The sequence below is a fragment of the Anabrus simplex genome, chromosome 1 (assembly GCF_040414725.1).
Source record: "Anabrus simplex isolate iqAnaSimp1 chromosome 1, ASM4041472v1, whole genome shotgun sequence".
Taxonomy (NCBI): Eukaryota; Metazoa; Arthropoda; class Insecta; order Orthoptera; family Tettigoniidae; genus Anabrus; species Anabrus simplex.
This window is the reverse complement of record NC_090265.1, coordinates 1,629,619,046-1,629,763,224: the sequence shown is the minus strand read 5'-3', so window position 1 is coordinate 1,629,763,224 and position 144,179 is coordinate 1,629,619,046. Positions and strand designations below refer to the sequence as shown.

Sequence of the window (144,179 nt, the reverse complement as noted above, 5' to 3'; positions counted from 1 at the left end):
TTGTAGTTTACTGTTACACGCTGTTGACGGTTACTCAAATAAGAACTAAAAACCTTAAGCACAGCCAGGTCGAAATTTAGCAGTTCCATTTTCTTTAGGATAGTCGGAATTACTATAGTGTCAAAGGCGCTACTGAAGTCAAGAAGGATACGTATAGTGAGCAGTCGTTTGTCCATAGCGTTTCTAATGTCTTCAGTAACCTTCAAAAGTGCTGTCGCGGTACTGTGACCCTTCTCAAATCCAGATTGTAAAGGGTACAAAAGAGCATTTTTATTTAGGTATTCTAGAACTTCCTCGTATACTAAACGTTCAAAGTCTTTAGAAAGCGCAAGGAGTACGGACATAGGATGATTGTCAGAGGGTAATTGTGGGTCTAAACTCTTAGGTACCTATATAATATTGGCTGTTTTCCAGACAGTAGGGAAAGTTCCGTTTAGTAAATAGTAGTTCAGTATGTGCATCAGTATAGGCGAGATAGCACCCATAATGTTACGTAAAAAGTAATAGGAATATCATCTACACCTGTAGTCTTTGATTTAATCGAGTACAAAGCCTTTTAACCTGATTTTCTGTGACACTGTAAGATGGCGGTAACTGGGAACGGGCGTGTTTTTGTACGTCCGACATATTACTTTCTTTTCTTAGTCTTTCTTGTATATAGAAGTGTGTCGTACTGTGCTTTCATATCTATAACCATCCCCGAAGCAAGTGAAGTGTCGTGTGATTCAGTACTGCAATGGTGCTTCGCTGAACGGCATTATATTTTCTCTGCTTTGTCCGTCTCTGACCTCCCTGTGCTTCGCCATGCCCCTGTCTCTTCCAGCGAAAGGACGAAAGGTTGCCATGCTTCCTCACGTGCTGTGTTCGTTATCTTACTACTTCTTTCCGGTGACGTTCATTTAAATCCAGGACCGCTTAATGTTTATTATCAGAATACCCAGAGTCTGAAAAACAAATTAACTGACTGTATACTCAGGGAACCTGAATTTAGCGAGTTTGATATCTTATGTTTCACTGAAACTTGGTTACCTGATTTTGTCTCGGACAGTGAACTTCCATTCTCGTCTAACTTTTCAGTGTTCTGTAAAACAAAGGTACCGGTAAACGTGGGGGTGGTGTAATGATTGCAGTAAGTAATAAACTTTAAGCCCGTCACAGGCCCGACCTAGAAACTGAATGTAAGTCAACCTGGGTTGAAATTATGATCCCCAGAAGTAAAAACTTGTTAGTTGGCTGCTTCTACCGCCCACCCTCCGGTGATATCACAGCGTTAGAAAATTGCTTTAATTCAACGGTTTTGGCTCTAAATAAATCCAACGATATTGTGCTAATCGGTGATTTCAATTCGCACATATCCTGGCAATCTACAACCACTGGAACAGTAACCGACCCTGTGGACTCATTTATTTTGTCTAATTTCATAAACGGTCTTCATCTACATCAGTTTTGCTTAAAACCCACCAGAAATCTGGCATCATTGGACCTCCTCTTCTCTACAGTAACTAGTGTTAGTGTATCTGTTGGCAGAAACATTCTTAGCGCTGACCATGACTCAATCGAGGCTACCCTCAGCCTACCTGCTTGTCAACATAAAGACTTCCCACCCGCTGCGAGGCAAACATTTCCGCTCTGGAGTAAAGTGGACTGGCTAGTCGTCAACCAGGACTTGTCATCCCTCCCTTGGTGCTGGTTATCAGCTGAGCGTGACGTCAATAGTGCGGTTTCCCTGTTTGAGGATTTAATATTTACCACCATTAAACAGCATGTACCTTTCTCCAAACCCAGAACACACAAATATCCCCCCTGGCTGACTGCCGAAACTAAATTGCTACTAAAGAACAAAACCCGTGCGTGGTCACTCTGGAAGTCTATCCCCAATTCACACACGTATAATACTTTTAAACACCTCAGGAAAATCTCAAAATCGCATCTTAAAAATGACTACAACCGGCACATCACTTCTATAACTGGAAACCTTAAAAACAACCCTAAAAAGTTCTGGACCCTAATTTCGTCATGCAGAAAGTCACCCTGGATACCACTGAATCTTAAACTACATAGTGATGATGTCCCAACTGAATTAAGGTCTCAAAAATTCAATGAGTACTTTCACTCTACCTTTAGCCCTCCTGCACCTATCACAGAACTACCACAGATCAATAGTGTTTGCAGTTACTCACTGTCACAAATATCAACGACCCCTAACGAAGTACAAAATATTCTCAATAGTCTCCCAACAAACCGCTCCACCGGGCCCAATGATATTAGCCCTATATTCCTCAAAAATACTTCTGCATCTCTCTGTGCACCGTTATCTACAATTTTAAACCTGTGTATGGCTACTGGTACATTCCCCGACAGCTGTGACTCATACCAATTTCTCACAGACACCTGTCCTGAATTCTGATCCTGAATAAAGCCCTTAGCCTGCAATCTCCTTCCCCTTAGAACATTCAACCATCTGTCTTCTACAATTACCCCTTTCCTTCCCATTCCTCTTTTACACCTACTGTATCGTGTACATTGTTTGAGGGAGGCCTACCTTCCTTCCTTCCTTCCTGTCTTCTGAAAGAATCATAATTATCTCCCTCAAACTCTTGAAACTCCACCCTCCATCATCATCATCATCATCATCATCATCATCATCATCATCATCATCATCATTTCCCGTTTTGAGCTTCCCGGCCAGGGTTGTGAATCAAGAACCTCCATCGCTGCCTGTCTCTCCACCACTCTTCTCGTTTTGTTAGGTACATCTTCTGGTTTTCCTCGCCTCTTCTCTATGCACTCCCCCACTGAATCTGTCCACCTCTTTCGGGGTCTTCCTCGTGGTCTCTGTCCTGTTAACTCTCTGAAAAAGCTTTTTTTTTTTTTTTTTGCACTCTCTCTTCTCCCATTCTCAACATATGCCCACACCACTTTAGCTTTGTTGTTTCTATCCTGTCTTTAATTTTCAAGATTCCTGTCCTTTTCCTTATCTCTTCATTTCTAATTCTATCCTTTCTGGTCTTGGCCTTGATACCTCTTAGGAATTTTATCTCTGCTGCCTGTATTCTACTCTCCTCTTGTTTTCTTGTGGTCCACGATCCAGCTGCATAGGTTAGTATGGGGTCATAATAGGTTGAATATAATACTTTCTTACATTTCTTTGGGACATCTTGGTTCCATGAAATACCTCTTACACTCTAGTAGAAGCTGTTTGCTTGTTGTATTATTTTCCCAATTTCCTCGGTTATCTTTCCGTCTTCGGTGGTCACACTTCCCAAGTACTTGAAACTTTTAACCACTTCCAGAATTTTACCATTCAGTTTTATCTTTCCTCTGCCTTTCTTCCTTCCTTTCCCTTGTCATCACAACTGTTTTACTTTTCTCTGTGCTTACTCTCATCCCAAATTTTTCTATCTCTTGATTCCATACATCTACTTGTTTTTGCACTTCCGTTTCATCTTCACCTCGTATCATCTGCAAACAACATGGCTTTTCGAAACCGACTTTCAACCTATTAGGTCGTGTTACGTACATTTAGTACGTGTTGAAGAGATGTTAAGTACAGAACAAAAATGGCCAACCAGACACCAGTGGGATCTGAACCCACAACCTCCCGATTTCGCGTCGGTTGCTCTACCAATTGAGCTATGGTGGCCTTGGCCATCTTTGTTCTGTTGCAAAGGATCTGAGCTACAGGTCTGGTACTACTACCATCACACTGTAGAGTGCGTTTAAGTTGCCCGTTGAGGGCCAAGTCAATAAATATTCAATTTTCACGACCGCATTGTAATCGAAACCGACTTTCAACCTATTAGGTCCTGTTACGTACATTTAGTACGTGTTGAAGAGATGTTAAGTACAGAACAAAAATGGCCCGTTATTGGACATTATAAATTTTCCAGTTAACTCATTCCTGGTTGCCAGCGTTTCGCTCCAGTGTGCTAAGTTGGGCTCATCAGTTGGAAAAATAACACACCCACCAAGATGCATGGCAATATCATCTGATAGCCCAGCAGGCATCAATTTTTGGTAATGAGACAAAGTCTCACATAGTGCATGGGCACTACTGGTGGCTCCAAATAGCGTACGCCGTGGCCTCCACGGTATGCACTAACCATGTTTTTAAAAGTAGGAAAGATCACAATATGAAGATAAAGTTGGAATTCAAGAAGATAAATTGGGGCAAATATTTATTTATAGGACGGGGAGTTAGGGACTGGAATAACTTACCAAGGGAGATGTTCAATAAATTTCAAATTCTTTGAAATCGTTCAAGTAAAGGCTAGGAAAACATCAGATAGGGAATCTGCCCCCTGGGCAACTGCACTAAATGCAGATCAGTAGTGATTGTTTTCAACAAATAACTTAGAATGCCTCCCCTGCAAACCATGTCACCTTGCCGCGGTGGGGAGGCTTGTGGGTCCCAATGAAGCATATAGCCGAGCCGTAGGTACAACCATATCAGATGGGTATCATCAAGAGACCAGACTAATGAATGGTTCATCAAAAGGGGGAGCAGCTTTTCGGAAGTTACAAGGGCAGAAGTCTAGATGATCGACTGATATGTGCTTGTAATAATACTCAAAATGGCTTAGCTCTCTTGATACTGTTGCATGGCTGAATGCAGTGGGAAACTACAAAAATGTAACTAACTCCCGAGGACATTCAGCTCTCTCTGTATGAATGATGTAATGATGATGGCTTCCTCCCGGGTAAAATATTCCGGAGGTAAACTAGTGCCTCATTCGGATCTCCGGGTGGGGACTACACGAGAGGGGGCAATCATCAGGAAGATGGATACTAACATTTTGCGAGTCAGAGGGTGGAATGTTAGAAGTTTGAATCATTGTGGTAGGTTAGAGAATCTGAAAAGGGAGATGGATAGACTAAAGTGACATGTAGTTGGTATAAGTGAAGTATGTTGGCAGGAAGAGCAGGATTTTTGATCAGGCGACTACAGAATTATCAGCACAAAATCAAACAGGGGAAATGCAGGAGTTGGTTTAATAATGAATATGAAAATAGGGCAGCGGGTAAGCTACCATGACCAGCATAGTGAAAGTATTATTGTTGTCAAGACAAACACCAAACCAGTGCCACTACAATAGTGCAAGTGTACATGCCTACTAGTTCAGCAGATGATGAGGAAATGGAAAGAATATATGAAGAGATAGATTTAATACCGTATGTAAAAGATGGCGAGAATCTAATTGTGATGGGAGACTGGAATGCAATGGTAGGCCAAGAAGAGAATGTAATGCACAAGGAGAATACGGATTGGGACAATGGAGCGAAATAGGAAGTTGGCTGATTGAATTCTGCACCAATCATAATTTAGTCCTTGCTAATACTTGGTTCAAACACCACAAACGATGGCTGTACACACGTACGAGACCTGGAGACCTGCTATCAAATAGACTTCATTATGATTAGGCAGAGATTCAGAAACCAGCTGTTGGATTGCAAAACTTTCCCAGGAGCAGACGTGGACTCTGATCACAACTTGTTGGTCATGAAATGCAATTTGAAGATGAAGAAATTGAAAAGGGAAGGAATCCAGTGAGATGGGATTTAGACAAGTTGAAAGAATAGAGTGTGAAGGATTGATTCAAGGAACATGTTGCACAAGGACTAAATGGAAAGGCTGAAGGAAACACAGTAGAAGAAGAATGGACAGTCATGAAGAATAAGATCAGTAGGGGTGCTGAAGAGAAGTTAGGAAGAAAGGATAGATCAACTAAGAAGCAATGGGTAACTCAAAAGATACTAGACCTGACCGATGAACGACAAAAATACAAGAATGCAAAAACTGAAGAGGACAGAAATGAATACAGGTGATTAAAGAATGAAGTGGATAGGAAGTGCAGGGCAGCTAAGAATGGGTGAAGGAGAGAAGTGCAAGCATGTTGAAAGTTGTATGGTCCTAGGAAAGGTAGATGCTGCATACAAGAAAATCAAGGAAACCTTTGGAGAAAGGAAAACAAGGTGTATGAATATTAAGAGCTCAGATGAAAAACCACTTCTAGGGAAAGAAGACAAGGTAGAAAGATGGCAGGAACATATCCAACAGTTGTATCAAGGTAGGACATACAGTAGATGATATGGTTCTTGAACAAGAAGAGGCTGTTGATCCTGACAAAATGGGTGACCTAATTTTGAGGTTAGAATTCAACAGAGTTTTTAATGACCTATATAGGAGCAAAGTACCTGGAATTGATGGCATTCCCTCTGAATTACTGACTGTTTTATGAAAAACCAGCATGGCGAAGTTATTCCATTTAGTGTGCAAGATGTATGGGACAGGAGAAGTACCATCTTGATTTTCGGCAGAATGTTGTTATACCTATTCCCAGGAAAGCCGTTGTTGACAAGTGTGCACCATTAGTTTAGTATCTCACGCCTGCAAAATTTTAACACACATTATTTGCAGAAAAATGGAAAGACAAGTTGAAGCAGAGTTGGGAGAAGATCAGTTTGGCTTCAGAAGAAATGTAGGAACATGTGAAGCAATCCTGACTTTACGTCTGATCTTAAAGGATCGAATTAAGAAGGGCAAGCCCATATACATGGTGTTCGTAGATATAGAAAAGGCACTTGACAATGTTGATTGGACCAAGCTATTTGAGATTCTGAAGGTGATCAGGATCAGGTATCGTGAAAGAAGAATTATCTACAATCTATATGAAAATCAGTCTGCAGTGATAAGAACCGAGGGCTGTGAAAAAGAAGCAGCAATCCAGAAAGGGGTGAGGCAAGGCTGCAGTTTGTCCCCCCTCCTTTCTAATGTTTATATAGAACAGACAGTAAAGGAAATCAAAGAAGAATTTGGAAAGGGAATCACAATCCAAGGAGAGGAAATCAAAACCGTGAGATATGCCGATGATATTGTTATTTTATCTGAGACTGCAGAAGATCTGGAGAAGTAGCTAAATGGTATGGACAGTGTGTTGGTTGAGGAGTACAAGATGAAAATAAATAAGTCCAAAACAAAAGTAATGCAGTGCAGTCGTACAAAGTCAGGTGATGCAGGAAATATTAGGTTAGGAAACAAAGTCTTAAAGGAAGTGGATGAATATTTTTACTTGGGTAGTAAAATAACTAATGATGGCAGAAGTAAGGAGGACATAAAATGAAGGCTAGCAGATGGAAGGAAGGCCTGTCTTAAAAAAAGAAATTTACTTACTTTAAATATTGATATTGGTATTAGAAAAATGTTTTTGAAGTCTTTAGTTTGGAGCATGGCATTGTATCGAAGCAAAGCGTGGGTTATAACACGCTTGGAAAGATAGAGAATAGAAGCTTTTTAAGTGTAGTGTTACAGAAGGATGCTGAAGGTAATGAAATGGCATATGGCTTTTAGTGCCGGGAGTGTCTGAGGACATGTTCGGCTCGCCAGGTGCAGGTCTTTTGATTTGACTCCCGTAGGCGACCTGCGCGTCATGATGAGGATGAAATGATGATGAAGACAACACATACACCCAGCCCCCGTGCCACCAAAATTAACCAATGATGGTTAAAATTTCCGATCCTGCCGGGAATCGAACCCAGGACCCCTGTGACCAAAGGCCAGCACGCTAACCATTTAGCCATGGAGCTGGATAATGCTGAAGGTGAGATGGATAGATTGAATCACGAATGAAGAAATACTGGGTCGAATTGGTGAGACGAGATCGTTGTGGGTAAATTTAACGAGAAGAAGAGATATAATAATAGTACCTATCTTAAAACACCCAGGACTTGTGCAGTTGGTTTTTGAGGGAAGTGTAGATGGTAAGAACTGTAGGAGTAGACCAAGGTATGAATATGACAAGCAGATGTAGGATGCAGCAGTTATGTAGAAATGAAAAGGTTAGAACATGATAGGGTGGCATGCAGGGCTGCATCAAACTAGTCTATGGACTAATGACTCAAACAACACAACTTAAAATGGTGCCCTGAGATGTAATATGGATGCCATTTTAGCCCCATGCTAGGGTCAACGAATGACAGCAGTAAAGCATCACTTTCTGATGGTTCTGATAATAGGCAGCCATGATTCACTGAGGTTTTAGCCTCTATCGCGGTTGAAATTATCTGGGTGTTTACGAATTTTAACGACCTCCCTTATGATTCTGGGGCAATATTGTTTTATACGGCAAGAATTTCCACTCCTTGAAACATGACATCATGACCTGGTTTTAAAGCATGATCAGCAACAGTTGATTTGTCAGGTTAGTTGAGTCTGATGCACCTATTTACTATGTTCCTTAATGCGAGTATATATCGTTCTTGAAGTCTGCCCAATATAAACCTCACCACAAGTACAGGGAAATCTGTAGATACCCGGTTGTTGCAATTTAGGTAAACTGTTCTTTGTTCGTCACAGGAGTTGCCTATTCTTAGTTCAAGTTGCAAATACAGTTCATATATTGTACCTATGTAAGATTTTAGCAATATGACCCATTGTGTTACGTATGTAGGGTAGGTAAACAGTTCCTCTTAACATCTTTTTTGTAAACAGACGTCCGATGATGCGCCAGTTTTAGAACCGTAGAGAACAAAGCTTTGCTATAACCGTTGCTCTCTAAGGTGGTTCTCAAGGTGTTCGTTTCCTCTTGTAGAGTTGACACTTCACAAATCCTCCTGGCCGTGGTAGTTACCATTGTCTTTTACTGTTGTCATTCGTTGTCCCTAGCATGGGGCTAAAATGGCAGCATACCTATTAAATCTTCGGGCACCATTTTAAGTTATTTGTTGCTTTCTCTTAGCAACCATTGATGCGTCGTGTTTCTGTTTTCTGTATTCTCCTGATGAAGAACGGAAAGATACCTTTTGAAACGTGCATTGAGTGGGTTTATATAGTTTATTACACGGCATAATTCACAAAAAAATTTATATCCTGAATAATTTATAATAATTTTGTGACAAGAGAAATGCAGAATTGTGCTAGGGAAAAGTAATTTAGGGCAAAAACATACAGGGAAGAATGTTCTGGGCTAGAAATGCACTAGGGAAAAATGCCTGGGAATGAAAGGGACCTATTCAGTATGTGTTTACTGCCTGTTATTACATTTGGTGCTCAGACTTGTTCTCTAACAAACAGTACAATAAACTGAGTGTTCACTAGGAATTCCCCAAAAAAGACCTACGAAGCATTGAAAACTGCAGTAAAGGACATTGGAAGAGAATCTAGGCCCAAAAGTAGAATTCGGCAGCTCATATAACAACAACAGACCCAACGAAGTGAACAAGGGCAACAACTGAATGTTACCCCAGAGATAGACAGTGAGGGGGAAGGGGGGAGGGGATGTCCTTCAAATAACAAATAAGCTCACCGGACAAAAATTTAGCCACCCCTGGAGAAATCATTAGAAGCGTCATTCGATATGGTGTAACTCCGGCTCTGAACTTAATAACCGTCTGGATTCGGTTAGGAAGTGAGACCACAAGATTTGGCACATATGTTGCATCCAGGTTAAGCAGCTCTTTGAGGATCTAAACGCGCATTTCCACCAAATTGTGGGGATGATGATGTCTGCGTTTTACCTGCTGTTCCAACATGTCCCACAGATTTTCAGTGGCGCTCAAGTCGGGTGATTTTCCAGGCCAGTCGATACGTAAATGGGTGGGGGACGTGTTCATAAGACCAGTCACATATGCGTCCAGCCCGATGAACTTTGCTGTTGTCATCTTGAAAAATCGGGGTATCAATAGCATGCTCATCACGCAGATATCGACTGAAAGGCAACACCTGATCGTCCAGAATGTTTAAATAAACATGGTGGTTCATGTTAGCAGTCACCTCAGTGAGTGGGCCCAATCCATGATACAAAACACACCCCCAAAACATCACATACCCTCCTCTGGCTTGAACCTGACCTTGCACACATCCAGGATGAAATGCTTCATTTGGCCTTCGGTGAATTCGACAATGTGCATCATTGAGGCAAAAATGTGATTCGTCAGGCCACATTACATTCCGCCAGTCAGCTACCGTCCACTTTCAATTATTTCTAGCCCATTGAAGACGCACAGCTTTATGTGCCTGTGTGAACAACAGCCTTTTGCGAGGTGTCCGACTCCTAATGTTCATTGCATGCAGTTCCTGTCGTAACGTTCTCTCACTAACAAGGTTGAGATGGACCTTCTTTCACTGACTGCAGCATTTCCTGTCAGGTTTGGAGGCGAGCCATGAAACGTGTCTCTGGTCCCTCCCAGTCAGGATATTTTTCCGACCACAATTCTGACGTCGTGTTTCGTGGCCACGGGTAGTACACCACTGCTTGGAGGCACGTTGAACAATCTGCTGCAAAACCCCACCAAATCCAACAACATCACACACCGTACGGCCAAACATGATTGCCCTTTTTTGCCACTGTGTGTCATCCTTACGTCTACCCATGTTGATGTACACTGCTTGAAACATCAATGTCTCGCTGATCGCTACTGCCTTATGCACATGTAGAGGCAGTTCATGTGCGGTTGAGCACAGGAATCATTCGCTGCAATATTGGCTTAAAGATCCGCGCGCTAGGGTGACTAATTTTTTGTCCGGTGAGCTTATTAACAGGTGTCATTCATGTTCCAGAAGCTAAGGACCATATTCGTAGCTGTCACTTAAACCTCCCTTTGTAAGGGGAGACGTTGGGAGCTTTAAGTAACCATGCAGCATTTATAGACATCCCCTAATGCTAATGTGCCCTTAGAGCTCCCCTAACATTAAATTGCCAACATATTGAGAAGTTGCTTGTTGCCAACAAGTAAATATGCCCACGTAGAATGTTTGGAGAAAAATAGACAAAAAAGATTATTTTCACTCAATACATTATTTTATCAACCTCTTTTATTTAGCCATGGATTTATCTGCAGTTGAAAACTGATCAAAGTGAGAGAAAAACATCTTCATCAATTTTTACACAAAGAATTACACATTATGGGAAAACTTAAATTTTACTTGGAATTGAATCTTACTGTATCACTGGCTGTAAAAAACAGTAGTAGGCAATTATGTTGAGAATATTTATATATATTCATATGACTGTGGCTGAGCCACTATCAAGTAGCGCCACGTACACACTATGGTTTCTTTTTCCATTCTGACATGTCACGATTGCAATCTCCATATCTATGTTTTCACTGTATCCATCTGTGATTTACATATGTAATAAAAAAAACGTGCTGACCTTATTACTTTCCAAAACATTGTGCCTTTTCAGCAGTTTATGGGCCCAGGATGCACCTTTGGAAAGTGATTAAATACACTGAAAAATAGATGCATGAAAATATCATGGAAAATTCTAAATTCCCATGGAGGTAATTAGATATTTTTCACCAACAGAGCATGTCAAAAATGTCAAAAAACATATCAGATATAAGGCTTTTCAGGCGTTTGCTCTATTAACCAGCGTTTTGTCTTAGGTCTGACACTATAGACTCATCAGAGTGGGATGTGTCAGACCCTACCCACTGACGCTGGGGTGTATACAGGTGAACTTATCAGAAGCCATTATAAGAGGCACAATCTGATAACTGCATACGGGAGGGGGAGATAAATCTCCACTGGCTGTTGTCAGTGTGGTAATTCCACGTGGTCCTCCCCATATTCCAGAGAAATGCTTTGGTAATACCACATTACGAGTACAAAATAATCTATCCTAGCCGTCTTGCTAATAAACAGTTTATAACTTTTATACAAGTTTTATACACCGTTTATGTGAAATTCGTTACTAATAAACCGAGTATAAGCCTCCTGCGTATACATCTGTTATAGTTATTCATTGAATTGCTTATACAGACAAGGACCCTTGTATAAGCGTCGTATAGCAGCAAGTAGCGGAAAAGGAAACGAGTGAGCAGTTTATTTTTGTGGTATTTACTGTCTGCAGTAATATAATATATAATCGTGGTGAAATATTTGACTTATCCATTTAACATTGAGCACACATTGAAAGAATGGACGATAACGTTGATGATCTTCACGATATTTTAAACATAGAAGACACACCATTTAGAGGTTATGGGGGCTAGACATCTTTGTAAAGTAAAACACTTTAAAGAGACGGAATGACATTGAATAACTATAAAAGAAATGATGGTTGGGCATATTTTTGTGTAATAATGTGTTACTGCTTAATAGACTTTTGAAATTGTGGGTTTATTATGCATTATCTGCCTTTACAAAGATCTTTCTTAAATTTGAGTATAAAAAGGGATATATTCCTTGACATGAAAAATGGTATAACTTAAAAACCGTACATAATATGATTTCCATACTTTGTAGTTGAATACGCAGATATATATGATGTATAAATGCCTACTAGAAACTTTTTTCATCAAACCTTTCTTTTAGCCACAAAACAGTTTTTCCTTTTGTCCTGAAAATATCCCTTTGACAGTCGCATGACAGCCTTGCGCGCCACGTGTATTATAGCATTGACTATATGAAGTTCATATCAACCTGACTGCATAAACACCTATTAACTCAGGGTATCGGCTTGACAACTTCGTTTTACATCATTTTATATTATTCTTAATTTCATCCTACTTGAATTTCACAAGGGAGTATTGGATCACCGAGGACACAGTGCCGTCACATCGCAACAGTGCTCAGTGCTCAACATTTTATCCTACTGTGTTTATATTGAAATGACAAGATGTAATTTAATTCCATGCCACTATACATCAAATTTTAATACGTTATATTGTACTCGTTATAGTTTTAGGTTTTTTAAAGCGGGTCCCCATTTTCAATAGGTCTTATTGTAACACGGTACATGAATTTTAAACTACTTAGCTGAAGAAGAGAATGTGCATATTCTCGAAACATGTAGGTACTAGATATACCGGTAATGTAAATGTGAAATGTAAATATTAAAAAAAAATTAACACATACAGTAGTATTGACTAGTAGTATCTACTGTGATTTAGTCAATACGGACCCAATACTGGCCATTATGGTCAAGATTATTAATAGTCACTTTGTGTTGCCACTGCCTTTTTGATATGGTGTGCTACTACAAGACTTTCTGGAAAGTTTTGCTCGAAGTTAACCAGCAGAAGCAATCATAAGGGTGGTGAATGTAAAAACTACGTCAGTGAAATGCAGGAAAGAGATTCCTATGACTTGGAACAATATATGTGCTGTATAGTAATACAGTGCGTATATCATGTTTCTTCTTTCTTGCTTCCGAATTTGGCCAACTGTGGACCGCGTGAAACTTAATGCTTTCTGGCCAGCCTTCTTCTTTTCTGTTCCCAGAACTTCTTCATTCATTCACTCCTTATTTTTCTCTGCTCCTCAGATATTACAAATTTGGGCCTGTTCTTCCGCTGCTCTTCATGGAATTTGTGATCATCTACTCGAGTTCTGAACTTCTTTGTGTTGAGGATCAATTCTGATGTTATTTTAATTTCTTCTGCATCCTTCTTAACCTCCTCCACCCATTTCGTTGTCCTCCTCAATCCAATTATATATTTAAATATCCTTTTAGTCAGGTGGTTGTCATTCATTCTGATGAGATGTCCGTAAAATTTCAGTCTTCGTTTTCGCATTGTGTCCGTGATCTTTTCGGAATACTTGTAGAGATCCTCATTTCTCCTTTTCCTCCACGTACCATCCGTCATTTTCTGAGGTCCAAAAATTTTCCTGAGAATTTTTCTTTCCTTCTCAATTTCTTTAAGTTCCCCTTTTTTATTTAATATAAGCCATTCTGAACTGTGCAGCCCCTCTGGTTTTACAACAGCATTGTAGTGTTTAATTTTGGCTTTGTAGAATATTGCCCGTTTATTGTACCTGTTCTGTGTCAGTCTGTAGGCCGGTTCTAATTTTCTAGCTCTTTCCTTGTTTGCCTTCTTGTCTAGTCCATTGGGTTGGATCAGTTCTCCTAAATACTTAAACTTTTCTACTCTTCTAACCTTTCCGCACTTTACTTCCATGCTTTTCTCTCCCTGATGTCGGTACTCCATGTACTTCGTCTTTTCGTAGGAGACTTTGAGACGTGTTTTCTTAGCAATGTCATGAAGAAGCTCCAGCATCCTTTGGGCATTCTCTCTGTTTTGAGCTAAGAGAGCAAGATCATCAGCAAAAGCCAGACATTTAATTTCCAAGTTTTGTCCCTTGCGTCCAAGATGAATTCCCTGTATGCCTTCTACTTTCAGAGAGTTTTCCCAGGTTCTTATGACTTCCTCCAATGCAATGTTAAACAGGATGGGTGATAATCCATCTCCTTGTCTGACTCCTGTCTTTATTTGGAATGGATCAGAGATTTCTCCAGTGAATTTAATTTTTGAGATGGTTTCTGTCAGGGTTTGTTTTATTATTTCTCTCGTTTTCCTATCGATTCCAAACTCTTCTAGGATATTAAATAATGTCTGTCTATCAATTGAGTCATATGCTTTTTGGAAATCGACGAAGATTACCACTGTGTTCTGGCCCCTCAATGCTCTAGTCCTTAGAATACCCTTGAGGTTGAATATCTGTTCTGTACATGACCTCCCTTTCCTGAAACCAGCTTGGTATTCTCCAATGAGGGAGTCTATTTGTTCTTCAACCCTGTTCAGTAGCACTTTGGAGAATATTTTGTACACGACTGAAAGTAAAGAGATACCTCTGTAGTTATTAATATCCATTCGGCTACCTTTCTTGTGGAGTGGGTGGATAAGTGCACATTTCCAATCATTCGGAATCCTTTCAGTTTTCCAAATCTCTTTTATGAGGTGATGTATTCTTTCTGCAGCCACTTCTTCTCCAATCTTCCACATTTCTGCCACAGTGCCATCTTCCCCTGGTGCTTTGTTGTTTTTAAGCTCTCTGATTATACATTTTATCTCATCTAGACTTGGTGGTTTGGAATTTGGATTCTCATTGGATAGTTTCAGAACAGGCAATCTTTCATGCGGTTCTTCACAGTTGAGCAGCGTTTGGAAGTAGTTAGCCAAGAGCTGGCAGTTTTCTTTATCATTTGTTGTTATGCTACCGTCTGTTCCTCTGAAGCACAGATTTGGTGGTGTGTATCCCTTTAGGTCTTCTTTGAAGGTTTTGTAGAACTCCCTGGTGTTGTTCCTTTTAAATTCCTCTTCTCTATTTGGTGGTGTGTATCCCTTTAGGTCTTCTTTGAAGGTTTTGTAGAACTCCCTGGTGTTGTTCCTTTTAAATTCCTCTTCTCTATCCTATTCCTGTCATATTTTCTCTTCTCTGTTCTTATGGTCCTAGCTGTTCTCTTCCTTGCTTCCTTGAAGTCTTCCAAGTTCTCGCTGTTGCTGTTCGAATGCCATCTCTTCCAGGCCCTTAGTCTACTTTCTAATGCATCGTCACATTTTTCGTTCCACCATCTATGTTTCCGCTTCCTTGGAAGATTCCCCAAACCTTCAGCAGCTTTGTTCATGGAGTCTCTGATTTCATCCCAGTTGGTCATCCTTAGTTTGGAGAGGTTCTGTTGGTATTCCAATTTATTCTGCTCCAGAGTCTCTATATTGATCCTGGGCTTCCTTTACTGCCTCGGTTTAGATCTATTCGGCTGGAATCTTACTTTTATCTCAGAGAGATAGTGAACTGAATCAATGTTAAGGCTTTTCCTTACTTTGACATTTAGAATTTCTTTCTGGTTTCGTGCTGTTATTGCAACATGGTCAATCTGAAATTCACCCAACATTGTATTAGGAGAGACCCAGGTTTTCTTCTTTTTTGGGAGAGCTTTGAAATATGTGGACGTGAGTTTCAGGTTGAATTGTCTACAGTAATCAATCAGTCTTTCACCATTTCTGTTCGTTCTTATGTTTATTAGTAAGAAAAATTTGCAGTGCTTATATAGGGTTTATTTACTGTATAACCCTGTATAACAAGAGTTAAACAACTGTATAAGAACTTTTTATTAGTAGAACGGTAGCCGTATAACCAAGTAGTAAGAGCAGCATACGTTTCCACATGTACTATATTTTCTTTTTTACAATTTGCTTTACGTAGCACTGACACAGATAGGTCTTATGGCAACAACACACATACTACAAAAACATAGGTTACCATCCAGTTTCAACATCCATGCCTCACCAGAATGAGCCAATTAGAAAGAGATGCATAACTCAGTGAGCAAAGCCAGTGCCGGTCAGCTTGCCAAGCCACAGAGAGTGAAGAGCAGGGGAATGCCAGACTGACAGATTAAAGCCGATGGCAGGCTGCATACTGGGCCGCTCAGCTTGATGATGGAAGACAGACTATCAGCTGACAGAAACAGGAAGACTCTGATCCGAATCTCTGAGAGCCAAAATGAGAGATATACACGACTGTCAACTCAATGGCAGTGGCAGTCTGGATACCAGGCCACTGAGAGCAAAAAAGAAAAAGAAAAAAAAAGGGGGTATTGCTTTTAGTGTCAGGAGTGTCCGAGGACAAGTTTGGCTCGCCAAATGCAGGTCTTTTGATTTGACTCCCGTAGGCGATCTGCTCTTCACGATAAGGATGAAATGATGATGAATACGACACATACACCCAGCCCCCTTGCCAGCGAAATTAACCAATTATTGTTAAAATTCCCAACCCTGCCGGGAATCGAACCCGGGTCTCCTGTGACCAAAGGCCAGCACGCTAACCATTTAGCCATGGAGCCAGACACTGAGAGCAAAGAAGAAGGGATAAAAGAATGACAGCTCATAGCCAGCAGCAGTCTGTCTACCAAGCAAATGAGAATGATGGGCAAGGCAGTCTGTCAACAGAGAGAGGCAGTCCATGTCAAGGGAATCACAACCACATGAAAAGCATGCAGCACTCCTATCAGTGGGAAGAGAGGTATGTAATGAGGAACAAGAGGCTTGAAGGCTATGGACTGCTGCTATACGTTTGAATGAGTCCACTGAAGAATACCTAGAGCGTCTAAATATCAACTGAGAGAGAGATTGATTCATTTATTTATTTATTTATTTATTTATTTATTTATTTATTTATTTATTTATTTATTTATTTATTTATTTATTTATTTATTTATAATGATGAACATAACAGGCTTTCGCCCAATTACAATGTTCACAATACACAGTACAATTAATAGTTACACTACTAAACATTAACTGAAAAAAAGACAATACAAAGGATACAATGAACTACCCAAACAATACAAAGTTGGTAATACAATAAAAAATATACAGTTACTACATTAATAATTATTTTACAGTGGTGCCTAACACAAAGTAACACATTCAGTTATACCGTACAGCCAGCGACTCAACGCCAAGTGTTGGGCAGCGGGAAATAACCTGACACCCTTAAGAAGCCAACGGCTTATGGCGGAGAAGCTTCCTTAGGAGGGTGATGGTCCCTTAGTGGAGGTAATGTCACTAAAATCCATCAGATAGCGTTTGTACTTCATGTCAGGAGCGGCTACCAACAGCGTCTGTTCTCCATGTTAGGGGCGGCTGAGTCTACACCAGTGAAGGCAAGGGGGAACCACGCTGGTATAAATTCCCACAAAATCACTATGGCGAGAAATCAGAAAGAAATGGCCCCTAGTCCCGGGCAGCCCTTAAATAGGCGAGGGGTGCTAAGAATCTCCCGGCTCAAATTAGAGAATTCCGCAATAAGAATGGGGACTTGGAACGTCAGAAATCTCTATGCAGTTGGCAAGCTTGACAATCTTATCAAGGAAATGGTTAGATTAAGAACACCATTAATGGGAATTAGTGAAGTTCGGTGGCCTGGTGCAGGTAAATGTCATCGTGATGATGGTATATTCTATTACTCTAGTAGCGAAGATAATGATAAAGATCGTAGAAATGGAGTCGGAATCTTATAAATTCTGAACTTACGAAGTACGTCAGCAACTTTGTACCAATTTCTGATTGAATCATGTTATTACAACTTTCATGCTCACCTTTTCACGTAAACATCTTGCAGATATATGCACCAGCAGCGGACAAAATGTATGATGATGAAGTAGAAACATTCTATGAACAACTTGGAACTGTTCTTAAAGATGTAAGAGTTCGTTTGAAAATCATGAAGAATAAGCCTAGAAGAAAGGTATTAAATACGGCTAATCTACAAAATTGTGAAACTCGGCAGAAAATTGCTCAGGATTTGAATAGGCATTTAAAAGAAATCAATACCAATAACTTGTGAAACAACAAATGATTTGTGGAATCAGTTTAAAAGTCAGGTAGAGGTACTTCTTCAAAACAAAGATCAAAAGATACATCCAGTGAAGAAAAAGAAATAGATGACAGATGATATTCTTGAACTAATGGAACAACAAAGCTTAGTAAAAAATGATGCAGATTAATACAAAAAATTATGCCACATAAGGAAAGAAATACGTGCTACGAAAGAGAACTGGATGAAAGAACAATGTGTGGAAATGGAAAATCAAGTCTAAACATGAGCTGTTCAATATACATCAAAAATTAAAGGAAATAGCTGGCATGTACAGAAAACGTAACCTTTCTGTACTGGTTGATGCCACAGAGAGGCCTATTATTAATGAACAAGAAGTTTTAAATACTTGGGAAAATTATCTGATGGAACTTTTCTGTGATCAGAGATGTGAGGAAACTAACCAACGGGCTAAATGTGAAGGCGCTGACATTCTTGAATCAGAAGTGCTATATGCTGTGAGTTTCAAAAAGCAAGAAATCACCAGGTCCTGATAACATCCCTGTATAACTTCTTAAAACGACTGACAAAGACAATATCGAATTCTTGGTAAAAGTTGTTCAAAACTATGTATAATACTGGAGACATCCCATCTGACTGGCTGTTATCTATATTCATCACGTTGCCAAAGAAGGGAAAGTCATGCAAGTGTAATAATTATAGGCTAATAAGCCTCATGAGCCACACACTTACAGTATTCCTTCGTGTAATACATAACAGAATCAAGAATAGATGTGAACAAGACCTCAACGAAACACAGTTTAGGTTCAGAAATTATTTTGGTACAAGGGTAGCATTGTTTGCACTAAACATCTTAATTCAGAACAGTCTAGATCAACAGCAAGAAATGTTTGCTTGTTTCACTGATTTTGAGAAGGCATTTAACAGAGTACAACGTCCAAAACTTGTAGAAGTCCTAAAGGATATAGGAGTTGACAGCAAAGATATCTGCATTATTGAAAATCTTTACTGGAGACAAAAGGCCGTTGTTCGAATCAGAAATCGAACTACAAACTAGATAGCCATACAAAGAGGAGTTAGACAAGGTTGTGTTTTATCTCCATTGTTATTCAACCTTTACTTGGATAAAGTTTTCAAAACAACTTTAGAAAATCACTAATATGGAATAAAAGTAAATGGTGGCATAATTAACGACATAAGATATGCGGATGATACAGTCATCTTGTGTGACAATTTTGAAGGTCTCCAACTCCTACTCAATAATATTAGTGCAGTAAGTGAGTACATGGGACTAAAAATAAATGTAAACAAGACCAAGCAGACGTGCCAATGCTGAGGCAATCTTACAACTAAACGACCGACAGATTGAGAGAGTAACCACTTTTAAATATCTGGGTGCCATTGTCACTGAACAACTTGATCCTGAGAAAGAAGTGAAACATTGGATAGCAATAGCACGAAGAATATTTACAAAAATGAAATCTTTCTTTTGCAGTGACTACTTAAATTTAAAACTTAGACAGAGGATTGTCAAGTGCTATATATGGTCAGTCTTGCTATATGGTGTGGAAACATGGACTCTCAAGAACATATCAGTGAAACGCTTGGAAGCCTTTGAAATGTGGATCCACTGTAGGATGCTCAGGATTTCGTGGGTTGCACGACTAACGAACCAAGAAGTACTCAGAAGGGCAAGAGCAAGTTGGGAACTCGTTCAAACATTAAAACACCAGAAGATCTCTTACCTTGGCCACATCCTTAGAAATGACCGTTACATCATCTTACAGTGGATTGTACAAGGCAAAATACAGGGTCGAAGAGGTGTCGGGATGAGGCAAACATCATGGCTTGGAAACATCAAAGAACGGACTGGAATTCACAGTGTTGAAAGACTTTTCCATCTAGCAAGAGATCGTACTGCATTTGCCACAGTGATCGCCAACGTCAGGGGGACCTGGTATGGTACTGTGAAGAAGAAGAAGCCGCCTTAAAACATGACACATTATGCAAAATAATATTCTAAAAAGAGAAATAAAGTGTTTAATTTATAGGTCATTTGGAAACTGTGTATTCAAATAGAAGAAGAGAACTAAAAGAACAACTAGAAGAATGAAATAAGACATGTACAGAAAACGGAAATAATATTCAACATTTGTGTATTATAGGAAAGTATCACACGCCAATTTTAAGTTGATTTGATTCATGAAAAAAATAACATCATGGACTTTTTACGTCTTTTTCCAAAGTTTTAACACCAAAGTGTGATAACATTGTGGAGTAAGACAGAAATATCGGGTACTCGTGTGACTGTTTCCAGTACATATACTTTAAGAATTGCTTTTGTACTGTATCAGTTAATTTGATGTACTTAGTGTCTATAGGACTCCAGATAATAGAACTATGTTCTAGTTTTGGTACTAATGAGTTGTATAAAATAAATAACATTCTACGTTGAAAATTTAAAGAATTTCGAACTATGAAACCCAAATTCCTATAGGCTTTATTAACTATATATTCAGTATGACTTCCAAATATCAAATCTATATTGAACTGAATACCTAAATCCATCTTTTGTTTGACTTCTTTCAAGACGGAACCATTGATGTTATAAGTATACCCGATGTGCTGGCAACTTCTTGTAAAAGACATTTTAACACATTTATTTACATTGAATGGTAATTTATTTTCTTTACTCCACAATGATAAAGCATTTAGATCATTTTGTAATTTCTTACAGTCATCAGTGGATTTAATTGAAGAAAACACCTTCAGATCATCGGCAAAGAGTAATACTTCAGACTTAGACACGACATCTACCACATCATTAACATAAATTAGAAACAGTAAAGGTCGTAGATTTGAGCCCTGAGGTATACCTGAATTGACTATAAAATTGTGAGATGAATATCCTTTATAACACACACATTGTTTTCTGTTAACTAGATAAGATCTTATCTAAAAGTAAAAGCCATAAGAGAAATTCAAGGAGTCGATTTTCTTCAAAAGTATACCATGATCTACTTTGTCAAAAGGTTTTTGAAAGTCGATAAATACAACATCAACTTGGCCTCTCTCATCCAAATGCTCTGAAATATACTCTGAAAATTGGATTAAATTTGTGGTGGTAGAACGCATTGGCATGAAACCATGCTGATGAATAGAAATAATAGGTTTTACATGATTCCCTATACGTTCAAAAACAATACTTTCAAATAGCTTTGCAGGAGTTGACAATATAGTTACTGATCTATAATTACTGATTAAGCTGAGGTCACCAGTTTTGGGAATAGGAGTAATTTTCAAATATTTCCAAACATCAGGAAAAATCGAAGAGCTAACAATCATACTGAACAGTATTGCCAATGGATACAGTAATTGATCTTTATATCCCTTGAAAATAAACAGAGGAATACCATCTGGCCCTAATGATTTCATTGGCGTGAGTTTCGTTATTGCTTTCTCTATCTCATAGATAGTTATTCTATCCAAGAGAAGCAAATCCAACTGTGCATTTGAGTTACCATTTGAACAGAACAGCTTGTATGGTACAGTATTTTCTGAGTACAATTTAGAAAAATATTTTGCATAACAATTCCCAATACTTTCATTACTATTAAATACTTTACCATCTAATTTTATCACTATGAATGTATGTTCATTGGTATTTCGAACTCAATACTTTCAATGTATTGTTTGAACGCAATATTTATTTCCTTCTTAATATTTGCTCTTAATTCTTTGTACATAACCATATTAAAATTATTTTTTTCCTTTTATTTTCCCAATTTTTTCTTTAAGCTTCTGTTTACGTATCAAATCCTTAGTGAACCAGACTGGATACCGCCGTTTATAGTGCTTAGTTTTTTGAACATACCATATTTATTAAAAATTGAATACAACTTATCATAAACTACATCTACAGCTAGATTTACATGATCACAATTCAGAATATCATTCCAGTTTTCTTCCCTAAGCAGAACATAAAGGTGTAAAAAATCTGTTTGTTTAAAATTAAATCTATTTTACATCCGTGAATTTTACTTGTTTTATCTTCTGTATATTTGATAGAGGCTAACAAAGGAGGATGGTGTTGATCAATGGGAATAAGTATCTCTAATTCTTCGCTCAGATCAATTGTATCTATATTTGAAAGCACAAGGTCAAGGGTTCTTCCATTTTTATTCTGTACATAATTAATTGATTTTAAATTAAACAAATGTAAATACTTTAGGACTTCTTAAACCTTGTTGCTACCTTGATTCATATCATAATTGCTGCCTGTTATTTCAGGTAAATTAAATTCACCCATTATAATAATATTCAATGTAAATATACCTTTGATTTGAATTAGACTTTCAAAGAAGAAACTTTAGTGTCTGGTGGAAAATAAGCTATGCAAGTAATGAACCTTACATTGTTACTAAGGAATGAAATGCATAGTGAATCAGCATTTCCTTCAACTACATTTATTCTTTCAGTGATGATACTATTCTTTACACCAATCAACACCCCTCCACCTCTGCTCTTACTAGTGAGTTGTATATTTCTGTCCTGGCGATATACATGATACCTATCGTCAAACACTTCAGAATCATAAATAGAATTATGGATACATGTTTCAGTTAATATAATAAGATCGTAAGAATTACATAGCACATTGTTATAAAATAAGTTTGTCTTTGATCTGAGACCTCTGACATTCTGATAATAAATATAATAGAGTGAAGTTAACATTTAAACTTATTTAAATCACTTTCGCCTTGAATTCGAATTATTTGTGAGCCATTTTCTTTCTTCATAAAAGTTTTTCCCTTTCTGATCCAGAGCTATTTCACATTTTTGGAAATTTTGACTTCCCTAGCTTTTGAAAACAGTTTCCTAGGAGTAGGACAAAGACTCAAGTTTATATAGATAGGATTACTGAATGTGTCAGTGTAGAACAGTTTCTTTTTATTCTCCTTTGACGGAGAAGTTCTTCCTTGAAGTACCTATGGCAAAATCAAACAATTATGGTGGGGAAGTTCGGCCTGTTGCTGTTAGGGAGCCTATGGCAAGCATCAATGTCAGTTTGTTCAGTACTGACATTAAGTGCTCTACCAACAGCCACCACTTTTTCACTCACATTTTCGTTCTGTTGATGAGGAACTCCATGGATTTCTAAGGTGTTCACCCTGGAATATTGTTCACAGTCAAATCCTCTCGCTTAAGTTTTCAATCCTTTTTTTCGACTCATTATTTTCATTTTTCAGGGATCATAAGTTATGAATTTCATTGTGGTCTGTATTGACAATTGATCACTATCAAAGGATAGGACGGGTCCATCTATTCAATACTAATAGATGGACCCTTCCTACCCTTTGATAATGATTTTTCAGGGACTCGATCATGAATAGAAATGAGTCAAATTTTCTCCCATGCTCAGCAATCATAGCAGAGTTACTGTCTAGCTATTCATGACATAGTTTTAAAGATCTGCCCATTTCCCTTTCCTGAATTTTCTGCGTGTTCTTAATTTGTTGAATGTCTTTCCTTAAATACACCATTTACTTTCTAACATCCTTCAGAATTGTTATTAATACCTCCTTCAAAGTCACTGTGTCTTCATTTTTGGCTTTCTCATCTCTAGTAGAAAAACATGCTGGACAATTCCACCGGCCACCGACTGTTCTAAGGTGCTCAATTTCCCCTTTCTTCAAGCTTACACATTTAGCATGCGATGTTCTTTTGCATTAAGAACACTGCAATTTACCAGATTTATCTTTTGGGCTTATGCCAAGTCAAGAAAAGGTGAAATTCTTTACGTTTTGCAGAGAACTGTGCTCTGCATCCTCAGAAGAAATCTCGGCTGTCCACAAGAAAGGCTACTTAAACAATGACACTTTAAAATTTTGACATTATAATAGAAGTGGAAATGGTACATTCATTCGCCACCAGATGGCTCCCAGGATGTGGCACAATGCTAGCGTTCGAAGTGGAAGCTGACTGAACCATCAGAATCAGTCTAAGCGGTTCACATAACGTGTGTACGTAACATATGACATTGACAGGTGTATGATATAGACACAAGCTTGGAATGAAACGTCCGGCGACGAGGAACGTATGAATTTGGAAAACACCGAGAGGAAATAACAATAGTGAAAGGACAGGGAAGGGAACTACCTAAGTAAATTCTTAATGGCTGGCAACCAGGTATTACTTAATTCATAGCCGGTGTCCCTGTTGAAATTGTTAGGATTTCTACATATTTCCACAGCTTTCCATATAATCCTGGACCTGTAGTGTCTAGTGTGGGTAAGAGCTTGAGCATCTTGGAACATGACATCATGATCCGACGATAGAGCGTGCTCAGCTATTGCCAATTTGTCTGGTTGGTTGAGATGAATATTACGTTTGTGTTCTTTGATACGGGTGTCAATGGACCGGCATGTTTGGCCAATGTATACCTTATCGCAAGTACAGGGAATTTCGTATACCCCAGGATGTAAAAGTGGGGACAATTTGTCCTTTGTTTTACTCAGACTGTGAGCAATTTTAGTGGTGGTGCCAAACACTGTTTTTATATTGTGTTTGCAGAGGACCTTGGCAATTCGAACTGTGGTGTTTTGAATGTAAGGCAAGTAGGCAGTTCCCTTCACTTCTTCCTTCTGTGAGCTTTGCTTGGTAATTTCTCTTGGATGCAGGGCTCTATGAATCTGCAAATCTCTGTAACCGCTACCCTTGAATGCGACTTTGAGCGTGTCCATCTCCACCTGGATATGTGATGGCTCACAAATTCGTCTCGCCCTCTTGGCGAGTGTTGTGAGAATGCCTCGTTTTTGTGCTGGCTTGTGTCTATGTCATACACCTGTTAATGTCATATGTTACGTACACACATTATGTGAATCGCTTAGACTGATTCTGATGGTTCGGTCAACTTCCGCTTCAAACGCTAGCATTGTACCTCACCCTGGGAGCCATCTGGTGGTGAATGAACATACCATTTCCACTTCTATTGTAACGTCCAAATTTTAAAGAGTCTTTGTTTAAGAAGCCTTTCTTGTGGGCAGTCGAGATTTCTTCTGAGGACGCAGAGCGCAGTTATCTGCGAAATGTAAAGAATTTCACCTTATTTTCGTGACACGGCATAAGCCCAAAAGCCTATACAGTATCGTCTATAAATACGGGCCGTGAAAGCATCAATGGCAACTTTATCTGATTTGTTTGGGAGTTTCATGTTACATATACAGCAATCGCTCATTGTTATTTAGGTTTATGGGATACTCCTAAGTAATTCCTAACGTGCATTCTTATTATTTAACTGAAATGTTTATTGAAAAACAAAGCTGTAACGGCAAGAAATACGTCGCATGCAATGTAGATAGATAGATAGATAGATAGATAAGAAATGGGTGAGCCCTGTTTTCGCAGAGCTCCACACGTAGGTCTATGAAGACCCTTTGTGCCCCTTGAACGGGTTTGCCTAGTCCAGCCCTAGTGCTCCTATAAAGTGTCCGGATTTTGGCATTCCTGATGTCCTCCAGGCTCACAAAATGTGAGCCCAGGAATCGATGTCTAGTGCTTGCAAAAGCCTCGCACTGACATAACACATGCGCGGAGGTCTCCTCCTCCTTACCGCATCTTCTACACATCGGATCCTGGGTGATTTTCATGATGTGTAGGTGTCTCTGTAGGGTATTGTGGCCTGTTAACAGTCCAACTACCATTCTCATTCTGGTCTTATTCAAATTCATTAGGACCTTTTTATAGCTTTGACTAGGCCCTTTGATAAGTTCACGTGCCTGTCTTGCTATGGTTAACCTCTTCCAAATATCTAGGTGAGACTGGTTTATCCATTGGGATATTGCCAGTCTCACACTTCGGAGTGACACTCCCAGGAAGGGCTCTGGTCCTATGAAGGAACCCATTGAGCCCTGTTTCGTTAGTTTGTCAGCTGCATGCAATGTAAGTAAATTTAGTAACACGGAGTATACACCGACATCTAGCGGACCCAAATATAACCTCCAAAAATGAGTTAATCACATGAGCCAATGATATTAATTTGGTATGTACTACTTACAGCAGCAGAAGACACCATTTACAGCCAACGAACAGCATGTGTTACATCTAAATTATACATTTTAATAGGAGCACTACCCACATACGTCTGCACACCGCCATGTTGCCACATAATCAGATAGGTAAAACCTGACCAGCAAGTTCCAATCAATTGTAGCCGTTAGACAACCTGCCAGAGGTATCATGGTTCCATGGAGTGATAAATGTCGAAGTGTATTAAGATACAAACCTCTTACAAACTACTCGTCAGCTGCTCACATTGGCTTCGTGGATCAGGTTTTCAATTATTGCATAGCCATCAATTTGAAACCAGAACCACTAGGGATATGCCTTTCCTCGGGGAGAGTCATATTAGAAAATATCAAACCTTGTCCAGAACCTCTCATGTCCTTGATGAATAGAACCCATAGGTATTCCAAGCTCTTCATCAATAACACCAGATCGAATGACAATTTTTGGAGCATGTGAAATAAAAGAAGTAGGTTATATGCCTACATTTAAAGTACAAGGTCAGATTGATCACTTAATAGGATCTTTACCCCGAGTCAAAAATGACAAATCACAGTTCCTCCAAATTTACTATGTAGCAAATGAGAAATCTCTGGCAGAATTAAGAACAGTAGATCTCCCTACACTGAACTTCAGTGTTGTTGATCATCTGCAAAGAATGCTGCATAATTGTAATCCTTACATCAAGGAGTTAAAAGCTGCTGTGGAAACTATGTCACATGGAAACACACACAAAATAATCATGAACACTGATCGAGTTCCTTCAGAAAAACACAAAGGCCATTACAATAAGCCAACTACAGATGGTGACAGTTCTCTTAGTTGATCGCAAATGTGGTAAGACGTACACTCTGCTCCAGACACGAGACCAAAGCCTTTGTAGGTTTTCTGAACCATATTGTTCCAGTCACAGGCCACCCAAGGCTTTAGAAGATGATCTCTGCCCTTCAGTTTTACTCATATCGAATGATTATTATTTATTCAGAGTATGGCATAAAATCTACATGTATACAATTGAACATATGAGGGCAAGTCAATAAATAACTGCAATCAATTTTTATAATGTATTACAAAAACGAGTACACACTTTTTATTGATATTTTTCAATATAGTCACTCTGCTTTACAATGCACATGGTCCACCATTTCACAAGCTTTCTGATACCCTCTGCAAAAAAAGTTTTTGGTTGCACAGCAAGCCACGTATGCACCACTTCCTACACTGTTAATCAGAGCTGAATGTTCTTAGAACATTTTTAAATGGAAAAACAGATGGTGATCCAATGGGGTGAGATCAGGATTGTATGCAGTATGCTCCAACACCATGAAACGCAGCATCTGAAGAGTCTGAGCTGTGTGGGTGGTGGTATGTGGACGCGCATTGTCATGCAACAAAAGAACTCCTTCTGACAATCGACCTCTGTGTTTGTTGTGAATTGCAGGTTTCAGCTTGTTTTCCAGCATATCACTGTAATGTTTACTGTTTCCCCCTTTTCCTGGTAATGTTCCAGGATTGGCCTTTGAGAGTCCCAAAACACTGTGAGCATCACTTTTCCTGCCGAAGGTTGACTCTTGAATTTCTTTTTTACTGGGGATCCGGGATACTTCCATTCCAAGCTCTGACATTTGCTCTCTGGTTTGAAGTGGTGAACCCATGTTTCATCTCCAGTGATGATCAGTTTCAGAAACGTTTTACCTTCTTTAGCATTATGGTCCAGTAGATGCCGACAGATTCTCACACGATTGTGCTTCTGCTCTTCATTGAGTTATTTTGGAACCTATCTCAAACAGACCTTGTGAAAGTTAAGCCTGTTATGCATGATTTCATATGCAGAACCATGGCTAATGTGCATATGGTTTGCCACGTCACCAACAGTCACTCATCTGTTATTTAGGATCATATCACACACTTGTCCAATATTGATATCAGTTACGGCTGCAGATGGATGCCCAAATATTTCCTTATCCTTCACGCTCACACGACCCCTTCTGAACTGTTCAGTCCACTGGTAAACACTTTGCTGTAGCAAACATTGTCCCCGTATTGTGCTGAAAGTCTTCTATGAACTGCTATATCATATAGCTAATTCTCAGCATTTTGAAAGTAAAAAGACACATGATTCATGGACCATGTCGTCTCCTCAACCAGCAATCAGCTTGCATGAGAGAGAGATGATGTACTGTACCAAGAGGTACCCCTAGAAGTTGCTGACTGAGACTATCACAGTTGACGATGGCTATTTGTCCTACCACCATAGAAGTCCTTCATCAGATGACTTCACCACTCACATTACCATAACAGGACAGGCCACTGAAATAGATAATAAGTGGGTTCTGCCATATCCACCCATTTTATCCAGAGCCTTTCAAACCCATATCAATGCTAAGTATTGCAGTAATGTGAAATCTATCAACTATATCTGCAAATACATAAATAAGGACAATGGCAAAGCTTCTTTTGTTTTGAAAAATGACCATGATGTTCTGAAACACCAGACTAGCAGGTATTTCAGCACGTCTGAAGCTGTTTGGCAGATTCTCATGTTCCAAATTCATGAAAGATATCTTGCGGTAATTCATTTGGATGTTCATCTGGAGAACTTGCAGCACATTATTTGCACTGCCCAAAACACAAGGGATGTTGTTCTAAACTCATGAAAAACCACTTTAATGGCATTTTTACATACATACACCTTTCAGCGTTCAGTCTGCAAGCCTCTGTGAATTTACTAACCACTGCCACAATTCTCTATTTGTAGCTAGTTGTGTGGCTTTGTTTAGTTCTAAACTTCTTATCTTTAAATTGTAAGAAACTGAGTCTAACTATTGTCGTCTTGGTCTTCCTCTACTTCTCTTACCCTCCATAAGAGAGTCCACTATTCTCCTAGGTAACCTATCCTCCTCCATTTGCCTCACATGACACCATCACCGAAACCAGTTTAGGCGCCTAACTTTGTCCATTAAGTTAATTCCTAATTTAGCCTTTATCCCCTCATTCTGAGTACCCTCCTATCATTGTTCCTGTCTGTTTGTACCAGCAATTATTCTTGCTACTTTCATGTATGTTACTTTCAACTTATGAATAAGATATCCTGAGTCCACCCAGCTTTCACTCCCATAAAACAAAGTTGGTCTGAACGCAGACTGATGTAGAAATAGTTTCGTCGGGCTGAGTGGCTCAGACGGTTAAGGCGCTGGCCTTCTAACCCCAACTTGGCAGGTTTGATCCTGGCTCAGTCCGGTGGTATTTGAAGGTGCTCAAATACGACAGCCTCGTGTCGGTAGATTTACCGGCATGTAAAAGAACTCCTGCGGGACTAAATTCCGGCACCTTGGCATCTCCGAAGACTGTAAAAGTAGTTAGTGGGACGTAAAGCTAATAACATTATTTATTATTAGAAATAGTTTCGTCAGGGAGCCGACTTCCTTCTTACAGAATACTGTTGATCGCACCTGCAGGCTCACTGCATTAGCTTTACTGCATCTTGATTCAATCTTGCTTACTATACTACCATCTTGGGAGAACACACATCCTAAATACTTGAAATTATCGACCTGTTCCAGCTTTGTATCCCCAAACTGACATTCAGTTCTCTTGGATTTCTTACCTACTGAAATCAATTTAGGTTTAGAAAGGCTAATTTTCATACCATACTCACTGCATCAAATTCCAAGATATTAGACTGCAGGCTTTTGGCACAGTATGCCATTAAGACTAAGTCATCAGCATAGGCCAAACTGCTTATTACATTTTCACCCAACAATCCTTCCCTGCCACTTAATGCCTTTCAGTGGATGATCCATATAAACTATGAACAACAAAGTTGAAAGATTACAGGCTTGTCTAACCCCTATAAATACCTTAAACCAAGAACTCATTCTACCATCAATTCTCACTGAAGCCAAATTATCTACATGAATGCCTTTGATTGATTTTAATCTACCCTTATATATCTTTTCTCTCGATGCTCTGTCATATGCCTTCGCTATCTATGAAATATAAACATAACTATCTATTTCTCTTGCAGGATTTTTCAGTTACCTGGCACATACTGAAAATCTGATCCTGACAGCCCCTCTGGTCTGAATCCACACTGGTTTTCTTCCAACTTGCTCTCAACCACTGATCGCACCCTCCCTTCCAAAATTCCAGTGACCACCTTGCCTGGTATAATGATCAATGAGATACCTCAATATTTGTTACAATCCTTCCTGTTTCCTTGCTTATAGATAGGTGCAATTCTATGAAGCCATTTCATCCCTGCCTTCCCACTATACTTCACCATTTCAGGTCTAATTTCAACCAATCCTGCAGCTTTATGACAGTGGAGTTTATTTACCATCCTTCCCACTCCCTTAAACGTAATATCACCAATATCTTTGTCCTCCTCCTCCTGAGCTTGATTGTTCATGATGTCGCCAGGAAGATTTGATTCTACGTTGAAAAGATTTTCACAATATTCCCTCCACCTGTCCAGTGATTCCCTGGGTTGTATTATGAGTTCACCTGATTTACCAAAAACACTATTCATTTCCTTTTCCCCTCCCTTCCTAAGATTTCTTATTACTGTCCAGAAGGGTTTTTCTGCTGCTAGCTTGGCCTTTCCGGGTTATTACAAAAATCTTCCCATGACTTCTTCTTGCATTCAGTAATGATTTGATTCACTCTGTTTCTTTCATCTGTGTACAATTCCCCATCAGTTCTTGTTGGGAGCCATTTCTGATAAGCCTTCTTTTTAAGTTTACAAGCTGCTCTCATTTCATATTTCCACCAAGATGTTCACTTTTCTCCATTTTTACACACAGTTGTTCATAGGCATTCCCTTGCTGTTTCTGTCAAGTTACAGAATCCCTGTATGCCACCCATTCTCTTTCTATATCCTGAACCTGCTTACTGTCCATTGTTTGGAACTTTTCACTAATCATATCCTTGTACTTCTATCTAATTTCCTCGTCCTGTAGATTTTCTATCCTTATTTGTCTGCAGACCGATTTCACATTTTCTATCCTAGGCATAGAGATACTTAGTTCACTACGGATCAAATACTGCACATTCCTAACAAATTTCCTGAATTCAAAGTCAGTTAAGATATAGTTTATTCTAGATCTTGTGCCCCTACCCTCCCATGTGTAGCAGTGAATAGTCTTTTGCTTGAAGAATGTATTCGTAACTGCTAATCCCATACTAGCACGGAAGTCCAGCAAACGCTTCCCATTCCTATTAGCTTCCATATCTTTCCCACATTTACAAATCACCCCTTCATATACGTCAGTTCTATTTCCAACTCTCGTATTGAAATCGCCCATTAGTACAATCCTATCCTTGATGTTGACCCTGACTACGATATCACTTAATGCTTCCTAATACTTGTCAACTTCATCCTTATCTGCACCCTCACATGGTGAATATACTGAGATAATTCTTCTCCTAATTCTTCCAACTGACAAATCTACCCACATCATTCACTCATTTACATGCCTAACAGAAACTATGTTGCGTGCAATAGCACTTCGCTAAATCTGGACAGCCGTTTATGTTAATAATACATATTTATTTAGCGTATGGCTTATATAGACATAATCAGTAACATACATATATACATATTTACAGCTGAGAAACAACGCAACTTGTGCTTCACAATTGAATGTCTAATTCTTCGATCCAGCGTGTAGCATCCGGAGTTAGCAGCAGGAAGTCATCCTCATCACCGTGATAGGCTCGAATCCTACATTCCCTGACGATATGACGAACAGTCTGGTGAGGAGCTCCGCAGTCACAGTCAGGATTAGGTAGCTTTTTCCACTTATGGAGAGCGGCTCTGCACCGACCATGTCCTGTTCTGATTCTATTCAGGGCAGTCCAGGTCTTGCGTGGTAGGTGGGATCCACTTGGAAGTCTGGGACCTGAGAAGAAGGTATGAAGGCGCACATCCGTTGCTGCTTCCCATCTACTTTTCCACTCATCAAGAGATTTAAAATCCTTAGCATCCATGTTAGAGGCATCACGCAGAGTTGGATGGCGTGATTTTAGTCTGTTAAGATTCAGAAGTGGCAGGTCACTATTCATGGGTAGACTAGGATTTCTTGAGATCTTATGAAATTCCTTCACAAGGGCATTAGATCGGCGTAGATCAGGTGGCATTATACCAGTTAACAGTGGAAGCCAATGAACTGGAGTAGATGTGATTGTGCCAGATATGATGCGCATTGTGGTATTAAGCTGGGCGTCAACAAACCTTGTATGATGACTGTTCATCCAAACAGGTGCACAATACTCGGCACTTGAATACACCAAACCCAGGGCTGAAGATCGCAAAGTGGTTGCTGAAGATCCCCAGGTAGTTCCACACAGTTTATGAAGGATGTTATTTCGAGACTTCAACTTTTGTGCTAAGTTCAGGAGGTGTTGTTTGAAGGATAGTGTGCGGTCTAAGATGACACCAAGGTATTTTGGGTTCCAGTTATGACGAAGAATTCTCCCTCTGAAACTAACATTCAGTTTCACGTTCGCCAAGCGATTATTTGAATGAAAGCAAGACACTTCTGTTTTGCTCGCACTGGGTTGGAGTCTCCAGATTTTGAAGTAGTCTTCCAGTAAAGACAGGTCTTTGGTCAGAATCTCTTCAGTCGTCTTCATTACCTGATCTTGTACAGCTAGAGCCAAGTCGTCGGCATAGCAGAATTTTCTGGATGAAGTGTCAGGAAGGTCAGAGAGATATAAGTTGAACAATAATGGTGAGAGAACTGATCCTTGGGGCAATCCGTTGTTTAGCTTCCTCTCCTTGCTTATCTTGCATCCAGTGATTACTTGGAACTTCCGATCACTTAACATGTTGTTAATCAGTTGAGCCATCTTTCTGCATGGTATGATACGAAGAAATTTGTAGATAAGGCCTTCCCTCCATACAGTGTCAAAGGCAGCAGTAAGATCAATAAATGCTACAGATGTTTTCAGTTTTGTTTGATATCCTGCCTCAATGAAGGATGTAAGAGACAATACTTGGTCACAGCAGCTACGTCCTGGTCTGAAGCCTGCCTGTTCAACTGGATTATGCTCTAGGATTGCGCTACTTATTCTGTTATATATCAACTTTTCAAAAAGTTTGTAGCAGCAGCTAAGAAGGGCGATAGGTCGATAGCTTTCTACCTTGTTGCTGGGTTTGCCAGGTTTCAGAATAGAAATTATCTTTGCCTTCTTGAACTCCAATGGAAGTTGACCAGTCAGCAGGATGTCAGTAAAGAACTCTGCCAACCATTTCTTAGCATATCCTCCCAAATGAATAAGAAATTCTGGATGGATGCCATCGAAACCAGGTGACTTAAAAGGTTTGAGGTCCTTCAGTCCCATGTCAATGTCTAAAACTGTGAAGGGACGTGCATATTCAGATGAGGGAGATGTTGTCTTTTTCAAGTCGCGAAGCTGCCGTCTGATATGTTTGGTATGTTTCTTGTCGGGAGGCACTCTTGATGTGGTAATGATGTGGGAAGCAATTTGGTCAGGTGTTACTCCTGAAGGTTTCCTGCATACTGATCCACTTCCTCCCAATCTCCTCAGAAGACTCCATGCTTCCCTGCTTGAGTGGGTAAAGTCCATACTTTCAACTGTGTCTGTCCATTTCTGCCTTCGAGGTAAGTCTAAGCTGGTCAAAAGTTCTGCAGCTATCTCTTGGTCACTACTTTGCTGGAATAATACACAAGTGCAATATATAAAAATAATGGTATTTCTGTATTGGTCATGACCACAGTAACAAGGAAATGCACTTCTTAATTTTCCGTCATTTCTGTCTGTCTTTCTGTATGTATGTATGTACGGGCATCACGAGAAAATGGCTGAAGAGAATTTGATGAAAATCAGTATGTAAAGCCGGGGAATGATTCACTAAAATATCTAGAATATAAATAATTGTATTCTCACTGAGTGAAATGGTAGTTTAAGGGAAGGCCAAACTTTAATTCTCAAAAATCTATGTTATTAATGGTCCTATTGATAAATACTACATGATGAACATTATATGTAATTAAATTTTCGATCATTTATGTCTTACATATTTTTACCTTACTATCTATGATAACATAGATATTCGTGAATGTTGAATTTTGTTGGTAAGTCCATAACAACGCCGAACCACGAGAAAATGGGTGAATAGAATTTAATGAAAATCGGTATGTAAAGGCTTGGAATAAAGTGCTACAGTGTAAGCTATAAATAATTTATATTCATGCGGATGAAGGGGTAGTTTAGGGGAAAGATGACAAAAATTTAATTTTTAAAATATCTATGTTACTCGTCCTATCGTAAAGTATTACATACCATAAAAAAGTTATAGAGAATACAAGTTCCAATCACTTATGTCTTATACAGTTTTACCATGGTGACTATGACAATAGAATAATGAATTTAGACTTTTGTTGATTATGCCATATCAATGCCAAGCATTGTTAACATGGTAATATTGTTAAATGGCGATGGTTTTTGTCATAATTGTCTTAAGGTGTAAAACCATGTAGTCATCGGTCCGTATCGACAAGGAAAACTGTGAAGATGGTTATGAAAAGAAGAGAAAAAACGTAAAGGAACGACCACTTGAAGAATAAGACAAGAGGGAGTCATAAAAGAAGGAAGGACTGCCTTGACATTAGATGCTCTAATATCCCAGAGTCGGAAGAAAACGAAATGTGAAGGCCTATAATATCGAAAGCTCATAAAACTGATCAACAGTAACATTACATTGACCACTGTTGCGGGATGTGATTTCTCTCTTCTGCTGCCACTAATCTCTGATAGATGGGATTACTGCTGTGTCCTGAGTAAAACAATATGCCTGAATAAGTCAGATCAAATCAAATCAAAATCTCTTTATTTGCAAATGAGGTGTCTACCTCGGTGGCAAATGGTACACTAAAATACATTATTGTCAAGCACTAAATATTAAATTAACAAGAGAAGAAAATTTTTCTATAATACAATATTATACAATTTACACTAACAATGTTTTCTATTAAACACACAGCTCATCCTTAATAAATTCATATTGTTTACAAAATTCTACTTATAATATCTCCTGTACTACTTACAAATATAGTCAACTGATATACAGTATGTGGAATTACTTCAAATGATACTATACAACTGGTATAACATTAATATTTACATTGCATTTATTTATTTAATTACTTTTTTTTTTTTACCCGTTCTTGAACCTAAGTAGCATAACGACCTGCTGCGTCTTAACCAGAGCCCCTTTTGCCACCACGTTTCAGAGTTCCTGAATGGCCTTCACAGCTACCGTAGCGGTCCCAGGGCCCTCGAAGTCCCCATTGTACTTCACCCCTACAGGCAGTCTCGTACTTTGGCTGTCCAAACTCCTTAGACCAGGGGATGGAATTAATTTATTCACACACACTTTTTTATTTACAATAACCTGCACTGGTCGAATGCCCTCTAACACTTCATTTATTTTCTTTGTTGCTGTTTATTCTCTTCTTGAATATCTGTACAGATTTTGGAAAAGGATCAAACACTACCCCTGGTAAACTGTTCCACTCCTTCACACCCTTCCCAATGAATGAAAATTTACCCCAATCGCTTCTGCTAAAATTCCTTCTAATTTTATATTTGTGGTCAGTCCTGCCGATATAATTATTTTCCAACTGAAGCCTCTCACGGATATCTCTCCATGCTTCTTCTCTTGTATAGGCTCTGTATAATCCTATAAGTCTAGTTTTCTCCCTTCTCTTACTTAAAGTTTCCCACCCAAGTTCCTTTAACATTTCTGATACACTACTCTTTCTTCTGAAATCCCCTGTACAAATCTTGCTGCTTTCCTCTGCACACTATCTATTTCTTTTATTAGGTATTCTTGGTGAGGATCCCAAACACTGTTTGCATATTCCAATAATGGACAAACCATATTCAAGTAACTTTTTTCTTTTAATTCTTTGTTGCACCCTTTAAGTAGCCTCGTTATGACATGTAACGATCTGTATGCTTTCCCAGCAATGTCGGAAAGTAGCTAAGGAGTTAGATAACTTGGAACATTCTATATGATTGTCCTGTCAATGATGGGTACTGCAGTTAGGTACAGTATAAAGCTGAGTTACAAGCGCAATGTTCTAAACAATCAATCACTACTGATCTGCATTTAGGGCAGTCGCCCAGGTAGCAGATTCCATATCTGTTGTTTTCCTAGCCTAATCTTAAATGATTTCAATGACATTGGAAATTTATTGAACATCTCCCTTGGTAAGTTATTCCAATCCCTAACTCCCCTTCCTATACATGAATATTTGCCCCAATTTGTCCTCTTGTATTCCAACTTTATCTTCATATTGTGATCTTTCCTACTTTTAAAGATGCCACTCAAACCTATTCGTCTACTAATGTCATTCCACGCCATTTCTCCGCTGACAGCTCGGAACATACCACTCAGTAGGATGCTAAAGGGTTTATTGTGTCACCTATTCAATACATTTAAACTTTTAAAAATTTAGGAATTTATTACCATTTCCATTTGAGACATGTTTCGCCCTTCTTTGAGGGCATCATCAATCATAGTACCACCTCAAGGCATAAATCAGGTACCTGATTAGTAATTAACAATAATCAACCAACGGCTGAAACAACGAGACACACTTGGTGCTAGATATTTTGTATCTTTTTTCCCCAAGCTGCTCTTTTGTAAATATGTATTATAAGCTTGTAATTTCCCATCTGTTCAATGGAATATTGTAAAAATACTGTATAATTACCCTGTCAAACTGTGATCGTTCAACCAACAGCAGTAATTAGTGTTAAGAACATGATGCCAGACACTTTATACCCTATCTCCCCAAACTGCTTTCACATAAATATATGTATAAACTTTATAATTTCCTATGATTTTCTATAGATTAGCATCAATTATTCTTTGGACCACCACTGCTGGACAGTGCTAAAATACCCTGTGATTTTAGCTTTGGTGCCGACTACTGTGTCTATAAACATATATTGTTTATCTGTATCATCACTGAACATTGCTTTGTTTTGTTTTGTTTTTTTCTTTTTTGCCATTGTAATATGTTTAGTTTGTATCTTAGCATTTACATTTTAATTACATTACATTGTAACATTTTTGTAATGCTACTCTTTTGTCGGAAATCACCCAGAACAAATCGAGCTGCTCTTCTTTGGATTTTTTCCAGTTCTTGAATCAAGTAACCCTGGTGAGGGTTCCATACACTGGAACCATACTCTAGTTGGGGATCTTACTCTCCTTTACATCCTTACTACAACCCCTAAACACCCTCATAACCATATGCAGAGATCTGTATCCTTTATTTACAATCCCATTTATGTGATTACCCCAATAAAGATCTTTTCTTATATTAATACCCAAATACTTACAATGATCCCCAAAAGGAACTTTCACCCCATCAATGCAGTAATTAAAACTCGGAGGACTTTTCCTATTTGTAAATGTCACAACCTGACTTTTAACCCTGTTTATCAACATACCATTGTTTGCTGGCCATCTCACAATATTATTGAGGTCATTTTACAGTTGCTCACAATCTTGTAACTTAGAAAGAGATCATTTAAAGTGTGATCGCTGCAGAAGCTCTGAAACAGATGAATATGAACAGGATGAAACATGTGATATTATTAACCCTAAGCCAAAACTCGGTGAAATTAAGGACCACCTGAACACTGTCATTAAATATGTTGAAGATAACAATGAAAACATATCTGCATGTTAAGAACATTTGAGGCATCTGCATGAGTTAATTATTAAATAATTTAATGTCAAAGGAAACAACAAGATAACAAAAGATTAGCAATTTCTTCAAACCAGTAAGTGTGTTAAGTGTTGTCAGTGAAGGTGTGCCTTGAATGCCATGTTCTAATTCTATACTGCACTAGTTATTCTGTATTTTGTAGGGCCTAATACTGTATTACAAAATATCTTGTATACTAAAAACATTTTTAATTCTTACATTTAAAATACTCTAGTGTCTGCCTCCGTAGCGTAACAGTTAGTGTTATTAGCTGCCATCCTCGGGGGCCCAGGTACTGCCAGAAATTTAACAATGGCAGGAGGGCTGGTATGTGGTTGGAATGGTACACGCAACTCACCTCCAATGGGGGTGTGCCTGAAGAGAGGTGCACCACCGCAGGATGAGGACACGAGTTTACGAGGACGGTTTGAAAGGTTCTCGGAATCACCGCTAGATGTCAGTGCTAGAGCAACGAGGTTCCTGCGCAATAATCACACATCCTTTGTGAGTGAACACGTGGCGCGTCAGTGCTCTAGCTGCAGGAGTGTGGTAGTGACGACTATTTGTTGTTGTTCCCGCGTAGTGATTTGTGACAATGGAAAAAACTGAGATTCGAGCAGTGATTAAATACTTTGTAAAAAAAAAGGTATGAAAGCAAAGGAAATTCATGCCGACTTTCAGAACACACTGGGGGACTCTGCTCCTTCATTTTCAACTGTTGCCAAGTGAACCAGCGAGTTTAAATTTGGTCGGGAGAGCTTGGATGATGATCCGCGTAGTGGACGGCGAAAAAGTGTTACGACCCTAGAATTTATCGCAAAAGTGCATAAAATGGTCATGGAGGATCGTCGACTGAAAGTGCGGGAGATTGCTGAAGCTGTAGGGATGTCTTCTGAATGGGTATATTATATTTTAACCGAAGAATTGGGTATGAAAAAATTATCCGCAAGATGGGTGCCGCGGCTCTTGACATTGGACGATAAACGCACCAGATTTGAAATGTCCGAACAAAGTCTGGCCCGTTTTCAGTGCAACCAACAAGATTTTTTGCGCCAGTTTGTGACTACAGATGAAACTTGTGTCCACTACTATACCCCAGAGACAAAACAGCAGTTAAAGCAGTGGAAACATGCTGTGCACCACCACCAAAGAAAGCAAAGGCAGTGCGTTCGGCCGGAAAGGTCATGGCCTCAGTTTTCTGGGATGCAAAAGGCATTCTGCTGATAGATTATCTTCCTACTGGCCAAACAATTATGGGGTAATACTATGCAAACCTCCTAGACCAATTACAGGAAAAGATACGCGAAACAAGGCCTGGTTTGGCAAGGAAAAAGGTCATCTTTCATCAGGACAACGCTCCGCCGCACACAAGTGTTGTTGCCATGGCAAAACTTCATGAACTGAGGTACGAATTGTTGCCACATCCACCTTATTCACCTGATTTGGCACCATCAGACTTTCATCTATTCCCCAAGCTGAAAATTTTCCTCGGTGGACGGAGATTTTCTACAAGGGAAGAACTGACAGCCGAATTGGAGAGGTATGTTGCAAGCCTGGAGGAATCTCATTTTCGAGATGGGATCAAGGCATTGGAACATCGCTGGACCCAAATGCATTAGTCTACAGGGAGACTATGTTGAAAAATAAAATCAGTTCCACCGAGGTAAGATACTTAATTCTAGTACATTCCGAGAACTTTTCAAACCACCTACATACTTTACTAATACTCTAGTGTACTCATTCTTTTTACGTGTTTAAACACATGCTGTAGCAGTATCTGCTCGATGTACCCTGCAGCAGTAAGATACCATGGACGACGACAAGATCCGTATAGCCATCAATGCTGATGCCACCCCACACATCACAGAACCTTGTCCGAATCAGTCGCCTTCCTGGACAACATTTGGCATGTACTGCTCACCACGGCGTCTCCATACACGTTGACGTCCATTATGCTATGTCAGGGGAAATCTGGACTCTTCTGTGAACAACACAGGTCTCCATTGGTGAAGTTGACGTGGGTACGGGCAAATGGAAGGCGTGCTGCGCAATGTTGCTGCATTAAATGGGACACTCATGACAGGACGTCTGGGTCGTAAGGACACTTCTCTTAACCTGTTCCTTACTGTCTGGTCGCACACCGTGACTCCAGTGACTTCCGAGGTCTTGTTGCAGTTCTTTGGCAGTTGCTGAACGATGCCGCAATGCACAGATGGTCAGATATTGATCATCCTGTGGAGTTGTCATGCGTCCACAACCTTGTCCAATACTCCTTGTGAACTGGCCTGTCTCATTGTAGCAATTCGACAAGGGGTGAATAACTGAGAGACATAGAGATCCACAGCAACACGACGAAAAGTCCATCCTTCCTGGATCAAAGTGACGGCCCTTGAAACTTGAACCTCGTTAAGATGTCTCCTGGGATGTGCTGGTTGATGTACAACATGCTCAAAAGACCGCAGTAGTCTGTGTACCCCACCACACATGGACACACCGCTATTCACTTTGTTTTGAGAGGTCACCCGAAGGTTTAATGCATGGCTACACCTACAAATGGAGTGTGTTCGATTTGACATACCCTGAGTAGCTAAGATCTCAAGGTATGCTGTACGACCATTTGAACCCCATCTACCAAATTAACGTTCACATACCAGACGTTACAAAACATGTTCCCCCAAATTTGTTGAACTGTGTATGTTGGCAAAAATAGTTCTGGGATGATCTAGTACTTAAAAACACATAATATCACTGAAGGGGAATCACAGAGAACACCTCCGGCCCAGACTGCATCACTAGAAGCTACCCTGTCGACAGCCACTGTGAGGTATCCAGGTGCTGATAGGTGTACATCCTATCAACTCTTGTTAATAATTATACAGGATTATTCTGCTAATATCCTCCGTGACTCAGGTGGCAACATCCCAGCCTCTCATTGCTGGGTTACGTGGTTCAAATCCTGGTCACTCCATTTGAGATTTGTGTTAAACAAAGCGAATGCAGGAGAGCTTTTTCTCTGAGTACTCCGGTGTTCTCTTTCATATTTCATTCCAGGAACACTTTCCAGTATAATTTCTTTTCATCTGTTAGTCATTAATCATTGCCCCAGAGGAGTGCAAAAGGCTTCAGCAGGCAGCACAATTCCTATCCTCGCCGCTAGATATTGGGCTTCATCATTCCATTCCTGACCCGGTCGATTGACTGGAATCAGGCTGTGGATTTTCAGTTTCTTTTATTCAGCTAAAATGCCTACTTCAAATAATTCGTGAACCATTTAAGATACTGACATTCTGTTTTCACTTTCCCTAATGGTATTAAAGGGCTCATACTTGAACATGCAGAACTTGTCCAGGCTTTCGACAAAATTTATCAGCACACACGTTTGCACATGAGAAAGTTATTTCATGCAATAACTGCTGTTAATATACTATCTAGCTTAAGCCTGTTGTGCACACTCAATTTTATATCAAATTCAAGACTTCTTAAGTTTACTTGTCAAGTCACTTGTTATGCTTGGGAAGTCTTGAGAAGTCTTCAAAAGTATTGAAAGTGAATTGGAACCTGTTCTAATCGATCAAAGAATTGCAAATCTTTGACGGAATTAACCAATAGAATTCGAGTATTAACAGTCTGCTCTAGGCTGCTCATGGGCTAATAGGCATGCTGAGATTGCCGCGAATACGAATTAAAACAACAAAAATGTCTTCGTCTTCTTGACCGAGGGATGCTGTGTGCGTATTAATTGCAAAGTTGAGCCACATATCTGCTTATATTCACCGACATCCGTACAGTACGTCAATAAAATGAATAAAACTGCAGTGTACGAGGAGATTGCAAGAGAAATATCTCAAGGAAGAGTGCAGCTTTTATGTTTATTATCACACGGTAACCTATGAATAAACACTATCAGCAATGTTCGATTTATGATGATCTTCATACATTATTATGGTTATTATTATTTTCTTATTATAAGATATGAATTTCTGTTGCATTTATCAGTTTTATTCAATTAATGTGAGGAAATGCAATATAACAACCTCTGCAAATAATTTTTATGTTAGTAAATTTATTGCAATAAGTATGTTAAAGATAATCAATCGCATTATCCATGTTAAAACAAAATGCTATCAAACCTTGCCAAACCTTCAGCAATGTTGAACAAGATTTGACAATTTTTCTTGTAAAGCATTGAATTGAAAGAGAAATTTGATGGTGTATAATAGGCAATATGCTTGTAGTTACTGGGACGTCACACAAATCGCAGCACAGGAGAACCGGTCGTGAGATCGCTGACATCGGTCTCGAGCGAGAGTATTGCCCATCACTGATGTCCAGCATGCCCAAGCCCATTCCATAGTAACTGGTGTCCCAACTCTTTGGCCAAAAACATGTTTGAGTTGTTCATCTCACCATGTGGCTATGAGGGAACAAACCAACAGTAGCAAATGAGTGGAAACATGTTGGAGCCGCACACCTCGCCGTTCACCAGGAATCAAAATGGTATGATGTTTCAAGATGCAGCTGCCTGGAATTTCCGTTGTGATTGGTTACCACAACGCCACGTCATCTTCCCCTCTATGCGATGACGCACTGCTGTCACATTTAGGGTCATGCTGTGTTGTAACACTGTACACATCGATAAGAGACATTAATAAACGATACTTTTTGCACAATTCACACCATAACAGATGCAATTAAATTGAAAGAAGTTATATAATGGATCAGCCTTTTCAATTTTTTAACTTCTTTCAATTTAATTGTGAACTCAGTTCAATACAGAACATAATGAAATTCTTATCTTTGAACATAACAGATGCTCAAGATAAATACTATTGAAAAAGTATTTTAGCCAACTGCAGTCCCACAGGTAACAATGATGAATAGTTCTCTCTATTGGTTTGCATTTATTTCATTATGTTTACTCGTGCATGAAATGAAGGGAAAATGAAACTAGAAACTGAGTGAAAATTTTAAATTAAATGTAATGTAATTTAATTATCAGCTGTAATAATATAACCTATTTCACTCCATAATTTCTACAATAGATGTTCAAGCTTTTTCAAAATAACAGAATAATGATTACGTATTTGGTCTCGGTGATAATGCTGAACAAAGAAATTTTAAATGCCTGCGAAAGTACTGTATATTTGGAATTTCATAAAAATTTCATCTGATTATGGTAACTTTTACTTAACAGAAAAGAATAAATGAATGAACTGTCTGATTCCTTGACTGAATGGTCACCGTTGAAGCCTTCGGTTCAGACGGCCCCGGGTTCGATTTCCGGCCGGATCGGGGATTTTAACCTCGTCTTATTAATTCTTCTGACTCGGGGACTGGGTGCTTGTGTTTGCCCAAACACTCTCCTCTTCATATTCAAACAGTACACCACACTACCAACCACTAGTGATGGGCAGTCTGAGACGAGATTTCCCGAGACTAGCGCAGACACTATTTTTCGCGAGAAATTTCGAGAGATCTCGAGAGCGTTGTCCCCGCATTGTGTGGCGAGCAGTGTGTCGTAGGCTTGGGTAGTCGGAGCTGAATGTTGTTTTCGCCGAGTATGCGAATAGCAAACCACGCACCTTCTCCATTCCGTAAATACGGTACGTGTCAACAAGCGATTAGGGCGTTCGTTTCTCTCATTTCTAGCGAGGTCTATTTTGACGCAGCATATCATAATTATAAAGGATACGCATTCTGGCATTGTGTGCAGTAGTAAGTACACGAATAAATAGGCTAAGTACAGAAACTGACGGCTACTGTAGGTACGCCTACCTGGATATTAGAGGCGTGCATTATTCGAACTCGAGACGAGTCAAGATGCACCCTGATGCATATGCAACCACCATTACGCATGAGTGGAATGTGCAATCTGAAATGCTTGAGTTTGCTCCAATTCTTTCGACAGGTAGGTGTACATCGTTATCAGACCCCACATTCAATATCATATTATGACCACTGCTTGTGTTACCGATATTTTGGTGACGAAGGAAATTATTATTCTATGTTACCATATAGAGTATATGTAAAGTTAGCATAATTACCCAACAACAACAAGAGTACAACAAGCAATTCCATGGAAAAGAAATATTACAAGAAGTACTACTAATTTAACATTCTAAATCCAGCATCATCATAAATTTAAAAAAATATATAATGTCCAATAACGGACTATTTATATTGGTATTATAAATTTGGTATTATAAATTTACTCATTCGGGACAAATATTTCAGATTCCCTATGGGAATCAACATCTATATCATCTGATGGCCAAGCAGGCATCAATTTTTGGTAGAGAGACAAAGTCGCTCATAGTGCATTGGCACTGCCGGTGACTTCAAGTAGCCTACGCAGTGGCCTCCACGGTATGCACTAGCCATGCGTCTTGGTAGGTGTGCTAGGTACCAACTGACGAGCCCAACCTAGCACACGAGGACAAAACGCTGGCAACCAGGAATGAGTTAGCTGGACAATTTATAATGTCCAATAAGGTATCATTGATATTGGTATTATAAATTTACTCATTCTGGACAAATATTTCAGATTCCCTATGGGAATCAACATCTATATCATAGGTGGTATGTTCCGAGCTGTCAGTGAAGAGATGGCATGGGAGGACATCAGTAGACGAATAAGTTTGAGTTGTGTCTTTAAAAGTAGGAAAGGTCACAATGTGAAGATAAAGTTGGAATTCAAGCAGACAAATTGAGGCAAATATTCGTTTATAGGAAGGGGAGTGAGGGATTGGAATAACTTACCAAGGGAGATGTTCAATAAATTTCCAATTTCTTTGAAATCATTTAAGAAAAGGCTGGGAAAGCAACAGATAGGGAATTTGCCACCTGAGTGACTGCCCTAAATACAGATCAGTAGTGATTGATTGATATTGAAGTATGGCTGGGAGCATGAGTGGAAGATGATTGTTGACAGATTTCACTTGTAGTAAGTTATGTATGTGAGAGTCGCCATCAACCTTTCATCATAAATGACTGGTTACTTATGTATGTTAGTGTGCGCTTTTTGGATTGTAGGTTCTACTAGCTTCGATGTATAATTAAACGTCGACTGAGTAATGCTTAAATATCCATAAAATCTATCCGGGTACATTTTAAGCTCCTGATATAATTTATAGAACTCCCCCTGTTCAGTTCGTTCCTCGGAGATGTAAGCTGTTATGCTTAAATATCCATAAAATCTATCCGGGTACATTTTAAGCTCCTGATACAATTTATAGAACTCTCCCTGTTCGGTTCGTTCCCCAGGAATGTGGTGTCTTTAAAAGTAGGAAAGGTCACAATGTGAAGATAAAGTTGGAATTCAAGAGGACAAATTGGGGCAAATATTCGTTTATAGGAAGGGGGGTGAGGGATTGGAATAACTTACCAAGGGAGATGTTCAATAAATTTCCAATTTCTTTGCAATCATTTAAGAAAAGGCTGGGGAAGCAACAGATAGGGAATCTGCCACCTGAGTGACTGCCCTAAATGCAGATCAGTAGTGATTGATTGATATTGAAGTATGGCTGGGAGCATGAGTGGAAGATGATTGTTGACAGATTTCACTTATAGTAAGTTATGTATGTGAGAGTCGCCATCAACTTTTCGCAGATCTCGAGACCGATCGTCCTGTAGTGCAAGCTGTGCGACGTACCAGTAACTACAATACGACTGTAAACTTGGTAGTATATCATAGGCAGTTATTGCGTGAAGTAACGTTCTCCTATGAAAACGTGTGAGCCAATACATTCTGTCAAAAGCCTGGAAGAGTACTGCATGTTCAACTATGAACCCCTTAATACCATTAACGAAAGTGAAAATCGAATGGCAGTACCTTAAACTGTTCACGGCTCATTTGAGGTGGACATCTTAGCTGAATAATCCTGCATAGTTTGTGAATAACTGTAGATAGGATGTACACCTACTTGGATATTAGAGGCGTGCATTATTTGAACTTGAGACGGGGAAGATGTGCTTTGCTACGTATGCAACCCCCATTGTACATGAGTGGAACGTGTAATCTAAAATGCCCGACTTTGCTCCAGTTCTTTCAGCAGGGGTAATGGGCAACGCTCTCGAGACCGATTCTCGTGTGCTGCGAGCTGTGCGACGCGACGTCCCAGTGACTACGACTGTAAGCTTGATAGTGTTATCTAATGATGGGCAGTCTGAGACTAGGTCTCGAGATTTCTCGGGATTTCTCGAGACGAGCGCAGACACTATTTCTCGCGATTAATTTCGAGAGATCTCGAGAGCGTTGTTCCCGCACTGTGCGGCGAGCAGCGTGTCGCAGGCCTACAGGTACTCGGAGCTGAATGTTGTGTGTGCCGAGTATACGTATAGCCAAACACGGGCCTTCTCCATTTCGTAAATACGTGTCAACAAGCGACTAGGGTGTTCATTTCTACCAAGGTGTATTTTGACGCAGTATAACATAATTATAAAGGATACGCATTCTGGCATTGTATGCACTGGTAGGTACACGAATGAGTGGTTTAAGTGCAGAACCTGACGGCTTCTGTAGGTACACGTACCTGGATACCAGAGGCGTGCATTATTCGAACTCGGGACGAGGTAAGATGTGCCTTGCTGTATATGCAACCACCATTACGAAGGAGTGGAATGTGTAATCTAAAATGCTTCAGTTTGCTCCAATTCTTTCGACAGATAGGTGTACATCGTTATCAGACCCCACATTCAGTATCACATTATGACCACTGCTTGTGTTTACCGATATTTTGGTGACGAAGGAAATAATTCCTTACAATGTTATAGAGTATTCGCGTCATATGTAAAGTTAGGATAATTATCCAACAACAAGAGTACAACAAGCAATTCCATGGAAAGGAAATATTACAAGAAGTACCGTACTACTAATTTAACATTCTAAATCCAGCATCATCATAAACAAATTCAGTATTTAGCAATTCCATGGGAAGAAAATATTACATGAAGTACTACTAATTTAACGTTCTAAATCCAGCACCATCATAAACAAATTCAGTATTTCCAGTGCTTAACACTACCGCTTACAATACTATAGGTTGAACTTTCTACTAGCTTAACACTACAAGTGATGTTAAAGTTGAAACATAACTACCCAACAACTAGGCTACAACAAGAGTACAACAAGCAGTTCCATGGAGAGAAGATATTAGAAGAAATACTACTAGTTTAACATACTAAATCCAGCAGAAAATCACAAATTCAGTGACCATCGTTTACAGCTTTCACTTTTCATTTTACACTAGCACTAATCATCATCTTAGGGGCTGCCTGGCCGAGGTGATAAAGGCGTGCTCGGTTCACCCGGAAGGACGTGGGTTCGAATCCCCGTCAGGAAGTTGTAAAATTTAAGAACCGAGATTTCCACTTCCGGAGGTGCACATGGCCCTGAGGTTCACTCAGTCTACACCAAAACTGAGTACCAGGTTAATTCCTGGAGGCAAAGGCATCCGGGCGTAGAGCTAACCACTCAACCCCATCAAGTGCCGAGGTTGCGGATAGTGGAAGCATTTACCTTCCACCCCTCCAAGGGCCTTCGTGGCCTGTACGGAGATGACTTTGCTTTTACTTTTACTAATCATCATCTTAAACGATTTGATACTGGAAGAGAATCTATCAAAGACTGCTGCAGGTAATTTATTCCAATCCCTTAGGGTCCTGTTTACGAAGGAAAACTTGCCTACATCACTACGCTGGTTATTATTACACTACTGTAAGTGACCATTGCCACCGGGATATTTCCCATTTGCGATGTATTTGTTAATAATAATAATAATTAGGTACTTCGGTATATGACAGTGCAGTCCGGCCCCATGGTGTAGGGGGTAACGCGTCCGCCTGTCACCCGACGGCCCCAGATTCGATTCCCGGCTGGGTAAGTTTTTTTAATTGTAAATGATTAATATCCCTGGCTTGGGGACTGGGTGTTTGTGTCGTCCTTAGCGCTCCTTTCCTCACATTCAGCACTCTACATTTCCTCCATTCCAATTACACGCAGGTTCATATCACATGGTGCAAGTAGAGGCAAAAGATCTCTTTAGGTCGACGCCCAGAAATAATGTCATTTAAAAAAAAAATTACAGTGCAATGTGTAATTGTGTCTAGTTGTACGCGACAACTTGTAGACGATGTCCGAAATGCAACGTAAGTTGTGGATGTCGGTTATTTTGAAGAGATGCCACATACCACAGCCCGCCGTGTTGCTTATTCCAAAGAAGTAAAATACATTGGCAGAAATACTTCTGGGATGATCCAACACTTAACAACACATAATATAAGTGAAGAGGAATAGTCACAGAACACCTCCGGCCCGGTCTGAATCACAAGAAGCTACCCTGCTGACAACGATTGTCAGGCATCCAGGTAGGTTTACATCCTAATAACAGTTATTAAAAAATTATACCGGTTATTCACCTAAGAAGTCCACCTGAAATAACTCGTGAACAGTTTAACATACTGACATTGTCTTCAATTTCGTTAATGGTATTAAGAAGCTCATAGTTCAACATGCATTGATTTCCTATGCTTTTGACAAAATTTATCGTCACACACGTTTCCATATGAAAACTGTTGATGATAACTATCAAGCTTACACTCGTAGTTACTGGGACGTCGCGTCGCACAGCTCGCAGCACACGAGAATCGGTCTCGAGAGCGTTGCCCATTACCCCTGCTGAAAGAATTGGAGCAAAGTCGGGCATTTTAGATTACACGTTCCACTCATGTACAATGGGGGTTGCATACGTAGCAAAGCACATCTTCCCCGTCTCAAGTTCAAATAATGCACGCCTCTAATATCCAAGTAGGTGTACATCCTATCTACAGTTATTCACAAACTATGCAGGATTATTCAGCTAAGATGTCCACCTCAAATGAGCCGTGAACAGTTTAAGGTACTGCCATTCGATTTTCACTTTCGTTAATGGTATTAAGGGGTTCATAGTTGAACATGCAGTACTCTTCCAGGCTTTTGACAGAATGTATTGGCTCACACGTTTTCATAGGAGAACGTTACTTCACGCAATAACTGCCTATGATATACTACCAAGTTTACAGTCGTATTGTAGTTACTGGTACGTCGCACAGCTTGCACTACAGGAGAATCGGTCTCGAGCGAGAGCGTTGCCCATCACTAGTGTTATCATCAGCAGTCCTCATATAGAAACGTGTGTGATGATAAATTTTGTCAAACGCATAGGAAAGCACTGCATGTTGAACTATGAACTCTTTAATACCATTAACGAAAGTGAAGACAGAATGCCAGTATCTTAAATTGTTCACGAGTTATTTCAGGTGGACTTCTTAGCTGAATAACCCGTATAATTTGTTGATAACTATTATTAGGATATAAACCTACCTGGCTGCCTCACAATTGTTGTCGGCAGGGTAGCTTCTTGTGAATCAGGCCGGACCGGAGGTGTTCTGTGACTATTCCTCTTCATTTATATTATGTGTTGTTAAGTGTCGGATCATCCTAGAAGTATTTCTGCCGACGTATTTTACTTCTTTTGAATAAACAACACAGCGGGCTGTGCTATGTGGCATCTCTTCAAAATAACCGACATCCACGACTTACGTTGCATTTCGGACATCGTCTTTAAGTTGTCGCGTACAACTAGACACAATTACACATTGCACTGTCATATACCGAAGTAGGTAATTATCATTATTAACAAATACATAGCAAATGGGAAATATCCCGGTGGCAATGCTCGCTTACCGTAGTGTAATAATAACCAGCATACTGATGTGGGCAAGTTTTCCTTCGTAAACAGGACCATAAGGAATTGGAATAAATTACCTGCAGCAGTCTTTGGTAGATTTTCTTCCGGTATCAAATTGTTTAAGATGATTATTAGTGCTAGTGTAAAGTGAAAAGTAAAAGCTGTAAACAACGGACACTGAATTTGTGATTTTCTTCTGTATTTAGAATGTTAAACTAGTAGTATTTCTTCTAATATTTTCTCTCCATGGAATTGCTTGTTGTAGTAGTTGTTGGGTAGTTATGTTTTAACTTTAGTTTCACTTGTAGTGTTAAGCTAGTAGCAAGTTCAACCTATAGTATTGTAAGCCATAGTGTTAAGTAATAAAAATACTTAAGTTGGGTGAATTTGTGTATAATGATGCAGGATTTAGAAAGTTAAACTAGTAGTACTTCTTGTCATTTTTTCTTTCGTTGTTGTCGTTGGTTTAACTTCACTTTATTATCACTTGTAATGTTAAGCTAGTAGAAAGCTCAGCCTATAGTATTGTAAGCGGCAGTATTAAGCGCTGGAAATACTGAATTTATTTATGATGATGCTGGATTTAGAATGTTAAATTAGTAGTACTTCTTGTAATATTTCCTTTCCATGGAATTGCTTGTTGTACTCTTGTTGTTGTTGTGCAATTATGCTAACTTTACATATGATGTGAATACTCTATAACATTGTAAGGAATTATTTCCTTCCTCACCAAAATATAGGTCAACACAAGCAGTGGTCATAATGTGATATTGAATGTGGGATCTGATAACGATGTACCTGTCTGTCGAATGAATTGGAGCAAACTGAAGCATTTTAGATTACACATTCCACTCATGCGTAATGGTGGTTGCATATACAGCAAGGCGCATCTTGCCTCGTCTCAAGTTTGAATAATGCACGCCTCTAGTATCCAGGTACGTGTACCTACAGAAGCCGTCAGGTTCTGTACTTAAACCACTCATTCGTGTACCTACCAGTACATACAATACCAGAATGCGTATCCTTTATAATCATGTTATACTGCGTCAAAATAGACTTCTGTAGAAATGAACGCCCTAGTCGCTTGTTGACGCGTACTTACGAAATGGAGAAGGCCCGTGGTTGGCTATTCGTACACTCGGTACAAACATTCAGCTCCCACTACCTGTAGGCCTACGACACGCTACTCTCCGCACAATGCGGGGGACAACGCTCTCGAGATCTCTCGAAATTGCTCGCGAGAAATAGTGCCTGCGCTAGTCTTGAGAAATCCCGATAAATCTCGAGACATAGTCTCAGACTGCCCATCACTACTCTACTGCATCACTTACAGATAAATTACTATCACTGTCAGAGTCTGTAACCATCTCAATATTACAGTAGTACAGTCCCCTTTAGTGTTCTTTAAAAGCAACTTGCCTGAAAGTGTGGCAAGAAGAAGGGCTTCAGTATGTTGTGCTGAGGCGAGGTGCACGGCGAGATGAACAACTCCAACATGTTTTGGGCCTTGGACCACTTACTAGGCCACTCAGCCGTTGCCCATGGTTCACGAACCAGGACGTGGCTACAGTAACCTACACCTCTTTAAACTTTGCAAAACTAATTATTTTGCCAGTGGACTATTATATGAACAAGTTCCATCTTTTACTCTTTCGACCGGGCGAGTTGGCCGTGCGCGTAGAGGCGCGCGGCTGTGAGCTTGCATCCGGGAGATAGTAGGTTCGAATCCCACTATCGGCAGCCCTGAAGATGGTTTTCCGTGGTTTCCCATTTTCACACCAGGCAAATGCTGGGGCTGTACCTTAATTAAGGCCACGGCCGCTTCCTTCCAACTCCTAGGCCTTTCCTATCCCATCGTCGCCATAAGACCTATCTGTGTCGGTGCGACGTAAAGCCCCTAGCAAAAAAAAAAAATACTCTTTCGACAGACAGGCGACCACCTTTCACAGAAGGAAAAGGGGAAAGGTAAAAAGAAAGCTTCCCAGGGATTAAGAAGGAATATTGTAATGGACACGATTATGCAGTGCACCCAAGGAAAGTAGAATGCTTCTATTTGCAGTTACTATAGCACACTGGAAAAGGTCCTACTTATTTCACTGACCTTAGGACTGTAAATGGGATCCTCCATCCCACTTACCGATGTGCCAGTAAAGCTCTGTCTCTCCTGGAAGATGACCCTCACTGGGACTCCACAATGAGCACAGTCCACCTAAGGTGCATCAGCTTTTTGCAGTTATTTTAGCATTTTGTTGTTTAGTTGATCCACTACATCGGTGGGACTAGTGCAGGAAAAGCATGGCCGAAGACTTTAAAAGACAGCTATCACCTACCATAGACACTATGGGAATGCAGAAAATGAAGGTTATTGGAAAACAATTTATCAATAGGAGGTCAGTACCGGTAATTGATTAATTACATTTTTCTTTTTTCTTAACAATCTGCTTTACATCGCACCGACATAGGTAGGTCTTATGGCAATGATAATTACAGTCTTTCTGCTCCTGATAATGTGGAAGGCTTGAATTTGGATTGTCTTGGAGAAACGAGTTACTGCAAGAATAACATGGCGGACAAGGTAGTGATCAATTTACCGAGCAAAACATTCATAATCAGTTAGTTACTTAGTTAACACTGAGGAGATGGCAAGATTGCCGTCATGGTTGTATCCTCCAAAATAGCTGCAGCTCTTCTACTGGGAAGTAAGACAGCACATTCCATGTTTAAGTGCCCACTAATGTGGACAGCACTGAGGCACTAATGTGCAATATTCAAAAACCAGCAACACAGCAAAGATTTTGCAGGAATGTGTACTTTGAATTAAATGTCATGAGTGCACAATGGCACAAAAAGTCCATAGAGGAGTTGACAGGACACTCCAAGATAATCGCAGTTGCAACATAAGCTCACCGGACAAAAAATTAGTCACCCCTGAAGAATTTTATTATTATTATTAATTAAATACAGTCGTATCAGCACACACTTTTTTTAAAACATAATCGGTTTTCAGACACTAAGGACCATCATCAGTGTTTAAATTTAATTCCACATGAGTGTGTCATCAAAATTGGTTAAAGTGAGTACTAGACCAACAGCCTGAGCACGAGGAAAAGCCAGCCCTTCCTATGTTGATGTCAACATGGCTACATTTTAAACTCATTTTAACCAATTTTGACGACACACTCATGTGGAATTAAATTTAAATTTTAACATGATGATGGACCTTAGTATCTGAAAACCGGTTATGTTTTAAAAAAAGTGTGTGCTGATACGACTGTATATAATTAATAATAATAATAAAATAACTACATCAGCACTGTGAATAAGAAACGGCTTTGATATTTTATAATGATTATAACCCCTGAAGAAATCATTACAAGATTATTTAATACTGTGCAACTCCGTCTCTGGACTTGATAACCGCCTGGATTCGTTAGGAAATGAGTCCACAAGGTTGTGCAGGTTCGTCACATCCAGATTAAGGCACTCGCTGAGGGTTTGAAGCGCAATTCCACTAAATTGCAGGGATGCTGATGTCAGTGTTTACACGCTGTTCCCCCACTGCCCATAGATTTTCAATGAGTTTCAAGTCAGGTAATTTTCCAAGCCAATTGAGATGTAATTCGGTAGGGTAGTTTTCATAAAACCAGTCACGTATGCGTCCAGCCCAATGAACTTTGCTCCATGGCTAAATGGTTAGCGTGCTGGCCTTTGATTAGAGGGGTCCCAGGTTCAATTCCCAGCAGGGTCGGGAATTTTAACCGTCATTGGTTAATTTTGCTGGCAGAGGGGCTGGGTGTATGTGTCGTCTTCATCATAATTTCATACTCATCATGATGCGCAGGTCGTCTACGGGAGTCAAATCAAAAGACCTGTACCTGCTCGGACACTCCCGGCACTAAGAGCCATATGCCATTTCAACTTTGCTGTTGTCATCTTGAAAAATTGGGGTATCAATAGCATACTCATCATGCAGCTGTTAACTGAAAGACAACACCTGATCATCCAGAATGTTTAAATAAACATGCTGGTTCATGTTAGCAGTCACCTCAGTGAGTGGGCCCAATCCATGATATGAAAAACACTCCCAAAACGTCACAGACCCCACCTCTGGCCTGAGACTGACCTTGCACACATCCAGGGTGAAATGCTTCATTTGGCCTTTGGTGCACTCAACGACGTGCATCATTCGAATACAGGCAAAAACGTGATTCGTCAGAGCACACTACTTTCCGCTAGTCAGCTACTGTCCATGTTTGATGATTTCTAGCCCATTGAAGACGCACAGCTTTATGTGCCTGTGTGAACAACAGCCTTTTGCGAGGTGTCCGACTCCAAATGTTCATTGCATGCAGTTCCTGTCGCAATGTTCTCTCGCTAACAGGCTGGGATAGACCTTCATTCGCTGACTGCAGCAATTCCTGTCGGGTTTGGAAGTAATCTTGATTCACAAGCCTTGAAATGCGTCTCTGGTCCCGTACAGTCAGGATATTTTCCGACCACAATTCTGATGTGTTTCGTGGCCAGTGTAGTACACCAATGCTTGTAGACACCTTAAATAGTCTGCTGCAAAATACCAACAAATCCAGCAACTTTACACACCTATGGCCATGGGCATCGCCAAACACAATTGCTCCTTTTTGCCTGTTGTTGCCAGAGGAGTTAAAGGAGATGAACTAGCTGGGAAGACCTGTGAGTAAGGAGACGAGCTGTCAGTGGAGAGATGGCTAGGAATGGTATTACTAGACAAATAAATCTGAGTGGTATTTTTAGAAGTAGCAAAGATCACACTATGACGATAATGTTGGAATTCGAGAGGACAACATGTGGCAAATATTCATTTATGGGAAGAAGACTTGGGGAGTGAAATAATTTACCAAGGAAGATGTTCAATAAATTTCCAACTTCTTTGAAATTAAGAAAAAACTAGACTAAAGTGATAGGGATTTTATAGCAAAAATTAAGTTCCCACGAGGAAACAACAATTTAATTTCACTGCAAATGTTTTTAACTGTTGAAGAATCTGTCGCCTGGGTGTCAGCCCTAAATGCAGATCAGTGGTGATTGACTGACAGATGAAGTTAATGCCCCTCTGAAAATATCATCTCTATGGCCATTATTCATATCTGTCTGTTAGGTCATCAGCCCAGAGGCTGGTTGGATCCTCAAAGAGCACCACCAAAGGCTATGCAGTTATAGAAAAACCACAAAAACCAATAGCAGTATCAAAATGAGGCGTACTAGGCAAGATGAGGACTGAGGTAGTTTGCCATTGCTTTCCACAGTGGACCGGACAGTGCTATTGTAGCACGACTAACCCTATGAGCAACACCTTTCGTGACCCTCAGACGCAATGGTTGTGCTCTGAATGTCATTATTCAGCACAATCCATACCCCAGCAGCTTCCATACTGTCACAGCCATGGATGAGACTGGGACTTCAGTGGAAGCTACACTTCGCTCTGGCCAGTGCCAAGAGATGGATGCAAAAGTACTGTATCATCAGGAATGACGGCAGGCAGATTATTCATATATGCTCACTCAAAATACGAGAGCAATCCTGACAGTGCACGTTTTTCTGAGGCATTGCTATCTAATGACAGTGGAATGATGGGAGGAAGAAATGCAATAATTATTCTCTCGGATGAAATTTGTACATCACTGCCAAGTATCAATGATGTCATACCCCTGTATCAAAGAAATAAACCTGAAATCAACTGAATGGCTTTGCGAGCGAGCAATACTAACCTTGACCAACGACAAAGCCAGAGCTATCAATGGGACCATCATGAATAGACTTCAAGTGCAGGACGTGGTGTACACGTTGGTGAAATGATGATGCTCTGCTCTACTCTGGAAAGTTCTCGGAATGTACTAGAATTAAGCATCTTACCTCGGTGGAACTGCTTTTATTTTTCAACATAGTCTCCCTGTAGACTAATGCGTTTTAGTGTTGGCTACTGAATGCATGATTCGAAGCAGTGTATCGATTCATTCAAGTGTCCGAGTGAATCGATTCACAGGAACGGCGAGCTCACGGCACACGATTCAGCTTACTCCCAGCGGACAGTGCTGAGTGGCGCACTCACTGGACGTTGCAGTGAGACAGTGAATCATGGCACATCGAAAGAATCGTGAACGAGCGCGGCTCAGTGAGACACAAGATACGCACGGCTCTTTATCGGCTCATTGCAGCGAGACATACAGTCAGCCATGCTACACTGAAAGAATTGTATGCTATAATGGACTTTCGAGCTCAGCTCATTTGAAAATAATACCCATTTTAATTCACTGTCCTCTTCTTACAGGGAGGTTTAAATAATAGATGGATTTATTTGCAGTGTTAAAAAGGTAGTCACAACATAATTCTGAAGTAGCTAGTAAGCAGGAAGGCTATTAGGTTATACTATTTATTAGTTTAATGAATCTTAGTATTATAACTTAGTTGACATTTAGCAATTAAACTCGACTCTAGCCTGCCCTATGAGTATGAGTCATGCTCATGACCACTCAAAAGTACCTGTTTTATATTGGGAAGAACGGCTCAGTATTTTCTCAGTTGATATGTCACATCGTTGCACAAGACTTCAATCATATGTGGACAGACGCAATAACAGTATGTTGAATCAGAAAACCAGCGGGCTACTGTACATCTCGGGTAGCCTATACAAAATATGACGATTTAAAAAATCCTCAGCTGATAGAAAAATACATATTTTCAAAAATGACTTAGCGAGTTGTCGTGCGGTTAATATCGCGTGGCTATGCGCTTGCATTCGGGGGATGGTGGGTTCGAATCCCACCGTCGGCAGCCGTTAAGATGGTTTTCCGTAGTTTCTCCATTTTCACACCAGGAAATGCTGGGACTGTACCTTAATTAATGCTGTTGCTGCTGTCTTACCAGCACATACTACACAGATGCAGTAGGAGCGGTGACCAATGAGCCGTGAATCGGATCACTGTATCGATTCAGTAACGTGAACGGAATCAAATGAATCGATTCAGTAAAATGAATCGAATGTCCCATCACTAATGCATTTGGTCCAGCGATGTTCCAATGCCTTGATCCCATCTCGAAAATGAGATTCCTCTAGGCCTGCAACATACCTCTCCAATTCGGCTGTCAGTTCTTCCCTTGTAGAAAATCTCCGTCCACCGAGGAAAATTTTCAGCTTGGGGAATAGATGAAAGTCTGATGGTGCCAAATCAGGTGAATAAGGTGGATGTGGCAACAATTCGTACCCCAGTTCATGAAGTTTTGCCATGGCAATAACATTGTGTGCGGCGGAGCGTTGTCCTGACGAAAGATGACCTTTTTCCTTGGCAAACCGGGCCTTGTTTTGCGTATCTTTTCCTGTAGTTGGTCTAGGAGGTTTGCATAGTATTGCCCCATAATTGTTTGGCCAGTAGGAAGATAATCTATCAGCAGAATGCATTTTGCATCCCAGAAAACTGAGGCCATGACCTTTCCGGCCGAACGCACTGCCTTTGCTTTCTTTGGTGGTGGTGCACAGCATGTTTCCACTGCTTTGACTGCTGTTTTGTCTCTGGGGTATAGTAGTGGACCCAAGTTTCATCTGTAGTCACAAACCGGCGCAAAAAATCTTGTTGGTTGCACTGAAAACGGGCCAGACTTTGTTCGGACATTTCCAATCTGGTGCGTTTATTTTCCAATGTCAAGAGCCGCGGCACCCATCTTGCGGATAATTTTTTCATACCCAATTCTTCGGTTAAAATATAATATACTCGTTCAGAAGACATTCCTACAGCTTCAGCAATCTCCCGCACTTTCAGTCGACGATCCTCCATGACCATTTTATGCACTTTTGCGATAAATTCTGGGGTCGTAACACTTTTTGGCCGTCCACTACGCGGATCATCATCCAAGCTCTCCCGACCAAATTTAAACTCGCTGGTCCACTTGGCAACAGTTGAAAATGAAGGAGCAGAATACCCCAGTGTGTTCTGAAAGTCGGCATGAATTTCCTTTGCTTTCATGTCTTTCTTTACAAAGTATTTAATCACTGCTCGAATCTCAGTTTTTTTCCATTGTCACAAATCACTACGCGGGAACAACAACAAATAGTCGTCACTACCACACTCCTGCAGCTAGAGCACTGACGCGCCATGTGTTCACTCACAAAGGATGTGTGATTATGGCACGGGAACCTCGTTGCTCTAGCACTGACATCTAGCGGTGATTCCGAGAACTTTTCAAACCGTCCTCGTAGCACGAGGCTACAACTAACGGCATTGCACAGGCATGTGATCGAGGCAGTTATACTCATTAGTTGTGGGAAAGGAGAGTTTGTGTTATTACCAAGAATTCTGCTGATTCCTATGAAGTGTTCATTCCAGTTCAAGCATTTGCAGTTCCCCATCAGTCCATGCTCCATGATGACTATCAACAAGTTACAGGGTCAAACTCTGACAGTTGCTGGACTTGACCTCAGGTCGAGCAGCTTCTCACATGGCCAACTGTACATTGCGTGCTCACGTGTTAATAGCAGTAAAATACTCTTCACTGGGCAAGCTGGCCATGCGGTCAGGGGCACACAGCTGTGAGCTTGCATCCGGGAGATAGTGGGTTCGAATCCCACTGTCGGCAGCCCTGAAGATGGTTTTCCGTGGTTTCCCATTTTCACACCAGGCAAATGCTGGGGTTGTACCTTAATTGCTTCCTTCCAACTCCTAGGCCTTTCCCATCCCATCGTCGCCATAAGATCTATCTGTGGCGGTGCGACGTAAAGCAACTTGCAAAAAAAAAAAAAAAAAAAAATCACTCTTCTTTTGTGTTCACGGTAACAGAATTACGAATATGGTAACAAAGAAGCATTAGGTTAAGTATCTCAAATATAGAACTGACATTACATATAAGCATACCTGCCAACTCTCACTATTTAGGTGGGATTGTTCCATTTATTTCTCCCAAGTTTAGATTATTTTTGGTGAACTTCACACATTTGTTTTAAAATCCCGTCATTTCAGCTTTGTACATCAGTGGTCGGAAGTCCTTCGCTCATTGGCTGCTTTCATACAAAATATTAACATTTATTAATATTACAAGAAATGTGTGCAAGTGTGCGATGATTATTGAAACCTATATATCGATGATCAATCTCTCTCATTTTTGCGCTATGTTCTTTTTCGTTCAGATCAGTCTTACCAACTTTATAGACAAGTCGCTAGATCTGGAGCTTTTTTTACGTCATTCATTGACAGAATTTCAAATATAGTGACTAACTTTTCTGGAGATTCTACAAGCCATCCAGAGATATTCTGGCGAATTTTACTTTATGACTTGATAAATTTGGTTAGTCAAGTAAGCTAGTCAACATTAGCATCACACTTTGCATAACTGCATAGATGCATGATGCAATATATTAATCTATGCATTTGCTAAGTAATAGCATCTGAGTGCATGACTGATTCACAAGTGTGGAGCACGAGTTCATACTATTTTCTGAAGGCTTATCAGAGACTGATCATTCCATTCACACACTTCCTGTAAGGGAATGGAGATGGGTCATTTTAGCCTTCTAGTCTCATATAAAACATTGGGTTTTGAGACAATGAGTGTTATAATAAACCGCAGAACTCCTGTATTGTTTGTAGTTGTAGTGACAGTGTTCTTAATTGTTATTAGAAGTGTTAGTGAATTAAATGTATGTATTATGGGGAAGCCATCATATGCATTGTACAAGGCTAAGGAATTGGCATAAGTGTTCAACTGTTTCAGTAATTCTACATTGCAAGAATGCAATATGTGTGTTTCTTTTGTTGTTGAAAAAAACGTGTTATTTGTACTGTGTTTGTGTATGTGTGTGTTGGGTATTCAGCCCTAAGGCTGGTCTGATCATCCACAGTTCCACCAACAGCTGTCATAGATAGCCTAGGCGTCACTGAAGAGGCATACTAGGGAAGTGAGGAGTGAGGTAGTTTCCCGTTGCTTTCCTCACCGAGCCAGAAGTTGCCATTACAGATCAGTCTGCCAAGCCCACTGAAATGCATGCACCAACCGACCCTATGAGTGACATTTTCACACCACTCATAACAGGGACTGGCTGCATAAGGAATGGTATTACTAGCATCACACATACCTCGGTCACTTTCATATTGTCAAAGCCAAGGATGAGACTGAGACAGGTCATTGAAAGTAACAAATTTGTTCTAGCCCATACCAGAAGACATAGTGCAGTGTAAACACTACACCTTGCCAGCAAAGGCATAATGTTCAGAAAAGGTATGTATAGATTTGGTAGGCTATATATCAGCGTATATGTCCCACCTTTGTTGTCTGATGTAGAGGAGCTGGAAAATTAAGAATTATTTTTCCTCTAACTAGGCACTGTACATGAATTTAAATTTGTTTAAATGATTAAATATCATACAAACAAATTGCAGCTAGATTACAGTGACTAATTTCATTTAGCGACTTTTAATTTAGAATTTGGCAAATTTTGGCTGACACTAGTAGGCAATATAATGTACAACAGGTGATTGTTTGGTCCGCCCTGTCAATATAGAAAATGACCCGTTATACATTATATAAAACTAGTCAATACGGACCAACTACGGGACCGAAAATGGTCAAATTTGTCGAACTAGTAGGCAACACTGGTTTAGATGCTTCTATTGTTGAGTGTTCTGTTACATATATGTGTTCAGTGGTATTCTTTCCTGTTCGGTTTGGATGCATGTGTGTGTTCCAGTGAAATGTTCTTACGTGGTGTTTGATTCTTCACTATGGACAAAAAATAAAATTCTGTTTTCTTGAAACAGTTTCCTTGCATGACTGAATCCAGGAAAGGTCAATCTTTTGCATTTTGTACAGTTTGAAAATATGATATTTCTGTCTCACATGGTGGAAAAAGTGGTTTCAAAAGTTTTTAAAAAGTAACTATGATCGGTGGAAAACGGTTAATAAAAATGTAAACAGACTCTGGGATGGGTTTAAAACAATTGATGAGGAATGTGAAAATAGGTTTGTACCTTTAAGGGTGGTAAGGAATGGTATTCACTATAACAGAGAAGTAAAGAGACTAAGGAGGAGGTGCAGGTTGGAAAGAAAGAGAGTTAGAAATGGCTGTGGAAGTAAGGAGAAATTGAAGGAACTTACTAAGTAAATTGAATCTAGCAAAGAAGTCAGCTAAGGATAACATGATGGCAAGAATAATTGGTGGGCGTACACAGTTTAGTAAAAAATAAAAGAGTATGCATAGGTACTTTCCCCTTTAAACAACAAGCATCATCATCATCATCATCATCATCATCATCATCATCATCATCATCATCAAACAGGTTCCAAGAAGGACATTCCAGGAATCATTAGTGAAAAAGGGGAGTGTGTATGCGAGGATCTTCAAAAGGCAGAAAGAAGTATTCAGTCAGCAGTATGTAAAGATTGTTGGTTACAAGGATAACGTCCAGATAGAGGGGGTGACTAATACTAAAGAAGTATTAAAATTTACCTATGACAGTAATGACATTTACAGTAAGATACAAAAGTTGAAAACTAGAAAAGCAGCTGGAATTGATAAGGTTTCAAGGGATATACTAAAGACAATAAGTTGAGATACAGTACCATATCTGAAGTACTTATTTGATTATTGTTTGCATGAAGGAACTATACCAAATTAATGGATAGTTGCTACAGTAGCCCCTGTGTATCAAGGAAAGGGTGATAGACATAAAGCTGAAAATTACAGGCCAGTCAGTTTGACATGCATTGCATGTAAGCTTTGGGAAAGCATTCTTTCTGATTATATTAGATATGCTTGCAAAATTAATAACTGGTTCGATAGAAGGCAGTTCTCCGCCATTGTCCGATCCCAAGTCCGGAATGAGAAAGGAGGAGGGTTTGCTGGTCTGGCACCCAGCTGTAAAACTGCCAACGCCGAGTGTTGGGCGGCGGGAAATAACTTGACTCCCTAAGGGGGCCAACGGCTTCGGGCGAATGAGCGCCTTTGGGTGGGGTGATGGTCCCCACAGTGGAGGAAATGCCACTGGAATCCATTATGCAGCGTCTGTTCTCCAGGTTAGGGGCGGCTGCACAAGGCGTCTGTACTCCAGAGGAGCGGCCTCATTATCACCTCACTGGATCACATCCAGAGTTGTAATTCGGGACCTAGTCCCACACAGGTGACACCTTGACAGTCAACCATGGAAGGTCTTTTAAGGAATACTCCACCGGCTGAACCAAGAGTTCAGAGAAGGCAGCATTTGGATACGGTGGGCTGCCACCTGAAAGATACCGTGAAGTCGGATGCACGGAAATACCCCAGTACTACATACACGAATGAGACAAAATCAAGAATCAAACCAAAGCAGATAACATACTTCTCTACACACAACATAAACTCACTCATACAAACTGGTAAACTAAAAGTGATCACCGACATAATGGACCAACACAAAATTCTTATCATGGGATTACAGGAAATTAGAAACACTGACCAGGATGCCTTGGAATCTCAAGGGTACAGACTTTATAAACGTATACCCGGGAAGAGAGTGATGAAGAATGTCCCACAATTTGGAACAGGATTTTTGGTCAGCCTTAAAATAATAAACTCAGTTCAAGAATTCAGATCACAGTCTCCACGACTCTCAACGCTCACCTTAAAGGCATCTAATAAAATCTATACTATAATAAATGCCCATGCTCCCACTAATGATAAAAACAACTCCTCAAAAGACCAGGAGGAAACAGGAGAATTTTGGGACCTATTGGACCAGACCATAGATAACATCCCCAAACACCATATAAAATTATTAATAGGTGACTTCAACGCTCAACTAGGCAGAGAAAGAAAATACCGTGACATCATTGGAAAATGGCCAGCACACAAGAAAACAAATAAAAGTGGAGAGAGACTAGTTGACCTGTGTAGAAACCATAATTTAATCTCAAAATCTACATGTTTTAAGAGGAAACCTCAAAAACTCAAAACATGGAAACACCCTGACTACACTAAAGGAGAATGGCAACTGAATCACGTCTGCATGGACAAATACCACCACAAAGAGATCTATAACGTCAAAGTCTTCCGAGGAATAGACACAGGTTCAGATCACTATGTAGTTAAAATTAAAATTAAACTCACTCCCCAGAGGAGACAACAAAAGCAAGCCCTTAAAACTAAAAGAAAAATAGATCCTACCCAGCTAATCAACAACAAAAATTACCAGAAAGCAACTGAAAAAATAAAAATCACAGATAAACTTGAAGACTTAGTACACAACCTTAAACAAATTGCAGAAGACCTGGCTCCAATCAAACCACGTAAAAAACACCAATGGTGGAACAGTGAATGTGATGAAATAAAAAGGCAACATCATAAGGACACCCTGCAGTTAATTGAAGAACAGTTCAGTGAAACTCAATCAAGGGACTACTACAAAACCTTCAGAAATCAGCTCCAAAAATATGAAACCTCGAACTTACTGATGAAGGATGAAGATGGTAAGCTGGCCCATAACAATAAAGACAATGCAGAAATTCTGGCTAAACATTTCAACAAGCTTTTAAATTGTGAGGAACCTACAGAACTCCTTCATTTGGACACCAACACCCCGATAAAAACATCACCAGAGAACATAAATCCCCCCCACAATAAAGGAAGTCTACCAAGCTCTGAATAAATTAAAAAACTACAAAGCACCAGGAGAAGATCAGACCTTTGCGGAAATCTGGAAATATGCAGGAACATCAGCAAAAGTTGCCCTCCATCAACAACTTGTCTCTATCTGGATTAAAGAAGAACTACCAGAAGACTGGACAACAGTCCTCATTCATCCACTGCACAAAAAAGGGGACAAAATCGACCCTAATAACTACAGGGGAATCTCGCTCCTAGACATAACATACAAAATATTTTCAATAATCATCCTTAATAGGATAAGTTTACAACTTGAGAAAGAACTAGGAGAATATCAAGGAGGTTTCAGACCCTGGAGGAGCTGTCCTGATCAGATCATGTGTCTTAAGTTGATAATGGACTATAACAGGAGAAGAAACAGAGATATGGTGATAACATTTGTAGATTTCAAGAAAGCTTATGATTGCATCCATAGAGAATCTCTGTTTAAAATTTTAAGACACCTTGGACTACACCCCAAATTAATAAACATGATAAAATTGACTCTCACCAATACCAAATCAAAAGTGAAGTTTAAGGGTGAAACATCAGAGACATTTGAAATTAAAACTGGACTACGGCAGGGAGATGGGCTCTCACTACTATTATTTTACTGTGCTCTAGAAATGGTAATGAGGGAATGGTTTAGAAAATGTCCCCCCAAAATAAAGATTGGCCGAAAAATCAAAACAAATTGCCTGGGTTTTGCTGACGATTTAGCATTACTAGCAGTGGACATAAAAGAAGCAAAAGCCCAGATATCAGAACTTCAAAACATTACAAATAAAATTGGCCTCAAAATATCATTTGAAAAAACAGAAATTATGCCCCAAAAACCAACACAGCTAAAAGAAGTCACCATAAATGGTAATAAAATCAAAATAGTAACTCAGTTTAAATATCTTGGATAAGTAATAACACATAACTTAAATGAAATAATCTCAATCCAAGTAAGAACAAACAGATTAGCTAAAGCACAAAAATGAACATGGGATATCTACGAAAAGAAATGTCTATCAATAAATACAAAAATAAAACACTACAACACAGTTATAAAACCGGAAGCTACATATGCAGCAGAAACACTTTTACCTGAATAAACAATCAAAGACTGACAGACTTCAGAAAATTGAAAGGAGGATTGGAAGAACCTGCATCAACAAAAAATACCAGAAAGATGGACAGTGGCGGTTAATACCTAACAAAGTCGTGTACAAAGAGCTAGAACCCATTACAGATACTATGCATAAGAGGAGACTGGGATTCTTTGGACATATCATGAGGATGCAGGATTCGAGACTTCTGAAACAACTAGTACAACACAATCTCGTCTCAAAAAATACCACAACAGGATGTAAATGGATCAGAGAAGTAAGAGAGGATCTGAAGGAAATAGGCCTTACAACAGAAGACACCACAAATAAGATAAAATTGAATACAAAACTCAAGAATACAAACTTCCGCTTTACCCTTACACAAAACAAACCAACAACACGCACATTTTCAACTAAGGAAAGGGCACGAAGATTAGAGCGTCTGAAGAAGTACTGGGAGGACCACAAAGCCTGAACAATCCCTTCAAAGAGACCTGAACGACGGACTGACTAAAGTGATCCTAGGGGTTATTCCACTGAAGCTCAACTTGTAGGATTCCAGCAAGATATAGCAGATATTTTGGATTCTGGAGGTCAATGGACTGTATCGCGATTGACCTGTCTAAGGCATTTGATAGGGTGGTTAATGGGAGACTACTGGCAAAAATGAGTGCAATTGGACTTGACAAAAGAGTGACTGAATGTGTTGCTATATTTCTAGAAAATAGATCTTAGAGAATTAGAATAGGCAACGCTTTATCTGACCCTGTAATAATTAAGAGGGGAATTCCTCAATGCAGTATTTTTGGACCTTTATGTTTTCTTATATATATTGTACCAGGAAGGCATAGGCCCTGGCACATATAAATTACAAATTTGATTTTCTAGCATACAATTCAGTTCCGATACGCTAACAGCTGTGTGAGAGAATGTTCTCGTACCTACTGCACTCCACGAGCGAAAATGCAAGTCAAGCAAGGTCAAGTGACATCACCGCCGCTTGCAGCTTACTTCCCCTACAGGTTTCTCGGCTATTTTCATGAACTTCTTAATGCCTGGACTGATTAACATGAGACCAACGCTGAATTGTAGCCAATGTTCTGGAAACAAAACCCTGCAAATTTGAAATCAATGCATCCAGCGGTTTCCGAAATATGACAATTTAAAGTTTGGGAGGAATACTCGCCCCTTCATCACCTGATTTCGAGCACTGCGCACCAGACCTGTATATATAGGCCACTGGGCCAAGGCCATAGCCAGTCCCGTGTACAGACTAGTGTGTGTGCAGAAAGTATGCTCTGTCGTGATTCGCGAGGACATAATCATGGCCGTACTCGAACACTGATTGAAATAGTAAAGAACGTCGTACTGTACGTAAAGTTTCCGCCGTGCTGCGACGACAGTAAGATTCTAGATATTTCTCAAGGGTAATATAACCCTTGTGAATTTATTAACAGAGTAAAGCTATTTGGAGTGAGAATTGAAGTGTCCAATATTTTACGGACTAGTACACAACATCGTGAACTTTACTAATTTCGTATAATTGTGAACTATGACAAATCCTAAATCATTGTGTGTGGCAAACTGAAATCATAATTTACGACAACTTCAATCATTCTAAGACATATTTCTTTTACGATAATATATCAGTGAACTGTGTGTAACTTTATTTACTCGACATTCGTCCCATAACAGGGCAAGACTTAACTATTTTCCTAGTGCACTTTCTCGATCTTTCGATCACCATTGTGAGAAACCCAGTAACATTAAGAACTTTTTACAATAATATTAAGTAGAACAGACTAATGTGGTGTTAATACAACCATAAAATCGCCTTAATCTGTTATTAATATTTGTTCAGAGACTGTGATCGAGACTGTTACAAATCACATTTTCAAGTGCTTATGGACTGTGCTCACTACTTTACAATCGTATTTCAGACATAATTAGTGACGATTATGAACTGTGTTAATTCTCAAACCCATGAACTGTGTATATAAGAACTGTGTTTTCTGCAGCATGGATTGTGAATGTTAATTTAACATCGTAAAATCAGTGTAAGAATAGAACTGTGCATTACGACAGTGTAAAGTATTAATATCTGTGATATTTGTGAATTCAATAGTGCCAACTGAACTTTCCATGTTCTGATATTTCCACCAAGAACAATGGAAATCTTGGCAAAAGTGCTACGAGATCCTGCTACATCAAACGTCGCTTCCTACGAGGGATTTACATGGTTTCTTCAGTTATGGTACCCATCGAGGGACGTCGACGTGGTATCTTCACTGAACATCACCGGGTCTGAGTTCGAGTCTTCGCCCGCACTCTGCGGAATGTTCCAGACACCAAGTCTCCAACTCCAACACTCGTAAGCAGATCTTCTGGTATTCTGAGTGAATAATCACAACTGACTGACTTTTTACAAAGCACTTAGTCCAGTACAGTGCTATTACAAGTGCTTCGTGTGGATATTAATTCATAATTTTATTGTCATTTAAAAGAAGTTCATATTTTGCTATAAATTCATTTTCAAAGTTATTAATTAATTTGAATTCACATTACCTAGATGAACTTTAGGATTTTCAAGTGCTTTATTAATTCCATTTTTAAAAAATTCAAACGAACTGAAAGACATTCAGCAAGAGATTAAATATTTTATTTAATTTTTCCATGACAAGTGTGTGTTCATTTTTGTGGTTTACAATTTAGAAAGACTGTAGGTCAGCACCATAAATAATGAACTGATCCCAGGTGCAAAGTGATATTTTGTGTTTACATTCAAATTAGAAAGACTGTAGGTTATTCATGTTCTATGGAAGAGTGATAATTATTCTTGACATTCTCAAGCAAACAGACTTCAAGAAGATCATAACATGAATCTTTGATTTAACATTTTTTACAAATATTAACTACAAATTTGAGTTCTCCATTCAGATTGCAGGGTGATATATCTGTGAATATTGTTAATAAATTTTACAAAAAGAATTACCATCAATCATTCGCCCTGCGATACTATCCGTCTCTGTACCTGCTCCAAAATACACCGAACACTACCTGAGATCTTTCCCATGCTCAAACCCCACAATCATTTCCCGGTACAATATATATATAAATGAAATGAGTAAAGAAGTGGAATCAGAGATAAGGCTTTCTGCAGATGATGTTATTCTGTATAGAGTAAAAAAATGAGTTACAACATTTTGACCAACTGCAAAATGACCTGGTATATGTTGTGAGATGGACAGCAGGCAATGGCATGGTGATACACAGGGTTAAAAGTCAGGTTGTGAGTTTTACAAATAGGAAAAGCCCTCTCAGTTTTAATTACTGTGTTGATGGGGTGAAGGTTCCTTATGGGGATCACTGTAAGTACCTAGGTGTTAATATAAGGAAAGATCTTCATTGGTGTAATCACACACACAGTATTGTAAATAAAGGGTACAGATCTCTGCACATGGTTGAGGGTATTTAGGGGTTGTAGTAAGGATGTAAAGGAGAGGGCATATAAATCTCTGACAAGACCCCAACTAGAGTATGGGACCCTCACCAGGATAACTTGATTCAAGAACTGGAAAAAATCCAAAGAAAAGCAGCTTTATTTGTTCTGGGTGATATCTGACAAAATAGTAGTGTCACAAAAATGTCGCAAAGATTGGGCTGGGAAGACTTGGGAGAAAGAAGATGAGTTGCTTAATTAAGTGGTATGTAATGTATATAGGAAAATAATCAATGATCTGCATTTAGGGCTGTCTCCCAGGTGGCTGATGCCCTGTCAATTGTTTACCTCTGTTTTTCTTAAATGTTTTCAAATACTTGGACATTTATTGAACATTTCGCCTTGATAATTTATTTCAATCCCTTACTAATAATAATAATAATAATAATAATAATAATAATAATAATAATAATAATAATAATAATAATAATAATTGTATTGCCTCAGCTACCATATGCAGACATTTCAATTTGACACCATCTGGCTGTATGCTCATCAGTTTTGATGTTCCGTTTTACTCTAGGCCCACTAGATGGCAGAAAGAGTAAACCAAACTCTCTTGGGCATCTATGGCTGTATGTTTGTTCAGTTCGTCAGCGATTCCGCTGGTGGGATCCTCAACAGCTCTGCCATCAGCTGTCATAGATGACTTAGGCATTACTGAAGAGGCGTACTAGGGAAATGAGGAGTGAGGTAGTTTCCCGTTGCTTTCCTCACTGAGCCAAAGTTGCTAAATTTTCTGCTAAATAATAAAAACATTTATTCTTCCTCAAATGACTGAGGTTGCCAAGCTCACTGAAATGCATACACCAACTGACCCTATGAGCAATATTTTCACACCATTCATAGCAGGGACTGGCTGCATAAGGATTAGCATTACTAGCATCGCTCATACCTCAGTCACTTTCATATTGTCAAAGACAGAGACAGATTTATGAAAGTAACAAAATTGCTCTAGCCTATACCAGAAGACATAGTGCACTATAAACACAAGGTCCTGCCAACAAAGGCATATCTATGGCTAAAATTTAATTAATTTTGTCAGGTAAACACCAAATGTATCACCAGAGATCTTTTACATGCCGACATCGTACGACATGGAGTGTCGAATGGACTTTTCTCCGCCCTTCAAAAATTTGGCTACCTCTGCCGGGTTTGAACCCGCTATCTTGGGATCTGGAGGCCGACACTACCACTGATCCAGTGATCCCTTACTGAAAGAGTGCAATATTCCACTCAATAACTGTTTAGCCTTATGTTGTGATAATGCACGGCCACAGTTGAAATGAAGAATGGACTTGCTGGTGTGCTTTCTTTGTTATTAGATGTCCTTTCCATTTGTTAAATTTGGCTGCGAAAAGGGAGTAACATGCCTGCCATTCCAGATTAATGATTATTTGGTGGACATATAGTATTTTCTGCTAAATAATAAAAAAAATTATTCTTCCTCAAATGACTGAGGTTGCCAAACCGACAAAGAATATCATACAATATAAATTATGTATAGAGTAAAAAAACAATCATTCTATTAATAGTGTACAGAAAACAAAGAAGCAGCAAATACATTACTTTAATTGATGTAAATAAGTGGATGGACCGTAGAGTTGATGCCTCACGATTGTATCGAGACTTTCAATGTTTGTATGCCTTAGCTCATGATCGTCTTATTCAGTACACCAAAGCGTTGTAAGTAGGTGACCAGTAGTTTAGGAATGGTGCCCCTTGCACCCAGCATGAACCCTATGACCTCGATGCCCTCAAGATTGTATTTATTGAGGTAATATGGAATGATTGATGAATACATTATCTTTTTTCCTTCATCGAGGTTTACAGTCTGTTGTGCATCTGCTTTGAATCTGACAGTCAGGTCGAGAATGAAACCTTTTTTTGCTCCCGGGTTTGAAGGCGATCATGTCCATACGTCTTGTACCACCGTCAACTGCAAGGACATGGGCCTCTTCGTGAACTAGGTACCTTATACCACGTAGTGTATTGGCCCTGGATGTGATAGTATCTGGTGTTTTGTAGGCATTCGCTGAATGGGCAAGATCCTAAGACGTGTGTCAAAGTTTCAATCTCACCGCATCGTCTGCAGTGGTTACTGTCTTTGGATCTGCCTAGTATGGCACGCACAGAAGCTACATTCGCTGTCATTTTGACAGCATCTTTCCACTCGGTGCTTGCGAGTCCTTCCTGTTTTCTTATCCATTGGCTGACTGGAGTAAACTCTTTATATAAGCATATGCCTTAACCTTTCTGGTTCAATAGGCACCATTTTTTATATTCCTGGTCTCTGAGAGACCTCCTGAGTTTCATGGTGTCCAACAGGCCGTCACATGTCTGCATTTTAGCAGCATTTTTGGTAAGACATTCGATGTTAAGTGTGACGTGCAATGAGCAGTTTCAACTTCGAGGTTTCTCGTTGCTTCAAGGTTCCTATTGCCAGCTTTGCAGAAGATGTTACGGCTATTGATCTGTTGTAGAGCTGCTTCCCACCATGCACGAAGACCCAGACCTTTAACCGCTTTGGCAGAATAAATCATTGCAACTGATGTGTCAGCTGAATGTGATAAAATCTCCTTGAGACTATTCTTAATCATTTTGTTGGCTTCATCTAAAAATCATTGGGGAATTTTTTCCAGTGGAGTGGAAAGGAACTGATATATCAATGTGAGACACAAGGATGAATTTGTGTTAAATTTTTGATCAGGATGTAGCCAAGGAGAAGTTGCCAGGGTGATTAGTTTCTCTTGCAGTAATGTGATAGATTGCTTAGGATCGAATACAATAGCATCAGCGAAGTTAACTCCCAGGTATTTAATGCATAGGTTCCCACTGCTGATTTTTCCTTTATTAATGTTGACAGCTATTGTATTGTTTGTGTTTATTTTCAATCCTAATTCCTGAAATCTCTCAATTGCTAAGTTAGTGATTTCAGGAGCTGGCTGCTTGTTTTTTTCAATTATTACAGTATCATCAAAGCCCAAAATTGTCACTGAGTTAACCCATCACCCATAGTGTATCCATATTCATTAGATACATTGTTTTCACTGAGTTCTCTAAATATGTGGTCAGTAGTGATTTTGTATTAGATAGGTGACAATGGGGACCCTTGCATTACACCACGATGCAAAATGATAGATTTAGTCCTTCTCAGATTGGCCTGGAAACAGGAGGAATTCTTTTCTTGCAGACTGATAATTATTCTTATTAAATGAGAGGGGCATTCGGAAGAATATTAAGTATGTCTCACATGTAAATGGACGACATTGTCAAAGGCTTTACTTAAGGAAAAACAGGGTTACATCATGCTTTCCAATTTTAGCATGTTGAAGGATGGATCTCAGAATGGCAGTATTAATGAGATAACCTAGTGACCTTGTGAAAACTCTCTGATGCTCACTGAATTGTACATAAAGCCTCAATCTGGCCTCAAAAACCCTTTCAAAAATATATAACACAGAACATATATCAGCGTCTGTAACATTATTCAAACTTGTAAACAACGTTCGAAGGAGAGCTGCTTTTTGGCAGGTGTGGTGATGTGAGGACTTATGAGGGTATCTTTCAGAATGTGTAGGTTTCTCGTACATTGCATGGCCTAGTGTACCGTATTTCTTCTTGTATAATAGCACATCAAGAAAAGGTAATTTACTTTCATTTTCTACTTCCATCATGAACTTGATCTTCCTGTTAATGGAATTTAGGTGCTCCAAAAATTCATTTAATGTTTTCCATCCATGTGGCCAGACCGAAAACGTGTCATCCACGTAACGATAGAAGCACTTAGGTTTCAATGGTGCTGTAGTTAATGCATCAGATTCAAAATGTTCCATAAAAATTAGCAGCCAATGGTGACAAGAGGTGAAACCATTGCTGCTCCTTCTGTCTGTTCGTAATAATCCCCTTTGTAGTAGAAGTAAGTCGATTTTAAACAAACTGCTGCTAGATTGGTCAAGTCCTCAGACAGGCATTGTCTGATGTAAGCAAGCGTTTCTTCTACTGGTATATTAGTAAAAAGTGACGTAACATCAAAGCTTACCAGGATGTCACCTTCGTCCACCTGTAGCTCAGGTAACTTCTGCAAGAATTGTTTCGAATCTTTAATGTGATGTTCTGTCTTCCCTGTTTCTGACTGTAACAGTGATGAAATATAGCGGGCTAACTCATGGGTCACAGAACCAACTGCACTCACAATTGGTCTTAGTGGCACGTCATTCTTGTGTAGTTTTGGGAGGCCGTAAACGACTGGAGGTACCGGGTCTGAATTTAGTAAGGTCTTCTGCAACTGTTCTTGAAGTGTTGAGCTCTTCATTAGTCGGGTGACTTGTGTTTAATTTTCTTAGTGGGATTCCTTACTTTCTTATACGTTTCTTCTTCTAGTAGGTTGTTCATTTTTGTTTTGTAATCAGCTGTATTCACGATGACTGAAACATTACCCTTGTCAGCCGGAATTACAATTATACTATCGTCTTTGCAAAATTCATTAGCTACTTTAAGTTCACCTTTGGTCAGGTTTTGACGTGGTGGCTTTTCTCAGCATGTAAGATACATCTTGATGAATTTCTTCCGCCTTGTTTAACGGTAAATCTCTGATGGCACACTCTACCCCACAGATACTCTTCTCTACTGCGATTCTTCTCACTGCCACAGCACTAATATTGAGTTTTGGTTTAGTACTTTATCAGACATATTTACTATGACTTTGTTATAATCTAATTCCGGTGGCTTACGTTGGACCTTTTTCGGATTTTTTTCTTTTTTTATATTGCCCTACTATACTATTTTACATGCCTTTGCTGGCGAGATGTAGTGTTTACAGTACACTATGTCTTCTGGTATGGGCTATATCAAATTTGTTACTTTCATTGACCTGTCTCAGTCTCATCCTTGGCTTTGACAATATGAAAGTGATAGGTATGAGTGATGCTAGTAATACCATTGCTTATGCAGCCAGTCCCTGTTATGAATGGTGTGAAAATATTGCTTATAGGGTTGGTTGGTGCATGCATTTCAGTGGGCTTGGCAGACTGATATGTAATAGCAGCAGCAGCAGCAGCAGCAGCAGCAGGCTCGGTGAGGAAAGCAACGGGAAACTACCTCACTCCTCATTTCCCTAGTACGCCTTTTCAGTGACGCCTGGGCTATTTATGACAGCTTTTGGTGGAGCTGCAGAGGATCAAACCAGCCTTCGGGCTGAATACCCAACATACATACTATTTTACACGTTCGGCCTGTTTATATGTTATCCTATCAAGGCCTAATGTTCAGTATGCAAGTTAATGCTAATCTCCATGAAAAGACCGAGTATAATTCTATTGTACTTATCCAAATACCTCCTAGTTTGTTGAATTTGATTTTGCAGCAAACGTGTGCCGGCTTCCGCCAGAATCTTCTTGGCTCTAGTAGTTCACAGATGATGTTTAATCTTGATCCATGAAGGTATGATGTCACTGTCACGGCATCTCTTCAAGAAGGTTAGCCTAGCGAGCGACTTAGATATTTTCTTTCTCAATTCACCGAACTTTCTAACCTTCAAGTACAAATCCTCTCCGTAGAGGTTACTAAGTAATGACCGCAGGTTTTCGTGGCTCATTGTATTAACGTAAATAAATAAATGAATACTGGATTAAAGCCATTATATTTATTTAATGAAGCCAAGCTTTCAGCCAAATTGCATTGGCCTTCATCAGGGCATGTTAAGTTCTGCTTCCGACAGTGAGCAAAGAAATTCAAAGAACGTGGAAGTTATGACCTACTATCCACGGCCTAGCCCTCTAATTGGACTCAAGGATCGTCGTGCTGTGATTCACCGCCCTCTGTCGATGGTTTCGTGAGTGTGTCCCGCTGTTCCATGGTGGTGTTATGCATGTATTTCTGCAGTAGAGGTCTCCATGTATTTGAGAACTTGAAGCCGTCTTCCTTATTGATGTTATTTGGGTGCAGCTCTATCTCTATGGCTTCCCTTACCAGTCGAGCATAGAAGTCTTTTACAGGCGCGATGACCTTCGCCTGGTCAAAGAGGATTTCATGGTGTGTACCGTTTGATGTTACGTCACCTTTTACTAATATACCTGTAGAGGAAATGCTTGCTTACATCAGACAATACCTGTCTGAGGAACTGACCAATCTGGCAGCAGTTTGTTTAAATTCTACCTACTTCTACTACAAAGGGGATTATTACAAACAGACTGAATGAGCAGTAATGGGTCACCTCTGTGACCAGTGGCTGCTAATATTTTTATGGAACACTGAGTCTGATGCATTAACTACAGCACCATTGAAACCTAAGTGCTTCTATCGTTACGTGGATGATACGTTTGCGGTCTGGCCACATGGAAGGAAAACAATAAATTAAATTTTGGAGTACCTAAATTTCATTAACAATAAGATCAAGTTCATAATGGAAGTAGAAAATGAAAGTAAATTACCTTTTCTTGATGTGCTATTATACAAGAAAAATGATGGTACACTAGGCCATGCAATGTACAAGAAACCTACACATCTGAAAGATACCATCATAAGTCCTCACATCACCACACCTGCCAAAAAGCAGCTCTCCTTCGAATGTTATTTACAAGGGCGAATAACGTTGCAGACGCTGATAACCACTCAAGTGCATTAAGAGAACTGACAACATCCATGAAGAAAAACGGCTATACGTGAGGAGACATAGCACGAACAGGAACCTAACAAGGATAGTACCAACCAGGAATACAGTAAAAAGAAGAAAGGATTCCTTCCTTACGTGGCAGGTATAACAGACAGAATAGGGTGCATTCTTAGGAAGTACAATATAATTCCAGTTTTCACCACAGACTGGACGCTCAAATCCCAGTTTCGACCATTCAAAGAAAAACCATATCTTGAAATACCGGGCCTGTATGAAGTTCCATGTGGTTGTGGTTGCTCATATATTGGCATGACAAAAAGGCTTGTCAGCACCAGGGTGAAAGAACACATCAAGTCGTTAAAGAATGTTACTCTTTCATCCTCTATGGAGAATGCCATAAGCCAGTCTGCCATAGCAGAACATTTCTACAGTACAGAGCATGAAATCCTCTATGACCAGGCAAAGGTATTTGTGCCCGTAAAAGACTTCTATGCTCGACTGGAAAGGGAACCCACAGAGATAGAGCTGCGCCCAAAATACATCAATAGGGAAGACGGCTTCAAGTTATCAAATACATGGAGACCTCTACTGCAGAAATACATGCATAACACCACCATGGAACAGCAGGATGCACTCGCTAAACCATCAACAGAGGGCGGTGAATCACAGCACGACGATCCTTGAGTCCAATTAGTGGGGTAGGCCGTGGATAGTACGGTCATGACTTCCACGTTTCTTTGAATTTCTTTGCTCACTGTCGGAAGCAGAACTTAACATGCCCTGATGAAGGCCAATGCAATTTGGCTGAAAGCTCGCTGTTATATAGTGGCTTTAATCCAGTATTCACTTATTTATTTGCATTAATACAATGAGCCACGAAAACCTACGTCATTGCTATTTTTCTTGTCGCATAAATTACCTCTTCCTTGCTTTTGGTTGTCTCATAAGATTCATCGAGTGTTATCCGCTGCGCATCATTCATGCAGTCAGGAAACTCCTCCTGTACGCAATTATTGGGATAAGAACAGACAGAAGAGAAATGGTCATCAATATCTTGAACACTTAAACTACAAGTCAACATTTGTTGGTTGAGAACGTTCCTTATAGGTTTTCTCCTTTGGAGAGGAACTAGAAACTGGAACAATTTCAGGAACTGTACAATGTTGAGACAAGGCAAATTTTAAAGCATGTGTGCACCTGTTGGCTTTCAATGGGCAGATGCTTATCCAGGTTGTTTGAACAGTGGCAGCCTTTGTGCAGCCTGCTTAATTATGAAATGAAGTCTTGTAAGAAAGGTAAGCGCATGTGTGCACCTGTTGGCTTTCAATGGGCAGATGCTTATCCAGGTTGTTTGAACACTGGCAGCCTTTGTCCAGCCTGCTCAATTATGAAGTGAAGTCTGGTAAGACAGGTAAGCTTGGAAGTATTCCAAAAGATGTAACAATCATCATTAGAGAGTATTGCCCCTTCAAGGAAAAGAACCAATGAATCACTAGTATCATGCTGCTGCTGCTGATGATGATAATAAGAGCAATACGTCTCTCTGCTTACCCAAATGTTTCAAATTTTATCACACAGTCAACATTTTCTTAATTGTACTGTAAAAAAATGGGGACTATCTTTGCCAGTCATATTTTGTCTTTCAGATAGCAGATTAATAATAATGTAACAATTTTAGATGTGAATACGTAAACAATTAATTTCATGCATGATTTGAAATAAATGAAAAAAGTTCAAAAACATGATAAATGTATCAGCCCCTTTCATACTTCAATGATAAAAATAAAAGAACTAAATGAGTTGAGGGCTGAGAGAGATAATTATAGTTCAAATGCAGTAAAAAAGAATAATTCATTTAGCTCAAAAAGTGAAGTTATAAAGCTTCAAAATATGGCTAAATTGCTCAGTTTAAAGCAGTTAACATTTTACAAATATGCCAATGTACAATGAGTTAAATTTGAAGCAAAGCAGGGAATCAAACTGGGACCAACCTAGTAGGAAGCTAATGCTAATTGATAGACAATGTTATTGACACATTCAATGTTTACTTGTTATTGTAACTGCTATCAACATATGAACACAGTAAAGGTTACTGTATGGATCTATTTACAGATATGGTCTTGGCACGATCTCAGTTTTAGACACACGATAAAAGATAGAATCCCATTATACATTCACTCAATCAACAGGTCTATAACTTATATTAAAAATATTAAACATTAGTGATTCTATTTTATATACAAATTGGGGATGAAGCAGCCAAAGTTACTCATTATACCAGTCCAGAAAAAGTAATGAAAATGACATAACAAGTAAAAAAAACAAAATCCACACCCTAAGTCCTGCATTTCTTTGTATAGCTTGACGTATTTGCTCATTTGCATCCTTAACATTTTCAGTAGATCCTACAACAGTGGTCACTATCCTATCAATGTCAATGTCTTGTTGTAAAACTTTCTCTGTAAATATTTCTTGCAATTCAGCTATGCGAACCACTTTGCTTTCAATTTGTTTCACTTCCTCAGTTAAGTTATTTAGTTCATTATACAACTGAGCATTTTCTGATTCAAACATTTGCAATTCTTCAGCTGAAAGTTGATCATCGTCTGTCAGAAATGACGATTCTGTTTCACTATTATTACAAGAAACTTTCTTAGGACTATCACCACTACCCATATTATCTGCTTTCATGTCATTTATGGAGCCGTTCAATATTTTGTAAGGAGATAACGAATTGCCAAGGGGTTGCTTACCAGACATACTGTCTAGCCGAGAAATTTTCTTGAATTCGATTGCTCTCTTGACTCGAATCGCTCTCTGTTCTGAGTATATCTTACACACAGCTTTTAAATAATTTTCTACTAATTCTAGCACAGCCTGTTGATGTTCTATTAATTGAGGTGAACCATCAAAGTGATGAGATTCTCTCTTGAAATCTTGAATCAAATGTGAGCATGTATTCATTATACGCTGGGCACCAGAGTCTATTTTATCCCGTTCAATATCAGACATCTGGGGCATATCTGGCAAATGACTAGCAAAATTCAAATAGGCTTTCCTATGCTCTAATAAGAAATCTCTCAGACGAGTTATTTGCCCCACGACTTCTTTAGCTTTTATAACAAAATCACTTTTCTGATGTCGAGTTCCTAGAATTCTGCTTTTATCAACATCACCGGAAACACCAAATGCTTTATTACGTGTCCTAATAGTCTTCACACAAGCTCTGAACAATGAGGTGATATCCATAATTAACAGGTACCCTGAAACAAAAAACATATTAGATATGTTTAGAACATAGTTTTACTAATGTAAAAAAGTCTGGAAAAGATTTAAGTGGAAGGTTGTCATCTATTCTATAATAATGTGACAATGAGGGTCAAGGGGGTATGGGCTGGTGGGGATCTAACAATGTGGGCATGGCCAACTACAAGCAGAACAACAGCCCTGGCTAATTGTTGAGGCATGGGAAGGGGAAGTTGGCTCTCTTTGAAGATGCTGGAAGTGGCTAGTAATGGAGAAACACCCAGAATGATCTGGAAGCAGAAACTGCGAGATGCCTTGTCTAGAATCTTCTGCTGGCCTATTTAAAAAACTAAGCTGGGGAACAGTTAGTTTTTCAGGAGTGAGTCAGTAAGATAACCTTGTACTCAGTGATATGGATTCCTGTATGTTGTAGAGTGAACTGCTCTGGGGAAGACACCCCTGGTTTGATAAGCCGTCAGTGAGAGCAGGAATTCAATGCACCAGAGTGCTGTACGGTCAACCAAACTAGCGAGTAAAAGCTGCGTGAAGTGGGAAAACTCATGCTGAAGAGCACCTGCAAACTATATAGTAACTGTAAATAGTTTTCTTTTATCAGCCCCCTCCTGTCACTTGACTAAACCCATGCCACAACCGCATGTGTGGAGTTCAACGATGTGCAGCGTTGTTTTTTTTTTTTTTTTTTTTTGCTAGGGGCTTTACGTCGCACCGACACAGATAGGTCTTATGGCGACGATGGGAGAGGAAAGGCCTAGGAGTTGGAAGGAAGCGGCCGTGGCCTTAATTAAGGTACAGCCCCAGCATTTGCCTGGTGTGAAAATGGGAAACCACGGAAAACCATCTTCAGGGCTGCCGATAGTGGGATTCGAACCTACTATCTCCCGGATGCAAGCTCACAGCCGCGCGCCTCTACGCGCACGGCCAACTCGCCATTGCAGCGTTGTAATGTCCTAAGTCTTGCAACAACGATGAAATATGATCACTTTGTCGGTATAATCTGAAAGGAAGCCACTGGCACAGTGATGTCCTTCTCCTCAAACTTAGTCCATTCCAGTACATAAAGTGTTCTGACCAACCTCTACACGCTTTAGTACCAAGACTTTGTGCAATTTCACGCACTTTAAACTGTATCATTTAGTGATTTGCAGCACTGCCATTGTCTCTTGCTTCCCTAACCAACTTCAGAACTTGTATGTCCACATTTTCATATTTTCCTTTCCTGATGATGCGGAAGGAATTAGTTGGCCTTTTCTGTTCCTAGTAATTTGTCTCTGCCAGTAACGAATGAATCGTACATGGCTGCACTTTGCATTTACAACTCATCTCTCCCTGTCCATTTTGTGGAGCGTATTATAACACATTCAACTCGAAGGATGCCATAAACCTTCTTCTCTTGCTTATTTTCATTCCTGGACACTCCCTAATTAGCACCACAAGCTACTGTGAGAGACACGGAGCTTAGAAGCTGGAAGGGCATTGAAAAATGTAGGGTAGGGGAGAGAGTAACCATGGCCAGTACACGGCTGGTGAAGAAGCGTGGGTTTTACCAATGAACAGAAATGTTGCACTTGCTGCCTGGACACTTGAAAGACATTTTTGATTTTTTATCCAATCCTTATTAAAATAATAAGTGGAGTGTTATAGGTGAGTAAATTTTGTGGTAATAATAGTAGTAGTAGTTATAATAATAATAATAATAATAATAATAATAATAATAATAATAATAATAATAATAATAATAATGGTACGCCTTAGTTATCGTGTGCAGACATTTGGATTTGATATCAATTAGGCTGCCTATGTCACGAAGTGGTTATAAAAACACTAACAGCCTAATAAATAAATACTATTTATTATCCAATCTAAAGATTGTTTTCTGATACCCAGAGCTCAATTTCAGGAAATAATGAGGAAATAATGCCTGATCACCCTAATCATACATATAGTGACAGTGTCCACCATTATATTGTAAGGACCGGGCAAGTTGGCCATGCGGTTAGGAGCGTGCAGCTGTGAGCTTGCATCCGGGATATAGTGGGTTCGAATCCCACTGTCGGCAGCCTTGAAGATGGTTTTCCGTGGTTTCCCATTTTCACATCAGGCAAATGCTTAATTGAAGTCATGGCCGCTTCCTTCCCATCCCTAGGCCTTTCCTATCCCATTGTTGCCATAAGAACTACCTGTGTTGGTGCGACGTAAAACAAATAGCAAGAAAAAATATATATATTGTAAGGCCTTGGGAGGAGCAAGTTAGCCTGGCCCCAGCCCTGAGTGACATCACCGAGTTACAACCCTGCCGTTCAATGCACAGCAACCCAATCAGGAAGGAACAGGCACGCAAGACCAGACTTCTCTGCCACAACTCAGTTATCTCAATAAAGGCCTTCCAATGATGAGAGAAAGAACTAGGACTTCTCTGCCACAACTCAGTTATCTCAATAAAGGCCTTCCAATGGTGAGCGAAAGAACTAGGAGTTGAACCCAGATCATTTGGAATCAAGGACTCTGGAGAATTCTCCTTTTATGAAGATGAAGTATCTGGAGGAGCTCACCTCCCTATTTAAGGTGGGCTGGGCAAGCTCAAGCAGTACAGTTTGAGTAGAGGAGTGCTGCATTGAAGCACTAGGTTAGTCAGTGGACAGTAACAGCTGAGTGCTCTCAGTGCTCTGTGTGTGCTAACAGCGAGTATGGCTCAGTCTGAGTTGAGGAGTGCTGTCTGTCTGTGTCAGTCTCTGTGTGAAAATGAGCAGTGCAGTGAAACAAGTGCAGTTCTGCCTGTGGTCAAGGAGAAGAGTCTCTTGTGTCCAGTTTCTGTAAACTAAGACTGTCATGGATGTACGGTCAGTGTACAACATACAGGATTTTGAGACTCTATTGTGCACAAGCTGTGAACTAGGTGGTTGTGATAGCGTACTGCGAGAATAACTGTGGAACTGACTTAAGAGTACAGGTGACAGTAGTAGAAGAGTGTGTAATGTGTTTGATTTAGTTTGTAATTATCAGAGTGAACAACCAGTGTGACTGTGCAGAGAGAGCATAAACTGGTGTACTGTGTAGTGTAAGTTATGGTCATGGTGTCTGTGTAGTGTGTAAGCAATTAGTAGTAATATATCGTAGTCTTAGTCGAGACCTTGGAAACAGTTAGGGCATCCCTCAAAAGTGAAGTGCAGTTCTTGGGGTTCTTGTCCTGGGAGAACTGTGAAAAGTGAGCAACCAGCAAGGAAGATTGCAACCATAAATATCTGTCAGAATGCTGTCTGCTCACGTAGCGATACGTGTTTTCAAGCACGGTGCTCTGAAGCCAATCACATATGAATACATGTTGGTGCAGCTCTATCTTCTAATCCCATTTAATGGTTAGTGGGGAACTACTTGCAGATTATTGTTGATGTACCTAAAAGGTAGAAAATTACGCTTCTTTTAGTACGGGTTTGCCTCATTTCAGAGCATCAATGGCATTTGTTTTCACCTTCGAATATCTCGTATGTATCCAACAATGCTAGTAAACAAAAATAGCAGCATCGGTAAACAGTGGATTGACTCCTGGTGATATTATACGTGAATTTTACGCTGATAATTTAGATGTTCCCAGTGATTGCAGGGAGAGTGAAGATGAATTGTTTAATGATAATTCTAGTGCTAGTGTCGTGCATTTAAGTGGAAGTGATGCTGTGAATGACACGTTTACTGCACCATGCAAGCAGCCAGAACAACAACCTGTTGCTTCAGATAGCTAAGATGATCTAGATGTAAGTACTGTTGATAATATTCTCCCTATTTCTGGCAGTGAGTGGTCTGAACAGGATATTATACCAGTTTTGGAGCCTTTCTCGGGGACGCCTGTCGTTAAAATTTTGCCGAGTGAACCGGAAAATATAGGTTGTGTTGTCAAGTTGTTCACTGGTGATGATTTGTTGGAGTATATGGTAGAGGAATCAAACAGATATCATTACCAGAATGAATCGAAATACAAAATTTCACCAAAAACTTTAAAGTGGACAGATATAACTGTGAATGAACTCACAAGTTCTTGGGACTGTTACTTTTAATGGGACAAGTACATAACGACTCAATTAATGATTACTGAACCACAGATCCCCTGACTGAGATACCAATATTTTCCAAGACGATAAGTAGGAATAGATTTAGACAAATATGGCAAGTATGGCATTTTAGTAACAATGAAGAGCAACCAGAAAATTCCAGTAGATTATACAAAATCAAGTATGTTCTAAATTACTTGCTACAGAAATTTCAGACGGTTTATAAACCTAAACAGCAGCTGTCACTTGATGAGGGTATGATTCCTTGGAGAGGGCGACCTTCCTTTCGAACATATAATCCAGCAAAACTGGTAAAATATGGCCTTCTTGTCTGAATGTTGTGTGAATCAGTCAGTGGGTATATTTGCAAATTTGAAATATATTCCGGGCAAGGGGAAAAATTGGAGATACTATATAGTCCGTGATGGGAACTAGTCTCAATTTCTGGCATCATGTGTATGTATGTTGGGTATTCAACCCGAAGGCTGGTTGGATCTGTTGTTTATAAGTTTCATTTCCGTATTGATAGATATTACTTACAAAAAACAATATGTATATGAGTTTCCACCTTATCAATACAAATTTATTTTACATTAAGCAAGTAAATATAGTCAAGACTAGTTTCGACCCCTAGGGGGTCATCCTCAGTTGACAAGCGTTAAAAATGTATTGTTTACAAAAACATCACATTTAGTGGTAAAAGCTTAAATTAATTTGAACCGATCATTAATGTTGGTATGTCTGGTACATGATTGACTAGTGTGCATCATCCATGAAGACACATATTTTGCTACTACCATCCAATTTTTAGGTTATATAATGTGGAATATACATGCATTTATGCAACTCAACAGTGGCAAATTTAACAATGTACATTTAAAGTTGGTTCATAAATTACACATTGGCTATTGATTAGGACGTTGGTTTGAACACTTTTGACTAGAATGTCAATGTAACACCTTGCTGGCATATATCTTAGATGCTAAAATCAGTTTGTAAAATCTGTTACTCTTGATTGAGTCTTAGTATAAAGTTAAAATTTTAAATGAAAGCTATTTGCTTGGTATAGGCATTAAATAATGCTGTTAAATGGACGTAGTGGTAAGAGCTTAAATTGATTTAAACCGATCATTAATGTTGGTTTGTCTGGTACATGATTGACTAGTGTGCATGATCCATGAAAACACATTATTTTACATGCTACCACCATCCAATTTTTAGGTTATACAATGTGGAATATACACACATTTGTGCAACTCAATAGTGGCAAGTTTAACTATGTACATTTAAAGTTGGTTCACAAATTACACAAATTGGCTATTGGTTAGGACATTGGTTTGAACACTTTTGACTAGAATATCGATGCAACACCTTACTGGCATATATCTAAGATGCTAAAATCAGTTTGTAAAGCCTGTTACTCTTGATTGAGTCTTAGTATAAGGTTAAAATTTTAAATGAAAACTATTTACTTAGCATAGGCATTAAATAATGCTGTCAAAATGGACATCTAGTTAAAACAGTGGTATATGTATGTCATATATGCCTGGTTAAAAACACATTACATTAATGTTATTGATATATGGTGCAACATGTACATTGTTTTTGGAACAAATGGGGTTGACGAATTTTTCATAACAGTCTTAGATATAGTGTTCTAATAAAATAGATGCGTAAAAATATTTGTATGTACAAAACAGTTAGCATTTAAATAATCCGCTGTAGATCGGGTAATGCTTAGATATATATCTGGAGATATATTAGGCAGCTACTAATGTTGGAGTTATTAGAAATATTAATGGAGCATGTTTTCCATCCGTATGTCGTGATGTTTCTGGCTGGTGACATTTGTCAGAATGTGTTGAAATTATGCGTCTTGATGCACGTTGATTTTATCGTGGAAGCGTATATGTTGTAAAAACAAGGTACAGTATGTAAGGTGTTGGAACCGTGCGTTCTTTGTAGCTCTTTGAGCTCTTTGCACGATAAAATCAACGTGCATCAAGACGCATAATTTCAACACATTCTGACAAATGTCACCAGCCAGAAACATCACGACATACGGATGGAAAACATGCTCCATTAATATTTCTAATAACTCCAACATTAGTAGCTGCCTAATATATCTCCAGATATATATCTAAGCATTACCCGATCTACAGCGGATTATTTAAATGCTAACTGTTTTGTACATACAAATATTTTTACGCATCTATTTTATTAGAACACTATATCTAAGACTGTTATGAAAAAATTCGTCAACCCCATTTGTTCCAAAAACAATGTACATGTTGCACCATATATCAATAACATTAATGTAATGTGTTTTTAACCAGGCATATATGACATACATATACCACTGTTTTAACTAGATGTCCATTTTGACAGCATTATTTAATGCCTATGCTAAGTAAATAGTTTTCATTTAAAATTTTAACCTTATACTAAGACTCAATCAAGAGTAACAGGCTTTACAAACTGATTTTAGCATCTTAGATATATGCCAGTAAGGTGTTGCATCGATATTCTAGTCAAAAGTGTTCAAACCAATGTCCTAACCAATAGCCAATTTGTGTAATTTGTGAACCAACTTTAAATGTACATAGTTAAACTTGCCACTATTGAGTTGCACAAATGTGTGTATATTCCACATTGTATAACCTAAAAATTGGATGGTGGTAGCATGTAAAATAATGTGTTTTCATGGATCATGCACACTAGTCAATCATGTACCAGACAAACCAACATTAATGATCGGTTTAAATCAATTTAAGCTCTTACCACTACGTCCATTTAACAGCATTATTTAATGCCTATACCAAGCAAATAGCTTTCATTTAAAATTTTAACTTTATACTAAGACTCAATCAAGAGTAACAGATTTTACAAACTGATTTTAGCATCTAAGATATATGCCAGCAAGGTGTTACATTGACATTCTAGTCAAAAGTGTTCAAACCAACGTCCTAATCAATAGCCAATGTGTAATTTATGAACCAACTTTAAATGTACATTGTTAAATTTGCCACTGTTGAGTTGCATAAATGCATGTATATTCCACATTATATAACCTAAAAATTGGATGGTAGTAGCAAAATATGTGTCTTCATGGATGATGCACACTAGTCAATCATGTACCAGACATACCAACATTAATGATCGGTTCAAATTAATTTAAGCTTTTACCACTAAATGTGATGTTTTTGTAAACAATACATTTTTAACGCTTGTCAACTGAGGATGACCCCCTAGGGGTCGAAACTAGTCTTGACTATATTTACTTGCTTAATGTAAAATAAATTTGTATTGATAAGGTGGAAACTCATATACATATTGTTTTTTGTAGGCTGGTTGGATCCTCAACAGGTTCACCATTAGCTGCAGATGGCCTAGGTGTCACTGAAAAGGCGTACTAGGGGAGTGAGGCAGTTTCCCATTGCTTTCCTCACTGAGCCAGAAGTTGCTATTGCACATCAGTCTGCCAAGCCCACTGAAATGCCTGCACCAACCGACCCTATGAGCGACATTTTTACACCATTCGGAGCAGAGACTGGCTGCATAAGGAATGGCATTACTAGCATCACTCATACCTCAGCCACGTTCATATTGCCAAAGCCAAGGAAAAGACTGAGACAGGTCAATGAAAGTAACAATTTTATTCTAGCCCATACCAGAAAACATAGCGCACTGTAAACACTACATCTTGCCAGCAAAGGCATATCATGTGTATATGGACAATTATTACAATAGTGTCCATATTGCTGAGGTGCTCCTGAAGCATGGTACTTGAGTATGTGGAACAATTAGGTTGAATAGGGGCTTTGCTCAGAGTCTAAAATCTGTAAAACTGAAAAACGAGAAAGACGGAATTTTAGAGAAAGAAGGATGTACTTGTTCGGGTATGGAAGGACAAGCAAGATGTGTGAATGACAACAATAATACATTCATCAGCTGGTAAAGATGACAGATCTGGAAAACCAATTGAGGAGCTGGAATCCGTTGTTGTTTATAACCAGTTCATGAAGGGAGTAGATCGTGCAGATCAGTACCTCTCTTACTGTCCAATGCTTAGGAAGACAGTGAAGTGGACAGAGAGATCTGTCACGTACCTTCTAAACTGTGATTTATTTAATTCATTTAGAGTGTTTAGAGAGGTAAATCCACAGCTAAAAATGCCGTACAGTGTACCTGCACGCTGTTGATAAGGAATGGTTGAGTGACAGTGCTACCCCACAAACTGACCCTGACACTCAGGAACAACCAACTGGACCTCCAACTAAAAGAGCACCAAGGCAAGACCCCCCAGGCAAACTTTCAGGAGATATGAGGAAACGTATCATGGACAAAATCGTGAGTACAGGTGTGAAGAAAATTCCCCCGAGACCCTGTAGAATTTGTGCCGCAAAGCTGAGGAGCGAACAAGCTTCAACTGCAAGTTCTGTGAGGTGCCACTGCACAGAGGAGCATGTTTCAAGAGGTACCACACCTTGAAGAACTACTAAAAAGGTCAGTGGGAAGATATGATAAGTTTCAGTGCATTCTCATTACAGGTTTAGGAATTGCAATAATTTGAATGATACCCTGCAACAACTCCATGCCTCTGCCAAAACCTTCTGGCCACATGGGCCAGTTACACGTCAGATGGGCCGAACAGCAATGTGTTAATGGCAAGACTGAAGAACTAAAAGAATACATGGAAAAGGACATTGCATTGTTTGGAACCAAGTGGAAAGAAAAGGGACATAAGGGAGTGAGGATGGGGATTCAGTTGTTTGGGAGTGGAGGTGCAAACTGCAACAATAGATTGTTTTATTGTGAGGGAGGACCTGGTACAGTACATAGAGAAGGTCTACCAGGTAAATGACAGAATCGTGAAAATCAGACTTAGCTTAGATGGTGGAGTGCAAGATTTTACCAAGTGTATGAACATCAGACAGGAAATCTCGAAGAGAGTCTAGAGGAGTTTTTGGAGGAACTCGAGAGGTGCACTGAAGATAAAAATAGTGGTGATAACGTTGACCAGCCAACTTCCTCTTTCATTCCTTTGTCACCAGTCCAAATTCTCCTACTATATTACCTTCTCTTCCTTAGTCTGCCACTGCATTCCAGTCTCCCAATCAAAATTAGATTCTCATCATCTTTTACATGTTACATTAAATCTATCTCTTCATACATTCTATTGATTTCATCACCACTCGCTGAACTAATACCATATAGACCTGTGCTATTGTGGTGGGCATGGGCTTGGTGTCTATCTTGACAACAATAATCTGTTCACTATGCTGGTGTCTGCCTTGGTAGCACAACGTTTAGCACAATTAGCTGCTATCCTCGGTGGCCCGGGTTTGATTCCCAGAACTGCTAGAAATTTAAGACTGGCAGGAGGGCTGGTATGTGTTTAAAATGGTACCAAGTTTGTTTAAAGACTTATTATACCTTACAACTAAGTTTTGAACACCCTCTTCACAGAAACTTGCCGCCTGCTCTGATAACTATGATCTTGTGCAGGGACAGAGTCTGTTTGGCCTTCACCTTTACAGGCGAATGTGTGTGTCTCCATTCCATGCTCTGTCGATTTGGGCACAATATGAAAAATCCATGTTTCATCTCCCGTTACGATCTGACTCAACACGTCGTCACCTTCTTCAGCTTAACGAGTCAAGAATGTCACCATACACTCAAATCTTATGTTTTTGTGGCCCTTCGTTAGGGTTTAGGGACCCAACAGGAGCACAGTTTCCTAAAGTTTAGGTTTTCAGAAACAACGGGGCGGGCGAGCCTGTAATCTTGAACATTTGAGCAAGCACAGAACAGAACCGTACAGGTTAGCAACAGAGTTGCAATTGAGCACCGTTGTTCCTGAGGCATGTCGGCACACGACGCACACGTTTGTTGCGACGTTAACATGCGCACAAACCACTAGTGTCTACCACAAAACGGCCTTTACTTAAAAAGGACGCCTCATATTAGCTTACTTGCAGCCCTATTTTCTTATGCATTATTGAACTAACTCCTGCATTTCCCCTGTTTGATTCTGTGTTGATAATTCTGTAGATGCCTGACTAAAAATCTTGCTCTTTCTGCAAATGTACTTCACTTGTACAAACTTCAGTATATCTAATCTATCCATTTCCCCTTTCAGATTCTCTAACCTACCACAAATATTCAGAACTTCTAATTTTCAATCCTCCAACTCGCAGAATGTTGGTATTCATCTTCCTGATGACTGCCCTCTCTCATGTTGTCCCCACCCAGAGATCCAAATGTGGGAGTATTTTAACTCCAAAATATTTTATCCGGAAGAAAGCTATCATCAGTAAATCATACATACAGAGTGAGGCATGTCATTGGGGAGTTAGTTACGGCTGTAGTTTCCCGCTCCTTTAAGCCATATAGCAGTATCAACATAGCTAAGCCATGTTAAATATTATTACAAGGCCATATCAGTCAATCATCTAGACTGCTGCCCTTGCAAATTCTGAAAGACGGCTATCCCCACTTTTGATGAACAATTCTGTATGTCTCTCGACAAATACCCATTTGATATGGTTACACCTATGACTCGGCTACCTGCGTCATTGGGACACACAGGCTTCCCCACCGTGGCAAGGTCACATGGTTCACAGGGGGGGGGGTCCATTGTTGTTCACGTCCATAGGTTTAACCTTGAAGTACCCTACACATTATCTCCGGATGATGAATGCGAGCAACAGCGAACAGGCGACCAGACATATTTCTCTCCTGGTCAAGATACAATCATCATCCAAAGGCCCTTTTCAGGGCCAAAATATTACTACTAGAAGATTGGGATCTACTGTCCGTATTTGTCAATTTAATATAGAAGGCATTAGCTGATCCAAAAGTGAAGTGCTGTCGAAACTGCTACTTTCTTATGAAGTTAGTAATTATCCAAGAAACTCGTGCTGCAGATGATCAGCAGTTGAGGACTAGAGGAAAGATTTCAGGATATGATCTTCTGGGAGCTACCTATCATCAAGCATATGGTAATGCCACCTACGTGCTCCACCACAGACCATGCTTAACTTGTCTCTTCTAGTATAAGCGAGGATATTTACACTGTTGTTAATCGAATAGGTGACACTGGAGTCTCAAATATCTATAAAACACCCAATGTCAAGTGGCCTAATCAAGTTTTAGACGTGCGTCCACTGGGCGAGTTGGCTGTGCGGTTAGAGGCACGTGGCTGTGAGCTTGCATCTGGGGGATAATGGGTTCAAATCCCACTGCCGGCAGCCCTGAATATGGTTTTCTGTGGTTTCCCCTTTTCACACCTGGCAAATGCTGGGGCTGTACCTTAATTAAGGCCACAGCCACTTCTTTCCGACTCCTAGGCCTTTCCTGTCCCATCGTTGCCATAAGACCTGTCTGTGTCGGTGCAATGTAAAGCCACTAGCAAAAAAAGAAAATCAAGATGTGCATCCACACCAAGTAGGAGACTTCAATAGTCATCACCAGGAATGGAATTATAGAACCAACGATGACAATGGAGAGGCGCTAATGAGTTTGATAGAAAGTTATGACCTTTTCCAGGTTTTCAATTAAGGATCTTTTAGATCTGCAGCATGGAAATTATACTGCCCTGAACTATGCTTCGTGTCTAGAAACCAAGATGATAAATCCTTACCAATCATCCGGAAAGTGCTCATTGACTTTCCTCATAGTCGACACTGGCCAGTCTTGTACGAGCTTGGCATCCAGATTCCTCTAGTTTCAACTACCTCATGACCGCACTGGATTTTCAATAAAGCTAACTGGTTTGCCACTACAGAAGACCTCGACAAGTGTTTGCCAAGGATTCCTTCGACAAGTACAAGATATGATTGATTCGTGGGAGCTGTGATATCTACAGCAAAATAGTACATCCCTAGGGGCTTCAGTAAAGAGTATATCCCTGGATGGAATGAAGAAAGATAATCTTTATCAACAATTCATTGATTGTGGTGATCACGAAATTGCAGATTAACTTCTGCAAGAAGACAAAAGTGGATTTTGAAAGTTAAAGCTCTTGACTTTAGAAAATCCAGCCAAGAAGCTCGGTCCCTTCTGAGAAAGCTGGGGGATGGTAAGCCCATTACACGAATGAGTTCAGAAATTCACCCACACAAAATTGAGTCTCACAGTCATGACTTTTAAAAGTAGCCAGGATTTAAAAAATCAGAAAAAGCGTACAGAAGAATCTGAAAATTCTGAAAGATAGTGTCCCAGATACATCGCAGTACTCCACAACTTTTACAGCAAATAAGATAACTGCTGCAATTGCTGATATCAAACCAGGCAAAGCACCAGGTGTGGATGGTATTCACCTGGAATTTATCATTCATTGTGGGGATAGATCAGAGTATGGTTGCCCAACTCCACAAAAATCCTAAAGAGTGGGTACTACCAAAGTTATTACAAAAAAGCAAATATTATAGCCATCTTGAAGAAAGGCAACGTCCTGCTTTGTGTGACATAAATTACTAGAAAGGATCCTCCTCTACTGATTTTGCCAAGAGATACTCAAGAAAATCACAGTGGAGCAGGCAGGATTCAAACCACACAGAAGCACTACAGACCAAATAATGTCTCTTACAATTTACATAAAAGCAGGCTATCAAAGAAACCAGAAGACATCAGTGGCTTTTATTGATCTGACAGCAGCCTAAGAGACAGTCTGGAAGGATGGCCTACTCTTCAAGTTTCTGGAAGTTATACCATGTAAAATTACTGGCTGGCTTTTGAATAACATGCTGTCATAAGATTTTTCCAAGTACATATGAGGAATACTGTGAGCACCAAAAGATCATTAAATAATGGACTTCCTCAAGGATTTGTTATTGCTCCAATCTTATTTAGCTTATATATATCTCAGATATGCCTGCCACACTTTCAAGTAAATTTGGTTATGTTGATGATACGGTGCCTGCTACTGGAGATACAACATTCAAGAAATCCGAGATGATCCTAATGGATGACCTTAAAAAATTCATACAATACTTTAAGTTGTGGAGACTTACACCTAATGCCAACAAAACAGAAGTGTGTTGCTTCCATCTGAACAGCAAGATGGCTAATAAACAAATGCAGGTGTATATTCAAAATCAATTATTGTGACAACAGATTCCCTAATACCTAGGTGTCACCTTAGATAGAACACTCTCCTTTAGACAACACCTTTGTAACATCCAATCCAAAGTAAGAACTTGCAACAATGTAATCCAAAAATTATGTGGTACAACTTGGGGGTTTAACGGCAACTTTACTTTGACGCACAGCTTTGCAACTTGTGTTTTCGGCTGCCAAGTACTGTCCTCCTGTTTGGTTGAATAGTCCTCACATCAACCTAACAGGTACGCAGATCAACACCACAATGCGTCTACCTATCCTCAGCCATATCTCTCCACCAGATCTTCAATGTAAAAACGCTCTCCTCAGGGACTTCATGAGAGTAATTAATAACCCTCAATTACCAATGTATGGCAACATCACTGACATCCATCTGAATCGTCTACGGTCTCAAAATCAAGAAGAGCTGCAATAGAATTGAAATACCAATATAACTAAAGAATGGATGGCAAGGAAGACAAGATACTAGGCCTGAGTCAACTCTGCCATGCCTTGGTTCATCACTGCAACCAGGATTTGAGCTTCCTCGGAAAACCTGGTCTACTCTCAACAGGATACAATTGGGCCATGGTAACTGCACAGATTTCCACTATAAATGGAAAAGAACCTTCACACCGAGCTGCAATTGTGGTACCTCAAAGCTGACCATCCAGCACATCACCAAGTGTCCATAAATAAAGTACAATGGCAACATCAGTGATTTTGCTCATGTGCTTCCAGAGACATATATAAACAACCTAGACATAAAGACATAAAGATATAGTTTGTTTTCTAAAATTGTGTACGTATGTATTGTATCTGTAAAGCCCTACGCTAAATAAACAGGGGAGGATAGCCACATAATAAAGCATAATGGACCTTGTTAAAGAAAGTAATTCATTAATTTTGTAAGCATGTTCATTTATTGACAAGACTAAATTGTTTATCCATCATTTGGTATTTATAAGATAAATCATACATCAAAACAAGTATAATCCCTGAAAAATTGCTAGTGGTAAGAAATTCCATATAAATATTTTTGTAGAAAACCAAAATCTAAATGGACTTGGTGGACTCCATTCTTTAATAAGACTAACAGTTCAGGCAGCGTATTCATTTTTAAGGGTCCCAGATGCACAATGTTTCCTCACTTCCTCTACTTAATTCAAATCTACCTGCTCCCCTTGAAAGATAACAGAATTACTCTCATGAGCAACTGAATTAGAGATAGCTGCCGTAGTGGAGAAATGGCATAGTTCTTGGCCCGGTGAATATATTAGGAGAGCATGGTATGTAACAGCGAGGTTATCAGAACTTGTACGGGCTGTACAAGTAACAGTTGATTTCAAGGTGGATAAGACACAAGACCTCAGTGCATCAGCCAATTAATCGACGCTGGATGTATGAGCTATTCCATTTCTGAAATCGTCCAGTCACTGAACTTTCCAAACGCCACACTGTTAAGAGCGTACTGTATGTATTGTGGACTCAGGCAAAACCACTAACACCACCAGAATACTGTCATGATGTATGACACATTGATAATGAGTTACAATCAGTTAGCTCGGATAGTTAAGAGTGGATAGACAGGCTCAGTGCAGCAATCACTCGTTAATTCAACTACGGACAACGATGACGTGAGAGCAGATATACCATCCAGAACCATCTCTTTGCCATTGGCTGCAGAAGCAAGCGTCTCACGAGGCTACTGCTGCTCAACATCAGTCACAAGGCATGACTACTGACATGGGCAAAGAAACACCGCCACTGGTTGCTCGAAACTTGGCAAAAGGTTGCCTGAACAGACAAGTTGAGGTACCAGTTGATAAACACTGTGGCAAAGTACAAATATGCCATCAACCATATGAGGCAATGGATCCCTCTTGCCAACAGGGTACAGTTCAGGCCTATGGTGGTATCCTTGTATGAGAACTGTTCACATGGGATGAAATGGGAACCCTGATACATCTGACAACATCCCTCACATCCCTTACAGGAACCTGCTGGCAGATATATTCACCCTTTTATTCACCTTCAGCAAAACAATGCTCCAGTCTATTGCTCTCAAATTGAGGCTGACTGGTTTGATCAGCACTCCATGGATGTGAAGATGCTTGCCTAGCCCCCCCCCCCAAGGAGCCCCAATCCCAATCCCATTGAGCACATCTGGGATGCTGTCGAGAAGAATCTGCGTGCTCTTTACCCTGCTCTGATGAATCTTCATAGATTATGAGCAGCTGTGCAGTGATTATGGATCAGTATGGCTACCCAACATTTCCAGTGTCTTGTGGAGTCCATGCCATACATGCCGTATCGCCGCTGTCATTAAGGCAAAAGGGTGCACCACACATTACTAGCCAGGTATCTCTAATTCATATGCTCATGAGTGTATACTGTATATAGCCTGTAGCCATCTTGAAGAAATACATTTCTAATGATAAATGCAGGCGCTTCCTTCCCATTCCTAGCCCTTTTCTGTCCTATCGTAACCATAAGACCTATCTGTGTTGGTGCGACGTAAAACAAATCGCAAAAAAATTTAAATAAATTTAAAAATTCTGAAATCAGTTGAATGGTTCGCAAGACTAGCCCTCATACACAAGTTACCAAATTTGATTTATTTATTTTATTTATTTATTTATTTATTTATTTATTTATTTATTTATTTATTTATTTATTTATTTATTTATTTATTTATTTATTTATTTATTTATTTATAAGTGGCGAAGTTAAAGCTCTTGGCCCTCTCTTATACTTGACCACATTCTATGTTAAAGGTTATATTGTCTTATCTTAACAATGTAATATTATGATTATGACAATATTGATGATGATTGTAATGGGGGAGAGCACCTTACACAATCTGATGTGGGAAAAAAAAAAAAGGTGGGGGGTTATATGATAACATAATGACAACATTTAGTGTGCATCTAGATGACAGTGGGTAATGATGATTCTAACAATATTAAAAAAACAAAGAAGTAAGTTATAACATAATATACACCATTGGTTCTAGAGTTAGGAAATTAATGCTCTACATGACTTAGTGTATCTTAATACTAGTAACTTATGAATTTATGTAAATACTTAAGTACTACATCATTCATTCTCACATTCACCCATGCTACACACTTAGTAGAAAAGCCTGGCAAGATCTTCTAAAAGTGGCTAATGGCGTGTAGTTCCTAAATCACAGCGGGAGAGAATTCCATAACCTGACACTTGGAATGAACGGGTATGGTAAGAGAGGAGTTAGATCAAGTGAAATGCTAAGGAATGGAGGAGAGGTAGCTGAGATCTGAGGTAAGATACTACAGTTGGAAGATGAGTGCAACAATGTGTAAATATCTCATTTGCTTTATCATTAACCAGCTGAGCATCTCGTAATAGGGGGGGTGACATTTATGGTATACTTTAACGCAAAAATAACGCGGATGCAAGAGTTCATTGCTTTCTGCAATTTTTTTGTTTGTTCCTCGGTAGAGTCTTTTTTTTTTTTTTTTGCTAGTTGCTTTACGTTGCACCAACACAGATAGGTCTTATGGCGATGATGGGACAGGAAAGGGCTAGGAGTGGGAAGGAAGCGGCCGTGGCCTTAGTTAAGGTACAGCCCCAGCATTTGCCTGGTGTGAAAATGGGAAGCCACGGAAAACCATTTTCAGGGCTGCCGACAGTGGGATTCGAACCTACTATCTCCCGAATACTGGATACTGGCCGCACTTAAGCGACTGCAGCTATCGAGCTCGGTCCTCGGTAGTGTCAACTAATACATCACAATAATCGAATAAGGGTAACACAAGTGTCTGAATTAATCTTATTTTCATAGTGTGGAAGAAGTGACTGATGAAATCTGAGTGGGTGAAGCAAAGCGTATACTTTCCTGCAAGTATCAGTTACTTGTTCATTCCAGTCTAAGGTTTCATTTGTAATGACCCCAAAGCTTTTCATAGAATTTTGTAAAGGTATAGCCACTCTGTTGATCTTGAGTGGGGGTGGAGGTCTTTCTTTTAGTAAGGCTATAGTTCTTGCCTGTCCTATAATTATAGCTTGCATCTCAACTGGATTAAGAGAAAATTTACACTGGCATAGTAGTTGATTAGGCTTATATTGGTATTCATTTTCTGAATGGCGGTATCAGTATCTTGTATTTTGAAATGGCTATAGTTTTTTACATCGTCTGCATAGAGGTAGTGGGTACTGTTATGTAAATGATTAGCACTACCATTAATATAATGAATAAATAGCAGAGGTTCAAGTACGGAACCCTGCTGAACGTCTGTAAATTTATTCTTCCAGTCTGATGTTTTACTGCAGTCCTTGCAACTTAGCTAATAAAATGTCAATATTAACAGTGTCGAATGCACTGCTGAATCACAAATATAAAGATAGGAACTTTCCACCTAATCAATATATTTATTTGTTATAAAGTACTTAAAATATTTTTATATAACAGTACTGGTTTCGACCCTATGTATGGGTCATCTTCAGCTGCTGAGGAACCTTTGTCTTAATAAAAACAATATACAATATTAAAGCGTTACTTATGCTAATTACGAATGACTAATGCTAAATTACAATGATGTGTTGTAGTAATAAAATATGCTTGAAAGAGTAGTTTGAAAGTCTAAAATGTTCACCAGTTCATTATGACAATGATCTTGATGTTCAATCATATACTCATTCATTCAATTGCAGTGTTACAATGTTGACATTATATTAAAATTAAAAAACGTCTTAATGCTGAGTTAAAAGGTGCTGTATTTTATAAAATCAGCTTCAATAGGAGGTTTGATAATAAATAATCATATATCTTGATGAACTTTTGCGATGAGACAGGCGGGAGTCGTGTGTTTTGAACAATAAATTTTTAATCTACTTATGCGGCTCAGGGTCATGTTGTTGGGATTGTTGTCCCATTAACTAAGGTGCAAATGTTTCCATCTTCATAACTGCGTTCTGTTGGACTGTGTCAGATAATCTAGTTAGAAGAAAGAAAGGAAGGAGTTTTACTGTTAGAGAATGTCTATAGGATGTGTTATAAAAAGCCGAGTATGCCTGTTTCTTACTTGCTGTCTTGGCCTGTCATTTGTGTGCTTGTCGGGAGCACGCCGTACACTGCTTCGTGTACGACGGGGACTAGCTGTTGTAGCACTGGAGGGGAGAGGTGGTGGGGCAAAGGAGAGGGCTTGGGGAAGGGTTGGGGTAGGAGGGGGCATGTCTTTCGAAGGCTCGCTTGTGTGTTTTTGTTTATTGACTCTCTGTAAGTAAATGTTCTTAAGGCAGGGATGGCGGGCCTCAAAAAGGATGTTTTCCTTTTCCGTTATTTTGTACAGATTAAAATTTGGGTTAGCATACTGATCCATACTGATATAGAATTCTTCCAACATACTGAGTAATATGACCCATACAAAGGTAGTGATGGGCATTCTGAAACTAGCTCTCGAGATTTCTCAAGACTAGCGCAGGCACAATTTCTCGCGAGAAATTTCGAGAGATCTCGAGAGCGTTGTCCCCGCATTGTGCGGCGAGCAGCGTGTCGTTAGGCCTACAGGTGTAGGAGTTGAACATTGTTTGTGCTGAGTATGCGAATAACCAACCACGGGCCTTCTCCATTTCGTAAATACGTATTAACAAGCGACTAGGGCGTTCATTTCTACAGAGGTATATTTTAACGCAGTATAACATAATTATAAAGGATACGCATTCTGGCATTGTATGCACTGGTAGGTACACAAATGAGTGGTTTAAGTACAGAACCTGACGGCTACTGTAGGTACACGTACCTGGATACTAGAGGCGTGCAGTATTCGAACTCGAAACGAGGCAAGATGCACCTTGCTGCATATACAGCCACCATTATGAAGGAGTGGAATGTGTAATCTAAAATGCTTCAGTTTGCTCCAATTCTTTTGACAGGTAGGTGTACATTGTTATCAGACCCCACATTCAATATCATATTATGACCACTGCTTGTGTTTACCGATATTTTGGTGACGAAGGAAATAATTCCTTACAATGAGTATTATAGATTATTATAGAGTATTCGCGTCATATGTAAAGTTAGCATAATTACCCAACAACAACTAGAGTACAACAAGCAATTCCATGAAAAGGAAATATTACAAGAAGTACTACTAATTTAACATTCTAAATCCAGCATCATCATACACAAATTCAGTATTTCCAATGCTTAACATTACCGCTTACAATACTACAGGTTGAGCTTTCTACTAGCTTAACATTACAAGTGATAATAAAGTGAAGTTAAACCATCATTACCCTACAACTATAACGACAACAACAACGAAAGAAAATATGACAAGAAATACTACGAGTTTAACTTTCTAAATCCAGCATCAGCTTAAGTATTTCCATTACTTAACACTATGGCTTACAATACTATAGGTTGAATGTACTACTAGCTTAACACTACAAGTGATATTAAAGTTAAAACATAACTACCCAACAACTACAACAACAAGCAATTTCATGAAGAGAAAATATTAGAAGAAATACTACTAGTTTAACATTCTAAATCCAAAAGAAAATTACAAATTCAGTGTCCGTCATTTACAGCTTTTAATTTTTTCACTTTACACTAGCATTAATCATCATCTTAAAGGATTTGATACCCGAAGAGAATCTATCAAAGACTGCTGCAGGTAATTTATTCCAATCCCTTAGGGTCCTGGTTACGAAGGAAAACTTGCCTACATCACTGTGCTGGTTATTATTACACTACTGTTAGTGACAATTGCCACCGGGATATGTCCCATTTGCGATGCATTTGTTATTAATAATAATAATTAGGTACTGCGGTATATGACAGTGCAATGTGTAATTGTGTCTAGTTGTACGCGACAACTTGAAGACGATGTCCCAAATGCAACGTAAGTCGTGGATGTCGGTTATTTTGAAGAGATGCCACATAGCACAGCCCGCTGTATTTTTTTATTCAAAAGAAGTAAAATATGTCTGCAGAAAAACTGGGATGGTCCGACACTTAAAAACACATGAGGAAGAATAGTCACAGAAGTCACAGAACACCTCTGGCCCGGTCTGAATCACAAGAAGGTGCCCTGCCGACGATTGTGAGGCATCCAGGTAGGTTTACACCTTAATAACAGTTATTAACACATTATACCAGTTATTCAGATAAGAAGTTCACTTGAAATAACTCGTGAACAGTATAAGATACTGGCATTCTGTCTTCACTTTCGTTAATGGTATTAAGGAGCTCATAGTTCAACATGCAGTGCTTTCCTAGGCTTTTGACAAAATTTATCGTCACACACGTTTCCATATAAAAACTGCTAATGATAACTATCAAGCTTACACTCGTAGTTACTGGGACGACGCACAGCTCGCAATGCAGGAGAATTGGTCTCGAGATTCTCGAGATCTGTGACGTCATTCTCGAGAGCCTCGAGCGAGAGCGTTGCCCATCACTATACAAAGGGTCAAAACTGGTATTGTTATGTAAAAATATTTTAAGTACCTTATAACAAATAAATGTATTGATTAGGTGGAAAGTTCCTATCTTTATATTTGCAATCAATGGAATCATCAATACGGATAATGAAGTTAATAGATAATTCACTGCTGAAGTCTAGGAGAATTAGATGTGTCAATTTCCTGTCTTCCATGGCTTTTCTGATATCAATAATTCTAACTAGAGCTGTCGCTGTGCTGTGCCCTTTTTTAAAACAGTTAATACTTTTCCAAATTGTTACAAGTGAACTATGTAGGTGAGTGGAATGTAATTTTTTTAAGACTTTATTGGCGAAGTATCATATAATGTTTTATTTATCATGACCTAACCTGTACTGTTAGTTGTAGAGCGTAAGATAATTTAATGACCTAACCTGTACTGTATAATGTTGTAACATAGGCATTTGTAAATAGTAGAATTCTGTCTATAGTTCCTGGAAAGATCTAGAAAGTTACATAACTTTTGTACTGGGTGTATTACTTTGTTGGTATGTGTTCTAGAAAGTGTGTTCTGTTTATTCTGGAAAAATACAACTTTCGCGATCATGCGTATTCTAGAATGTTAGTCTAAGTTCTCGATTGAAAGTAAGGTTGTGATTGGTGAGTCTAGGTGGCGATAGGGAACATGTGCACGCTGATTGGTTGCCTCCAAGGCCAGTAATTCCTATATATAGTGAGCGAGGTAGTGTTCGAATAGATTCTGTATCCTGATTTCTGTCGGTCTCGGTTTATCTGTCTGCGAGCAGCCTGTCTGGATGACGTCCCTCCGGTTTTCGGGATGGCACACTCCTCGGGTAAGCACTCTTGAATTCCGTTCCTGCTAAAATTTCCTTAATGTTCCGATTTGGTTTTCATACAGGAGTCTGCCCTAACCTTGCCTAGATTCACCAAATTAGTTATTTATGACGCCTTAGTTTCTCAGCTAGACTCACCTGTTCGTTTCCGAGGCATTCCCGTTTTGTTTCACTAAAATATGTATATTGTAGTTTAATAGTATGTCCCTTGGGGTTTGCCTCTGATAGTTCGGTATCACTTTAGGTACGCTAGATTTTGGATAACCTGTAAATTGCATTGTACTACTGCATTGTAACTAGATGTACAGTTGATTTGTAATTTGAATTTACACTGCTACGAACAACCTATGTATATCACTGAACTTATAGCTCATAACTTGGAATGCATATGTAGAATTATCTTGTAAATAATATTTTTAAAACTAAGGATCACGGTGCTTCATTTCGGAATCCGCTATCTAAGCCATGTCCATGCCTTTGGTAGGTTCCCAGCCCTTCCATCTTCCCGTTTTGTCGTTCACTAGTTGGCCCTACTGATAGTTACGTACTTGTTTTGTTGGAGATCCGCGTGAAGGCTAGTTATTGTTTTTCCAAGTGTGTAGTGTTTTCTTATATTGTGTATTGTACTCTTACCTTACCTTTTAACTGTGTTTGTGCCTTGTTTGGTGTTACCACTGTAGTAGAGGTAACACAAATCTTGTACCAGTTGTACTAGTTTTTCTAGGGTTTTAGAAAGAGCTGAAAGTACATCTGCAGAAGTATGTATTTGTAATGTGGTTTAAGTCTCATTAGACTGCCTTCTAGTTCTCCCATGCTTCCTGCTTCTGCCTTAGGTGGCCTGTATATCACTGTGTTAATAACAATCTCTACAAACATAAATTCAGGATTCGTGGTTTCTGGTTGAAGCAGAAGTACGCATTATCTTGCTCTTTAAACCTCTCCTACAAAACAAAGCCATCCCTTCGCCCCGCTGATGATCCCGGTCATGACAATGAATACAGTATCCCTCCAGTATTACCATGCTAGAAGAGATGGATTTTCTGAACCAACTTTTGCTTACAGCGACAACATGTATTTCACTCCCTTCAAAAATATTTTTCAGTTCTTCTAGGTGAGCTAAAACGGACTTGCTATTTATATGGGCACAACATAGCACCTGTGAAAAAGCCTTGAATTCATTATCTAATATTCTACTAGAAGAACATGCAGTTAGGACAGAGAGGTGTGGCGAAGGTGAGGGTGCAGGGTCAGTTGGGAAGGGAAGAGGTGGACTATTACTGTCCGGGCGCAGGTCATTATTCGAAGGACAGAAAGGCTTTGACATTCCTAGCTCAGCCATAAAGAGAGAGTAAATACCATGAGGCTTACCCGGATTTCCCAGTTCATGTGACAGCCAGCTGATTCACACAAACACATCATCTCACTCACACACTTAAAATTAATACACATAAAAATGTTTACCGATAGTTTGGCAATGTCTTAACATTTGTTCTCATCGCACCGCCAGATAAGAGCATTCAGTTCTGCAAGGGTGTTGAGTTGATTCCTTTTGTCGTCAGCTATAAGCACAATTATTCAACCGCCCTGGGTGTAGATGTTCCACATTCTGAAGTATTCCCTTGCTTTGTTGAGCATGTCCTTTCTGGTGGCGGTCAAGGAATCTGTGATGAGTTCATGATATCTCAAAATCTTTATAATAATAGGCCTATTACGGGCAGCTACAACATCAGCAGTAGACCTGTGCTTGCGACCTACTCTGTGGCACTGATCTACATTGTCCATACTGAATTCTATACAGAGCCTGTCTTTTTTTATGGTTGCCAGAGCCTTCTCATACATATTCTCATCCGGGCTTTCACTCACTCCATGGAGTAGGAGGCAGTTTCGCCTACTCTACTGGAATGCCTTATCAATCTGTTCCTCATGTCTAGAAATTTGGATTTTCAATTTCTTTGATATTTCTTTTGATGTCGTCGTAGAGCTCTGCGAAGATAGAATCTCAGAAGTCTTGAAACTCCGAGCCGAGCTCGGAGAGCACATCCTTCTGGTTGGCAGCACTGTTGGTAGTAGCTATCATGGAACTGTGACATATGTTTTTCAAATTCAGATAACCTACATATAATTTAATTTCATAAAAATTGTTTATTCCACCAATTCAGTACTTTATATTATTTGCAATACATATATTTACATTACAATGAGTCATTAGGGACTAGTTTCGACCCTACTTGGAGTCATCATCAGCCTTAATTAAGTACATTTTTTTGTCGAATGTCCTAAAACAGGGTTCATGTTTGTGGGTTACTGTAGTCACGTCCTAGTTCGTGAACCATGGGCAACGGCTGAGTGGCCTAGTAAGTGGTCCTGAGAGTCGGGATACCAGTTGCTATGGAATAGGAGTGGGCATCTTGGACATATTCTGAGTCATGGCCCTCCTTGTGCTCAGGCGGCTAGGACTATACAATCCACCGGTGGTCCATAACCCGCTAGAGGAGAGATCCTCACTTGGACTATGTGTAAGTAGGGTAGCATCCTGCTTCATGAATATACCGAGCTCAGAACATTTTAAGCAAGCCTCGGACCTATGTGGGTAACGGAGTCCCACTCCCATTTGACAGGCGAGGGACTCCTTGGAAACAACTTGGCGAACGAAATGGAATTCGATGGGGAGCTATCAATATTAATGGGGCTTATGGAAGAAAGAAAGTAGAACTGGCTGAGTCACCAAAGAGGATGCATCTGGATGTGCTAGGAGTAAGTGATATTTGGGTAAGGGGTGATAACGAGGAAGATATAGGAGATTATAAAGTGTACTTGACGGGTGTTAGAAAGGGAAGGGCAGAGTTTGGGGTAGGGCTCTTTATCAGGAATACCATTGCACGGAACATAGTTTCTGTTAGGCACGTAAATGAGCGAATGATGTGGGTAGATTTGTCATTTGGAGGAATTAGGACTAGAATTGTGTCCGTGTATTCACCTTGTGAGGGTGCGGATGAGGATGAAGTTGACAAGTTTTATGAAGCATTGAGTGACATCGTGGTCAGGGTAAACAGCAAGGATAGAATAGTGCTAATGGGCAATTTCAATGCGAGAGTTGGGAATAGAATTGAAGGATACGAAAGGGTGATTGGTAAATGTGGGGAAGATATGGAAGCTAATGGGAATGGGAAGCGTTTGCTGGACTTCTGTGCTAGTATGCGTTTAGCTGTTACGAATACATTCTTCAAGCATAAGGCTATTCACCGCTACACATGGGAGGCTAGGGGTACCAGATCCATAATAGACTATATCTTAACAGACTTCGAATTCAGGAAATCTGTTAGGAATGTACGAGTTTTCCATGGTTTTTCGATGATACAGACCACTATCTGATCTGTAGTGAACTAAGTATCTCTAGGCCTAGGGTAGAGAAAGTGAAATCTGTCTGCAAACGATAAGGGTAGAAAATCTCCAGGACGAGAACATTAGACGGAAGTACATGGATATGATTAGTGAGAAGTTTCAAACAGCAGACAGTAAGCAGGTTCAGGATATAGAAAGTGAATGGGTGGCATACAGGGATGCTGTAGTAGAAACAGCAAGGGAATGCCTAGGAACAACTGTGTGTAAAGATGGGAAAAGGCGAACATCTTGGTGGAATGATGAAGTGAAAACAGCCTGTAAACGTAAAAAGAAGGCTTATCAGAAATGGCTCCAAACAAGGGCTGAGGCAGACAGGGAGTTGTACGTGGATGAAAGAAACAGAGCGAAACAAATAGTTGTTGAATCCAAAAAGAAGTCCTGGGAAGATTTTGGTAACAACCTGGAAAGGCTAGGTCAAGCAGCAGGGAAACCTTTCTGGACAGTAATAAAGAATCTTAGGAAGGGAGGGAAAAGGGAAATGAACAGTGTTTTGAGTAATTCAGGTGAACTCATAATATATCCCAGGGAATCACTGGAGAGGTGGAGGGAATATTTTGAACATCTTCTCAATGTAAAAGGAAATCATTCTGGTGGTGTTGTGAACAGCCAAGCTCATGGGGAGGAGGAAAATGATGTTGGTGAAATTATGCTTGAGGAAGTGGAAAGGATGGTAAATAAACTCCATTGTCATAAGGCAGCAGGAATAGATGAAATTAGACCTGAAATGGTGAAGTATAGTGGGAAGGCAGGGACGAAATGGCTTCATAGAGTAGTAAAATTAGCATGGAGTGTTGGTAAGGTACCTTCAGATTGGGCAAAAGCAGTAATTGCACCTATCTATAAGCACGGGAACAGGAAGGATTGCAACAACTATCGAGGTATCTCATTGATTAGTATACCAGGCAAAGTATTCACTGGCATCTTGGAAGGGAGGGTGCGATCAGTCGTTGAGAGGAAGCTGGATGAAAACCAGTGTGGTTTCAGACCACAGAGAGGCTGTCAGAATCAGATTTTCAGTATGCGCCAGGTAATTGGAAAATGCTACGAGAGGAATAGGCAGTTGTGTTTATGTTTTGTAGATCTAGAAAAAGCATATGACAGGGTACCGAGGGAAAAGATGTTCGCCATACTGGGGGACTATGGAATCAAAGGCAGATTATTAAAAGCAATCAAAGGCATTTATGTTGACAATTGGGCTTCAGTGAGAATTGATGGTAGAATGAGTTCTTGGTTCAGGGTACTTACAGGGGTTAGACAAGGCTGTAATCTTTCACCTTTGCTGTTCGTAGTTTACATGGATCATCTGCTGAAAGGTATAAAATAGCAGGGAGGGATTCAGTTAGGTGGAAATGTAGTAAGCAGTCTGGCCTATGCTGACGATTTGGTCTTAATGGCAGATTGTGCCGAAAGTCTACAGTCTAATATCTTGGAACTAGAAAGTAGGTGCAATGAGTATGGTATGAAAATTAGCCTCTCGAAGACTAAATTGATGTCAGTAGGTAAGAAATTCAACAGAACTGAATGTCAGATTGGTGATACAAAGCTAGAACAGGTCGATAATTTCAAGTATTTAGGTTGTGTGTTTTCCCAGGATGGTAATATAGTAAGCGAGATTGAATCAAGGTGTAGTAAAGCTAATTCAGTGAGCTCGCAGCTGTGATCAACAGTATTCTGTAAGAAGGAAGTGAGCTCCCAGACGAAACTATCTTTACATCGGTCTGTTCTCAGACCTACTTTGCTTTACGGGAGCGAAAGCTGGGTGGACTCAGGAACCTTATTCATAAGTTAGAAGTAACAGACATGAAAGTAGCAAGAATGATTGCTGGGACAAAGAGCTGGGAACAATGGCAGGAGGGTACTCAGAATGAGGAGATAAAGGCTAATTTAGGAATGAACTCGATGGATGAAGCTGTACGCATAAACCGGCTTTGGTGGTGGGGTCCTGTGAGGCGAATGGAGGAGGATAGGTTACCTAGGAGAATAATGGACTCTGCTATGGAGGGTAAAAGAAGTAGAGGTAGACCAAGACGACGATGGTTAGACTCGGTTTCTAACGATTTAAAGATAAGAGGTATAGAACTAAATGAGGCCACAACACTAGTTGCAAATCGAGGATTGTGGCGACGTTTAGTAAATTCACAGAGGCTTGCCGACTGAACGCTGGAAGGCATAACAGTCTATAATGATAATGTATGTATGTATGTATGTATGTATGTATGTATGTCCTAAAACATTACCTTCCTATAAAGTAATAAAACTAGTAATATGAGCTATATGTACAGTGCAATAACAATCGTTGTGATATGTGGTTACATTGAGCCGAGCACTGTGGTACTTGAAATGTTACATGAATATTAAAATATTTTGTGACACAAATTCATTACATTTTCTATAAGACTTTCAAGGATTTGTATATCCAGTCTGCATATATCTATTACTGAACCCTTGAAAGCTACATTACCATTATTTGGACTTAATGGAAGTTATCTAAAATACCCTCTGCGCCAGTGTTGTAAAAATAAAATTTTACTCAGTTGATGCTAAGTACAATCGAGCTACAACTCTCAGAACTTACTAGAAACATCTGGCTATTGTACTTAGACTGTTTAATGAAATTGTATACATTTATCATAATGCAACAAATTTGTGTCACAATATTTTAATGTTCATGTAATATTTCAAGCACCGTCATAAAATTGATACAAAGTACAATTGAACTACAATTCACAGAACTTACCGGCAACATTTGTATATTTGTACTCAGACATTTTTAACGAAAATGTATACTTTTAATGTAATGAATTTGTGTCACGAAATATTTTAATATTCATGTAACATTTCAAGAACCACAGCGCTTGGCTCAATGTAACCACATATCACAATGATTGTTATTGCACTGTACATATAGTTCATATTACTAGTTTTATTACTTTATAGGAAGGTACCGTAATGTTTTAGGACATTCAACAAAAAATGTGTACTTAATTAAGGCTGATGATGACCCCAAGTAGGGTCGAAACTAGTCCCTAGTGACTCATTGTAATGTAAATATATGCATTGTAAATAATATAAAGTATTGAATAGGTGGAATAAAATTTTTTGTGAAATTAAATTATATGTAATCTCAGTTCAATACGGAACAAAAAAATGAAATTTATAACCCTTGGTCCAGATAACCTGTTGTTGGCAGTGTTTAGAGTCATTTTTTGTTATATGGCACTTCACAGTATACTTTTTTTTTTGCTAGGGGCTTTACGTCGCACCGACACAGATAGGTCTTATGGTGACGATGGGATAGGAAAGGCCTAGGAGTTGGAAGGAAGCGGCTGTGGCCTTAATTAAGGTACAGCCCCAGCATTTGCCTGGTGTGAAAATGGGAAACCACGGAAAACCATCTTCAGGGCTGCCGATAGTGGGATTCGAACCTACTATCTCCCGGATGCAAGCTCACAGCCACGCGCCTCTACGCGCACGGCCAACTCGCCCGGTACAGTATACTTTAAACCAGAGGTGCTCACACTGGCATTTTGTCCCGCAGCACAAAGCACTGTAAGCAGGTGGACAGGTAAGCAATGAGCGTATAATGTATGCTAAAAGATCAAGTGACGTTGTAGATGTCACAGGCCACGAAGGTTGAGCGAAGTTCTCCCAGTCACTCTCGATCACTGTGACGATATGGAAATTCTAAGTTCCCAAGGAGGGAATTAGATATTTTGCCACCAATAGAGCATGTCAAAAAACAGATCAGATGTAAGGCTTTTCAGGCGTTTGCTCTATTAACCAGCGTTTTGTCTTAGGTCTGATACTAGACTCATCAGAGTGGGATGTGTCAGACCCTACCCACTGATGCTGGAGTGTATGCAGGTGAACTTATCAGAAGCCCTATATAAGAGGCACAGTCTGATAATTGCATACGGGAGATAAAACTCCACAATGGAATTACTGCCCGCCTAGCAATTCTGAAATGGAAATTCTAAGTTCCCAAGGAGGGAATTAGATATTTTTCCACCAATAGAGCATGTCCCTCCTTGGGAACTTAGAATTTCCATTTCGGAATTGCTAGGCGGGCAATAATTCCATTGTGGAGTTTTATCTCCCGTATGCAGTTATCGGACTGTGCCTCTTATATAGGGCTTCTGATAAGTTCACCTGCATACACCCCAGCGTCAGTGGGTAAGGTCTGCCACATCCCACTCTGATGAGTCTAGTGTCAGACCTAAGACGAAACGCTGGTTAATAGAGCAAACGCCTGAAAAGCCTTACATCTGATCTGTCCACTGTGACGATATCAGAGTTTGAAATGGAGGCAGAAAATAATGAAAGAAAGTGGGCAGAAATCCAGGTCATTCTCAATTTACGTTGTAAGAAATACATGATTTATGTTCATTGCAGTTTGTGTATTTTGACCGAATAAAATAAAGAATTAGACCAACGACCACAAATATTCTTGTACTGTACGCAACGAATTACAGTTTTCAATATGATATTTTAAGAGGTGCTTAAGAAACATTTCTAATATAATACGGAGTTAAGGTGGATAAGCTGTGGCTTGTGCTTGCTTGGGTTTAAACTATCTGATAAACTCACCAACAATGCAATCATGCTTACCGGGAATAACATCAGTTAATTAATTATTTATTTGAAGGCATACTGTATATCTATTTGGCAAATGCATTTACATTGTTGTTGTTGTTGTACTTTAATCTCACCATTTAGAGACTAGCTATTATCATCAGACGCCTGATAAGTTTTAAATACTATTTTCAGAAATTCAGTGAACAGGGAAAGTCACCTAACACTACAACGCTGTGTACAATCAAACATTAAACTTGCTGAATTATGTAAATATATTACGTTTTGCTGAATGAATAACAGGAGTTTTACTTTTTTAATGGAAATACCGTCATTCCCATACAAGGAATTGTAAATTGTAGCTTGTATGCCTAAACCTTGCATCTTTGTAAATTGTAACAAAAATGATGTGTCAATTTTCTCTGAATGTATAAATATAAGAAAAACGGACTGTTTATATCAAGCGCAATATAAATCACACTGGAATGTGTTGAAAAGGTTAGTTTTCCCGCGATTATAGCATTCTTTAATTTTTTTAAATACTGTACCTGTATCACCATTTCGCTGAGTAGTGGAGTAGAGCTTCGTAAACACAGTCAAAGGACACTGCTTTACTTCCCTGCCAAGTGGGTTTGCTCTCTCACTTCACTGTGATGTTTGCATGCTGCATAAGCTGCCCAAATTTACGTCAGACCAGCCCGGCCACATTCGGCTAGCCTCAATGGGCACCCAGCTGAGCACCTCTGCTTTAAACAATAATTCCTAACATACTCACAGTTAGAAAATGAAGTTTGCTGTTTCAGCAGAAGGCTTGGAGAGTACTTTTACTCACACCCGCACACGCATGCCATTACTAATAATAATAATGTTATTTGTTTTACGTCCCACTAACTACTCTTGTACGGTTTTCGGAGACGCCGAGGTGCCGGAATTTAGTCCCGCAGGAGTTCTTTTACGTGCCAGTAAATCTACCGACACGAGGCTGACGTATTTGAGCACCTTCAAATACCACCGGACTGAGCCAGGATCGAACCTGCCAAGTTGGGGTCAGAAGGCCAGCGCCTTAACCGTCTGAGCCACTCAGCCCGGCGCATGCCATTACTGAGTTTTCTATTTATATATAAATGAATTCTGACCACTTTCAATATAAGAAAGTAAAAATTTCCCTCTCTCAGTGGACTTTTAAGATCACATTACAATGTAATTAATAACACAAGTTGCTTTAATTGCTATTATTTTACATTAAAAACTAACTTTAACACATCTATGTTGCAATTTGAGTGTCAACCATTTTTATTTTATCAATTAAACATATTTCTAAGCAAAATATATTACAGTATTATTGTTACATAATATTATCTTCTTAACAAGAATTTCAAGATCCAAAACTTTGTTTGGAAGCCATAATCATTTACAACTGAACCATGTAACCTTCCTGGAATAAGGAAGCTTGGCTGTCCCAATGAAGCAGGTAGGTGGGCTGCAGATTCAGTCGTATCGTATGGATATCTGGCAGCAGTTGAGGCTCAACTTACTGGATTCCAGTAAGATATAGCAGATATTTCAGACTCAGGGGGTCTGTATCGCTATTGACCTATCAAAGGCTTTTCGTAGGGTAGATCATGGGAGACTACTGCCGAATACTATTGGACTAGACAAGAGACTGAATGGGTGGCTAAATTTCTAGAAAACACAACTCAGAGAATTAGAGTAGATGAAGCATTATCTGGATCTTGTAATGATTAAGTGCAGAATTCCTCAAGACAGTATTACTGGACCTTTATGCTTTCTTATTTATATAGATATAAATATATTGAACTGTATCGTTCATGGTATGAAAGATTGATACTTAACGCAATGATAGTATTGCATCATAGGACTCAATTCACAATTGGCGTGAAGCCGTGCTGTAAGCTGTAGCTGGGGTGTAGTCCACCGAGACAGGCGTGGCTCCAAGAGTGAGCGAGAAGGAATATGTCAGAGAGAGACAGAGATACTTGAATTTTGTTTTGGGAAACACCATGCTACCTTGCTAAAAATTGAAGTGGCAAGAAGCAGGCTTGCCTCGTTGAAGAAATCAGGCCATATCTACTCTCTCAGAGGATTATTAGTGAACATAAAACCATAGCAATAATCCTCGTAATTTGCCAAACGTCATGACGTGTCTTGAGACATTAATAAATAATGAATTCAATAATACAGCATTCGCGCGTGCACCATGGGAACGAGAAGACTAGCCACATACCAATCTCAAGTGTGTATCCTAGTGAAGCCCCTGGCGTGGCGTGCCTCGCTGCTCCCTGTAAGAAGAGTGAGATATGGAGGGAGGCACTTCATTATGTTTCAAAATTTCTTCAGTGCAGTCACGAGTATGTCGGTCTGATTGAGAAATTGCGCCATAAACTCTGTATAGAACAAAGACTTAACTTTCATCAGTGCGATCGCGAATGTACCAGTTCGGCCGATAATTGTGCAATGAACTTATTGTAAAACAGGTTTTGATTAAACTATTCCATTCTAATATTTCTCAGTGCGGTCATGAGTGAGTAACCATACGACTGATGATAGCACTGTATACAAAGACTTCGTCATAGGAGCTGTATGAGCAAACAATGTAAATATATAAACTTGGAGTGTAGCTAGAGATATAGACTTGAGCAACTAGTATTACCATTGCCAGATTAATATGCATGTGCAGTTGAGCATGGAACAATAACAATTCATGTTTCAACTAACTAGGCTATAATTTCTGCCTTCAGTTGAAGTCGCTTCATATATGAGTTTGCGTGTACTTGAGCGGTAGACATTTATTAATTACATTTGGCTTCACAAACCACCAATTTCTGCTTTAATGTCAATGAGAGTGAGTAGGAGCATCCCATGTGCATCACAGTTAACTAATTAGGTGTCTGATTACAGTTAGGACCTGGAATCCATGTCAAGAGCTGACATACTATGAGGCCTTCTTACATTTACCTCCAGCAGAAGGCGTCGTCGTGAAGCCAACCAAGGAGCTGAAGCCAGGACTGTCAACCCAGCATGACGGCAGCCTGATGATGGGCTAAATAGAATAGCCGTGTCTGCAATGGAGGCGCCATGAGGTCACCAGCAATGAGTTGAACAGGTGTTTTGGCATGAGTTAGGGACAGTAAATTTTTCAATGTAAATAAGATGTTAGTTAAGCCTTTCTGAGAACTTTTCAATGTAAATAATGATGTTGATTAAGCCCTTCTGGCAACTTTTCAATGTAAATTAGATGTTGTTTAAGCCCTTCTGGCAATTAGTTATTATTCACAGGACTATTGCAAGTGTAGACAGTGTTTTTTGTTTTGTTTTATGGGTTATGAGGGAGATAAGTATAACTTAGGTTTGTTACCATGTAAATATTTTATTCTTCTATGCATGTTAATGTAATTAGTCGTACAGTCAGTGTCTTTAAAATGGAAAGTTCTGCCACCTTAAAATGTCGAATGGTAATTTATTACGAAGTGTTAGTTAACTTAAAGATAGGATTGGCATGATTATGTGTGTGCATGAATTTCAGAGAAGGCTAAGCAGTGTGCATGCATTTGCAACGTCGAATAAGAAAGGATTTTCTAGACTTACCGGCAGAGTTTATCCACAACTGTGTACTCGAACTGAACCAGGGACTTAAGGGACAAAAGGTTACATTGAACGGATGATATTCCGTAGAGTTTGTGAAGAATTGATACATGAAAGTATTTTCATTTGATGAAGTAGACCTGAGAAGAGGTCAGGCACATAAGCCTTATTGTGAATGAGGAAAGAATAATCCCATGTGAATTATGCTGAGGCCGAGAGAGAGCCAAAGTATACCTGCTTAGAGAAGCATAAGATTTAAATGTCCCATTTTGTCAAGACAGTGTCAGCTGTGTGAAAAACTAGGCCGTGTAGAAGGATCTGTTGAGGGTTTTTTTTTTTGTTCGGGTCGAGACGACCTTGCCCATTCCACTCTGCCTGCGGTCAATGACACAGCACAGCACTCCCTGGAGAGGGGTTATCCTTTCTTTAAGAAGACTGCGAGTGTAATATATCTCTTATCCTTTTAGCTTGTTTTAATTTACAGGTGCCACAGAATGTGTCGTTTTACTGTGCATTGTCTTATTGTGTTGTTTGTATTTATTGAATTGTCATGTATTTTGTCATTAGAAAGTGTTGTAGCACGTAAGCTACCCAGTGGTAGTGGATTCAGTCCCATTCTTAACTTAGTGAGATTTGGGCTCACATTTAACTTAAGTTACGTGATTTTGGAGGTAATAATTTTTTTTTTTGCTAGGGGTGTTACGTCGCACCGACACAGATAGGTCTTATGGCGACGATGGGATAGGAAAGGCCTAGGAGTTGGAAGGAAGCGGCCGTGGCCTTAATTAAGGTACAGCCCCAGCATTTGCCTGGTGTGAAAATGGGAAACCACGGAAAACCATCTTCAGGGCTGCTGATAGTGGGATTCGAACCTATCTCCCGGATGCAAGCTCACAGCCGTGCGCCTCTACGCGCACGGCTAACTCGCCCGGTAAGAGGTAATAATTAGTCTTGTTTTCATGTACATGTGTAAATTATCCTGTATGTGAGGGAATTTCTGATAGTGATAATTTATAAATCTGCAAAGTATTACTGCTCCTAACATCATAAATCATTAACGTGGTATCAAGGCGTTCTATTCAAAGGACCTGTTCAAACTTATAATATTTCCTCAAAGCAAAAGCAATTATCACACGGACGCCATGAATTTGTTGTTTTATTGCCACTTCATGGCCTATAATTTACCTTGTATTTATTTGCAATCCCGAAGTGTAGTTTTGAATTTCTTTTTATAGTTTCATTTTGTGCTTTCACTCATTAAAATTTGTTTATCTTACTTTGTTCCTCATTTCCTCACACAACGCCGCTTCCTGTCCAATTAGATCTTTAAGATCCATTTAATTATATTTATTAAGGCCAAGGATCGTGCACGCACTCTCTGATGATCTAGCCAGGTGAAGAAAGGAGAGGAACAATAGGTAAGTTGTATAACCCCGTACCCACTCAATCAAGTTGTTTTGTGGCTTATGTTATATATTGTATAGAGTAATAAATGTTGCTGGATTGTAAGTGACTGCAAAAAGACCTCAATAAAGTTGTGCGATGGACAGCAGACAAAATGGTATGATGGTAAAAGGGGCGAAAAGTCAGGTTGTGTTTTTCACCAGGAGGGAAAGACCTCTCACTTTTAATTACTGTGTTGATAGAGTACCTCATGGGAATCACTGTAAGTTTCTAGGTGTTAATATAGGGAACATCTTCATTGAGGTAATCACATAAACAGGTTTGTAAATAAAGGTTACAGATCTCTTCATATGATTATAAGGGTATCTAGAGGTCCTAATAAGGACGTGAAAGAAAGGGCATCTAAGTCTCTTCCCTTTTCTTTTCATTATTCTGTAAATAATGGCTAAGGAGTGCAAGTGCAGAAACTGTGGATGTAGCCAGGCATTAAGGAGTAAGAGGGAAAAGTAAGAGAGTTTGATGGGAGATAATTAGGATTCTCTCAGAAGACAGGAAGGAAGGTTGGCATCCCTTTAAATCATGTACAGGACACAGTAGGTGTAAAAGAGGGATGGGAAGGAAAAGGAGAATTGTAGAAGATAGGTGGTCTAATGTCTTAAGGGGAAGGAGATTGCAAGCTAAGGCAAGCCGGTATAGGTACCAACATAAGTTAGGGATGAGTGGGATCTGGTAAATGCAGCACAGGTGAAGTAAAGGAAGCGGAGATTGATATCAGTGGAATACTGTTTAGGAGGGATACTGTCTGGAAAGTGACTGGGGATAAAAATGAGACTATGGAGTGGGTATGTTGGAAAATGGGAGTGAGATTTCTAGATCCTAATGGGTGGGTAGGAGATAGGGATCCGCACTCAGATGGCCTTCACTTAAACCGCAGTGGTACGTATAAGTTAGGAAATCTGTTTAGAAGGGTTATGGGGAGGTACATTCAGGGAAACGGTGTGGTCTAGGGAGGGGTGATAAGGGTACAGGGATCTGGAAATTAAGTAGCGATGACATAAAAATGTTAGTGTTGAACTGTAAGTATTGTATTTATTTTTATTTTTTTGCTATTTGCTTTATGTCGCACAGACACAGATATAGCGACAATGGGATAGGAAAGGCCTAGGAATTGGAAGGAAGCGGCCGTGGCCTTAATTAAGGCACAGCCCCGGCATTTGCCTTGTGTGAAAATGGGAAACCACGGAAAACCATCTTCAGGGCTGCCGACAGTGGGGCTCAAACCCACTATCTCCCGATTACTGGATACTGGCCGCACTTAAGCGACTGCAGCTATCGAGCTCGGTTGAAGTATTGTAAAGAAAGGAATAGAATTAAGTAATTTGACAGATATATACTTACCAGATATTGTAACAGGAGTTCAATCATGGCTGAGAAATGATATAATGGATGCAGAACTGGAGTGTGTATCGTAGAGATAGGATAGGAATGGTATGGGGAGGGAGTATTCATCTTGGTGAAAGAAGAATTTGTAAGCTACGAAAAAGTTAAAGATGACAAACATGAAATTCTAGGTGTAAGGCCCTATCTAAAGATAATAGGCAACTTGGCATTGACGAGCAGACAGCCAGATGGCGTCAAATCGAAATGTCTGCAAAACGGCAGCTGAGGCCATACGATTATTATTATTATTATTATTATTATTGGAGTTTATAGACTGGGAAAGGGTAGCGCTGACACTGAAAGATTATTCCACTGAAGCTCAACTTGTAGGATTCCACCAAGATACAGCAGATATGTTGGATTCAGGAGGTTAAATGATCTGTATCATGATTGACCTGTCTAAGGCATTTGATGAGGTGCATCATGGGCGACTACTGGCAAAAATGAGTGCAACTGGACTATACAAGGGAGTGACTGAATGGGTGGCTATATTTCTAGAAAACAGAAATCAGAGAATTAGAGTAGGCAAAGCTTTATCTGACCCTGTAATAAATAAGAGGGGAATTCATCAAGGCAATATTATTGGACCTTTATGTTTTCTTTCATATATATATATATATATAAATCATATGAGTAAAGAAGTGGAATCAGAGATAAGGCTTTTTGTGGATCATGTTATTCTGTATAGAGTAATAAATACATACATACATTATTATTATTATTATTATTATTATTATTATTATAGACTGTTATGCCTTTCAGCGTTCAGTCCGCAGGCCTCTGTGAATTTACTAAACGTTGCCACAATCCTCTATTTGCAACTAATGCTGTGGCCTCATTTAGTTCTACACCTCTTATCCTTAAATCGTTAGAAACTGAGTATAACCATCGTTGTCTTGGTCACCCTCTAGTTTTCTTACCCTCCATAACAGAGTCCATTATTCTCCTAGGTAACCTATCCTCCTCCATTCACCTCACATGACCCCAGCACCGAAGCCGGTTTATGCGTATAGCTTCATCCCTCAAGTTAAATCCTAAATTAGCCTGTATCTCCTCATTCCGAGTACCCTCCTGTCATTGTTCCCACCTGTTTGTACCAACAATCATTCTTGCTACTTTCATGACTGTTACTTCTAACTTATGAATAAGATATCCTGAGTCCACCCAGCTTTCGCTCCCGTAAAGCAAAGTTGGTCTGAAAATAGACCGATGTAAAGATAGTTTCATCTGGGAGCTGACTTCCTTCTTACAGAATACTGCTGATCGCAACTGCGAGCTCACTGCATTAGCTTTACTACACCTTGATTCAATCTCACTTACTATATTACCATCCTGGGAGAACACACAACCTAAATACGTGAAATTATCGACCTGTTCTAGCTCTGTATCACCAATCTGACATTCAATTCTGTTGAATTTCTTACCTATTGACATCAGTTTAGTCTTCAAAAGGCTAATTTCCATACCATACTCATTGCACCTATTTTCAAGTTGCAAGATATTAGACTGCAGGCTTTCAGCACAATCTGCCATTAAGACAAAGTCGTCAGCATAGGCCAGACGGCTTACTACATTTCCACCTAAATGAATCCCTCCCTACCATTTTATACCTTTCAGCAGATGATCCATGTAAACTACAAACAGCAAAGGTGAAAGATTACAGCTTTGTCTAACCCCTGTAAGTACCCTGAACCAAGAACTCATTCTACCATCAGTTCTCATTGAAGCCTTTGATTGACTTTAATAATCTACCTTTAATTCCATAGTCCCCCAGTATGGTGAACATCTTTTCCCTCGGTACCCTGTCATATGCTTTCTCTACATCTATGAAACAAACACAATTGCCCATTCTTCTCGTAGCATTTTTCAATTACCTGCCGCATACTGAAAATCTGATCCTGGCAGCCCCTCTGTGGTCTGAAACCACACTGATTTTCATCCAACTTCCTCTCAACGACTGATCGCACCCTCCCTTCCAAGATGCCAGTGTATACTTTGCCTGGTACATTAATCAATGAGTTTAATTGTTGCGATCCTTCCTGTTCCCTTGCTTATAGATAGGTGCAATTACTGCTTTTGTCCAATCTGAAGTTACCTTACCAACACTCCATGCTAATCTTATTATTCTATGAGGCCATTTAATCCCTGCCTTCCCATTATACTTCACCATCTCAGGTGAAAGAAAGAAAGAAAGAAAGAAAGAAAGAAAGAAAGAAAGAAATTATATATTTCCTTCTATGATTTTCTACTTGTTCATAGAAAGGACACTTCTAGACTTCAGCAATGAAGATCGACCAAATGAGCTTGTTGGTGTTACGGAAAGCGCTGACATCCCGAGGTTTACCGACGGCTGGAAGAAAAGCGAACCTACAAGAGATGCTCCGCCAGGATTTGATAGATAATGGAGAGGACCCAGACAGTTTCGACTTCAAAGTCACCTCGGACGTAGAAACCAACGACTGGGTATGCAGTTTGTTTGCTCAACTAACTGCGGTGATTCAGGCCCAGTCCGAAAAACTTGAGGGTAAAATCGAGGCAAAAATCGAGGATCAGTCTAAAAGACTCGGGTGGAAAATCGAGGCCCAGCCTCAAGGAATAAAGGACCAAATCATGTCGCTGGACAACGAAGTACGAGCCGCGGTGGAATCCGTAGTTCAAGGCCCAGTGGAAACAGCGAGTGCGCTGTGTGAAAGCACGACAGCTCTAGAGACAGGGGTGAAGCCTGCAAGCAGTGATAGCAGCTCCGGCCTAGTTGGCCTTGCTCCGGCGTCGTGCAGATGGCAACTTCACAGGACAACGGGATCATTGCCGCGATGGTGGAGTCCGTAGTTCAAGGCCCAACGGAAACAGCGAGTGCGCTGTGTGAAAGCACGACAGCTCTGGAGACACGGGTGAAGCCCGCAACCAGTGATGGCAGCTCCGGCGTCGTGAAGATGACAACTCCACGGGACGATGGGATCATTGTGGCGACTGCAACCGGTAAACAAGGGTACCACGTAACCAGGACACTAGTCCCAGCACAAAATCATATGCCGGTAAGTACGTTGAATTCAGCACCCCGGAAAAAGAGGAGACTCAACGGGACCAAGACCACGACGTGCCAGCCTCTCCCGTGCATCACACCGTTGGACTACAAAGACGCATACGTCCCGGCAGAACACAAGGGCATGACCAAGGGGAAAGTCAGTGGAGTGTCGACTGCCACGCGAGGACCTGCGGATCTTTGCTACGGAGAACAGGGACACTGACAGCCAGAACCAACGTATCCCCCATGGGAAGGTGGTGGCCATCGATTGAACTATCTAGCTGCTTCAACAACGCCAACGAGAAGACAGTGCGATTGAGGTGGCCTAAGTGTAACTGAATGGTGAGGACTGAGAGAGACGTAGAAATAGATATAAGGACACATAGATATAATTTAAGACCTAGAATAAGGAATGTACAGGGTAGATATTGAAGGTTTTAGGGGGGATAATTGTCGTAGATACGACATTGTAATTGGTGTAAAACCTTCAATTAGTATTCAATCAATTCAATCAATCAATACTGATCTGCATTTAGGCCAGTCGCCCAGGTGGCAGATTTCCTAAATGATTTCAAAGAAATTCGAAATTTATTGAACATCTCCCTTGGTAAGTTATTCCAATCCCTAACTCCCCTTCCTATAAAAGAATATTTGCCCCAGTTTGTCCTCTTGAATTCCAACTTTATCTCCATATTGTGATCTTCCCTACTTTTATAAATGCCACTCAAACTTATTCGTCTACTAATGTCATTCCACGCAATCTCTCCGCTGACAGCTTGGAACATACCACTTGGTCTAGCAGCTCTTCTTCTTTCTCTCAATTCTTCCCAGCCCAAACTTTGCAACATTTTTGTAACGCTACTCTTTTGTCAGAAATCACCCAGAACAAATCGAGCTGCTTTTCTTTGGATTTTTTCCAGTTCCTGAATCAGGTAATCCTGGTGAGGGTCCCATAAACTGGAACCATACTCTAGTTGGGGTCTTACCAGAGACTTACAAGCCCTCTCCTTTTACTACAACCCCTAAACACCCTCATGAGATCTGTACCCTTTATTTACAATCCCATTTATGTGATTACCCCAATGAAGATCTTTCCTTATATTAACCCCTAGATACAATGATCCCCAAAAGGAACTTTCACCCCATCAACGCAGTAATTAAAACTGAGAGGACTTTTCCTATTTGTGAAACTCACAACCTGACTTTTAACCCCGTTTATCAACATACCATTGCCTGCTGTCCATCTCACAACATTTTCGAGGTCACATTGCAGTTGCTCACAATCTTGTAACTTATTTATCACTCTATAGACAATAACATCATCAGCAAAAAGCCTTACCTCCGATTCCATTCCTTTACTCATACCATTTATATATATAAGAAAACATAAAGGTCCGATAATACTGCCTTGAGGAACTCCCCTCCTAATTATTACAGGGTCAGATAAAGCTTCACCTACTCGAATTCTCTGAGATCTATTTTCTAGAAATATAGCAACCCATTCACTCACTCTTTTGTCTAGTCCAATTGCACTCATTTTTGCCAGTAGTCTCCCATGATCCACCCTATCAAATGCTTTAGACAGGTCAATCACGATACAGTCTATTTGACCTCCTGAATCCAAGATATCTGCTATATCTTGCTGGAATCCTACAAGTTGAGCTTCAGTGGAATAACCTTTCCTAAAACCAAACTGCCTTCTTTCGAACCAGTTCTTAATTTCACAAACATGTCTAATATCACAAAGAATGTCTTCCCAAAGCTTACATACAATGCATGTCAAACTTAGTGGCCTGTAATTTTCAGCTTTATGTCTATCACCCTTTCCTTTATACACAGGGGCTACTACAGCAACTCTCCATTCATCTGGTATAGCTCCTCCGACCAAATATGTTTAATATATTTTAATTATAGTTTATTTAATGCTAAATTATCTTTTGTTAAGTGTTAAGCATGACTAGTATATGGGTTCTCTATAAATATGTAGTATAAAATTGTATTGTTTAACCTCAAAATCTATAGAGTCGAAAGCAGTAGAAAATTCCATAATGTTCGTATGTTAGACTTATTGTACTATAATTTGGTATATATGAAGGGTTCTGGAAACTTACTGTAAAGTTTTATTATCCAGATACATGTAGAGACATTATGAATGCTGTAGATATTTCCACGTACATTTTTAAATAGTGGAGTAACATTAGAGTACCCATTCGACTAGCTGGTCGATCGATGTTTCGAGTATGTTTCATTAGAGTGTTGTAAGAACTCTTCCAGAAGTCGATCATTCTAGATGGTTGATCGAATAGTATACATATATATCGAGCTGTCAGTCAGTGAAGTCAGTTCTCAGTTCTAAGTTTGCAGATCTTGGTTCTTGGGGCTCAGGCAAGTGATGGGCTGGGAGTGACTGTTGGGCTCCGAGGTGGAGTCTGAGTACTGGACTCAAGTGAGTCAGGCGGTGATTTCAAGAGAGAGTATGTTATAGTGCGCGTGTCAGTGTTGTTGATATCTGTACTTGTCAGAATCGACTTCAGGGTACTCCGTTATTGAGTGTTGTATATAGTGTCATTTGCTACTGTATATAATAGTGTGTTGTGACGTACAGTGTAAATAAAGTAATTTATACCAAGAAGTGAATGTGTTCTCGTGTAATATTTATTTACGTCAAATAAAATCGCAATGTAGAACGATACAGTAGCTGACTGGCGGAATGTAATGTGATCTGACGAATCATGTTTCTGCCTCAATGATTCACATAATCGAGTGCACAAAAGGCCAAATGAAGCATTTCATCCTGAATGTGTGCAAGGTCAGGTTCAAAACCAGAGGTGAGTCTGTAAAAATTTTAGGAGTGTTTTGCATATCATGGATTGGGCCCGCTCACTAAGGTAACCACTAAAATGAACCAGCATGTTTATTTAAACATTCTGGATGATCAAATGTTGCCTTTCAGTCGACATCTGCCTGATGAGCATGCTACTGATACCCCGATTTTTCAAGATGACAAAAGCAAAGTTCATCTGATTGGACGCATCTGTGACTGGTTTTATGAGCACTCCCAACCCTATTACATCTCCATTGGCCTGGAAAAATCCCCCGACTTGAAATCCACTGAAAATCAGTGGGATGTTGGAACAGCGGGTAAAATGCTAACATCAGCATCCCTGCAATTTGGTGGAATTCCTCTATCAAATCCTCAGCGAGTGACTTAACCTCGATGCAATGTACCTGCACAACCTTGTGGACTCACTTCCTAACTAAATCCAGGCAGTTATCAAGTCTACAGGTGGAGTTATACGGTATTAAATGACGCTTGTAATGATTTCTCGACGGGTGACTAATTTTTTTGTCTGGTGAGCTTATATTAGTATATTAGTTCAAGAAGTAATGTGAAACTAAACAAATATTACCAAGAATTTTGTTTTATGATAATCAAATATCACTCTCGGACTTTTTTTTTTTTGTAACTGTTATGGTTCTTCAGTCTATTGAAACTAATTTATGATAAATGTCTGGCTCCATGGCTAAATGGTTAGCGTGCCTGCCTTTGGTAACAGGGGTCCCAGGTTTGATTCCCAGCAGGGTCAGGAATTTTAACCATAATTGGTTAACTCCCCTGGCACGGGAGCTGGGTGTATGTGTCGTCTTCATCATCATTTCAGCCTCATCATGACGCCCAGGTCGCCTACGGGTGTCAAATCAAAAGACCTGCATCTGGCGAGCCGAACTTGTCTTCATACACTCCCGGCACTAAAATCCATACACCATTTCATTTTTTTTATGAATAAATAAATTTAGGAACTACCTGAAAAGAAAATGTATGATAACAGAATCATACATTAAAAAAAAAAAAAAAAAAAATCAGCCTTCTGCATTAATTCACTCCCTAGGTATTTTAAAATATCCACAATTTCAAGGCTCTGACCACCAATTTTCACAATCCCCTTTTTCTTGTCTTTCTCCTCTTGATATCACCACTGTCTTGCTTTTCTCTATGCTTATTTTCATACCATAGCCTACTTTTCAATTTCCACATTCAGAGCATCAAGTTGTTCTTATACTTCATTGCTGTTCATTCCCCAGACCACAATATAGTCTGCAAATAGTAATAACTTCATCTCCCTATTCCCCTATGCTTCCTTTGTCTCCTTTAGAATTTCATCTACAACCATTAGAAACAAAGAGGTGACAGCATACTCCCGTCTTAGTCCAGTTCCATTTCTAAACCATTCTGTCTTTCCAATCAGAGTCTGTACGCATCTGATGCAATCGTATGTTGCTTGCACTATTTGTACAGTTTGTATACCCAGTCTCTTAGACCATGGTTTCCCAAACTTTCTCCCTGGGAACACTATCATGTGCCTTTGTTATATCTGTGAATGTCACGACCAGATCCTTTCAATATTCCCAATTCTTTTCCATTAATTGCTTTACGATGAAGATTGGTAAAAGTGTGATTCCTCTATAGATCAACTAAGGTTAGGTTGAATGGAGAATCCCACCTTCCAATACTTGTTTGTTTTTTATTGCAAGCCTATGTAATTATGTAACATAATCCAGCTTAAAATCTAATTACAATATTGCAAAGTATATGTTGAGATTTATAAGTTGTCCTCTACTGCTATCACACACTTTTTTGAACCCTTCTTGAAGACTGGTATCCTTATTCCCTTTCCCCAATATTTTCTACAATTGGCTTTACGTCACACGATACAAATAGGTCTTATGGCAACAATGGGACAGGAAAGGGCTAGGAGTGGGATGGAAGTGGCCGTGGCCTTACTAAAGAACAGCCCCAGGATTTACCTGGTGTGAAAATGGGAAACCACAGAAAACCATCTTCAGGGCTGGTGACAGTGATGTTCAAACCTACTATCTTCTGAATGCAAGGTCACAGCTGCGCACCACTAATCGCATGGCCAACTCGCTCCGTTTTTACCCAGTCTTCTGGCAAATGTTTCTGTTTCCAAATGCACTTTAACAATCTGTACACCCATTGTAGTCCGATGGGTCCAGCAACCTTTATCATTTCCACACACTTCATCCATTCCTGGTGCTTTCCCCATTATAACATTGTTATATCATCAGCTACTATTGAGTGATCACACTACAGTTTCCTCTGCACAATTTCTCATATTAAGCAGCTTATCAAAATTCTCTTCGATATCCTCCTCTTTGCTCCATCTGTGGTGCATACACTTGGTATGAAGTCCTTCACCTCGTTCCTCATTCTCATTCTAATTTTCGTTATCACATCGCTGATGTTTATCATATTCACATACTCTTCCAGCTGTTTGGAAATTATTAGACCTACACCATTTTGTGCGTCTCATCCACCACTCCAGTATAGTGTATATCCTTTCCTCATTCTCCTCTTTCCTTTTCCCTTCCATTTAACTTTGTATACCCTCTGCATAGATAAATGAGTACCATCAGTGACAGGATAATGAAAATTACACTGAAAATTGAATAAAGCGAAGGATATTGAGTAATTCCTGGAAGAAACTGGAAAAAAAGATAACTGATGTGGAAGAAAAGGAAATCGACTTTCAACATACTAGTTTGTGTTACGTACATGAAGAGATGTTAAGCATAGAACAAAAATGGCCAAACGAACAACAGTGGGATCCGAATCCACTGTGTGTCAGTTACTCTACCATTACAATGCAGTTGTGAAAACTCAATATTCATTGGCTTGGCCCACAATCAGCAACCTGCACACACTCTACATTGTGATGGCAGTAGTGTCAGACCTGTAGCTTAGATCCTTCCCAACAGAACAAATATGACCTAGGCCATCGTAGCTCAACGGTAGAGCAACCAACGCAAAATTGGTAGGTTGTGGGTTCGGATCATACTGGTGTCCAGTTGGCCAGTTTTGTTCTGTACTTAACACCTCTTCAACACGCTACTATTACGTTGAGACTTAAAAGGTTGAAAATCGATTTCCATTACAATGCAGTTGTGAAAATTCCACATTCATTGATGTGGAAGTCATTATAATGGGCGGGAAGTGAAAGACAAGTGGAAGAAGTACCTAATTGGACCATACGGATATGGGAAAAGAATGGAGAGAAACAAGTTGAGTTTTGTGACAGGAATGGAATGATTGTGGGCAACACATGGTTTTGAAAGAAATATTTTAATTTCCAAACTTTTATTTCATCATCTCTTATATCCATCAATTGCTCCATTTTCCTCACTCTAATTTTTGTAATCACAACTATAAGATCTCCATCGAATGCTTCTCCTGGTAAAGCTGTTTGGGTTATCAGTAAGCTGAGGATATTTCCTAAACTACCTATTTGTTCCTGTAACTGCTGAAAATGCAGAGTAAATTTGAAAATAAATTTTGGGTCAAATTTTGATGAAGAAAAGGCATCTGTTAGTGCTTATAAAGGCCTATTTTGACTGTTAGTGCCAATTTTATGATACATGCCTATTTAAGCACAAAAATTGTATTTTGTCAATATGAGTTGGTAGAGTAAAATGCCACATCAAAACAGACATCAGATATGTGTTACTCTTTGCACTTTGCTACATCCAATCACTGTTCAAACCCACAGACATATGATCAAACAGATAGTATAGAAATTCCTATGATGAATAAAGTTGTGAAGTCACGCTGAGTTTTCTTTCTTCTCCATTGGCATTGGAAGGTGATTGAGAGATGTTACCAGTGGAAATTGTCTTGTTTCAATATTGCCTGGTCACATCCTATTAGATTCACAGGATGAATATGAATGAATGAAAACCTACAACCTTTCCAGTCACAGGATATCCTATTAATTTAAAAATATATTGACTTGAACGATGCAAATGTTCACATCAGAGAATCTTCAAAAAACACAGTAGTTGACTATAACATAGCTGAAGAGTTAAGTCACTTCAATACAGTTTCATATTTTCTACACAGAACTGGGATTAATAACAAACTGATATTTCCAAACATACTAAATCCTCCCCTATTCAGGAAATAATTTAAATGTCAAACAGTTCTTGATCTCCATCTACTTCTTTTACCCTGCATAACAAGAGTCCATTATTCTCCTAGGTAATCTATCCTCTTCTATTCACCTCACATGACCCCAACACCAAAGCCGGTTTATTCATACACCTTCATCCATCGAGTTCATCTCTAACTTAGCCTTTATCTCCTTATTCTGAGTACCCTCCTGTCATTGTTCCCACCTGTTTCTACCAGCAATCATTGTTGCTTTCATGTCTGTTACTTTCAACTTATGAATAAGATATCCTGAGTCAACCCAGCTTTCACTCCCGTAAAGCAAAGTTGGTCTGAAAACAGACCCGTGTAAAGATAATATCTTACACAATACTGTTGATCGCAACTGCAATCTCACTGCATTAGCTTCACTCCGCCTTGATTCAATCTCGTTTACTATACTACCATCTTCGGAGAACACACATTCTAAGTACTTGAAATTATCTACCTGTTCCACCTTTGTATCCCCAATCTGACATTCGAGTCTGTTGAATTTCTTACCTATTGAAATCTGATTAGTTGTAAAAAGGCTAATTTTCATACCATACTCATTGCATCAAGTTCCAAGATATTAGACTGGAAGCTTTCAGCACAATCTGCCATTAAGACCAAGTCATCAGCATAGGCCAGACTGCTTGCTACATTTTCACCTAACTGAATCCCTCCCTGCCACTCAATAACTTTCAGCAGATGATCCATGGAAACTATGAACAAAGGTGAAAGATTACATCCTTGTCTAACCCCTGTAAGTATACTGAACCAAGAACTCATTCTATTGTCAATTCTCACTGAAGCCCAATTGTCAACATAAATGCCTCTGATTAATAGTCTACCCTTAATCCCCTAGTTCCACAGTACAGCGGATATCTTTTCCCTAGGTATTCTGTCATATGACTTCTCTAGATCTATAAAACAAACATAACTGTCTATTCCTCTCGTAGCATTTTTCAATTACCTGGCGCATACTGAAAATCGGATCCTGACAACCCCCCTGTGGTCTGAAACCACATTGGTTTTCACTCAACCTCCTCTCAACCACTGAGTGCACCCTCTCTTCCAAGATGCCAGTGGATACCTTGCCTGGTATACTAATCAATGAGATACCTCAATAGCTGTTGCAATTCTTCCTCTTCCCTTGCTTATGGATAGGTGCAATTACTGCTTTTGTCCAATCAGAAGGTACTATACCTTACTAACACTCCATGCTAATCTTATTACTCTATGAAGCCTTCCCACTATACTTCACCATTTCAGCTCTAATTTCATCTATTCCTGCTGCTATATGACAATGGAGTTTATTTACCACCTTTTCCACTTCCTCTATGTAATTTCACTAACATCATAGTCCTCCTCCCCATAAGCTAAGTTGTTTGCAGTGTCACCAGGAAGATTTCCTTTTACACTGAGAAGATTTTCAAAATATTCCTTTCACTTCTCCAGTGATTCCCTGGGATCAATTATGAGTTCACCTAATTTACTCAAAAACACTATTAATTTATTTTTCCCTCCCTTCCTAAGAGTCTTTATTACTGTCCAGAAAGGTTTCCCTGCTACTTGTCTTAGCCTTTCCAGGTTATTACCAAAATCTCCCCACAACTTCTTTGATTCAACAACTTTGTTTTGCTTTTTTTTTGCTCTACATAAAATTTCCTGTTTACATCAGTCCTTATTTGGAGCCATTTCTGATACACTTTCTTTTTACAATTACAAGCTGCTCTCACTTTTTCATTCCACCAAGAGGTTCACTTTTTCCTGTCTTTAACACACAGTTATTCCAAGGCATTTTCTCGCTGTTTCTTCTACAGCATCCCTGTGTGCCACCCATTCTCTTTCCATTTCCTGAACCTGCTTACTGTCCATTGTTTGTAACTTTTCACTAATCATATCCATGTACAGTACTTCTGTCTAATTTCCTTGTCCTGGAGATTTTCAACCCTTATTCGTCTGCAGGCAGATTTCACTTTCTCTGTCCCAGACCTAATGATACTTAGTTCGCTACAGATCAGATAATGGTCTGTATCATCAAAAAATCCCCAGAATACCCACACATTGCTAACAGATTTCCTGAATTCAAAGTCAGTTATGATATAGTCTATTACAGATCTAGTGCTCTATCCACCCATGTGTAGCGCTGAAAGGCCTTATGCTTGAAGAATGTATTTGCAACTGCTAATTCCATACTAGCACAGAAGTCCAGCAAATGCCTCCCATACCTATTAGCTTCCGTATCTTCCCCACATTTACCAATCACCCCTTCATATCCTTCAGTTTGATTTCCGACCCTCACTTTGAAATCACCTATTAACACTATCCTATCTTTGCTATATAGACTCAATTGTAATAATTGTAACGCATCTTATGTCGGTCAAACAAGTAGGAGCTTCCATACAAGATACTTAGAACATGTAACGCCCTGAAATATAACAGATTTTTGGCAATGGGACAGCACATGGGTGATACTAACCATACATTCACAAATATCAACCAAGACATTAAAATTCTCAAAGTTATAAAAAAAGGCCCCCTGCTCAATATTATGGAAAACTGTTTTATCCATCTGGAACAGTTTTTCAATCCTAACTTCAATCTAAATGAAATTTCAGAGAAAACATTTATCATATTTGACCTTTTAATTCCTATCTTTAGTAATTATACCTCAGATAAAAAGAATGATTTCTTTTATATTCCTCTCTCAGCAGCAGTCTTTCTTTCCTCATCCTTCAGCCCCACCTTAGACAGCGCTTCTCCCATCCCTCCTCCCACTCCCTTCTTCAGCCCTCTCCTCTTCTCCCTATCTATTCCTTTGTTTACATTGCCTGCTTCCTACAGCAAGTCAGTGCTTGTTCGCTATCCACTACTTTGTTTACATGGCCTGCCTACTTCCTCCAGCAAGTCAGTGCTTATCCTACATCAAACATTAGAGGTGAGTCTCATAAATTACTTTTCTCCTTTTTAATTTCTTTTCTGTACATTTATTTATTCCTAATTCTGGCTATCATTTCCAGATTTACTTCTTTGCCCGAGGTCCTAAGTCAACTTAAAGACATCATATTGTGACAAGAAGATCGTAACCTTAATTTTTATTATTATTTATCTCTCTCTCTTTCCTAACATTTATCCCAAAGTATGGGGTCCGCTGTTTTGCTACATCTCCTCTATTTCGTCCTATTGCTGACATCTTCAGGTTTTAAACCAACGTTGTGCATGTTGGCCTTGATATTGTCAGTCCACCACTTTAAAGGCCTTCCACATGGTTGTACTCCTCCAGGATCAACTTGAAGAACTGTTTTAGCAACTGAGCCGTCCTGCCTTCTCATAACGTGACCGTACCAGCGGAGATGTGCTTCTCTCACTTTCTCCACAATTGGAACAACACCAAGCCTTTCTCGAACATCTTCATTTCTTACGACGTCACATCGTTTCAGTCCAAGAGTCCAGCGAAGCATCTTTATTTACATTGTATGAAGAGTCTGCTAATGCTTTATTGTCATTCGACAACATTCTGCTCCGTAGATAGCTGATGGGTGTACCACAGTCTTGTAAATTTTTGCCTTTAAATGGTGAGGCATCTTTTTATTGCAGAGGCACTCTGGTGACTTGTCTTCACTTGAGCCAACCTGCATTTACCCGTGCTTGGGTATCAAAAGTGGCATCCCAGTTCGAAGTGACAACTGACCCTAGGTATTTAAAATGCATGGTTTTCTGCAAATCTTGATTATTGATCCTTATGGTCCCACCAGTTTGGGGGCCACATTCTGGGTATTCGGTTTTCTGGGTGTTGAGGCGCAGACCATTCTCAGCGAATTTGTCGTTCCAAGTTTGTGTCTGGCGTTGGAGTCCAAGGCATGTTTGTTGGGTAAGTACTACATCATCTTCATAAATAAGGGTTCAGGGATGCGATGTCTGTATGCCAGCCGTTGCTGTATCCAAGCAGAGGATAAATAATAATGGTGATAGAGCTGAGCCCTGATGTACACCCACGGTGATATCAAAAGGCTGGGAGATTCCAGCTGGACTCCGAACCACACTAGTTGTATTGTGATATATAAGTTGTACCCAGCTTAAATAGGCTTCCGGGACTTCATGACTACGAAGAGCTCGCCAGATGAGGTCTTGTGGGACTCGGTCAAATGCCTTTTCTAGGTCCAGAAATACCATGTGTACACTCTTCTGCCTCGCCCTATGTTTTCCCATCAATAGACGTGTGGCATGGATGGCATCGATGGTCCTGCAGCCCTTAACAAATCCACACTGGTTGGATGTGACTGTGACAATGTTCTGAGCCTGTTGTCCAGCACTCGTTCGAATATCTTCAGTGTATGGCAGAGGAGTCGAATAGGGCGGTATGTTCAGCAGTCATTCACATCTCCTTTACCCTTCCAGATTGGTACTGTCGTGCTAGTTGTCCATGCAGGGGGAAGTTTGTTCTCGATGATAATCTGGTTGAAGAGTGTCACAAGGAATTCTTGCTTGCCAAGAATTTTCCAGATTTCTGCTGGTATGTCATCTGGGCCAGTTGCTTTTCCATTCTTCATCTTCTTTACGGCAATCATTACTTCCTCTGCCATAATCAAAGGCACGGGTCCATAGACGGGATCAGAGCTCGCAATCATGGATGATCAAATTCTTTATTGCTGATATCTGGAGGATAGCTTGTTGGTCTCGTAGTAATTTGTTGTCAGCTCCCTTGATATGCATGACGTATCCAATGTCCTGGGTTGAACGTTTACGGGACTTTGCAAGGCGATAAATGTTATTTTCTCCTGCTGGCGTGTCAAGCTGGTTATACAGATCGTGGTAACAACTATCTTTTACAGCAGCCACTGCTCTTTTTGCTGCTGATTTCAGCACTTTATATCTCTGAAGGTTAGTATCCAGGCATGTCTTCTACCAAGCCTTAAAGGCTACCTCTTACTTCTTGATAGCTTATTGGACTTCATCATCCCACCACCAGGTCTGTTTATCAATATATTTTCACCCGGGTTTTGTTTTTCCTATAGTTACTGTTACTGCCTGATGTATCTGTTTTGCAGCATCTTCCCACATGTCCTCAACTGACTGGTCAGGCTTCACTAAGAAGTTGGTTAAAGCTGTCTTCATTTCGTTCTTGTGGACATTCATTTTCCACCACTTGATTTGCTCAGGTCCAGTTTTAGGTGTCTTAGGACATTTGACAGTTTTCCAAATATCCAGAACAAGCAAGCGGTGGGGTTTTTTTTGGGGGGGGGGGGGGGGGGAAAGGGGGGGGGGGGGCAATGCTGTTATATGGAATCACTTTGGTATCCATTACCATATTCAGATCTTGTTGTCGAACCATCCAGTAATCAATCTGAGTAGCATGACGTCCACTGGTATATGTAGCTAGATGTGTTATCCTATTCTTGAAATATGTGTTGGTCACAACTAGGCCATGATCCTCTGCACAAACAAGTATACGACATCCCTCATCGTTTCGCGTGCCAAGACCATATCCTCCATATCCATCCTGCTGAGATCTGACATGTCCATTTAAGTCCCCCCCGCCCCAAGGAAAATGGACTCATCTGGAGGAATTGTTCCAAGATGGGCATCAAGACTTCCAGAACTCATCCTTCTCATCTTCCGTGCATCTAGTTTGAGGTGCATAGCAATATAGGATATGGACAGTTATTGATGCTAAATCAATTTTGAGACATGAGCCTATCCGACTCTTTGACAACACTTGTGATGTTGTTGCGGTAACATAGGCCAACCACTATTGCCACACCATTCGATGTTGTGCTGGTGCCATGATAGATGAGTTTGTAGTCATCTCCAATATCTTTTGCCTTGGAACCTCTCCACTTGGTCTCCTTTATGCAGGCAATATCAACATGTCTGTTCTTCAACATTTCTGCTAGCTCACAATGTCACCCAGTCAACATCCCAATATTTAGTGTAGCAAATCTTACTCTTAATTGCTTCTTTAACCTCCCTTGTCCTTGGGAAGATAACCCTGGCACATTTCTCACGTCACGCGGGCGCAAGTGGCGCACATCGCTTTGGGGGAACGCCCTAGCACGTTCCGAATTTCGAGAAGACGTAGCCATAGATGCGACGAAGAATATCTTAGGCTGGTCGTTCAACCTATCGTTGAAATTCTCATTTATATATATTTTAATGTTAAATAATTATTCCTAAAACACTGTCTTTGTCTGGTATACATATGTTTACATTCTACATGTACTCTATTCTATTTTTCATGCCTTGATCTACCCCTAAAATTCTTACTTCCTTTACTTCCCTCAAAAAGTAACTGAACAAGTCTTGTGCGTCTCAAAATATTTCTTTCTGCACTAGTATGTTTCATTTCCATACAATGCCACTCTCCAGACAAAAGTTTTCAAAATTTTCTTTCTAACACCTATCCATATCTGAGATGAACAAATTCCTCTTCTTAACCCTCAGCGGACAACTGTCGGGCATTTCCCCGACATCCTAGTTTCCTGTTCTGGATATATGTCAAGATATATCAGCCAGCTGTTTCCACCTTTCTAAATATTTCTTGAGAGTCCACATTTTCAATACAATAGGTTTTTTTTGCTAATTGCTTTACGTCGCACCAACACAGATAGGTCTTATGGCGATGATGGGACAAGGAAGGGCTAGGAGTGGGAAGGAAGCGGCCGTGGCCTTAATTAAGGTACAGCCCCAGCATTTGCCTGGTGTGAAAATGGGAAACCACGGAAAACCATTTTCAGGGCTGCCGACAGTGGATGTTTTTATTGATCTACATAAAAAAATGTACATTATTATGTCTTAACGGGACATGTTTCGCCCATATGTTTGGGTATCATCAGCCGCTGTTCCTGCATTCTAAGATCAAAAATAGCCAGGATCCTGGGTATTTGTTTACTGATAAAATACTTAAAATTGTCAAGCTAACATGGATATTATTTTTAAAATGATGTTTTTTTAAATCTGTGGTCTGTGGAAACATCTGACTGATTTGAATTATTATGACTGGTGAAATGTGCTATATATAAAAAAAATTTAGATTACATACAATTATTCTGTTTAAAAAGTGAGTCTACATTTGATTTAAAAAAATCTAAATTGTTATGCTTTATAACTTTTTGAATGACATTAGTTGGTTTGAATTACTCAGTCTTTAATATCCAATATCAATTCTCCTGTTTTGTTGGGTTGTGTGATCTTGAATATTTAAACGTAAGGAACTTCATCTTATTTGCCCGTATTGAACTGTTGTTGTACACTCTTATATCACCAAGTTTTTCTTTACTTATTATGCAGTTGATGATGGTGTCTAAATGAGTGCCGAAACTAGTTCTGCAATAATATATATGTTGTAAAAACCATCTAACAACATTGTATCTGTATTGAATAAGGTGGAACCTACAAGATTTTTGATCTTGAATATCCGATTTGCGTGGTCTCACTGGAATGTTCGCAAACCTGAGTGTCACATTGGGACTTAAATTTTGTTGGCGTATTTGTAAGATATTATATGATACTTTGGAGATGTTAATTGTGGTGCTTAAAATTATGAATTGTCACTATGTGGATTTGAAGCGGGGACTTCTCAAAGTCGTTATGACAAGTGTTGTAGTCTTGTTGCTTCAATTTAATGGTTAATGTTGGTTGATTGAGAGTCTGTAACGAGAAAAATGTGTCTTAGTTCTGAAGTTTGTGTGAACTTAAGTATGAAATGGGGAAGTTAAGCTGGCTCTTACTCACCCCCTCGCCTCTCTTGTGGCTGGCTTGCTCTAGTGACACTTTCTGCTCGACGGCTATGGCTAACTCTGTGCCCTTGGTGTTGTATCTGTGTGTGTGTTATGTGGAAGGGTATGGGTTGGGGAGGGTTGGGCGAATAAGGTATTGGCTGTTCTCGGAGGAGGGTTTTTTTTTTCTATGGACGGAGCTTTTACATGTGTCGATTTATTAAAGTTTTGGAAGATGCTTTATTTTATTTTTAATATTTTTAATAATTGTGGGATTTGATCGTATAAAGGATTTCTAGTATCTATAGTGTTATTTAAATTATGTTTTATTAAAAAACTCGTCTATAAAAATGTAGATGTTTCTGTATTTGTTCATTAATTTGCCTTTTTTTTTTAAAATTCTTTAAAATGGCTCAATCTTGTTCTATGGTTGTGTATGTATGTCCAGTTTCTTTCATATGTATGCTCGGTTCTGAGTGAGTGTGAAAATGAAAACCACTGAAGAATATTGTTTACTTGGATACGAGTTCTGAGAACTTACACAAAACATGTGAATGTGATGAGTGTTTTAACATCCAAATCTTAACTTGACTTGCACTGAATTTCAACAACACACGCTTGCTTCATAAATTTAATCTGTAATTCATGTCTTGCCTTAACTTGATTTTGACTGATGAATGTCTCTAGCAAGACCAAAACTAGTTTCATGGAATATATGTAACTTTTTTAAGGTTACAATAAATAGTATTGAATAGGTGGAAACTTTTAGCTTTTGTTTTACATTATGCAATTTCTTTTGGCAAAGTGTTACTTTGTACCATGCAACATAAGTATGTACAGTCACCAATTTCAGTGCAGGCAATGAGGCACGGTATGACTTGATGTCTCTTTATTTCTCACAGACAACGTGATAGCACGGTGCACAAGGCTTTCAACTTATGAACTAAGAACAAGACAATTGGTGTACATTGTTAGGAGCAGCAAAAGGCTGACTTATTCTTGCTGTGCAGTCACTATGCACTGCGGCCATAGAAAATGTCCCTTGAAAAGAGTGATAGAGATTGGCCTGGACAAGCAAAGATAGGTTACTTTACTAAATGACCTTTTATCTTGCCGTGCGAACATTGCGCCGCTGCCATAGACAGAGATTGGGCTGGATGTGCAAAGGTAGGTTACTTTCTTGTAGGTTAGTTTCTTGTCCTGCAAATAATATGCACCGTGGCCATAGAAAAGAGCCTTTTTTTGTGTTTTTATTCTCCGCAGGTTGGTAAAGGAACCTGCGAATTTTGATTTCTGGGAATGGCAGTCAGCCAATGGCAATCCTAGTAGCTACTCAAATCATGGAGAATGGTGCATGCTTAAGGTATTTAATTTACACCTGGGGATGGGCTGGTGGGTCCCTGGTTATCGTAATGAACACATAAACCCTGTAAAAGGAATTCCACGTTCCTACCAGGTGTATGCATAAGTCTTTTCCAGTTTCACTAAGAGATGGCACCAGCGAATAGTACGCAGCATATGAATTTGACACATACGTCAGTTTGTTTGTCTGACATCAATCTACTAGTACACACAAGTTGAGTCCGCCAAACACTAGCGTCTGTGTTGTATCGTTCAGTGATTATGTCGACATTTGTGCCTGAAAAAGAACATTTAATCAAAAGAAAAGAGCTGTGGAAAGTCATCGTTTGCTGGTAGAAACATATGGTGAACACGCTCTATCAATTAGAACATGTGAGACATGGTGGTAATTTCAATATGAAAGACAGAGCGTGCTCTGGTAGACCACAAAAGTGCGAAGACGAGCAATTGCGGGTGTTATTGGATGACGACCCAAATCAAACTCAACAGCAATTGGCACAAGTACTAAATGTGTCACAAGAAACAATCAGCAGACGTTTACGAACAATGGGGAAGATCAGTAGAGTCAGTAAATGGGTCCCACACGATTTGAATTAACGGCAAATGGCAAAGTCATGATCCCAAATGACTTCAGAATCTCAAATAGTTTGATCCAATCGATGTTATCAAATGTTTTTTCCACATATACAAATGCCACACACATAAACTTGTCCTTAATTCTATCCTATAAGATCAGACAAATTTTCTTCTGAAACCAAACTAATTTTCAACTTGGTTTCATCTTGTCTCTCCATTCATCCGTAAATAATGTGTAAAAATGTTGTCAACATGAGATACTAAACTAAAGGTTTGGAAGTTTTCACACTTGTCAGCACCTACTGTCTTATGAATAGACATACTGTAACAAAATCATACGGCATTTCTACTCTATCGTACATCTTATACACTTATTGGAAAAACTATGACATGTCAATTTCTCTCAAGACAGTCAGTTATCTGAAGGTTTATTATCAATTACAGGTGCCTTGTTCCCATTTTATTCAGAAGATCTGTCAAATCCTGACCTCAAAGTTTATTTTGAAATTTTTTGTACTATGGATATTTCGTCAATGACGTTTCACAGCCTTTTGAACCAAAGGCCACTATGCTATCCATTCATCCATGGAGGTGGGAACAATGATAAGAGGATACTCAGACTGAGGAGATTAAAGCTAAGTTAGGAATGAACTATATAGATGACGTGATACACAATGGACTTTAGGTCATACCTACGGTCTGAATGGTCCTAAGGACTTTTTTGCCACACTAAAAATGCATTGGCTCTCTGTACCAGAAGAGAAATAGAGGCAATATACTATCAGCGAAACTTTTAGTGACACTTCCTTTTACGGGATGAGGAGTAAGGAGGGAGCTACAACGGTTCCGGTAATACTGCCAACCAAATGGAAATGAAATCTGAATTGAATTGACAGTATGATCGATCAATATGAATTTTCTAATCCGTCGTTTCCGTGTAGGAGTTCTAGGTTGTTCCTGTGATGTACTTCGATTTTCCTCACACATGTTCAAGCTAAAAGTGCATTGGCTCTCTGTACCAGAAGAGAAATAGAGGCAATATACTATCAGCGAAACTTTTAGTGACACTTCCTTTTACGGGATGAGGAGTAAGGAGGGAGCTACAACGGTTCCGGTAATACTGCCAACCAAATGGAAATGAAATCTGAATTGAATTGACAGTATGATCGATCAATATGAATTTTCTAATCTGTCGTTTCCGTGTAGGAGTTCTAGGTTGTTCCTGTGATGTACTTCGATTTTCCTCACACATGTTCAAGCTTAATCTATATTTTGACTTTGCTGTGTAAATAACAACAGTATTTAAAATGTTGAAATTATACCGCCACATGTCTCACGGCGTTGCATAATTGATTCATATTTTTTGCGTCAGAGGTTGCCAATACGAATCTAGAAGATAACTGAAGTCTACCGATTCAGCACTAGGGAGCCGAAGTATCACTAAAGTTTCACAGACAGTGCTGTTGCTTTATTTTAATGAATTTTTACTATTGTACTACAGTACACATAGTTTCTTTATTTCAACATATGTACTTTTTTGTTCTTCTGTTTTCTTACAATTTGTTTTACATCACACCAACGCAGATAGGTCTTATGGCAGCGATGGGATAGAAAAGAGCTACGAGTAGGAAGGAAGCAGCTGTGGCCTTAATTAAGGTGTGAAAATGGGAAAGCACAGAAAACCATCTTCAGGGCTGCTGACAGTGGGGTTCGAACACACTATCTCCCGAATGCAAGCTCACAGCTGCGCAGCCCTAAACGCACGACCAACTCGCTCGGTCATATGTACGTTGAAAGCAAAGATTGTTATATTTAACTTTTAAAGCGATCCAGCAAAGATGTAGCCAACAGCAGCCCTTAAATAATGGGGGAATTTACCCTATCACCCTATCACGGTATTCTTGATAACGGGATCCGGCACTCTGAACCTGCATATCCTCATACTTCCTCTTCTTACTTACAGATGACTGTAGTTTCACCATATCCCACTGAATTTCTGGGACTACCCGTTGCAAGTGCTGAAGAAGTCAGAATACAGAAGGATAATTTTGACATAAATATGTTTTACGGCTGCAGGTCATCTGAAAATTAGCATTACAGAAGTTAGCACGACGGAAGTTAGTGTACCAATATTTCAGCTTCCCTATGGGAATCAACATCTGTATTAGAAGTTAGTGTGATGGAAGTATAACCCTAGCAACCATACAGGCTGTGATGAAAGGTATGGATGGATGGTCAGATAATGTTACCTAGCAATCGTGCACATTATGTCTTATGGCCATCTGAAATTAGCAGCCGTTGTTTGATGGCCATGACTGAGAGACATATTTATGATCCTTCGATTTCTGCAAAGGGAAGAGTGGTTTCTTTTTTCCAGCTAGCTTATTAATTCTGTTATTTCAAGCTTTGCATGTGTTGGTAATCCTTAGCAGATTTCCAAGAAATTGTGTGAAGTTACTAAGGAAATGAGCAAATGTTAGAGGTATTATTCCTTTTAATGGGCGGAAATGTCCCGATGACATACTTCTTTTGCATGATGAAACGTCCGTGGTAAGAGTTTTCGGGTACAAAAAATCCTGAAACATTCAAAACTGGGGCTCCCATTTCATAAGAATCAATGGCCTCTTCTTTTCCCAAAACCATACCTACGTATTTCCCTGATACAGTTGTTGAATATGTATCTACCAACTTCAGCCCAATATTTTATGCTGTAAATTGAATTCCAACTGAGATCTTAATATTCATGCACTTAGATTTCCTTTTCCAAAAGCTCCCTTGATTTTTCTATATGCAGCAACTTACTTTCCCACAACTGTACAACCCCTTTTAGCCATCCATTCTTAGGTGTCTTGCTCTTTCTATCCTCTTCATTCTTCAGTTGTCTGAATACATTTCTGCTCTAATTTTTTGCATTCTTGTACTTATGATGTTGACCAGCCAGGTGCAGTATTCTCCCGAGCAATCCACTGAATTCTACTTGAACTTGCCTTTCCTCTTAACTTTTTTTTTCAGCTGTCCCACAGATCTCATCGAGGTGTAGGGGTAGCGTGCCTGCCTCTTACCCGGAGGCCCCGAGTTTGATTTCCAGCTAGGTCAGGGATTTTTACCTGGACCTGAGGGCTGATTCGAGGTCCACTCAGCCCATGTGATTAGAATTGAGGAGCTATCTCATGGTGAGATAGCGGCCCCGGTCTCGAAAGCCAACGGTTAAGAGGATTTGTCGTGCTGACCACATTACACCTCGTAATCTGCAGGCCTTCGGACTTAGCAGCGGTTGCTTGGTAGGCCAAGGCCCTTCAAGGGCTGTAGTGCCATGGGGGGGGGGGGTCCTCTCAGTAACACTTAAGCCAGCAACTTCCAATCTTAGTAACATTGATAGGAATTAGAATCTATCGAAATCTTAATAGGAAATACTTTTAGAAGAGAGATGTGTTCATTGCATTGTCCTGCAACCCACCATCCTGACCCCAGAAGTATATTTACTTTTACAACTAAATTGAAAGCAACAATCGCGACTGTGTAGTCCTGAAGGACAAACTTGCATTCCCATTGGCCAACTTAAAATTGCATGTGGTGCCATTGTCGTCAATCACAATAACCAGATTGTATTACCAACACTTGCAGAATAAAAGGACAAAGGATGCTGAATACAGGATTCCATTCTTATCAGTCTGGAACAAATCTGTGTTTTAAAAGAGTACTGAAGAGAGTTAAACCGTACCCTAGCCAGTTCTTATCGGCATGGAGCAATTTTTATTTCAAAGAATACCGTAAACAATTTCCACCTTCCATCCACCACTATCCTATCGTCCAAACCGTACCCTAACCAGCGGAGCCAATGGTGTTTACACAGGGGAAAATAGAGGCCAAAGGCCCCCAGACCAAGTATGCTTGTCCACCCCTCAACTAACCCATCCAAACCAATAGTCCTTGTCACCTCTACCCTAACCAGCACAGGGGAAACTAGAGGTCTAAGGCCGCTTTGCGGCTTTAACCTGGGGGCTTGTCCATCTTAGTCCATAACCAGAGGGTTGGCGGCATTGTCCACCCCCCCCCCCCCAATCACGTCCTCGACGTGGGCTAATGTTGGAAGTTACCAACTTCACTCATCATCTGATTTGTTTCCTTCCGCCTTTCCTTTAAAACATCTCGAATTCTCTAAAGAAGAATCTATCATTATGGGCGATTTTCGCCTTCATAATATGAAAGTGTATTAACACCGTCCACAGTTAAAACGGGCGTTAAGTGACTAAATAATATAATTTTCTTTCATACTCATTCCAGTCACCCTACGTACGGTCTTTATACTGGTCTGTGTGCAGGAAGTCCCAGCAACTCGCTGTTAAAAGGACAATAAATCGTGACAACGAAAACTAACCTCTCGTAAACATAACAGAAAAACATGACACAGTATAAATAATTTGAGAATTGAACATACAGGCTATGAATGTTTTATACAAATAAAATTTTAAGATAAAGTAAACGAAATATGTTCCGATCTACAAGAAATTCATACCTTACAAAAGATCGAGACAATTTAACGAGTATTCACGCTTTACGTCAACGTTGTCATTCTATCTTATGCTAACTTCTTTTGTTTTCATCTGAGATCTAATCAGTGTCACCAGAATGCTAGAAAAGTAATCCCTACTGATAGTACAAAATATCTCCATTATACATAAAATAACTTTCAGAAATGGTCATATGAATGACGATTCAGCGCTATAATCAAATACAGAAGAGCTAGAGACAATACGCGACACTTCCAGATTTAGCCTTGTCAAAATGGGAGATGGGAGACAAGTCGCAAGTGGCGCTCATAGTGGCTTGACCTGACAATTCGCGCTAAATTCAAATATCAATGGAAAGGTATATACGGAAATGGATAAATAGAAAGAAAGTGTTACTAATATATTAACTTCAAAGTTGCTAAAGCAAGTCTGGATAAATGAATGAAGAATTATTCAACAGGTTATTATTTAAGACTGAAATTAGACATATAATCAAGATGTGAAATGGATTGCAGTGAAAGGGCTTGATCTTTCATTTATGTATTACTTTTTTAGCTTTAGAATTCCTGCCTCAATATTCACGGCTAGATTTTTCATTTTTTCTCATTTAAAATCATTGTATCATTATATTAAAACACTTGTCAACAAAGGTATCGACACGTACCTTACACACATGATTCAATTAATTTATATTTAAGAGCTGGACAATTTTCCTTTTAACTTGAAGCCTACTAACAGAAAGAAAATCTATAAATTTAGCCTCAAAAACATTCAAACTTTCCCTCAAACTTTGCCATAATGCCGTTACATTAGGGTAAAGCAAATTTGCATCATCATATTGTTTCAACAAAATACGTACATTTCTTAAATCACCCATATTTTCTTCAGTGCTTGACTACGCATTACGGCATTCCAAATGGGGTAACTTGGAACACAACCAGCCACACTTATATGTCATTCAATCAATCAATCAATCATACAATCAATCAATCAATCAATCAATCAATCAAACAATCACTACTGATCTGCATTTAGTGCAGCCGCTCAGGTGGCAGATTCCCTATCTGATGTTTCCCTAGCTTTTTCTTAAATGATTGCAAAGAAATGGGAAATTTAACGAACATTTCCCTTGGTAAGTTATTCCAATCCCTAACTCCCCTTCCTATAAACGAATATTTGCCCCAATTTGTCCTCTTAAATTGCAACTTTATCTTCATATTGTGATCTTTCCTACTTTTAAAGACACCAACCAAACGTATTCGTCTACTGATGTCCTCCCACCCCATCTCTCCACTGCCAGTTCGGAACATATCACTTAATCGAGCAGCTCATCTCCTTTCTCCCAGGTCTTCCCAGCCCAAACTTTGCAACATTTTTGTAACGCTACTCTTTTGTCGGAAATCGCCCAGAACAAATCGAGCTGCTTTTCTTTGGATTTTTTCCAGTTCCTGAACCAAGTAATCCTGGTAAGGGTCCCATACACTGGAACCATACTCTAGTTGGGGGTCTCACCAGAGACAAATATGATCTCTCCTTTACATCCTTACTACAATCCCTAAATACTCTCATAACCATGTGCAGAGATCTGTACCCTTTACTTACAATTATATTTATGTGATTATCCCAATGAAGATCTTTCCTTATATTAATACCTAGGTATTTACGATGATCCTCAAAGAGAACTTTCACCCCATCAACGCAGTAATTAAAACTGAGAGGACTTTTCCTATTTGTGAAACTCACAACCTGACTTTTATCCCCGTTTATCATCATACCATTGTCTGGCTCCATGGCTAGATGGTTAGCGTGCTGGCCTTTGGTCACAGGGGTCCCGGGTTCGATTCCCAGTAGGGTCAGGAATTTTAACCATAATTGGTTAATTTCGCTGACACGAGGGCTGGGTGTATGTGTCGTCTTCATCATCATTTCATGCTCATCACGAGGCGCAGTTCGCCTACTGGCGTCAAATCGAAAGACCTGCATCTGGCGAGCCGAACTTGTCCTCGGACACTCCCGGCACTAAAAGCCATACGCCATTTCATCATACAATTGCCTACTGTCCATCTCACAACATTATCAAGGTCATTTTGCACTTGCTCACAATCTTGTAACTTATTTATTACTCTGTACAGAATAACATCATCTGCGAAAAGCCTTATCTCTGATTCAACTTCTTTACACATATCATTGATATATATATAAGAAAACATTAGGGTCCAATAATACTGCCAAGAGGAATTCCCCTCTTAATTTTTACAGGCTTCACCTACTCTAATTCTCTGAGTTCTATTTTCTAGAAGCAGAGCAACCCATTAAGCCACCCTTTTGTCAAGTCCAATTGCACTCATTTTTGCCAGTAGTCTCCCATGATCTACCCTATCAAATGCCTTAGATAGGTCAATCGCGATACAGTCCAATTGACCCGAATTCAGGATATCTGCTATATTTTGCTGGAATCCTACAAGTTGGGCTTCAGTGGAATAACCTTTCCTAAACCCAAACTGCCTTCTATCAAACCAGTTATTAATTTTGCAAACATACCTAGTATAATCAGAAAGAATGATTTCCCAAAGCTAGACTAAGATGGCGGCATGCATGCCGGTGGTTACAAGTGTTCTCCGTGCATTAATTATAGTATTGATGGTAAAAATTGCCGTGACCTACGCGAAAAGTGTAACAGTGCATTCGGATAAGTCTTGTGGTGATTTGAAGAAGATGCATGTACTGGAAAAACTGTTGGTAAGTGAGAAATGTTCTCTTAAGTGTCTCACTTGGTGTGGCAGTGAAAGTCTCGGGCTGCTGGCAGTAGGGCGGCCGCGTCGTGATGGGGAAGGCAGAGTTGTCAGACTTCCGATCGCTGAGCGGCCACTGTGGTGCCTAACTCTCGCGTTAATTGGAGACATTGAATTGAACCCCGAACCCCAGCATTGTACAGTATGTGAAAGCAGTGGGCGTCGTAACCAACTATTTGTGAACTGAAACAGTTGTCCGTCAAGTAGTCACAGGACATGTGCACAAATTTCTACATCAGAATACAGGAAATTAAAGAAGGGGAGAATAACCTGGACTTGCTGGCAATGCGAAATGCTGCCACTAACGAACTCTTTCTTTTCCAATACCAGTGACGTTACCAGTGACTCTGTAAATAGCTACAACTCTAAATATGTAAATAATAATCTCTCTTTGCGTTTAACGCACGCAGCATTTTATGTCCAGGTAGAAAAGGATATATTCTCGCTTCGCTCTCAAGGCTAGATCCCTCTATTGTGTGTATCAGTGAATCATGGCTTTCAGACACAATTAATGACTTCGAAGTGCTACCAGATTCTTTTGTCTTGTTCCGTGAGGAACTAGGCGTCCCGAGTTGGAGACAACGGCTGAAGCCGTGTGCATGGAAAATACGTGCGGTAATGATACTTAATCGGATCAGTGTATCGTACACCGAAGTCCTCGCAAACGATGAACGATGCATTGCTCTCCTCTCTGGAGCGTGTTCAACAAGTGCAGAATAATTACGACGCAATTTATATTGCCGGTGACTTCAATCTGGAAATTACTTGGTCTAGAAATACCGCCCCAGTACCAAACAATCCTCTTGCAAATAGTTTTCTCTCCACCTTCTACGACAATTTTCTCCATCAGTTAGTCTTCGAAGCGACTCGTATTACTCAAAATTCCCGTTCCACACTAGACCTGCTCCTTACTAACACTCCATCATCAGTCCAGTCCCTTGACGTAATACCAGGATTTTGTGATAACCAAGCTATAATCACAACTTTGACCTACAGAAAACCCTCCCCAAAACTCCACTCCAGAATAATATATAATTTTTCCCGCACTAACTGGAACGATGTTTCCTTTCTTCTATCAAAAAATCTTCCTATTCGCCTCACGACCTTCACCAGCGATATAAATATCAACGAGATCTGGGAAAACTGGAAAAAAGTATTTTTTGAATGTGTCGATCAAGTTGTGCCAGAAGTTTCCATCTCTAGAAGCGAAAAACGCCATGGATCACTAAAGAGATAACATCGGGTATTCGAAAGAGAAATTGTTTATACAGGAAATGGAAGGAAAACCCAATTGACAGTAGGTGGAAGAAGTACAGACTGGCTAGTAACAAACTCAAATCATTAATCCGTGATGCCTACAGTTCATTTATCCACAGCCTTAGTTCCAATAGCAAAGAGCTATAGGCTTTCATCAGAAACAAAAGCGGCAACAGTGTTCCATCCGTTTTCAAGTACAACGGACTATCAGTTTCCTCTCCCCTAGAAATAGCAGACACATTTAACAGTAAATTTAAAAATAACTTCACCACGGCTGACAAGGATGAAGACATGTTCACTACAAGGACAACCCCTCCGTTTCCACCCCTAACTAGCTTGTACTTCACTGCTAACGAGGTCGCAACAAGTCTTCGGAAAGCTAGACTTCATGCTGCGAGCCTTCCAGATAACCTGCCGGTCAGAATTCTCCATCGCTGGGCAGAAGAATTAGCACCTTCTCTTTGTGCAATATTTAACATTTCAGTGAATGGTGGGACTGTGCCAGAAGAATGGAAGAAAGCAAATGTCGTTCCAGTATTCAAAGACGGTGACAGGGAAAATGTAGACAACATCTGGTTTATGTAAATGCATGGAACGCCTAATTGTTAAACATGTGCTGGATTTCCTGAATGAGAAAAACCTGTTGAATAACAACCAACATGGATTCCTCCCTGGGAAATCCTGTACTACACTTTTAACAACAGTAATTGATTAGTGGCAACATTTCCTGGACCAGTCTAATATATCCCAAGTGGATTGCGTAACTCTCGGCTGGAGTAAGGCCTTTGATTAGGTACCTCATCAACGACTGTTGTTAAAACTTAACAACTATGGCATTCAAGGCAAACTGCTGGCATGGTTTCGATCACTCCTGGTAGGTCGGACGCAGAGCGTTGTGTTCAGTGGGGCCAGGTCAGAACAAACCTAAGTCAACTCGGGCGTGATTCAAGGTAGTGTGATAGGACCGATATTTATGCTGGATCTGCCAGGTTGTACATCGTCTTCTATGGCACAGTATGCTGATGACAACATCATTTACAGAGCCACACTCAATGAGAACGACGTAAATAAGCTACAGTCAGATCTGGATAATGTGACTCTGTGGTGCCAAATAAATAGAATGGCTATAAATGTACAGAAATGTAAATATATACGCTTAACGAGAGCAAGATCACAGTTACAACACCAAATTTCACTATGTGGTAAAAACTAGATGCCCTACACCTCAATAAAATTGCTTGGCATTCACATTTGCAGCAATTTAAAATGGAACAAGCTTGTAGAGGAAATTCGGTGCAAATCATACAGAGTCCTGAGATTCATCCGCAGATCTCTCCTGGGAGCCAGGAAGAAAGCAGTTCAGACAGCCTATTTGTCATTAGTATAGCCAATACTGTTGTACGGGCTTCCTTCCTGGCACCCTACTACAGTGAAGAACATGACGAAACTAGAGAGAGTTCAACGCCGAGCAGAACGACTAATTACTCAACACGGTCATTTAAATACAGCCAGGTCACTGGTCTCCATAACTTCCCTCTGTAAACAAATAGATATTGGTTTCCTGAGAAAATCCCTCGCAGGTAACATTCATATAAAACCTTTCAACCGCTTACAGCTGAACTATCGTTCCGCTCAAAGAGGTCGAGGTGTGTCCCTTTTCCCACCATTTGCAAGAACAGTATCATATCAAAGTGGCTTCTTTAATCGTTCTGCTCGGCTGTGGAATGAACTCCCACCACAGATGAAAGAACTACCTCCAGAGAAATTTTGTAAAGAGGTAAAAAGGATGTATATATAATGAAACCTTCTGTACATAATATAAATTTTCTACTGTGTGAATTTTCAGTATGAGTGAGAGGACGGATGAAAGTTTATGTTATCCCGAGTGAGTGTACTGTATGTGGGTATGAGTGAACCGGCCTAGCTGAAGTATATGTGGGGATTCGAGAGAGAGAGAGAGGGAGAGTGTGTGTATGTGTGTATGTGTGTGTGTGTCGAATTACTTGAATGTTGACCATGTCTTGCGTAGTATGTAAATATGCCTATAAATACGGTAACTGTATATAAGCACACTATGTAGAATGTGATTGTATACTTGAATATTGTAATTTTAAGTGGTGATGGGGGCACATTCGTGTATGTGGGGCTATGCCCTTTCTCCATTCACCATCCATAAATTGTACCTAAATTTAGTGGAAAATATATAATAATAATGATAATAATAATAATAATAATAATAATAATAATAATAATAATAATAATAATAATAATTACAATGCATGTCAAACTGACTGGACTGTAATTTTCAGCTTTATATGTATCACCCTTCTCTTTATACACAGGGGCTATTGTAGCAACTCTCCATTCATAGCTCCTTCAACCAAAC

General features: G+C 39.7%; 1 protein-coding gene across 1 annotated transcript; it reads right to left on the bottom strand.

The window, feature by feature from the left end:
* Positions 1–76,330: 76,330 nt before the first annotated feature.
* On the bottom strand, positions 76,331–137,829 carry Syx18 (syntaxin 18). Its single transcript, XM_067154103.2, has 2 exons — positions 137,750–137,829; positions 76,331–77,712 (listed from the first exon to the last, which is right to left on the bottom strand). The coding sequence occupies exon 2, from the start codon at positions 77,696–77,698 to the stop codon at positions 76,715–76,717; it is 984 nt and encodes a 327-aa protein (XP_067010204.1). The 5' UTR covers positions 77,699–77,712; positions 137,750–137,829; the 3' UTR covers positions 76,331–76,714.
* Between the last annotated feature and the right edge of the window lie 6,350 nt (positions 137,830–144,179).

What these genes read in the sequence shown, in the direction of transcription:
- Syx18 (XM_067154103.2), bottom strand. Translation starts at nt 77,698, where the DNA reads ATGGATATCACCTCATTGTTCAGAGCTTGTGTGAAGACTATTAGGACA.